The following is a 135434-nucleotide window of genomic DNA, read 5'->3' as shown; positions in this document are numbered from 1 at the left end:
CAAACTTGATTAAATACGTGTCAGGAAGATGGACAGTGGTCAGGTGCATACCTGGAATTTCCAGAAAAGGGCAAAACGTACAAGGCTACATAGTTCCTGCCTTGTCTAGTCAGGGACAGCATACATCCTGACATACTTCGTGCCTACTTATCTCCTGCCTATATGTAATCAAGCAGATCCCATGCAGTTGGGGCAACCAACCTTGTTTACAGAAGTGAAAATACGTGTCTTCTTTTTGTCCATGAACAGTCCACAGTTCCAGGAAGTTATCTGTCCTTAAGCAAGTAGACTTAGTGGGTTATCTCTCCTGGGGAAAGTGGGACTTACAGGTTAGAGGCAGTTTTGTTTTATAGATCTGTTAAACATGATTTACACTTAAAACAACTTTAACCCTCATACCTGAAAGGAAAGTGAGGCAGTCAAAGGGTACAAGAGACCACAGTGGAACAACTGCCATGGCTTAAGGAAGGTAACTGCATTATTATGTGTTTTTTTTTGTTTTGTTTTGTTTTGTGAAAGATAAATATTGATTCAGAACAAATCTTAACAATTGATTTTATGTTCTAAAGTCACAAGAAAATAGCAAAACAGCAAAGAAAAGACAACTGAAGAAAAGCAGTTTACCATTTGACTTTCACTTTAACTTGTAACACTTAACTAACCCAGGCCCTGCCTTGGCCTGTTTCCCCAAGCTGTGATAAAGTACCAAGAACTGAAGTAACTTGAGGAAGAAAATCCCAGATGAAGAGTCCATAATGATGGGGAGCACAGAACAGATGGAGCAGGAAAGCCAGCTGATGACATTTTCTTCTGCTTGCAACAAAGAGTAAGCGGAAAGTCAGAAGGCTGTGAACCTGCAAAGCCTACACCCCACATTAAGGCTGCACCTCATAAAGTTTCCATAAGCTCCCCTCATAGCTCTACTAGCTTCTGGCCCTCAGATTATCATAGCTATCTGTCTTCGGGTTTTTGGTTTTTGGTTTTTGGTTTTCTTTTTGATAAATAAAACCAAATGTTTACACCAAAGAATTCCAACATTGGATCTTTCACATATGAAGGACAAAGTATTACACACACACACACACACACACACACACACACACACACACACAGAGCAAAGGGTGGCAGGGCCATAACAAGAGAACTGACAGTTTCCCACAATTACAGGTCTACCATTTCTGGTTCACTGGAGAAAGTGACTCTGCTCCTGGCTCTCAAATTCACTTACAACTGTGAGAGCAAGGCTCCTCACTAGATGGCATGTGAAGAGACGGCAAGGCAGGAGGGGGGAAAGTACAAAGCTTAAAATGAAACCAGTGTGGCCACATCACCCGTTAGCTCCTAAGAGTGCTAGCATGAAACCTATATGGACAGTATTTCTTTTTCAAAAAGCAATAAATTATGCCATCTAACTGACTTCAAAATGGCCAAGTCAAAGAAAACCGAAAAGGAGTTTGCCTTTGTTGTAAAATTATAAAAACTAAAATGCTGTCTTTAATCCCCCACTAGGTGTGGCACCGCAGTGCCCCAAGATATCTGCTGGGTATCTTAAGTCTCAGTCAGCAAAGCCTCTCACCCCCTCTGCTCCATCGCATATCACACTGCCGAAGGCCTCTCTCTGAGCCTGGCAGCCATCTCTCTACCTATCTAGTTCCCAAGGCAGGTTTCCATGCCAGACACACACATCCCAACTCCAAGGCGTCCCACACACTCTCCCAAATTCAATTCTCCACATGAAAAACCACACAACACAATAACCTCTGATCTAGTTGATAAGATAGAATTGCCCACCTAGACATACAAAGCCCTGTACGCATCCATCCCTTAAGAACTTACAACAAGCTGTGAAGGTGCAGCGTGGACTCTTAACGTCAGCCTCCATGTTGTCTCTCCAAGACTCTCCCTTCCTTCCCCATCTCCTCTTCCCTTAAACTTTTCTTGCACCTATCCTTCCTTCTCCTTCAGTGACAGACCTCACTGTAAATTAAATGGGGAGAAGGTTCTGAGGAAGTCACCTGAGTCCTGAGTACAGGACTATGCAGCATTGCTTCAGGCAGTGGAATTAGCACCAAAATACAGATAACTTCAGGGCAAACCACAACATAACATTTAGCCAGATGGTTACTCTTAATGAATATGCATGTAAACATTCTCTGTTGTATACCTTTTATTCAATTTATGATTTAAATTCTTGTGTAAACTTGTCAAGGATTTACCTTGTGGTCATGTATTCTGAAAGATGTATAAGAGCAAAGGACAAAGAGAGGAAGTAGAACTTAGAAACAAAACCTTTTGTAGAGAAGAACTTTCTTAGAGAACTTTCATAGAATACCTTTTAGAAAGAACTTAGAAAGAAAAGCTAAAATTACTTTTCAAACTCTCCCTTTTTCTTCCAGCTAGCAGGCTGGGAGTTAGAGCAATGCAGAGATAGAATAAATGCCAATTTACTTAATTTCCAGCCCTTAGGTTACCTGTGTTAATTGTTCAATGCAGAGGTTTTTATCCTCAAAACGAGCAAGAAAATTTTTATGACGTTTTAGAAGTTATCATCAGGCTTTCAGTATAGTTGGAGAGCTGGAATATCTGGAGACCATCAGTCTTTAAAACTATACCTGTGTCTAACTCTGTTCCACGTCAACCTATTCCAGGCCATGGAGGCTCACTCCAGTAAAATAACTTATTTTAAGAGGATATAAACTGATTTTCTTAGCTGAGGAGACTACAGAGGTTGGATGGTGAAATAGTTACTTTAGGTCTAAGTGTGTTAGTTGAGAGGCATTATAGTATAGTCAATTAAATATACCTGCTTTGAATATTGGGGAAAAATTATTTAAAATGAGAGCAGTACAAACTTGGGATCAAGACCAAAGAGGTAACCCTTAAAAATAGTCTTGAGAGAATACAATAGATATGATGAATAGAAGCCAGTAAATGAACCTTTAGAAGAAAAATGGAAAGAACAGTGTGCTAGTTTGAATAGAATAGTCCCCAAAGTCTCATTCATATATTTGGATAGTTAGTCCTAAGCTGATAAAACTGTTTTGGAAGTAGTGACCTTATTAGATCAAATGTGTCATTGATCAACTCTAACCTTAACCCTGAAAATTATAAGGCCAATTATTAAATGCTCTTTTGTTTATAAGTTGCCTTGGTCATGCTATTCTATTAACAGAAAGGTAACTGAGACACTTGGATAGTTGCGGAGTTCCCTAGAATGAAAGAAGGAAAAAGAAAAATCAGTGTGGGGTCACTGAAATAAGAAGTGGAAAGATAATTACAACTCTGCTGGCTACTTTGCAGCACCTTGACACAAGCTATAGTCATCTGAGAGGAAGAAACCACAAATGAAAAAATGGCTCCAGAAGACTGGACTGTAGGCAAGTTTGTAGAGTATTTTCTTAAATTGTGATTGAAGGGGAGGGGTAAGCCCATTGTGGGTGGTACAATTCCTGGGTTGTGGTTCTGGGTTCTATAAGAAATCAGGCTAAAAACGTTATGAAAAGCAAGCCAACAAGCAGCAGTCCTTCATGGCCTCTGCATCAGTTCCTGCCTCCAGGTTCTTCCTCTATTTGTGTTCCTACCTTCACTTCCTTCAATAGATTGAGGATATGTAAGTCAAATAATTATCACAGCAATAGTAACCATAAACTAAGGCAAGAAGGACAGAGTTATAGCAAGACAAGGATTCAGACTGGGCAGTTTTAAAGTTACTATTTGAAATCTTATGGAAAATTATTTCTAAAATAGACATTTTGCTTCATGTTTTATGGGGTTTAAAAACAGAGCACTAGTGATAAATAGCTGTATGGTATTGGTACAAAGACAGGCAAGTATATCAATGGAATAGAATTGAAGACCCAGAAATGAACCCACACACCTATGGTCACTTGATCTTTGACAAAGCAGCTAAAACCACCCAGTGGAAAAAGAATAGCATTTTCAATAAATGGTGCTGGTTCAACTGGAGGTCAACATGTAGAAGAATGAAAATCGATCCATTCTTATCACCCTGTACAAAGCTCAAGTTCAAGTAGATCAAGGACATCTCACATAAAAGCAGATACATTCAAATTAATAGAAGAAAAAGTGGAGAAGAGCCTCGAACACATGGGCACTGGGGAAAATTTCCTGAACAGAACACCAATGATTTATGCTCTAAGATCAAGAATTGACAAATGAGACTTTATAAAATTACAATGCTTCTGTAAGGCAAAGGTCATTGCTGTTAGGACAAAACAGCAGCCAACAGATTGGGAAAAGATCTTTACCAGTCCTACATCTGATAGAGGGCTAATATCCAATATATGTAAAGAACTCAAGAAGTTAGACTCCAGAGAATCAAATAACTCTACTAAAAATGAGGTACAGAGCTAAACAAAGAATTCTCAACTGAAGAATATTGAATGGCTGAAAAGCACATAAAGAACTGTTCAACATTCTTGGTCATGGGGAAATGCAAATCAAAGCAACCCTAAGATTCTATCTCACACCAGTTCGAATAGCTAAAATCAAAAATTCAGGTGACAACAGATTCTTGTGAGGATGTGGAGAAAGAGGAACATGCCTCCATTATTGCTGGGATTACAAGGTGGTACAACCACTCTGGAAATCAATCTAGAGGTTCCTCAGAAAATTGTACATAGTATTACCTGAGGATCCAGCTATACTACTCCTGAGCATATACTCAAAAGATGCCCCAACATATAACAAGTTCACATGCTCCACTATGTTCATAGCAGCCTTATTTATAATTGTCAGAAACTGGAAAAACCCAGATGTCCCTCAATAGAGGAATGGATCCAGAGAATGTGGTACATTTACACACTGGAGTACTACTTGGCTATTAAGAGCAATGACGGGGTTGGGGATTTGGCTCAGTGGTAGAGCGCTTACCTAGGAAGCGCAAGGTCCTGGGTTCGGTCCCCAGCCCCAGGAAAAAAAAAAAAAAAAAGAGCAATGACTTTATATGAAATTCATAAGTAAATGGATGGAACTAGAAAATATTATCCTGAGGTAACCCAATTACGCACATAAAAAAAAAAAAACCCCAAAAAACGAACAAAAACAAACCCACACATGGTATGCACTCACTGCTAAGTAGGCATTAGCCCAAAAGCTCAAATTATCCAAGATACAATCCACTGACCACATGAAGCACAAGAAAAAGGATGACTAACGTCGGGATATTTCAGTCTTTCTTAGATGAGGGAACAAAAATATTCACAGGAGGAAATACGGAGAAAAAGCGCGGAGCAGAGACTGAAGGAAAGGCCATCCAGAGACTGCCCCACCCAGGGGTTCAGTCCACATACAGCCACCAAACCCAGACAATATTGCTGATGCCAAGAAGTTCATGGTGACAGGAGCCTGATATGACTGTCTCCTGAGAGGCTTTGCCAGAGCATGACAAATACAGAAGCAGATGCTTGCACCCAACCACTGAACTGAGAATGGAGTCCCCAATGGAGGAGTTAAAAGAAAGGATTAAAGGAGCTGAAGGGGTTTGCAACCTCATAAGAACATCAATACCAGCCAACCAGAGTCCCAAGGACTAAACCACTACCCAAAGAGGACACATGAATGGACCCATGGCTCCAGCTTCATATGTAGCAAAGGATGGCCTTTTTGGGCATCTATGGTAGGAGAAGCCCTTGATCCAGCCAAGGCTCGATGCCCCAGTGTAAGGAAATGTCAGGGTGTTGAGGCGGGAGGGTTTGGGTGGGTGCAGGAACACCCTCGTAGAAGCAGGGGAAGGGGGGATGGGATAGGGGAGTTATGAACTGGAAACCAGGAAAGGAGACAACATTTGAAATGTAAATAAATCCAATAAAAAAAAAGAAAAAGAAAAGCAAATATATATATATATACATATATATATATATATATATATATATATATATATATATATATATATATATTTGAATATATATAAGTTTGATGCTAGCCTGGGTTATGAGACCTTGCCTCAAAAACTAAAATGTAAGACAAAAGCTATGGGAATGCAAATTGATACAATTACTGTGAAATGAGTATGGCTGTTCCTTGGTTATCTGGGAATTAATCTACTTCAGGATCCAGCTATCCCATAACTCTTGGGTATATACCCACAGTATTCTTCATTCTACTCTAGAGATAACCTGTTCATCCACACTGAAATTTTAAACAACATAGATATCTATCGACTGATGAATGGATTAGAAAATATTACATCTAAACAAAAAATATTATTTAGTTTTTTAAAAGAAATAGATCATGAAGTTAAAGGTAAATGGATGGAGATAAAAAAAAATAATTCCAAATGAGGTAACCCAGACCCACAAAAGATAAATAGTGCATGCTTTTTCTTACACATGTATGTTAGTTTTCAAGCTCTTGTTATATGTGTTACAGTCTGAATAACCACAGAGGTTAATTGTAAGAGTTTAGGTGTCTAGTAAGATACTAGAGAGAGGAGAGGATCTCCAAAGGAAAGGGAGTCAGAATAAGATATTTGCAACTGGCAAAGGAAAGCAAGTGTACACAAAAAGCTGCTGTTAGTGTGGTTCCTCCCAAGCTGCACTCCTCTGTGTTGTCAACCTTGTGTAGGCAAGATGTAAAGGTGGGCAGGTATTGGAGTTTGTTCCATGATTTCATAGAATTTCTGGGCCCAGGAAGCCTGTGGCAGGAGCAATCTGCTAAGAGAGCAGGCTTTGTACCCACTGCATGCAGCTGTGCAGGTAATGCCTGGCCTATGGTGGAGACCACCATGGAAATGCCACAACTGTGAGACATCTACCAAGGAGAATTGAAAGAGATATGTATGTTGCAAGTAGCCGAGCCAGAGTTGTAGAGCCTTTGAAACTAATGTTCCAGATACCAGATACGGAGTTAGAGAATTTGGTGTTTTGCTGCTGGGGCCTTGCTTTGGTTCAATCCTTCCTTACTGTTCCCCATTTCTCCATTTTGGAATGGTAATAGATATTCTGTGCCATTGTATATTTGTAGTAACTAATTTGTTTTGTAACAGGGTATCATGGTTAAGGGACTGAATGAAAACACAAAATTAAGGGCGGAAGACATGACTACTCCTAAAGTATGGCGAAGATTCTTATTGCAGATAGAAAGGAGAAAGCAGTCAGAGGACAAAGACTAGGCTAATCATGGCCAGCAGACTAAACTGGACCATGAGAGGAGGAATGGGGAAGGAGAGCACGAGAGGAGTCACTGACCAAGAGACATGCCCTGGCCTGGAGATTGGTATAGGCAAATGGCTGAATTATATAGGGATCAGGTGAAGGGAAGGGAAACCAAAGTCCAGCCCCTTGGAAAGAGAGGTGTAGGATGGGTGGAGTGAGAAGTGCTAGGAACAGCCACTGGTGCTCAGTGATGCTGGGAGAGCTGGCTAGAGTTTGATTTGATGCTAAAAAGGCTTTTTGTCCAGGATTTGTGAGACCTAACAGAGACCGCCTTAAGTCTCAGAAGTGACATTAAACTTTAAAGTGCTGAGCCTGTTAAAGACTATGGGGACTTTAAAAATTGGACTAAATACATTTTACACCCCAAGGTCGAGTAAATAGTAGTGGCTCCCATAGATTCATCTATTTGAATGCTTAGCACTATTAGGAAGTATGGCTGTGATAAAGTGTGTCATTGTGGAGGTAGGCTTTGATGTTTAAAATGCTCAAGCTATGCCCAGTGTGGCTCACAATCTTTTTCTGCTTCCTTCCTATCAACATGTAGAGAACTCTCAGCTCCTTCTCCAGCACCACCATGTCTGCCTGTGTACTGCTGTGTCTCCTGCCATGACTGACGATAATGGATTAAATCTCTGAAACTGTAAACCAGCCCCAACTAAATGTTTTCCTTTATAAAAGTTGCAGTGGTCATGGTGTCTCTTCACAGTAATAAAAACCCTAAGACATGAAAAGTCGAAGTTTTTTTTTTTTCTTTCAAAGAAAGAAAATCAGCCTGTAATTTTTTAATAGTGACTAAACTGCTAAATCCTCAAGCAATGGCTCAGACACGGTGCTTCTGAAATGTTCTCACCCCTCCCAGTCAGGTGCAAGCTGCATCACGGAGAGGGTGGACATCCCTACCTCTGCCCAGGCATCAGAAGATAGATGGGGTCATAAGTGTTGAGCGCCAGCGGCAGCTGGTACCAATATCCCAAGTGAGTTGGCAGCAGCGGTCACCAGTGATCCCGCCAGAGGTCTGAGGGGTGAAGGGGCTGGCACTGAAGAAATCTCTGTCTTCATATTGGCGCTGCTGACAGGTGTGCTGCCTCCTGCCATGCTAGTCAAACTCGTCCGAGCCTGGTCCTTCACAACAATTTTCGTAGCTCTGGATTCCCTGAAAAAAATTTTCCTGGAATATTTCATGGACAATTTTTTTTCTCCCCTTCCAAATTCAGTTTATCACCATTAAAGAACAAAGATAAACTGGCCTCAGTCCCAGCTGCTGCGTTCGGGTGGAGATTTCGTCCCCTTCCCACATTGCTCTCCCCACATTGTACACTCTTGGGGCTTATATCTCATGTTCTTCTCCAGAGAATATAATTTGTAGTTCATCAAGGGAGGATAGGAGGGGAAAGGTAGGGAGGGCCAGTCCGTTCTGTTACACTGTTCTGCTGGCTGGCCACTTCATCTCTTCTCTCCAGGACTGCATCCATGGCTTATTCCGGCTCTGGTGGAGGTGGGTCTGTCTTAGTTACACCAAGGTGTTAAAAGTCTACCCAACCTGCAGACAGCTCCAGAAGCTTTTTTTCTGAATGAATCATGTCTTACTAACTTAACCCTAAACGATTTTAATCTTAGCTTAGTTTTCATTTGTGATACTTTCCTTTCTGAGTTCCTACTTTGGTCTTTCCCTCTTCATCTCCAGATATGCTGTGCTTCATAGCTGGTAGGAGAGGGAAGGCATGTTGTTGTAAAAATATTTTTAAAAAAGGTCTTTTTTACCTGCTCTAGATCTGGCACCACAGTGCCTCCAAGATATCTGCTAAATATCTTGCCAGAAGCATACATCCCAATTCTGGAGCGGCGCAGACTACTTTCTTACACTTAAATCTACACATGAGCACACGACTCAATAATCTTTGATCCAATTGATAAGATATAATCGCCCACCTAAACATACAAAGCCCTGTATACATCCATCCCATAAAAACATAACAACCTGTAAAGGTACAGCATTGGAATCTTTTTATTTTTCACCTTTAGATTGTTTACTTGCATCTGGAGGTATTCAATTTTATTATACACCTTATTCTTTTCCTTCAGCAATTTTTCCAGAGATACTAAGAGCAACTTGAATGGGAGTCCAAGGATCTAGCAGTGGCTCAGTCCCACAAGGAAGGCAAGTGAAGGAGAGGATCTTCCTTCTTTCAAAATCCTTATACAGGTCTCCAGCAGAAGGTGCATCCCAGATTAAAGGTGTGTACCCTCATTCCCGGATCTGGGACTTGCTTTGTCCCAGATGACCTTGAACTCAGAGATCCCCTTGCCTTAGTCTCCTGGGGTTCATCACCACTATGACTCAACATCTCTATGCCAAGATCCAGGTCAGAAACTTGTATCTCCCAGCCTCAAGATCAGGATCACAGGTGAGTCTTCCTGTTCTGGATTGTAGTTCATTCTAGTTATAGTCAAGTTGACAACCAGGAATATCCACTACAGCATGACTCTCTTCTCCCTGGAATTCCTCTGCTGTTTATGTGTTGGGGATCTCATATCAGTTGCTGTAGGTTGCCTGGTTAGTGGCTCAGTGTCTGAGAGCTCCCTGGGGGTACAGATTAATTGTAACTGCTGGTCTTCCCATAAGGTCACCCTCCTCCTCAGCTTTTTCCAGCTTTTCTTTAACTTGACCATAGGAGGCACAAGCTTCTGTCCATTTGTTGAGTGTATATCTGACTTTTTCAGCTGCTTGTTGGGCCTTTCAGAGGCAGTCATTACAGGACCCTGTAAATACACAGAGCAGAATCTTAACATCACCTGCCATGGCCTCTCCCCTCTCTCCGTCTCCCTTCTCTCTCCTAGTCCTACAGCATGGAATCTTAACATCAGCCTCCATGTTCTCTCTCCTTGGCAGATTCCTCTGTCTCTTCCTCCTTTCCATCCCAGTCTCCTCCCCTTCCCTCAAACTTTTCTCCCACCTATCCTTCCTTCTTGTCCAATGACAAGCCTCATTCTATCTTGTACCTACCTCACCTGTGACATCATCCCACATTTAACCCCTTTTCTCTAATTTAAAAAAAAAACTTTCCTCTCAAATATAAGCTGAGTACAACTATTATCATTTTGTAATTAAAAGCATAAAATATATCTAACACCCAGTTCAGCACTTTATCAGTTAAACAGAACGTTTAGTTATACATTCCAGCTTTAAAAAGGCTTAAAATCTATATTATATCCTGACTAGCTTGTATACTATCTGATAACTATCTAATAAAATATGTATTTTCAGAGTTAAAGTGCCTGATAGGCTATGCGACTATAATCAGTCTTCAACCCCATCAGAAATCTGAGAATGACCAAATATCTATACACATAGGAAGCCTAACATGGCTTCCAGAACTGAGATGGGTGGTAGAGACAAATCTCCACTAGCACAGTCCTCTGTTAGCAACATATGAGTGCAAGTCTTTAGCCTTCTAGCCCAAAATCAACTGATAAGACTCTTGAAATGCAGGTTTTTGAAGGGTTATCACCCCATCTTGGCAGAGCTTATCAGGCAGCTATTCTGCATAATTTGTCCTTTTCTGGACAGTATTAGTCTGCAGATGAAACAGGCAGTTTTGTCCAGTGGCTGCCTAGCCACAAAGTATTGCCTCACCTGATCATAGAGATGTTCAACTTCTTCATTAAATCCATCAAAGGGGAACTGTTAGGAACAGATATGTCTCAACAAAACATAAGTAACTTTAAATCTCATATTTTGTGGATTTCTGATATTTTTGAAAACCATCTATCTATATAAGGTAATCTGGACTGTTGTTTCCATATCCTAAATATTATCTCAAAAGTACTCTCACAAACTCAGAGCCATGAATTTGCTATTTGACCCTTAACTCACATGTGTAATCAACTCAGAAGTTTGTAATGACATCAATAGAAGGAGTGGCTCTAAACCTTGTACTTTTAAACTTTTTTTAACAAATAAATTGTATACCAAAGCAAAGCTATGATTTCAGCTTAGTTACCAAATGAGATTATGATTGTACAACTCAATCTAGCTAATTCCTCCCTGTTAAATTACAACCATTTCTAGATTTCTTATAAAACAACCTTTGAAAATCCACTTTCAGCCCCCCAAAGGTCCAGGGAATTGGGGCGACAACTCTTCTACAACTTCTTCAAGCTGTACATGGGCATTGAGATATCTTTGGAGGTAGTGGGTAGGAAGAATGAAGCAAATGTTGTAGCTGGATGTGTCCTGACTGGACCCAGCTGAAAGTCCTTGAGACCAGGAATCCAAGTAGGCACACTCTGTAAAATACAATGCTCAAGACAAAAGTTTCGAATCCAGATATCTTTTTGTTCGATTCTCCTGAATCTAGTTTTTCAGGCTGTCTGCCTCTCTCAAATCTAATCAGTATGACTCTGTGAGGTTTCCACAGCCTAATCACACTTTTTAAAAACACAAAGACAAAATCTTTCTCCCAAAATACTGTGTTCCTTAGTCTGCAACCAGAAAAGCTTATATCTTGCACTCTCTCCCAGAGTAATAATATAACCATAAAACTCAAAGTCACACACATTATGAAGATTAAACAATTTTAAAAAATGGAAGAAAGCTAAACAATAGTGTTAAACAATGAGCCCGATAGGCCTTTGTACCTTTGTACTCTGTGATATCAGGAAATAAACCCAAAATTCCCATGGAGCCCAAAATTAACCACAAACCCTTGCTAGCTGGCATATGATCTTTAGTGGGGTAATTTATAAAACAAACTAAACATCTTCAATCAATTCTAATACCAATAAGCAGCATATCAAATCAGGACTTTGGCCCAAAATATATCCATCTGTTAAGCTCTCTACTTGGAGACACAGATTTTTATTTAACCTTAACTTGTAAATATCACAATACTCCACTTGGAGTCAGTGACTAATTTTTCTGTATCAAAATGACTAATTTTTCCATATCTAAGTGACTAACTTTTCCATATTTAAGTTCTAAACCATGAATGAAAATCCTCACATGATTTGGGTAATCTTTCTATTCTCTTCTTTTTAAAAACAAACCTAATCACCTTTTAATAATATCTGTCATTAAAAAGTAGCTTATCTAACTAGGATTTCAACCCAAAATTCCTGTGGAGTCCACTTTAGAAGGAATATGAGTATCCTGAAAGACTTCCTTTGCAAAGCAGCTTTATCTCTAACTCTCTGAACTGCCATTACTTACCACACAGCAGGGGACCTACAGCTTCCCAGCCCAGGCTACTTCTATGTTTCTCTGTTTAAAGTTCCTGAGCTTCAGATATCATGTCACTCAACATGGCGCTGGCCTCCTCTTACTTAGAAAATAAAACTTTCTCTCAACTCTTAGGATTTCTAGTGGATTCTTGCCCATCACGCTGGTTTGCCATCTGTTGTTGTAAAATTATAAAAAATAAAATACTGTCTTTTAGCTGAAGGGGCTTACGACCCCATAAGAACAACAGTGCCAACCAACCAGAACTTCCAGGGACTAAACCACTACCCAAAGAGTATACATAGACTGACCCTGGGCTCCATCTGCGTAGGTAACACTGAATAGCCTTGTTAGGACATCAGTGGAAGGGGAAGCCCTTGGTCCTACCAAGGTTGGACCGCCAGTGTAGGGGATTGTTAGGGCAGGGGGGGTAATGAGGGGTAGATGAAGAGGAGAACACTCAGATAGAAGGGGAGGAGGAGGGATTAGGGGGCTGATGGTCAAGAAACCGGGAAAGCAAATAACATTTGAAATGTAAATAAGAAATATCCAATTTAATAAAAATGGAAGAAAAAACAAAATAACAAACAAACAACAAGAAGAAAATCTTGTCTTTTATCCTCTACTGGGCTGCCATGGAGTTGGGATATGTTTCTGCCAAGATATCTAGCAAATACCTTAGGGCACTGCACTGCCAGACCTAGTCCGGGTAAAGAAAACCTTGGTTTTTTTTCTATAATTTTACAAGAACAAGGTTATCTGGCTCAGGCTCAACAGGTTAATGGAGAGTAAAGACAATAATTAAGTTGTAGTTGAAGTTTTGCATAGATAAATTCAATCAATATTTTACCTTCTGTCCTTGCACCTATATTAAGTTAGTTCCCTTTTTATGACCTTTGGTTAATGGTTTTATAACCTCTTGGAATGTGCTCTAAGTTGTAGATGCCTTTTTATCTCAGAAGCAATCAACTAGTGACACTTGAAGACTGACAGAGTTCTCAATGCACTTTTGACACAAGAAAGGATTAATAGCAGTCCTGTTACCAAAGACTTAAATAATTACTAATATAATTTTAGGAATTCTTATAGAATCATCATTAATTAAGAAATTATCTATTTACCTATATAGCATAACTACAAGACAATATATCTTTCTTGATCTATAGCAACCTGTTCAAAAGGGTGAGATAATATCTATTGATTGTAACATATATTTTATAATAAAAGAGAAAGCATATTAATAGCAGGATTTTTTCTTAAAATATAATCTTCCTGGCCTTGCTTAAAGAAGTGAAACTGTCATAGATTTATATTCTATGGCAGAACCATCTCAGGGAGAATACCTGCTAGTGTTTAGCTTCTCCTTGATGGCTCCTGGCATTTTTCTCTTTGCATGTGTATGGTGTACATGACTACCTGAGTGAATGCATTTGGAAGAATAACATTATTTAATGTTTCTAGTTTTCATCTTATAGGAGGAAATCAGGTTCTTTTGATTGAATCCAGAGAACTCTGATACCATTATTGAGGCTCCCCCTCTGAGGATTTCCTGACTCCACCTTAAATACAAGTCTGTGCAGGCTCTGGTGACTCTACTGTGGTTCTCAGGCTTGTATGAAAAGTACCTTGTCTTGAAGCAGTCATCCCAAGCTCACAATTTTTTTTTAAAGTCAACCTTAGTTGTGGGCTTATTTTACCTTCTCACCTAGAACTTGTAGCATTTACTGAATGGTATTGAGACTATCTTTCTATTTGACTGAACAGTTTTAGACTCTGACATTAATTCAAGATGTTTTAATTTCATTTAGCAAGCAGAACTTAATGTAGTTTTCCCTTAATAAAGTATTCTTTCTATTTATTAGCAAATAAAAATCTAGAAAAATACATTTTTCTTGTTTTGGTTTTGTTTTGAGGCAAGATCATTCATGTAGCCTAAACTGGTCAGGAACTCACAATCATCCTGCCTAGATATGCTGGGATTACAGACATCTCCACATATTCACAACTCCTCATAGTTGGTCTTTGGCTACTTTCCAAATGTCACACAATTGCAGAAACTATGTCAGCCAGCAAAATCATGTTCCTTCTAGAGCATGAAGTAAATCAGAATCAGCTACTATGGACAATCTGAAGCATCCCCATATCCAACACGTGGGAAACATATAAACAAACAAAACATATTCTTATAAACTTTCTGTGCTTTTTTAAGAAATCAAACTCCAAAATTATTAGTACAACTCAATAACTGTGGTAACCATCAACAATAGACAAGATCAAGTAGTAGAAAGAATACCGAGGGTGGATGGCAGGATCAATGCAGTGTAACCTTTAGATAACAGTGGATGAAATTATCAGAGACTATAACATAACCACACACCTAAGATCTGTGCAATAGGAGTAAGAGATCAAACCTAAAGACAGACAGAGATCAAAAGCTAGAAGTATTAAATATCTATTCAGTGAAATCAGAACAAAAACTCTTTCATATTTAGAGAAAGAAATAGATAGACAAACATAAGAAGAACTTGGGAAAGAAAAAGAAGAAGAACTTGAAACCCCAAGAAGACAAGTAGACATGGTTAGAGAATATCTGCTCTATGATATAGTAAACATCTCAGCAACACAAAACAATTATTAAAAACTAGAAGAGGGAAATGCCAATATATCTAGAAGGGCAAACATAAAAACAACTGCCTACCTCTTACCAGAAATGGAAAACTAGAAAGAAGAATGACTTCTTTCAAAACATGGAAGTTTATTGCTGCCAGTAAAAATTTTATATCTCACATACAAATCTTTTCAAATTAATGGAAACATAAAGAGTTTAAAATAAATACAATTTAACACCCTTTGTGAGCATCAAGCCAGCACCACAGAAGATACAGGCAATTCAAACAGGAAAAGAAGATAGTCTTATTTATAAGAGGACACAAAGTCAGGCTTACTGGTTGTGTGCCTTTAATTTCAGCAGTCAAGAGGCAGAGGCAGGCAAATCTCTGAGTTTGAGGCCATCCTGGTCCTCAAAGTAAGTTCCGGGAAGCCAGGGTATTACACAGAGAATCCTGTTTTGGAAAACAAAACAAAAACAAACAAAAACCACAAAAACAAGACATCAAAAACCCAGAGCACATAAAGGATAAAATTTCATGAAAGGACTAGATTAACAGGAAAAAGTAAGAAAGAATCCAACAGGACCAACACACAGGAAAATAGCAAAATTTAATTCCAAGGACAAAGAAAGAAAAGATCAATAATTCAACTAAAAGCAATCAACAAAACTATAGACCTTAGCAAAATTATCCTTATATGTCACTAATACCCATAAGCACAAATGAATTTAATATTTCAATTGAAAATTTTAGAATGACAGAGCTAAGGCTATCTCACAGTCTTCCAGGTCCAAAACCTGCCCAGAGAGAGCTGGGTCTCCCAGGAGTGCTCTCACTCCTAAGCCCATAGGTGAGACCCTACTTTCGCTCCACTGCATGAATGAAAAGGGACCCACCAAGAGTACTGTGAAGCAGCCTGAGACACAATTCTTCTGGTCTCCATTTGTGACCAGAGTTGATGCTGTCCGATAGATCTCCAAACCCAAAACCTCCCAGGAGAGAGCAGGATGCCCAGGAGTACTCTCACTCCAAAGATCACAAGCTCAAAGGCTCACAGAAGGGCTAAACTCCAGTCAGAGACAGCTATAACTAGATGGCAAGAGGCAAGCACAAACACCTAAGCAACAGAAACCAAAACTACTTGGTACTATCAGAATCCAGTTCTTCCACCACAGCAAGTACTAGATATCCAGACACACCAGAAAAGCAAGATTTTAATTTAAAATCACATCTCATGATGATGATAGAGACCTTTAGGAAGAACATGAATAACTGCCTTAAAGAAATACAGAAGAAAACAAACAAGTAGAAGCCCTAAAAAAGAAATGCAAAAATCACATAAGAGTTACACGGAAAAACAAGCAAACAGGTGAAAAAACTGAACAAAACCATCCAGGATCTAAAAATGGAAGTAAAAACAATATAGAAATCACAAGCGTGGAGATAGGAAACTTAGGAAAGAGATCAGGAGTCATAGACAAAGCATCACCAACAGAATACAAGAGATTTAAGAGAGAAGTTCAGGGGCACAATATACCATAGAAAACATCGACACAATAGTCAAGGAAATGCAAATAGCATAAAGCTCCTAAAACAAAATATCCAGGAAATTCAGGACAAAATAAGAAGACCAAATTTAAGGGTAATAAAAATAGAAAAGACTGAAGATTCCCAACTTAAAGAGCCAGTAAATATCTTCATCAAAATTATAGAAGAAAAATTCCCTAACCTAAAGAAGGAGATGCTCATAAACATACAAGAAGCCTACAGAACTACAAATAGATTGGACCATAGAAGGAATTTCTTCCCTCATACAATATCAAGACACCAAATGCACAAAACAAAGAAGAATATTAAAAGCAGTAAGGGGAAATGGTCAAGTAACATATAAAGGCAGACCTATCAGAATTACACCAGACTTCTCAACAGAGACTATGAAAGCTAGAAGATCTTGGGCAGATGTCATATAGACCCTAAGAGAACACAAATGCCATCCCAGGCTACCATATCCAGCAAAACTCTCAATTAACATAGATGGAGAAGTCAAGATATTTCATGACAAAACCTAATTTATACAATATCATTCCACAAAGTAAAGGATAATAGACAAAACACTCCAATACAAGAGGGAAATAACACCAAAGAAAAAGCAAGAAAGTAATTTTCCTGAAACTAACCTAAGAGAAGATAGCCACACAAACCTAATTCCACTTCTAACAACAAAAATAACAGGAAACAACAATCATTATTTCTTAATATGTCTTAACATCAATGGAATCAATTGCCCAATAAAAAGACATAGACTAACAGACTACAGGCGTAAAGAGGACCCAGCATTGTGCTGCATACAGGAAACACACCTCAGTGACAAATTCAGACACTACCTCAGAGTGAAAGGTAAATAGATGTAACTAGAAAATATCATCGTGAGTGGGGTAACCCCATCACAAAAGAACATATATGGTATGTACTCACTGATAAGTGGATATTTTAGCCCAAAACCTCAGAATACACAAGATGCAATCATCAGACCACTTGTAGCTCAAGAAGGTGAAAGACCAAAGAGTAGATGTTTCTGTCCTTCATGGAAAGGAGAACAAACAGTCATAGGAGAAAATACAGAGACAAAGTATGGAGCAGAAACTAAGGGAAAGGTCATCCAGAGATGGCCCCATCCAGGGATCCATCCCATATACTGTTACCAAACACAGACAATATTGTGGATGCCAAGAAGTGCATGGTGACAGGAGCCTGATATAGCTGTCTCCTCAGAGGCTCTGCCAGAGCCTGAGAAATACACAGTCAGATGCTCTCAACCAACCACTGGACTGAAAACAGGTCCCCTCAATGGAGAAGTAAAAAAAAAAATAAGAAAAAGAAGGACTGAAGGAGGTGAAGGGGTTTTCAATCCCATAGGAAGAAAAACAATATCAACCAACCAGACCCCCTAGAGCTTGCAGAGACTAAACCACCAACTGAAGAGTACAAATGGAGGGAGCCATAGCTCCAGCCACATATGTTGCATAGGATGGCCTTATTGGGCATCAATGAGAGGAGAGCCCCTTGGCCCTGTGAAAGCTTAATGCCTTCTTGTAGGGGAATGCCAGGGCAGGGAGATAGGAGGAAATGGGTGGGTGGGGGAACACCTTTATAGAGGCAGGTGGAGGGGTGAAGGGATAGGGGGATTCCAGAGTGGAAATTGGGAAAGGGAATAGTGTTTAGAATGTTATTAAAGAAAATATCCAATAAAAAAAGAATTACTTGGAAAACATGATTTTCAAACTAGAAATGATAGAAACAAAAAGTTAGTTTCTAGACAAATGTGAGCTCTAAAATAGTACTTAGTATTTACTAGGACTTACTTTGTTATCCTCAATGTCCTATTTTACAAATGGTTCCATAGGTCAACAAAAAAGAATGTCTGTTGGATGGAATTATTCTGTAGAAATTTGTCAAGTCCACAGAGGTTTCTGTGTTCATTTTTTAGTTTTACTTTTCTAGGTATAAAATAATGAAGTATTGAAACTACACTATGGATCTATCTGACCAAGTTCAGTAGTGTTTGTTTTATAAAATTAAGAATCATTATTTTATGAAATTATTTTTTTATTAATATATGGTGCCATTTGCTATCTCTTTTATTTTGGTTTTGAAATCTACCGTAAGTGACATCCATAGAGCTATGCCAGCTTGTTACTGGCTTCTGTTTGCTTAATAAGCTGGTATCTATCCTTTGCCAATTAGGTGTTTCTTGGAGGCATCATTTTTTAATCTAATCAGTCTGTCTAAATTTTTTTTGCATTTTAATTGGATCTTAATATATATATACACATTTCAAATGCTATCCCCTTTCACCCCTCTCCCATCACTCATCCCCTAATTCTATGAGGATGCTCCCACTTCAAACCACCCACTCCTACTTCGATGCCCTGGCATTCACCTACACTGGGGAAAATGAGCCTCCATAGGACCAAGGACTTCTATTGTTGCTAGCCAATGACATCCTTTGCTACACCTGCAGCTGGAGCCAAGGAGTCCCTATGAGTGTACTCAAAGGTTGGTGGTTTAGTCCCTGGGAGCTTTAGGGCTCTGGTTGGTTGATATTGTTGTTCTTCCTATGGGGTTGCAAATACCCTCAGCTCCTTCAGTCCTTTCTGTAACTCCTCCATAGGAATCTTTCTGATCAGTTTGATGGTTAGCTGCAAGCATCCTCATCTGTATCAGTAAGGCTCTGGCAGAGCCTCGCAGAAGACATCCATATCAGGCTCCTGTCAGCAAGCACTTCTTGGCATCATCAATAGTTACTGTGTTTGGTGGCTGCATATGGGATGGATCCCCAGGTGGAGCAGTCTATGGATAGCTTTTTCTTCAGTCCCTGCTCCATTTTATGTCCCTGAATTTTCTCCCATGAGTACTTTGTTCTTCATTCTGAGAAGAAATGAAGCATACACATTGTGGTCTTCCTTCTTCTTGAGTTTCACATGTTCTGTGAATTTTGGGGGGGCAATTCAAGCTTTTGGGCTACTACCCACTTATCAGTGAGTGCACACCATGTATGTTCTTTTGTGATAGGATTACTGATGATATTTTCTAGTTCCATCCATTTGCCTAAGAATTTCATATAGTCATTGTTTTTAATAGCTGAGTAGTACTCCATTGTGTAAATGTAGCCCATTTTCTGTATCCATTCATCTGTTGAAGGGCATCTGGTTTCTTTCCAGCTTCTGTGTATTATAAATAAGGATTCTATGAATATAGTGGAGCATGTGTCCTTGTTATTATATGTTGGAGCATCTTTTGGGTGTATACCCAGGAGTGGTATAACTGGGTCACTCCTCAGGTAGCATAATGTCCAATTTTCTGAGGAACCTCCAGATTGATTTCCAGAGTGGTTGTACCAGCTTACAATCCCACCAACAATCAAATAGTGCTCCTATTTCTCCACATCCTTGCCAGTATCTGCTGTTGCCTGAGTTTTTGATCTTAGACATCTGACTGGTATAAGGTAGAATCTCAGGGTTGTTTTGACTTGCATTTCCCTAATGATTAAGGATGTTGAACACTTCTTTATGTGCTTCTCAGGCATTCAGTATTGTTCAGTTGAGAATTCTTTGTTTAGCACTGCTCCCCATTTTTAATAGAATGATTTGATTCTCTGGAGTCTAACTTCTTGAATTCTTTGTGTACATTGGATATTAGTCCTCCATCACATGTAGGATTGGTAAGGACTTTTTTCCAATCTGTTGGTTGCCATTTTGTCCTATTGATAATATCCTTTGCCTTATAGAAGCTTTACAATTTTGTGAGGTCCCATTTGTCACTTCTTGATCTTAGAGCATATACCATTGGTGTTCTATTCAGGAAAATTTCCACTGTGCCTATGTGTTCATTTGAGGTTCTTCCCCACTTTCTCTTCTATTAGTTTCAGTGTATTGGGTTTTATGTGGAAGTCCTTGATCCACTTGGACTTGAACATTGTACAGGACTATTAGAATGGATTAATTTGCATTCTTCTACATGCTGACCACCAGTTGAACCAGCACCATTTGTTGAAAAGGCTGTCTTCTTCCTACTGAATGATTTTAGCTTCTTTGACAAAGATCAAGTGACCATAGTCCATAGTTGTGTGGGTTCATTTCTGGATCTTCAGTTCTATTCCATTGATCTACCTGTCTGTCTGTCTACCAATACCATAGTGGTTTTTTTTTTTTTTTTTTGGTTATTTTTTATCATGATTGCTCTGTAATGACTGTAATGACTCTGTAACTCTGCTTGAGTTTGGGGATGGTGATTCCCTCAGAAGTTATTTTATTGTTGAGAATAGTTTTTGGTATCCTGGGCTTTTTGTTATTCCAAATGAATTTGCAAATTGCTCTTTCTAACTCTATGGAGAATTGAATTGGGATGCTATTGAATCTGCAGATTTCCTTTGGCAAGATGGCCATTTTTACACTATTAATCCTGCAATACATGAGCATGGAAGATCTTTTCATCTTCTGAGATCTTCAATTTCTTTAGAGACTTCAAGTTCTTGACATATAGATCTTTCATTTTCTTGGTTAGAGTCACACTGAGGTATTATATTTTATTTGTGACTATTGTGAATGGTGTCATTTCCCTGACTTCTTTTGCAGCCTGCTCATTTTTTTGAGTAGTGGAAGGCTATTGATTTGTTTGAATTAATTTTCTATCCAGCCACTTTGCTGAAGTTGTTTATCAGGTTTAGGAGTTCTCTGGTGAATTTTTGGGGTCAATTAACTATACTATTATACCATCTGGAAACAGTGGTATTTTGACTTCTTCCTTTCTGATCTGTATCACTTCGACCTTTTTTTTTTGTTGTTGTTGTCTAATTGTTCTGGCTAGGACTTCAAGTAATATACTGAACAGGTAGGGAGAGAGTGGATAGCCTTGTTCCTCATTTTAGTGGGATTGCTTGAAGTTTCTCCCCATTTAGTTTGATGTGGGCTACTGGTTTGCTTTGCATTGCATTTACTTGTGACTAGGTATTGGCCATGAAGTCCTGATCTTTCCAAAACGTTTATCATAAAGGGGTGTTGAATTTTGTGAAATGCTTTCTCAGCATCTAACGAGATGATCATATATTTTTTCTTTGAATTTCTTTATTTAGTGGATTAAGTTGATGGATTTCTGTATATTGAACCATCCCTACATCACTAGGGTGAATCCTACTTGATCATAATGGATGATTGTTTTGTTATGTTCTTGGATTCGGTTTGCAAGAATTTTATTGAATGTTTTTGCATCCATGTTCATAAGGAAGACTGGTCTAAGGTTCTCTTTGTTGGGACTTTGTGTGGTTTAGATATAAGCGTAATTGTGGCTTCATAGAACAAATTGGGTAATATCCTTCTGTTTCTGTTTGGTGGAATGGTTTGAAGAGTATTGGTATCTTCTTTGGAGGTCTGATAGAATTCTGCACGAAACCCATGTGGTCCTGAGCTTTTTGTGGTTAGGAGACTTTTAATGACTGCTTCTATTTCCTTAGGGCTTATGGGATTGTTTAGATGATTTACCTGATCCTGATTTAACTTTGGTTCCTGTTATCTGTCCAGAAAATTGTTCATATCATCCAGATTTTCCAGTTTTGTTGAGTATAACCTTTTGTAGTAGGATCCGATAATTTCTTGAATTTCCTCTTTTTCTGTTCCTATGTTGACATTTTCATTTCTGATTTTATTAATTTCGATACTGTTCATGTACCCTCTGGTTAGTCTGGCTAAGCATTTCATCTATCTTGTTGATTTTCTTAAAGAACCAGTTCCTGGTTTTGTAGATTCTTTGTATAGTTATTTTTGGTTCTACTTGGTTGGTTTCAGCTCTGAGTTTGATTATTTCCTGCCTTCTATTCCTCTTGGGTGAATTTGCTTCTTTTTGTTCTAGAGCTATCAAGTGTGCTGTCAAGTTGTTAGTGTCCGCTCTCTCCAGTTTCTTTTTGGAGGCACTCAAAGCTATGAGTTTTCATCTTAGCACTGCCCTCATTATATACCATAAGTTTGGGTATATTGTGCCTTCATTTTCATTAAATTCTAAAAAGTTTTTCATTTCTTTCTTTATTTCTTCCTTGACCAGGTTGTTGTTGAGTAGAGCTTTATTCAGCTTCCATGTGTATATGGGCTTTCTGCTATTTTTGTTGTTGTTGAAGACCAGCTGCAGTCCATGGTGATCTGATAGGATGCACAGCATTATTTGAATCTTCTTGTATCTGTTGAGGCCCTTTCGTAACCAATCATATGGTCCATTTTGGAGAAGGTACCATGAGGTTCTGAGAAAAAGGTACATTCTTTTGTTTTAGGATGAAATGTTTTATAGATAGCTGTTAAATCCATTTGGTTCACAACTTCTGTTAGTTTCACTGTGTCTCTGTCCAGTTTCTGTTTCCACGATTTGTCCACTGATGAGAGTGGGTTAGTGAAATCTTCCACTATTATTGTGTAAAGTGCAACATATGCTTTGAGCTTTACTAAACTTTCTTTTATGAATATGTGTGCCCTTGCATTTGGAGCATAAATATTCAAAATTGAGAGTTCAACCTGTTAGATTTTTTTCCTTTGATGAGTATGAAGTGCTCTTCTTTATGCTTTTTGATAACTTCTGGTTGAAAGTCAATTTTTTTCAATATTACACCAGCTACTCTAGCTTGTTTCTGGGAACCATTTACTTGGAAAAGTTTTTCCAGCCTTTTACTCTGAGGTAGTGTCTGAATTTGTCACTGATGTGTGTTTCCTATATGCAGAAATATGCTGGGTCCTGTTTAAGTTTCCACTCTGTTAGTCTATGTCTTTGTATTGGAGAATTGAGTCCATTGATGTTAAGAGATATTCAGGAGTAATGATCGTTGTTTCCTGTTATTTTTGTTGTTAGAGGTAGAATTAAGTTTCTGTGGCTATCTTCTTTTGGCTTTGTTGCAAGAAGATTACTTTCTTGCTTTTCCTACTGTGTACTTTCCCTCATTGTGTTGGAGATTTCCATCTATTATCCTTTGTAGGGCTGGACTTTTGGAAAGATACTGTTTAAATTTGTTTTTGTCATGGAATGTCTTGGTTTCTCCATCTATGTTATTTAAGAGTGTTGCTTGGTATAGTAGCCTGGACTAGCATTTGTGTTCTCTTAGGATCTGAATGACATCTTCTCAGGATCTTCTAGCTTTCCTTGTCTCTGTTGAAAAGTCTGGTGTAATTCTGAATAGATCTGCCTTTACATATTACTTGACCTTTTCCCCTTACTGCTTTTAATATTCTTTCTTTGTTTTGTGCATTTTGTATTTTGACTATTATGTAATGGGAGGAATTTCTTTTCTGGTCCTGTCTATTTGGAATTCTGTAGGCTTCTTGTATGTCCATGGGCATCTCTTTCTTTAGGTTAGGGAAGTGTTCTTCTACATTTTTTTGAAGATATTTACTGGCCCTTTAATTTGGGAATTTTTGCTCTCTTCTATACCTATTATTTTTAGGTTTGGTCTTCTCATTGTGTCCTGGATTTCCTGGATGTTTTGGGTTAGGAGTATTTTACATTTTGCATTTTCTTTGACTGTCATTTTTTTGTGTGTCAATGTTTTCTATGTTATCTTCTGCACCCAAGATTCTCTCTTCCATCTCTTCTATTCTGTTGGTGATGCTTGCATCTATGATGCCTGATCTCTTTCCTAGGTTTTCTATATACAGGTTTGCCTCTGTTGTCCTTTCCTGATTGTGTATATTTCCATTTTTAGATCCTGGATGGTTTTGTTCAGTTCCTTTACCTGTTTGATTGTGTTATCCTGTATTTCTTTAATACTTTAGAGCTCCTGGTTGTGTCCTTCTTAAAGTCCTTTATCATCATCATGAAATGTGATTTTAACTCTGAATCTTGCTTTTCAGGTGTGATTGGGTAAACCAGGACTTGCTGTAGTGGGGGAACTGGGTTCTGATGATGCCAAGTAGCTTTGGTTTCTGTTGCTTGTGTTCTTGTGTTTGCCTCTCATCATTTGGTATTCTCTAGTGCCTGCCCTAGTTGTCTCTGACCGGAGTCTGTCCTTCTTGTCATCCTGGTATGTCAGAACTCCTCAGAGTCCAGGTATTTTTGTGATCCTGTAATTCTAGGATCCTGGGATCTTAGGGTCCTGAGTGTGTTAGAGTTCTGGGAGTCAAGCTTTCACTGGGTGTTGCAGGAGTTGTGAGGGGAAGCTAGAGCTCTGAGTTTGTTCTGGGCACAGATACAAGCTGGAAGGAACTGGTGCCTCTGGGTGGGCAGGGATTTGTGTTTCCCTGGTTCCTATGTGGGTCCCAGATATGCTGGGTGTTGGAGACCTCAATTATGACCTTGAGTTTGTCAGAGCTTCAGAACTCCTGGTTATGTCCGATCTCCTGGGAGCCAAGTTTCCTCTGTGCTCCTGTACTCCTGTGATCCTGAGCCTGTTAGTGCACCTGTGGTCCTGTGTTCCTGTGATCCTGGGTGTGTTACAGCACCTGGGTGACAGGCTTCCTCTGGGTGTTGTGGGAATGGGTGTGGAACCAACACCCGAGGTCTGCTCAGGGCCTAAGTTCAGACCCGAAGGGACCTGCAGCACTGTCTGGACAGGAGTTCCCAGTTACTCCAGGTGTTGGGGAAGATGTTATACCCTCCTCAATTTTTGATCCTAGGTGTTTTAAGCACCTGGGTGACAGGCTTCCTCTGGGTGTTGTGGGAATGGGTTTAGAACCAGCTCCAAGTGTCTGCTCGGGGCACTAGTTTAGACTAGAAGGCCCAAGTAGTTCTTAATGACCTCTAGATTTCACTGGTAAAAACTGGTAGACTAGCTTGTTCTTCACTTTTTTTTAAAATTAATTTTAGCTATTTCTCTTTGGGTTTTGTTTTTTGTTTTTTGTTTGTGTGTTTTTTTTTTTAATTTGACTGCAGATTTTCTTGGTGAATATTTTGCCCCCAAAGAACTAGTTCTTTGTTCTGTAAAGTTCTTTTATGTGCTACCAATTTCTTCTCTCATCTTATTTACTTATTGCTGTAAACTACTTTTTATTTTAATTTCTTTTTTGTTCATAAGCTTTGTGGTACACTTTTTCTTAGACTTGCGGAACTTTATTGCCATGCTTTTAATTTTCTGCCTGATTTCAAAGGACATAGTGGGCATAAGAACCAAAGAATCTACAGGAGACCCTGGTAGTGAATAGCAATTGTAGATCCAATAGTTGGCCCAGGACAATGAAGTTCTGGATCCCTTCTGAAAATAATGAGAAAAATTACTGTCACATTTCAAAACTTCAGAAAAACCTCTTATAGCTTACTTAATTGAGAACATTCAAAGAGGAGAACACAATTCTCTCTAGTCCTGTTGATGAATTGCAATGATCTCAGAGTGCATTTTTGACACCCAGCAACACATACACCCCTGTATACTAGGTTCCCAGCAGCAATATCATGGAGTTATGATGACACCTAAGGACATAATTAATCCTTATATAATTAAAGTGGATGACCTTACATACTTACACACACACACACACACACACACACACACACACACAAAATGCACCATGCATTTTAGACTTTACGGCAACACACATTGCTTTTTCTACAGCTTATATAAATCCCCTATCCTACATGACTTTGAGATTCTGTTGAGTAAGTCTTGTGATATAAAATAGCTTTTACTAATACACTTTTTGTTTAGTGGTGGAGAAGTGGGAGAAGGAAAATATCTCCATTCACTAGCAATTCTATGACAGCATAGCTTGGACCATGCCATTTGTAAATTAAAGAGCTTTGTGCTCTAGTTTCAGAAGCTAAGCAGTACATGAACAAGGTGCCAGCAGAATCATTGTCCCATCTCTTGTATCCTCATATGGCAAAAGCACTGTGAAGGAATAAATGTTGTTATGCATTGAAACTGTGGGCAATGAGAAGCAAAATTGTTCTAATGAATATCAGACTGTCATGGGATGCTACTCTCATTTCCGCAGTCTGACTTCCAGTCTGTATAAGTTATATGATGTATTAAATATTAATTTCAAGAAACTACCCCATCTGGCAGAGTATTCTAGACTCCAGTTCTCAAGGCACTGCTGCTTAACCAACACTGTAACAGTCTTTAAAATGCTGCTGTAAGGTAGAGTGTACACAGAGAAGGGTATAGGGTAAGAGCGGTGAACTCTGTGAGTCTGGGCTCACTGCTGTGCTCCCATTGTTATCAAACAAGTTCCTCTGTCAAAATCAATACTTCATACAATACTGTGGCCACACACAAGACATTTGACAAATTCATGGGTGATAATTTGAGTAAAGTCATTGTGGAGAGTCAAGATAGGTGTTCGCTTAGAATATGTGACCATTTTCATGACAACCAAACCCTGTCTTTTCTAGATTAAATTCATCCCCTTGTAGTCAGTCTATCACAGTGCTGACTCCTACAGGGAACAGTTCCATGTCTGACTGTGCACTCAGTGATAGCTATAGTAAGGCTAGTCTGGCCTTGTAAATGTTTGTATTTCTGAGTGTATGGTACTATCTACCACTGATGACCTATATATTTTTTTCCTTGAGCATATGGAAGCACAAGGAAGGACAAAGGAACAAGGAATCTGGCTAAAACTTAATGAGTGGCTGATTGAACTTTGACTCATAAAACCTAATGAGTGCATTAGTAAGCACTCACCAGCAAATACAAATTTCATCATACATTGTATGCATTCAGACATATGCTCTATTTCCATACTCCTTCCCCAGCTCCTTGCCACGGGTTTCCAGTTGGGTTATTTCTAAGGCATTGATTCCACAGTTATTCTCAGCCTGGTAACCAGTACAGACGCATGTCTCTGGTCTTCTTTTCTTTCAGTCAGAATGAGCACTCAAACGCATTTCTTAAAACTCTGTTCATGAGAGGGATTCCTCTTTCATCTATTGAGAGACCTCTAGTATAAGGCTGGGTGACACAGCTAAAATTTGGGTGTTGCCTGCATGCCCAGTAGGATCATGTGTATGCTAAGGCCATTCTTTTTCTTTGCTGAAAAAGTCATAGGAAATTCTCATGAAGATGTGGTCATGGGCTGAGAAAAGAGAAATAAAGGAGGACCAAGGTCATGGAGATATGGCCACTTCTTCTTCCAACTGACTCATCCTTTACAGATCAGATGATTCCAGACCCACAGAAAAGAGCCATGAACACATCCAAGATGCTGGGGCTTCTCCAGAAATTTATTTCTTAAGTTGGCAGAGAAAAGCAATTCTTGTTCACTCTCATTGACACATAGCAAAGGGGTGGATCAACACTCCCTAGAGAGATATCCACTCTTATCTTTTAAAATCCCTAAGCCTTCAAGCAACTTTTTTATGGTATATTAAAGAAGTTCTGTTATTTTATATACCCTACTTAATTTAGGTCAATTGGGGCTCAATACTTCAGTTAACCAGCCAAACTAGTAGAGCCAAATCCAGACCTTCAGTCTAACACAATAATCCTGACATTCCTGCTTTATAGACCAAGTTAGGAACTTCAAGCTAATCAAGCCTAGTATTCCCTCCACCCTGACCCCACACTCTTAAGTTCAATCCTCCAATGCATTTCCTAGGGTTATGTCAGTATAAATGGACAGATTATTCTATTTTTTATGCCTTGCACCTTTCCCATTGTATGCTTTATCATTGGGTTCTCTGAGGAACTGGGTCTAGAATGAAGTGAGGAGAGAATGCAGTGGGAATTACCAACAGAGCCCAAGAAGCAAATAACTCAAGAAGATTGTTAGAGCTAGGAGCCAACAAACCAGGGTCAGCAGACAGCAATGGTAGTGATGTGTTCTACAAACAAGAGGCTTGGTGAAATTTTGAGTTGTAAGATTCCCAAGTGCCAGGTGGTGATGGTGCATGCTTTAAATCTCAACACTAAGAAGGTAGAGACAGGAGGATCTCTGAGTTTAAGGCCAGCTTGGTCTACAGAGCAAATTCTCGAACAGCCAGGGTTGCACAGAAAAACCCTGCCTCAAAACCAAAACAAAATAAATCCCTAGCTTCATGACAATCTATATCACCCATTTCAATTTTTTAGATCTAAATCTTTCCCAAAGATTATATATGTTTGTGTGTGTGTGTGTGTGTGTGTGTGTGTGTGTGTGTGTGTGTGTGTGTGTGTGTTATTTTCTATACTATATAAAATTATGGACCTATTTTACTCATATTTCTGGAGATTCAAAAGCATAGTACCAGCATGTATTGGGCTTTGGTATGAGTCATCTTGCCACACTACAGATGTGGTAACACCATGGGTTCATGTGTGAAAACATTGTAGGAATCTGCATGAGAGGGAGAGAGCACATGGCCAGACTGGGAGCCTGAGAGATTTGGGGATGTGGCTTATTCTTTTTTATAGCAGCCTGTTGTCTCATTGTGGTCAGTTCTCTCAGTAACCCAATTTCCTTCCACCAAGTCTTGCTTCTTAAATATTTTAGCCCCATAACATTGCCATGATGGGGACAAAGCTCCTATCATATTGGCCTTTGGTGAACACACTCAAACCAGAGTGCCATCATATGCTTACCTTTGACAAAGGTGACTGTAGTTAAATAAAATTCTCAGCTTCCTGTGCAGTAATTGATACCAGCAAGGTTAAACTTGTTCAGCCAGTCACTGTTCAGAAGCTCAGTTATCAGTAATAGGTCATAGAAATCATCTGTGTTCCACTTTGTCTTGTGTTTTTTGAAGTAGTCATGTTTTTCAGATCTGTCATGCAGATCCTAACATGTAAATTTGAACCTGGGAAAACTTAACTTCTCTCATCTAAGTCGCATAGTTTGCTTAGAAGCACCCATCTTACCCTGTTTCACTTCTTGTTTTTAATAAATAAATAATAGCACTCCTGAGCTCATAACACTGTGGGCAACTTCCCTGACTGACAAAGGTGGTGAGGGATGGGTACATCACCTCTGTGCCTGTGCTCCTTCATGGCAGACGAATGGCATACTCATGCCTTCAGGGCCAGCTCACCCACACCCCTGCTACTGGGACCAGCTCCACCGCGCTGCCGGAGCAAGGCTCAGGGCCTATTCTCCTGAGTGCTGGTGAGCTAGCCTCTATTTCTTTAGATATTATTGGTAGATATGTATCTAACACATATACATATTCATAAATACATAAAGATGACTTATTGAATCTGTTTTGATATTTGAGTGTCTATTGTTTCAGGACTGATCCATCGAATTAGATAACTAACTAGGCAGTTCTAATTGGTTACCCAATATTAAGACCTTTGAACTCCTTTTTTTTTTTTTAAAAAATCTTTTTATTGGTTCTCTGTGAATTTCACATCATGCACCCCAATCTCACTCATCTTCCCCTCCACTTGTACCTGCCCTCCATCCTTGCAACTTCACCATAACAAAGAACAGATCTTGTTGTGGAAGCTGTACTGTATACACAGGAGCCCCTTTTGCCTATACTTATTTGTTACAAATGTTCATAGCATTGACTACTGGGTCTGGTCCAACCAGCAGAGGCCTCTGGCTTCTGATACTCTATCAGTGCCGGAATCTCACTGGGACTCCTCTCACATATCCTGCTGTTGTCCTGTGTCATGGACATCATGCATTTTTGGATCTGTAGGACCAGCTTCTTCATGCACTCCAGCAGTTCATCTATGTGGTAGATGTTGGGGTGGACCAACTCAAAGAACTGGATCTGGCTTGAGAGATATCTGAGCCCACCAGTTTTCTCTCACCCATACCACCAGGGTGACCTCTCCTGTTCTGCCCCAGTTGGCCCATCCAATACCTTAGCCAACAAGGAGCACAGTCCTTCAGGGCTGGCTCATCCTAGTCCATGCCATCAATGGCTGACTCTACTGTGTTGCCCAGGTGAGATGCAGGGCCTGTTCTCCCAAGTGGTGCAGCACGTGAGGTACAGGGCCAGTTCTCCCACTCTCATGACCCAGTGGCAAGCTCACCCACCTTCCACAGGTGATGAGGGACAAGAGAGAAGAGGAGGGCATCTCTCCCTTGCCAGCACTACCTCATAGTAGATATGAATCAGGGCTATTTCTGTCCATGGGGTTAACTTGCCAATACCTCCTGCAACCAGGACCAGCTCTACTGTGTTTTCTGAGTGATGTTCAGGAGAGGATAAGTACTGAAGCTAGCTAGGGTTGGAATCAGCTCTCCTGCTGTCAATTCCTCAGGGCCAGCTCTCCTATGATGCCAAGCGATGGGTGGTGCCAGTTTTGTACAACCCTCAGAGATCAACACGTCCCAGGCAGCTCAAGGTCTTTAATGATTCTCCTCCTCCTCCTTCTTCCTCTTCTTCTGCCTGGTCTTTGGTAGTGATACAGCCCTGTTGCTGCAGAACTCAGACATGGCTCCTGGTACAGCACAGGCCAGGACTCCACCATGGCCCCAAGAATCATCACCAGCTATTCATATCATGCTGTCCCTCTCTACCCTTATTTTTTCTGTTCTGCCTCTCTTCCTTTTGTCCACATTCTTCATTTTCTCTTTCTCTTCCATTTCTCTATAGTTTATTTTCTTCTCTTAGTGGTGCCTGGTGTCTCTGAGAGTCTAGGATCATCTCAGGAGTTCTATGCTCCACCTGTGCAGCATAGTGTTAGGACCCAAGAATCACTGAAAGAAGACCCAATGGTGATCCCAGATGAAGGTGTATAAACCTTTATAGAAAATCTGAGTACTTTTAGCTGGGGTTAGGTAATCTGAAACATCATTGGTTGGTGGGGAACCAACCTGAGTACTTTTAACTGGGGAAGTTACATGGGTTGGTTTCTGGGTGGCTCCTACATTAGTTTGACTATAAATGGTGAGGCCTTGATGGAACAGTAGGAACCAACTGAGCTCTAAGTTTATGGACCCATCAGTGATTAACAGCCCATTGTCAACTCCTCTGAGAAGCCCACTCTGCTTTCCTGGGAAACTGAAACTTTTTTTTTTATTAACTTGAGTATTTCTTATATACATTTCGAGTGTTATTCCCTTTCCCGGTATCTGGGCAAACATCCCCCTCCCCCCTCCACTTCCTTATGGGTGTTCCCATCCCAACCCTCCCACCATTGCCGCCCTCCCCCCACCAGTCTAGTTCACTGAGGGTTCAGTCTTAGCAGGACCCAGGGCTTCCCCTTCAACTGGTGCTCTTACTAGGATATTCATTGCTACCTATGAGGTCAGAGTCCAGGGTCAGTCCATGTATAGTCTTTGGGTAGTGGCTTAGTCCCTGGAAGCTCTGGTTGCTTGGCATTGTTGTACATATGGGGTCTCGAGCCCCTTCAAGCTCTTCCAGTTCTTTCTCTGATTCCTTCAATAGAGGACCTATTCTCAGTTCAGTGGTTTGCTGCTGGCATTCGCCTCTTTATTTGCTGTATTCTGGCTGTGTCTCTCAGGAGCGATCTACATCCGGCTCCTGTCGGTCTGCACTTCTTTGCTTCATCCATCTTGTCTAATTGGGTGGCTGTATATGTATGGGCCACATGTGGGGCAGGCTCTGAATGGGTGTTCCTTCAGTCTCTGTTTTAATCTTTGCCTCTCTCTTCCCTGCCAAGGGTATTCTTGTTCCCCTTTTAAAGAAGGAGTGAAGCATTCACATTTTGATCATCCGTCTTGAGTTTCATTTGTTCTAGGCATCTAGGGTAATTCAAGCATTTGGGCTAATAGCCACTTATCAAGGAGTGCATACCATGTATGTCTTTCTGTGATTGGGTTAGCTCACTCAGGATGATGTTTTCCAGTTCCAACCATTTGCCTACGAATTTCATAAAGTCGTTGTTTTTGATAGCTGAGTAATATTCCATTGTGTAGATGTACCACATTTTCTGTATCCATTCCTTTGTTGAAGGGCATCTGGGTTCTTTCCAGCTTCTGGCTATTATAAATAAGGCTGCAATGAACATAGTGGAGCACGTGTCTTTTTTATATGTTGGGGCATCTTTTGGGTATATGCCCAAGAGAGGTGTAGCTGGATCCTCAGGCAGTTCAATGTCCAATTTTCTGAGGATCCTCCAGACTGATTTCCAGAATGGTTGTACCAGTTTGCAATCCCACCAACAATGGAGGAGTGTTCCTCTTCCTCCACATCCTCGCCAGCATCTGTTGTCCCCTGAGTTTTTGATCTTAGCCATTCTCACTGGTGTGAGGTGAAATCTCAGGGTTGTTTTGATTTGCATTTCCCTTATGACTAAAGATGTTGAACATTTCTTTAGGTGTTTCTCAGCCACTCGGCATTCCTCAGCTGTGAATTGTTTGTTTAGCTCTGAACCCCATTTTTAATAGGGTTATTTGTCTCCCTGCAGTCTAACTTCTTGAGTTCTTTGTATATTTTGGATATAAGGCCTCTATCTGTTGTAGGATTGGTAAAGATCTTTTCCCAATCTGTTGGTTGCTGTTTTGTCCTAACCACAGTGTCCTTTGCCTTACAGAAGCTTTGCAGTTTTATGAGATTCCATTTGTTGATTCTTGATCTTAGAGCATAAGCCATTGGTGTTTTGTTCAGGAAATTTTTTCCAGTGCCCATGTGTTCGAGATGCTGCCCTAGTTTTTCTTCTATTAGTTTGAGTGTATCTGGTTTGATGTGGAGGTCCTTGATCCACTTGGACTTAAGCTTTGTACAGGGTGATAAGCATGGATCGATCTGCATTCTTCTACATGTTGACCTCCAGTTGAACCAGCACCATTTGCTGAAAATGCTATCTTTTTTCCATTTGATGGTTTTGGCTCCTTTGTCAAAAATCAAGTGACCATAGGTGTGTGGATTCATTTGTGGGTCTTCAATTCTATTCCATTGGTCTATCTGTCTGTCTCTGTACCAATACCATGCAGTTTTTATCACTACTGCTCTGTAATACTGCTTGAGTTCAGGGATAGTGATTCCCCCTGAAGTCCTTTTATTGTTGAGGATAGCTTTAGCTATCCTGGGTTTTTTGTTATTCCAGATGAATTTGCAAATTGTTCTGTCTAACTCTTTGAAGAATTGGATTGGTATTTTGATGGAGATTGCATTGAATCTGTAGATTGCTTTTGGTAAAATGGCCATTTTTACTATATTAATCCTGCCAATCCATGAGCATGGGAGATCTTTCCATCTTCTGAGGTCTTCTTCAATTTCCTTCTTCAGTGTCTTGAAGTTCTTATTGTACAGATCTTTTACTTGCTTTGTTAAAGTCACACCGAGGTACTTTATATTATTTGCATCTATTATGAAGGGTGTCGTTTCCCTAATTTCTTTCTCGGCTTGTTTCTCTTTTGTATAGAGGAAGGCAACTGATTTATTTGAGTTAATTTTATACCCAGCCACTTTGCTGAAGTTGTTTATCAGCTTTAGTAGTTCTCTGGTGGAACTTTTGGGATCACTTAAATATACTATCATATCATCTGCAAATAGTGATATTTTGACCTCTTCTTTTCCGATCTGTATCCCCTTGACCTCCTTTTGTTGTCCGATTGCTCTGGATAGAACTTCAAGAACTATATTGAATAAGTAGGGAGAGAGTGGGCAGCCTTGTCTAGTCCCTGATTTTAGTGGGATTGCTTCAAGTTTCTCTCCATGTAGTTTAATGTTAGCAACTGGTTTGCTGTATATGGCTTTTACTATGTTCAGGTATGGGCCTTGAATTCCTATACTTTCCAGGACTTTTATCATGAAGGGGTGTTGAATTTTGTCAAATGCTTTCTCAGCGCCTAATGAAATGATCATGTGGTTTTGTTCTTTCAGTTTGTTTATATAATGGATCACGTTGATGGTTTTCCGTATATTAAACCATCCCTGCATGCCTGGGATGAAGCCTACTTGGTCATGGTGGATGATTGTTTTGATGTGCTCTTGAATTCGGTTTGCCAGAATTTTGTTGAGTATTTTTGCGTCGATATTCATAAGGGAAATTGGTCTGAAGTTCTCTTTCTTTGTTGGGTCTTTGTGTGGTTTAGGTATAAGAGTAATTGTGGCTTCGTAGAAGGTATTTGGTAGTGATCCATCTGTTTCAATTTTGTGGAATAGTTTGGATAATATTGGTATGAGGTCTTCTATGAAGGTTTGATAGAATTCTGCACTAAACCCGTCTGGACCTGGGCTCTTCTTGGTTGGGAGACCTTTAATGACTGCTTCTATTTCCTTAGGAGTTATGGGGTTGTTTAACTGGTTTATCTGTTCCTGATTTAACTTCGGTACCTGGTATCTGTCTAGGAAATTGTCCATTTCCTGAAGACTTTCAAGTTTTGTTGAATATAGGTTTTTATAGTAAGATCTGAAGATTTTTTGAATTTCCTCTGAATCTGTTGTTATGTCTCCCTTTTCATTTCTGATTTTGTTAATTTGGACACACTCTCTGTGTCCTCTCGTTAGTCTGGCTAAGGGTTTATCTATCTAGTTGATTTTCTCAAAGAACCAACTTTTGGTTCTGTTGATTCTTTCTATGGTCCTTTTTGTTTCTACTTGGTTGATTTCAGCTCTGAGTTTGATTATTTCCTGCCTTCTACTCCTCCTGGGTGTATTTGCTTCTTTTTGTTCTAGAGCTTTTAGGTGTGCTGTCAAGCTGCTGACATATGCTCTTTCCTGTTTCTTTCTGCAGGCACTCAGCGCTATGAGTTTTCCTCTTAGCACAGCTTTCATTGTGTCCCATAAGTTTGGGTATGTTGTACCTTCATTTTCATTAAATTCTAAAAAGTTTTTAATTTCTTTCTTTATTTCTTCCTTGACCAGGTTATCATTGAGTAGAGCATTGTTCAATTTCCAAGTATATGTGGGCATTCTTCCTTGATTTTTATTGAAGACCAGTTTTAGGCCGTGGTTGTCCGATAGCACGCATGGGATTATTTCTATCTTTCTGTACCTGTTGAGGCCCGTTTTTTGACCAATTATATGGTCAATTTTGGAGAAAGTACCATGAGGAGCTGAGAAGAAGATATATCCTTTTGCTTTAGGATAGAATGTTCTATAAATATCCGTTAAGTCCATTTGGCTCATGACTTCTCTTAGTCTGTCGACATCTCTGTTTAATTTCTGTTTCCATGATCTGTCCATTGATGAGAGTGGGGTGTTGAAATCTCGCACTATTATTGTGTGAGGTGCAATGTGTGTTTTGAGCTTTAGTAAGGTTTCTTTTACATATGTAGGTGCCCTTGTATTTGGGGCATAGATATTTAGGATTGAGAGTTCATCTTGGTGGATTTTTCCTTTGATGAATATGAAGTGTCCTTCCTCATCTTTTTTGATGACTTTTAATTGGAAATTGATTTTATTTGATATTAGAATGGCTACTCCAGCTTGCTTCTTCTGACCATTTGCTTGGAAAATTGTTTTCCAGCCTTTCACTCTGAGGTAGTGTCTGTCTTAGTCTCTGAGGTGTGTTTCCTGTAGGCAGCAGAATGCAGCGTCCTCGTTGCGTATCCAGTTTGTTAATCTATGTCTTTTTATTGGGGAGTTGAGGCCATTGATGTTGAGAGATATTAAGGAATAGTGATTATTGCTTCCCGTTATATTCATATTTGGATGTGAGGTTATGTTTGTGTGCTTTCATTCTCTTTGTTTTGTTGCCAAGACGATTAGTTTCTTGCTTCTTCTAGGATATAGCTTGCCTACTTATGTTGGGCTTTACCATTTATTATCCTTTGTAGTGCTGGATTTGTAGAAAGATATTGTGTAAATTTGGTTTTGTCATGGAATATCTTGGTTTCTCCATCTATGTTAATTGAGAGTTTTGCAGGATACAGTAACCTGGGCTGGCATTTGTGTTCTCTTAGGGTCTGTATGACATCAGTCCAGGATCTTTTGGCCTTCATAGTTTCTGGTGAAAAGTCTGGTGTGATTCTGATAGGTCTGCCTTTATATGTTACTTGACCTTTTTCCCTTACTGCTTTTAATATTCTTTCTTTATTTTGTGCGTTTGGTGTTTTGACTATTATGTGACGGGAGGTGTTTCTTTTCTGGTCCAATCTATTTGGAATTCTGTAGGCTTCTTGTATGCCTATGGGTATCTCTTTTTTTAGATTAGGGAAGTTTTCTTCTATGATTTTGTTGAAGATATTTACTGGTCCTTTGAGCTGGGAGTCTTCACTCTCTTCTATACCTATTATCCGTAGGTTTGATCTTCTCATTGAGTCCTGGATTTCCTTTATGTTTTGGACCAGTAGCTTTTTCCGCTTTACATTATCTTTGACAGTTGAGTCAATGATTTCTATGGAATCTTCTGCTCCTGAGATTCTCTCTTCCATCTCTTGTATCCTGTTGGTGAAGCTTGTATCTACAGCTCCTTGTCTCTTCTTTTGGTTTTCTATATCCAGGGTTGTTTCCATGTGTTCTTTCTTGATTGCTTCTATTTCCATTTTTAATTCCTTCAACTGTTTGATTATGTTTTCCTGGAATTCTTTCAGGGATTTTTGCGATTCCTCTCTGTAGGCTTCTACTTGTTTATTAATGTTTTCCTGTGTTTCCCTAAGGGAGTTCTTCACGTCTTTCTTGAAGTCCTCCAGCATCATGATCAAATATGATTTTGAAACTAGATCTTGCTTTTCTGGTGTGTTTGGATATTCCATGTTTGTTTTGGTGGGAGAATTGGGCTCCGATGATGCCATGTAGTCTTGGTTTCTGTTGCTTGGGTTCCTGTGCTTGCCTCTCGCCATCAGATTATGTCTAGTGTTACTTTGTTCTGCTATTTCTGACAGTGGCTAGACTGTCCTATAAGCCTGTGTGTCAGGAGTGCTGTAGACCTGTTTTCCTCTCTTTCAGTCAGTTATGGGGACAGAGTGTTCTGCTTTCGGGCATGTAGTTTTTCCTCTCTACAGGTCTTCAGCTGTTCCTGTGTGCCTGTGTCTTGAGTTCACCAGGCAGCTTTCTTGCAGCAGACAAGTTGTTCTTACGTGTGGTCCCGAGGCTCAAGTTCGCTCGTGGGGTGCTGCCCACGGGCTCTCTGCAGCGGCAGCAACCAGGAAGACCTGTGCCTCCCCTTCCGGGAGCTTCAGTGCACCAGGGTTCCAGATGGCCTTTGGTGTTTTCCTCTGGCGTCCGAGATGTGTGTGCAGAGAGCAGTCTCTTCTGTTTTCCCAGGCTTGTCTGCCTCTCTGAAGGTTTAGCTCTCCCTCCCATGGGATTTGGGTGCAGAGAACTGTTCATCCGGTCTGTTTCCTTCAGGTTCCGGCAGTGTCTCAGGCAGGGGTCCTGCCGCTCCTGGGCCCTCCCCCACGGAAGCCCAGAGGCCTTATACAGTTTCCTCTTTGGCCAGGGATGTGGGCAGGGGTGGGCAGTGTTGGTGGTCTCTTCCGCTCTGCAGCCTCAGGAGTGCCCACCTGACCAGGTGGTGAGGTCTCTTTCCCACGGGGTCTGGGAGCAGAGAGCTGCTGCGGGCCGGGATCCTCGGGTGTGGGACTTCCGGTAAACACAGGACGTGCCCGGTCCTAGACGAGTTCTGCCTCTAACTTTTTTATTTTTAAGGTTTTTATTTTTTAGGGGATCTCTCAATGGACCTGGGCAGTGGCCATCTTAGGCATAGTCTGTGCCTCCTGACCTGTGTGGCACCTGACTGGTGATTCTTTCAGGCTTCTTCCCTGTTCAGGCCACATAGAGCTGGCCTGGCTGTGGGCTTTGGATGCCTTAGGCTCACTCCAGCCTGAGGCACTTGCTCCCGTGGGTGTTTTTTGTTCATTTGTTGTTTTGTCTTTTTTTGTTTTGTTTTAGCTTCTGGCTCCTTCTCCTTCCTGGGAGTCAATTAAGAGTATGGTGGAACCTGGGCTGGTGATTGTTTCAGGGTCCATTGTTTCCGGGAGTGTTAGGCTAAGAAACATTTACAAGTTCATAAATCTGAACACTGAGCATAAAGTAGCCTCTCTCCTCTCTGCCACCTACTGACACACACATGGCACAGCAGTCACACTTGCAGTGCCTCTAGGGGCAGGGAGCTCTAAACTTTTAAGACCTGGAAGACATTTCACATGCTAGGAATTGGCCGAGAATGTCAATAATATCAACCAGTAGACATAAAATTTGTAACCGTAAGTCTAATTTGTAAGAATGAAGATTGACTTATAGCCGAGTTCAATTTAGCACATCCACTTTTAATTAATGAAAAAGTTAAGTTTGAGAGGGGCTGAATTATAGGCAATGGTAAAACATTGTTGTATCTTAACCTGTAGTCCCTTGCCCAGAAAACTGAGCCTTTATCTATAATAAACAACTCAGGAAAGTGGTATCTTCTAAGTCAAATTGACAACCTGTCTCCCGTGAAAATATCTGTGGCTATGTAGGAAGTTCTGTTAACCATCAGAACCAACATTTGATCAGTAAGTGAGAAAACCCTCAACTTTTATTTTATCTTCCAACTCAATACCTTCCAGAGCAAGTCTTACCATCATAAAGGGTGTCTATGTGTGTGTGTGTTTGTTTGTTTGTTTGTTTGTTTGTTTGTTTTCCCAGACCAAAGAGTTTCTATCTGGAGCCTCTATAAGCCATTTCTCTGCTTGCCTTTGAATATTTCCACATCTGAGGGCATGGTAGCTGACCAACTTCCTGTAATAGCTAAGGAATATTTTCATTTGTTCAATATTTATTTTCACATGTGTCAATTCAAGTAGTAAAACTCTGACTTAGGTTAAAGGACCCAGGCTTGGTGGAGCCTACATGCTTTTGTGTTCAGCTTGCCCTTTCTGTCTGCTTTCTTCTTTATGTTGGAGTGGTTCAAAATCCCAGAGACATATATGACCGTCTTGCTATTAGAGAAGGAAACTGTTTGGGGTCTGTGTTGGTTTTAATAAGAATGGCCTGCCCCATAGGCTCATATATTTGAATGCTTGGTTACCAGGGAGTGGCACTTTGTGTAGATGATTTATAACTCTGGAGTTAAACTTTTTGTTTTCAATTGCTCAAGCCAGGCCTAGTGCCTCTCTCTCCTTCTGCTGACTACAGGTCCAGATGTAGAACTTTTAGCTCCTTCTCCAGCCCCGTGTTTGCCTCCATGTTGCCAAGCTCTCCACCATAATGATAACAGACTGAACTTCTGGAACTGTAAAGAAGCCCTAATTTAATTGTTTCTTTTATAAGAGTTGCCTTTCATTGTATCTCTTCACAGCAATAGAGCACTGACTAAGACAGTGCTAGATGCCCACTTCTGCTGAGGCAGCTCATGCCATGGCCTTTGTTCTTGTGTCCATGCCTTAAGCATCCTGATCTCTTGCCAGGACTCTGCTTGCCAGGGTCTGGGCTCAGCCTTTGTCTGCTTTGGGATCCACCAGGTCTTGGTGTACTTCCTTATCCACATAAAAGCTAAGAGACACTAACTTCTTCCTAACCTCTTATCTGTGTAATGAAAGGCTGTGATGATAGGTGGTGGTGGTGCACACGTTTAGTCCTAGCACATGGGAGGCAGAGGCAGGCCAATCTTTGTGAGTTCAAGGCCAGTCTGATCTACATGACAGTCAGGTATACCCAGAAACAACCTATCTTGAAAAAAATACTAAATAAATAAGTATAAAAATTAAACATTTAGAAAGTAAGCAAAGCCATGATGAAGACCAGCCAATGATACAGATACTGGTCCCCTTTCTAGCTTCACAGAACTTTAGGTCACATCCCGCCGCTTATGGCCTCATCTCTATGAAATAGAAGCTGAAACTCTTAGTCTGTTTCTGCTACACCATCACTGGCTTGGGGCTCAGACTCTGCAGCCTCACATGGGGCTTCATCCTGGAAAGCAATGGAGGGTGAGGAAATGGAAAGTGTGGATAACAGTGAGATGATTTGAAATCCATCTGCAGAGCAAGCCTGGCTGACACTCTGAAAGATATAATCTATGGTACCATGTACTTCATGGCCTGTACCCTGCAAGAGTGGCTTCAGGGATTTGTTTGAGTGAATAGCAATATAATTAGGGTTTCGTTTCTAAGTTTCATTGTTTGGCTACCCAAAGATTCAGGCAGCCCCCTTTATGAGTAAACATTCTTGAGTCTAGCAAAGGTGGCTTCAACTGTTGCAGATAAAAGTCCTATTAAAATACATTCTCACTACTCATCTGACATTATGGGATCCTGTGACTCCAGTAAATAGACTATGTCATGGAGAACCAATGCTTCAACTCCCTAAGAAGATGGTAACCTTAAGAGATACCAGGAACTGGATGAAACACATTTATTGGTCTAGAGTAACAATAGTATGTGACAACCAGAAAAGAATTGGAGAGCACGTGTGACCTCTTCAGACACTCAGAACAATGTACTGGACATTTGGATAGTCATTCAGTGTGTGGTTATAGACTGACTCTCCATTTTGGGCACTTGCTGGAAAACCCACTTCCAGGACCCACAACACTGAGTGCTTTCTAAGTGATTAGTGCTGGTTTAAGCTCAAGACACACACAGACTATTCAATCTTTTCAGAAGTCTTCCGAAGTGGAATCATATTCCCACTGTAGTGATATGAAATGTGAAGCTTAGACACAGAGGAAGCCAAGGCCATTTTTGTAATCCCAGTGGTAGAATAGAAGAGACACACTTAGCTCTGAACATTCTTAACCAGTCTGCTTCACCACTTTGGTGAATCCCATCCAAGCAGAGAACTCGTCATAAAACACAAGGAAAGTGGGGGAATCAAGGTTGTTTCTGGCCTCCCATCAATCCTTACACACACACACACACACACACACACACACACACACACACACACACACAGACACACACACACACGAAGAGAATGAGAGAGAGATAGACAGAGAGAAACAGAGACAGAGAGAGAGATAGACAGAGACAGAGATAGACAGAGACAGAGATAGACAGAGAGAGAGAGGGGGGTAGGGAGGGAGAGAGAGAGCCTTTTAACAGTAGTTGGGAAGTGTGGCTGCATTCTGTATATAAATCTCCATTCTCAAACGTTTGACTGGGAAACAAAGAAATAAAAACAGTGGGGTGTAGCAGCCTGAATTTGCACACAGCTCGGTGTGCCTGGTGTGCCGAGCTTCACTCTTCTTTGAGGACCACAAGCTTTAGGGCTGAAGTTTAGTACTAGTCCCAGGTGTCTGTCTGAGCACAGAAGCTTTATTGAGCTACGAGTTGCATGCCAGAGAAATCACTACCTTGAAATGAACAATTCCATAAACTACTAGAACATTCTAAAGTGTGTAACTATTTTCACACCTACCTCTAAAGAATGATCATTATTTAAGAGAATCTATACCCAATAACAGTCATTCTCATTTCTCCCCAGATTTAACCCGTCAGCTCCAGATAGTCACTAATCCGTTTACTTTCTTTGTATATTTACCTTCTCTGAGTATTTCCTTTAAATTACATTCTACATGTGATCATTTGTGAGTAGACTTTTCTACTTAGTAAGATGTTTCCATGTTCCACCCATATCCTAACATGAATCTTTCTGCCCCATAAGATTTCTTTCTGTGGCTTTCCAACATATGTCAGCTGATACATACTTATTTACTCATATGGATTTTATGCTAAAGTCTCTAGAGCAAGCATATTTTTCTTCACATAAATTATCCAGTGGTCAGGCAGTTGTTTGTTCTCTGAATTATTTTCCAAGACCAAAAGGAAAAACATGAAGCTTCTAGTATGATGACTCTTGTCCCTGGAAAGAGTTAGAATTTATAAGTCATTTTGAATACTATTAATACCAACAGCAAAATAGATGCATGGAACATGTAGCATTTAATCTGGAAATCTTTACTGTAGTCATTAGGGACAAGTCTGGGTGCTCATGTGTGCGGACAGCTGCATGTGACTGACTTGTAAGTAGGAACCACAGATGCAGAAGTCAAGGACATTAAACAAACTATATTTTAAAAAAAGTTACATATTTTCAAATAGGAAAATTTATATTTTAGTAAAGCATTAATATACAGACTGTTATTTTTCATATTACTTCTCAAAGTTTAGTTCTTTGAAAGCACAAGCACATTGCTGTGGGTTGACTCTGCCATATTTTCTACGATTATTTTGTTCCCCCCTTTTGACTCTGTTCTGTAGCTTTTACCGGGAGTACCATTTTGGAATGTCCGAATGGCTTCCACACAGATTCAAGTTTTACTAAAAGAATTCCAAATACATCCTGGTATTTTGGTAACAGTATCTGATTTTCTATCGTTTGGAATTTCCCCAACCTTAGTTTGTTTTGTTGGAGCAGTTCGGAGTTTGGAGCAAATGGAGACAAAACATGACTCACAGTGAACTCCCTGTTGGAGGCCAGCTCCTCACATGGTCTCCATTTCCTCTCAGAACTCGTTCCCCTTCCTCCAGCCTCATCATTTGTCAGCCAATCCTGCTTTGGGGCTAAGCACGAGAATACCCGGAAATGAAGGATTATCTTGTCAGGCCAAAAGGTGAGCTGTTTCTTTCTCAAACCAGATTTCCTATAGTGCTAGAGAGTTCCACAGCTCTGCTGGGAGCCGATCCACAGCTCTGCAGACTCAGTCTTTATAGCACAGTAGGAATACAAGCAGCAATCCTGCCCTCTGTTTTCAGTGAATTTAGGTTTCTAGCTGGCTTAAGATCTTTGGTTACATCAAATCTCCAACTGGCAGAGGACCAGACGTAAGTTTTCAAAGAGTACATTGTCATGAAAAATATTTTTAAAGGGAGCTGTTGTTCTGTCTAAAGCAGCCGTTGGAGTGGCATGGAGCAGGAGAGAGATGGTCTTTACTAAATACACTTTTTATTCTCCTGAGGGGCAATAAAACATTCTGCAGTGTGTCAAACATTTGTTTGGGACCTTGAGCCAAATACATCCTGGAAAGCTCAGCAGATTATGTATCGCAAGAAAAGGAAATATTTAAAGCAGTGAATTCTGTCAGACAACAGAACGTTACTGCAACTGACAGGAAGTAGTGATAGACTCGCGGTCAGCCCTAGACCCCACAAGGGATGGGAAGAGCTGTGGAAGCTGTGGCCTCCATAGGGTCTGGCTCAGTCCTTCAGAGAAAGGCTCATTATCAAGTTTTGCCAGAGTTGGGAGTTAGAAGCTTTCAGAAATGAGAGGAGTCTCAGAGTGTAAAAGCAGGGGCAGAGCAATGCCCGCTGGTCTGCCTCATGCTAGTGGCTCTTGATTAGCATCAGCTGTAAAAACGCTGTAATAGTGTGGGTCCTTGGATTATGGTGAGGATCAAATGTTAACTGTTCAGCTATCTTCAAATAGTCACATAGGTATACAAGTTGCATGTTTGCCTCCTGCTGAGTCCTTGTTTATGCTTATTGAAGCCAACAGTGTTCGTCTAGCACGTAGTTCACCCTTGCTACGGAACGGTAGAAGTGCGCTTAGGTGAATACTTAGGCAAAGAATGATTGACCTTGCTACTCTTTCCCCCAGTGCCTCCTGATTTTGTCTCTCTCCAGCCAACCCTGTTCTGTTTTCAACCTCTCCTTTAGATTTTTAAAAATGTATTTAATGTGCATGTTGGGGAGGGGATGGGGTGCATACCTTTGCACATGTGTATACAGGTCAAAGGTGAATGTCTTCCTTAACCGCTCTCCACATTATTTTTTGGAGACAAGATCTCTCACTGAACTTGATGAATTGGCTGGATGGCCAGCAAGCTTCAGGGATCCATCTGTCTCTGCCTCCCGACACTAGGATTACAGACTTCTGCCACCATGACTGGCTTTTTACGTTCGTGCTGGGAATCCAAGCTCAGGTCTCTTGCTTTACCAACTGACCGGTCGACCTCACACTTTCTACAGAATTTTTTCTTCACTCTATGGCAAGCATATCTATTAGTGACTCCAGATCCACGTTCTTTTGCTGGACTTGCCATGTATAAAACTGTCTTCTACAGGACTTCATAGAAAAGTCCTGGAAAGCATTCCAGTCTGATTAAGCCAGTTGCTCAAAGCTGCCAAAGGGGGGCAGGCAAGGTCTGTTAAAGAAAAAAGGAAGTCAGTGGGCGGAGGGACTAAAAAGTCTGTCAATTCGTCGATTTCCCCAAGGATAAGGTGAGGGAACCCTATCCGCCGCTAGTCAGGGCCTGCTGTAGTTTATACTTGGGGCTGAAATATCACTCACACTTCAAGCTAAAGGCTTGGTCTCCAGGCTGTAGTGGGACTTTCAGGGTATGGAGCATAGTGAGGTAAGTCTGATCTCCGAGGTCATACTTCAGGAAGAAGTATGGGGTAGTATATGTCCCTTGCCATGACGCAGAACTCTACTACAGCCCCAAACAGCCTGGTCAGTTTACCGTGGTCTGAAACTTTGAGCCAAAATAGAAGTTTTCTCTTTTATAGTTGGTTACTTCAGTATTTTTTCATAGAGAGCTGAATAATCCACGGCCCTTCATGATGATGAAATAAGAGACCAAACTCACTTCAGTCTGGCCAGGGACAACCTATGAGGAACTTCTGACTACTACTAGCTCCCAGACCGTTACACTGGGACTCAAGCACACACTTGTGCTATCACAGATCTTCTCTTCCTTTGCCTTGGTCACACAGGTATCTTATATGCATCTTGCAGTTCTGTGGCTTTGGGATGGGGTAGGTATAAAAATCCATCCTCCAATAGTGGACTAAAGGCTACAAAACTTTTACCTCTATCGAACAGGGTCTAGATCCTTCTGTGGTGCTTTATTCTCTACAGCGATAGCTTATGCTGCCGAGTACTGTGTGGCGCCTGTCTATCTGTCTGAATTTAACAAGAGCACTGGTGCCAGGAAGTCTAGGCTCAAGGTTTTTGTTACTTATCCTTAGTATCAGCTCTACCCTGAGGAGAATAGAATAAGGGACCACTAATCCTTTTCATGCTGGTCAGTATTAGGGTCTTGATCAGGATGAAAAGAAGTAAAGTTATTTCAGTAAAGCCAGTAAGCCAAAGATGTGGGTTGAGCTAACCCTGACGTGGCCTCTCAAGGAATAAATCTATGTTCTATGTTTGGCTGTGGAAGCAAGGTATGGCATTCAAAATAAGTGGAACTAATTTAGAAAATTGGGATTATAATAAAACTTGTTAATTTGTCAGACAAATTGGGGATTTTAAATTTATAGAAAAATTGTAACAATGAAAGAGCTTGACAAGAATTTGATAAACAAAGAAAAACAAACAAGCAAAACAAAACAAAGTAACCGGAGTTCATTCCTTTCCTCCTAGTGGGGCTAAAATCCATGTAAGGCTTTTTTGTGAATGTCAAAATGATACTCTTGAGAGAAGTCACCCACAGAGAAAAAGGGCCAAATTAAACACTCCTTGAAATCATTAATGAGTAAAGACATGTGAACAGTTGTTGCTACTTGCAATTGGTAAATTTGTCATTTAAATGGGTTGCTTAAAAAAAAAACTATCCAAGTAAGACTCCTCTAAACAGTGAATAAAGCCATTTAAATATAGATGAAGTTTACTTGCCTTCTGCATTAGTGCTTCTTCAGGCTCTACATTTCCCAAAGTCAGAGCCAAATTCAGTTTCACAATCATAATTCAAACTCCCAGTCAAGTACTGTTTAATCCTCTGTTTCTTAGAAGTGAATGTTTCTTTCAGTTCCATGGACTCAATTATCAATTATTCATCAGTACCTAATAGCCTAGTCGGTTTGGCTTAACCCAGGCTTTTCTGGATTAAACTCACTTGATTTACTTTTCTCATGTATGTAGGACAGTCTAGAAGGCTTAAATAGTGGTGGAAAATTTTCACCATGGTTCTGGAGGCCACAAGTACAAAGTCAAGGTGTGGACAGAGTGCTCCTTCTGCACACTGTGAGGGAGATGTTTTTACCCACTGAGAACAAAGCCGTATTTCTTTAACTTATTCTTGAGACCCTGGTCTCAAAACAGTCTGGATATAATTATTTAAGATGTACATCTTAAATTATCTGTGGGCCATCATTAAAGGCTCCCCTTTGAAGGTCTAATACTGGTGACATAGGTGTGGGATTCTGCATTTTAACAAAGACCTCAGTGTAGGTTGCATGTACTCCGATGTCCGAGAACTGCTTTGCTGATTGACTAAATGTCTGGTACAAATTTGCTTTAGCAAACTAGACCAAGTTCAAATTCTGTGTTCTTGCCATGCACAGGAATGGGTGCCCATAAGTACAGCAACCCAGGGGGCTGAGGCAATTGGAAGGTCAGTCTGAACTACAGTGAGTCCAAAGTCAATCTGGACAACTTAGCAAGAGCCAGTATCAAAATCAAAATCAAAATGGACAGGAAATGTCATAGAATGTGTGCCAGAAGGACATGAGGCCCTAGGTTCAATCTTGAGTACCACGAAAAACAAATAAAGTGAAAGAAATGCATAAATAAACACATAAATAAGTGTTCCTTCCCCTGGGAATGTCCTATGGGGCCACAGTATTAATCTCACTACATTCTTGTATTATTACCTCAGATGCTGTTCCCAAAGTCTCCTTGAGAAAGGCACATGAAACTGAGCATAGAGCACCATGATGTAAGTGACCTCTAGATGGTTAGTGTCTCTATTATACTCCTTGTTACTATTCTTGTGACAAATTCTACCATATTAACTAATCAAGGACTAGACACACAACTTAATCATCTGAAGTCCCTGCTTCTACTTGCCTGGATGTTACCCATTGTCCCTGGGAGGTTAGATATATAAGTGTCACCTACCTGTCTTTGGTCTCTTTTTGACTTACATTTCAACCTTTCTGGCTTTCTCAGATCATATCTTTTCTTGGGCATCTCAATTTCCTATCCAGTGTTTCTTCAACACTGAAGTATGTTAACTACAGTGGGGACCTTGTTTCTTGCAGAGTCTGGGATTGTGGGTCTGAACTTGGACCCACATTAGCAAGGAGCTTCCAGGGGCCACCTGTGTGCTGCTTATCCAGAAAGCTGCTTCTAAAGAAGCAAAACATGAGGTAATCATGTGCCTTTATGGTTTCCCAGAACCCCCACAATGTTTTGTTGCTAAGATATGGCACGTATCCTAGGTTATACCTAAGAGAGATCCTCCAGGTTGTATTTTTTCTTTTCTTTTTTTCGGAGCTGGGGACAGAACCCAGGGCCTTGTGCTTTCTAGCTCTACCACTGAGCTAAATCCCCAACCCTAGGTTGTAGTTTTTGATTGTCTCCTAGGTAGGCAATGCTGTCCAACTGCTTAGCTTGAGTTTTCTGCATGTCATTCCACTTATGCTACTTCAAGTTCATGATGGTGCGAATGTGATTTGCATTCACTAGAGATAGTACTTCTGTTGTGGAATTCAGATTGTTCTCAGGCAGGCACTATAGTCTGATTCCCTCATGTTCAGGGCAGTGGGATCAGACTTCACCTTCTTGTCAATCATGAATCCCTGAGGGGAAACAATCACACCAGTAGAGTTTGCTAATAAACCGGTCTACTTGGTAGTTGGGTGTCTTGTGATACTTTACCCTCTGATATTTTCTATTTGTGGTAAGTTTATTGAGATGTAACACACTGGAAGTTGAGAGGCATCAGCTTATCATATTCCCACTTTATTTACATAGGTGTTGTCTCAATCGTCATTATTTATGAACACACACCCTTGAGAGACATGAAGGTATCATTATCTTCCCCTTGAGCAGTACGAGCATTGTGTTATCTAAAAACAAGCTTTACATAGTGCAGGAATTCAAGAAAGAGCCACTCCAAATTTTGAAATTTCAAAGCAGGGCAATTTCTTTGCTAAGAATATTATCAGCAATCTTGTCCTTTTCCTTTTGCATGGTTGCTTGTTTTCTTCCAGCTTCGTGCTTTATTTAACAATGAAGACCATCCCCCATAGTATTAAACATAAGAATACAAATCTCTCAACATCACTGGTTCTCCCCTGGTCCTGCTTGTAAATCTATTTCTACGAAGTGAAATATCACACTCCACCACACAGGGGAAGCATCGCTCTGTCTAGATTCCATTAGAAAAGCCATATTCCGAGGTTTAGGTGGAATTTCAGAACCTTAGAGTTAACACGGAGCCCCACAAAAGTGACCTCACTAGTAAGAAAGGTCTGTTGGTTAAAATTGCAGCAGTGTAACCTTTGGTTTAAAAGTTTATTTGGAGAGCCTTTAGTGAAGGAGAGTCTTTAGTGAAGCCTCGGGGGAAGTAGCTTTCCTCTGCTGTGTGGGATTCTGTCCAGACGTCTGAGCAGACTGGGATGCAAGCCATGCACCACATGTCGGGAGGGGAAGAATTCTTGTTTAGGATACCACAAAGGTCCTAGGTCCTTGTAAGGTAGAGGTAAGAAAAGTCAACAAAAAGAATAATCAGCAGAGGCCTTGAGAATGCTGTGTGCACAGACGACGTCGAAGCAGCCTTGAATGACAATGAAAATGATAATGATGATCATGGTGAAGATAATCATGATGATGGTGCTGGTGATGGTGCTGGTGATGGTGCTGTGATGGTGCTGGTGATGATGGTGGTGATGATAATGATGTTACTGATGATGTTGATATTGTTGTTGATAATGATGATAAAATAACCACCCTCAAAGATTATCTAAGCCCATATCTAAAATTCCAGCTGTTGTAAATGATGATGGAAGTTATATTTGGCTCGATGCTATGAGTTTCACCTAAGAAGGTATACACTTTTGAATATATTTTGATTTTGCATCTATGACAACAGAAAAGACAACTCACTTACTTGTGTTTTCTAGTTGAAAACTTGGCACACTAAGGATGAATTGAAGTTCCATCAAATGAATATCCAAACACAGTTTCAATATACTATTGCATTAGGTCATTATTAAGGCTGAACTCCTAAGGGAGAGGTAAGTCCCCGCTGCAATCCATCCCTCTGCTATTGACAGCTGGGTGGATGTACATGTAGAAGGACAGGCTCAGTAGGACACTGACCAGTTCCCAACTCCCTGTACTGATGTGCTCCCTCTTTGCATTTACATAACACAGGTAGAAGTATCAGAGTGGCTGCCCTGGCATAGAGACACCATGGTGCTAGGTAAGGTCCTTCTTTAGAGTCAGCCCTTTTAAGAGCCGATTATATTCAGTTCACTTAGACCTCAGAGGTCACAACATAGAGGCAATGTGCAACAGGGTGAACTTAGCAGTGATCCTATGTTTCTGTAGTCAATTTAGAGAATTTCTTAGTTCCATTTCAGTGCAATTTTAGTCTATCCTCCTCTTGCTTTTGAGCTCCAGATCTGTCTATACAACTGCCTATCTGAGACTATCACTAAGGTGTTTCTTTTCCCTCAATACCATGGGTCCCTGACTGTCACCCACGCAAGGAAAGGCAGCATCACAGACAGACCCTTCAGTCAGCGTTTCACTCTTCTCTCATTCCCAGGCAGGAAGTCATGACAGCTAACTGTCAAAAATCTTTGTGGTTATATTTTCTTTCTTTTTTTTTTAATTAACTTGAGTATTTCTTATATATATATTTCGAGTGTTATTCCCTTTCCCGGTTTCTGGGCAAACATCCCCCTCCCCCCTCCCCTTCCCGATGGGTGTTCCCCTCCCCATCCTCCCCCATTGCCGCCCTGCCCCCAACAATCTAGTTCACTGGGGGTTCAGTCTTAGCAGGACCCAGGGCTTCCCCTTCCACTGGTGCTCTTACTAGGATATTCATTGCTACCTATGGGGTCAGAGTCCAGGGTCAGTCCATGTATAGTCTTTAGGTAGTGGCTTAGTCCCTGGAAGCTCTGGTTGCTTGGCATTGTTGTACATATGGGGTCTCGAGCCCCTTCAAGCTCTTCCAGTTCTTTCTCTGATTCCTTCAACGGGGGTCCTATTCTCAATTCAGTGGTTTGCTGCTGGCATACGCCTCTGTGTTTGCTGTATTCTGGCTGTGTCTCTCGGGAGCGATCTACATCCGGCTCCTGTCGGCCTGCACTTCTTTGCTTCATCCATCTTGTCTAATTGGATGGCTGTATATGCATGGGCCACATGTGGGGCAGGCTCTGAATGGGTGTTCCTTCTGTGTCTGTTTTAATCTTTGCCTCTCTATTCCCTGCCAAGGGTATTCTTGTTCCCCTTTTAAAGAAGGAGTGAAGCATTCACATTTTGATCATCTGTCTTGAGTTTCATTTGCTCTAGGCATCTAGGGTAATTCAAGCATTTGGGCTAATAGCCACTTATCAATGAGTGCATACCATGTGTGTTTTTCTGTGATTGGGTTACCTCACTCAGGATGATATTTTCCAGTTCCGACCATTTGCCTATGAATTTCATAAAGTCATTGTTTTTGATAGCTGAGTAATATCCCATTGTGTAGATGTACCACATTTTCTGTATCCATTCCTCTGTTGAAGGGCATCTGGGTTCTTTCCAGCTTCTGGCTATTATAAATAAGGCTGCGATGAACATAGTGGAGCACGTGACTTTTTTATATGTTGGGGCATCTTTTGGGTATATGCCCAAGAGAGGTATAGCTGGATTCTCAGGCAGTTCAATGTCCAATTTTCTGAGGAACCTCCAGACTGATTTCCAGAATGGTTGTACCAGTCTGCAATCTGTGGTTATATTTTCAAGGATGGCCTTCCATGTCTTTATCTCTTGGTATTTCCATTGCCATCACTTGAGTCAATAAAGCCATCGTCTCTGCCTATAAGATGGCACTGAGTGTCCTCCTGTCTGTCTCTAATCCAATCAATCATCTTTCTGAAAATATAAGCAGTCCTGAGGAACTGAAATTACATTATATTTGGGACATTCCTACTATTCATTAAATATCATTTTTCTTTTCTTTCATTGTGGCCCAAGGTGGCTAACTTGTCCCACTGTCCTGAGTCTTTCTTGGCTGTAGTCCTGAAAGTCTTGTGTCTCAGAAAGTCCTGCATTATAGCAGTCCAGGACACTAGCTCACCCAACCCCTGACCAGACCTAGTTTCCCAACTTCATCCTGTTTCTCTTGGGTCCTCAGTTCCTAGAATTCAGTAGAGTTTTATTATTGTATAGATGGGCTGTGCTGGCTTTTAGATCTTTGGCTTCCCCTTCCCATGACTTCTGCTCTCCAGAAGTTCATGTTGATGTCTTTTGTCACATGTGAGACATGTTGGGTCATATTTTGATGACATCTCATCATGTAACCCTGGCCCTTACTATAATACAACCTGAAACTGTCATTTATATGCTCTTCTTCCTGAGTTGGAGATGGAAGCCAGAGCCTAGAGCATATTGGGCAAGAACCAATGAGCCTCAGCTCCCACCTGATATTTCTGTGTATATAATTTCTTCATTTAAAGTTTTATCTTTTAGTAGGTATAATTTATTAGATTGGACCTCCTTTTTTTATTTAAACCATTGGTTCTCAACCTGTGGGTGACCACCCTTTTGGGGAATGCATATCAAATATTTATATTATGATTCACAACAATAGCAAAACCACAGCTAGGAAGTAGCAGTAAAATAATTTTATGGTTGGGATCACCACAAAGTGAGGGACTGTACTACAGACCACAGCATTAGGAAGACTGAGAACCACTGCTTTAAATTGTGCCCAGAACAATGTGTGCCATTCTGTTATTCAGTGAATATTTATGACAGGAACTTGACCAACATATAGAGCTCAGGTGTCTCCCCATTAGTTTCTTTTTTTTTTTTTTTCTTTTCGGAGCTGGGGACCGAACCCAGGGCCTTGCGCTTGCTAGGCAAGCGCTCTACCGCTGAGCTAAATCCCCAACCCCAGCCCATTAGTTTCAATTAAACCATTGAACTTCCTATCAGATTGCACATTCTCAGCTGCAAATTCAGTTTGGTGGGTGAACCTTGGAGGCCAGGAGTTTGCCACTAAATCCCTACCCTAATACACCACAAAGGTGGTCTGCAGAACATATTTTGAGATGGGTTGAGCCCTGACTTTTAAAAACCATCGCCCTCTGTACTGCCTTGTCCCTAAGTGGTTTATCACCACTGAATAAATTAGTCCCCTGGTTTCTCTGACTCCAGAGTTAACCTTCAGGAAACTTCTTTTAGCTATAGGAAATGCAAAGACTAAAGACATGCCCTTTTACCTCTATTATATCTAGGATTTTCTGCTTATCAGAACTAGCTTAAATGCCAAAAGGTTATAAAACCTTTAAATGCCTCTACAGAGTGATTTTGACTATGTTCTTTGCCACCAACTACAGTTTCTTTGTCTTAGCTTTCTATTTCTTTCCTTCTTCTTTTTCCTTTTTTCTCCTTCTTACATGTTATTAACTCCAGTTTCAGGGATGTTTCACAAGCAGAAAGAACCAGAATTTTCAAATTCTTTCTTATTTCTTCTTCTCTCTCTCTCCCCACACTCCTCCACCTAGTTGGACTCTGTATCTCTGGGTGGTCTCTAACTCTAGATTCTTTTGCTTTAACTTTTAGAGCACTGAGATTACAGCTATGTCCCACTACACTCAGCCTTTAAATTTCTCTTGGTCACTGTTGTCTTTGAATGTTTTAAGTTGGAATATGAATATGTATCATTATAGTCTTAGTTCATCCAAGAAATTACCTTTTTGAGGACACACACAGTCTTTTCCATTGTCATTTTGCCTAAATGTAGATAGACATATGTACTCAACAAGTTATCAGAGTGGATGGATGGGCGGATTGTAGGAATGAACAATGTATTCACTATCAAGCACAAACAAAAAAAAACTCAGTGTAATGGAATGCACAATTTATAAGAAAATAGTTAACTATGTAGGGTAAGTGCATGTTTCAGAGACTCAACAAAAGAGATAGAATTCAGGATCCAGAGCTGAGGAAGGCCACAGATCCACTGATGCGTTTTCTCCCACATTGGCTTATCCTTTGGAAGTAGCCAGCATGGAGAAGGCTTTCGGGTTAGTTTCAGTTTGATTTGTGGCTTGCAACTTAACTGCATTGGGTTTTCAGTAATGAGATTTTGCCATCTACTTACTGTAGGCAACCAAAACTAAGGACAAAAGGTCTCTGGAAATGCATTGACTAATAACTCACAGGAAGTAAAGCACAGTGAGAAAGGGGGGAGGGTGTTGCTATTTAATGCTTCAGGACTGATCTATCAGGCAACTACACCCACTTGTACAAACTTAGCATAAAAATTAGGAGGGTGTCCTCATTAGTTTTAATTGCCAACTCGGCATAGCTTAGAGTCATCTGAGAGGAAAGCCTTGATCATGATTGCCTTGATCATGTTGGCCTGTGGAAATGCCATTGAAGAATTGCTAAAATTGTACGTTGATGTAGGAGGGCCTAGCCCACTGTGAATCTTACTATCAGCAGGAGACTTTATAAGAAAGCTGGTTGAGCATAAGCCCACAAGTGAGCTAATAATCATTCCTTCATGGTTTCTGCATCTAGTTTCTGCTTGACTTCCCGCTGTAGATTCCTCCAATGATGAACTAGGATTTGCAGCTGTAATCCAAGTAAATTTTTCCCTTTTTTGTGTCAAAGTGTTTTATTATGACAACAGGAATCAAACTTGGACAGGCGAAAACCAACCTTTTTGTGAAGGGATTGGAGGCTCACTCTAAAGAAGAAAAGTCATGTCTGATGCTGCAAAGCTAGTCATAAGTCTTAGATGGCAATCTACTTTAATCCTTTCTCTAAATGAACATCTTGCCAAACTATCTTATGAATATTTATACTTATACCTATGGAGTAATGTTGGTTTTGTATTTAGACAGTTAAGCTTCTTTCTTCAATGGGCAACCATGTAGAGACTCATGACTGGTTAAAGTGACTGATGAGGCTCATCCCTAAATAGGACATCTGTATCTATTCTCCTTTCTTCCCCAAGGCTTTGGGAATATTGCAAAAGAAAGACTGAAAGAATGTAAGGATGTAAGGAAGGTGAGGAATATTGTGAAATGATATTTCTGAACATAGCCAGGTTGATATACTCAGAAACTCATTGCAAGTATGGTTATCTGAACAAGACTCTCACAAGACCAAGTCAACAGTATCTGTCAACATCCAATCTGGTAGCATCCAATGGACCCAATGAGATGCCAGCAGACAATGTGGACCCAGTGGGATTCCAGCAGACAATACTAACTGGACCCAGTGGGATCCCAGTAGACAGCACTAACTGGACCCAGTGGGATCCCAGTAGACAGCACTAACTGGACTCCATGGGATCACAGCAGATAAGACTAATTGGATCCCATCAGGTCCAAACAGAAAAAGAAAAGATATGGCTTGTTGGAGAGTATCTGGGATGGCAAGGACTATGAGAAAGGAGTTGGGAGTAGATATGATAAGATATATACAGATATTACATTGCCAAAGAATAAATAAATGATATTCAAAACAACAAAAAGAGGAAAGACAATATTTTTATTAATTTTAAGAAGAAGAAAGTCATTTTGTGAAGCAAACGAGGGGAGAAGAATATATACACCATGGAGAAAAACAGCAGGGAATTCATAATGAGGCAGGATGTGGGAGACATTGAAGAACATGAAGACTGGAGAGATGGCTCAGTGGCTATGGGCCCTTGTTGTTTTGCAGAGAACTCAGGCTTAATTTCCAGTTCCCACAATCATCTATATCTCAAGTTCCAGGTGGTATGGTGTCCTTTTCTAACTTCTATGAGTGCTAAGCACACATGGTACATACATGCAGGCAAAACATTCACCCCCTCCAATCAAATAGATATATCTTAAATATATATTTTTAAAAACATTCATGTAGCTTAATTTTAAGAGGTTGAATGTTCAAAATCCATCAAGTTCATTGGCTTTGCCTGACGTGGTCTTAGATGCATCAAGACATGGTAGAGAAAGAAGCAAGAAGATAACCTCATGGAAGATAAAATACACCACAAGTGTGCAGCCTCCTGTCATAACAACCTACTTCCAAGCGCCGGTCCCTAAGAAAGTAATGCTTCCCATCTCCCACAGCCAGGCCCTACTTCTTGAGAGGCCATCACCTTTCTACTCTACCTTTCAGAAGCAAGCTTCCTGTACAGAGACCCCAGCCAAGCTGACACATGACCACTCAGACAATGAGTATGGAGGAGGATGTGGCAGAGAGAGTGATTTCTCCCAAGACTCTGAAGGCTATCACAGGACAAGGGGAAATTAAGATTACAGATGGAATTAACATTCCTATCAGAGTAAATGCAGCCTAGCCCCAGTGAAGATTGGAAATGCAAGAGTGGGCAACAAAATGAACGAGAGAGAGAGAGAGAGAGAGAGAGAGAGAGAGAGAGAGAGAGAGAGAGAGAGAGAGAGAGAGAGGGAGAGAGGACAGCATGAGGACATGACCAGATCTTGCTGTCTCTGTGATGGATAAAGGGGCATACATGAAGGAGAGTACAGGCCACTTCTAGAAGCTAGGGAAACCCTGGGAATGGATGACTCCCCAGAACTTCAGAAAGAGATAAGGCTTCTGTGGCATATCGTACATGAAATAACAATTCTCCAGTAAGGCTTGTCAGAACTAAGTTATTTTCACGCTTCTAAGCTATGGAAATGTAATATAGCAAACATGTGTTGCATTTTTAAAAAATATTTATTTTGTAAGAGTTGTGTGGGAGGTTGGGGGAAGGTATGAACATAGGTGCCCACCCACAGAGTTCATAAAATGGTGTCAGATCTGGAATTGAAGTTCCAAAAAGTGAGCTGCTTGGTGTAGGGGCAGAGGACAAAACTTCAGGCCTCTGCAAGAGCAGCAAGCACTTTTAACCACCAATCCATTTCTTCATTCAAATATGCGTAGTTGTAGGGAACAAATCTGTGGTGATATGTTATAGTAGTGATATAAATTAACATAAAGACTTTATTTGAGAACACAGACAGTGGGAAAGTGAGAAAACAAGGACTTATAAGCCATTACAGTTTTCGGGGCCAGAATTATTGAGATTTGATTTCACAGCAGCAGCACATGGGAAAAGAGGCAAAAGGTACTGGAAATAGTTTGCAGATGCTGAGGGGCAAGGACTTTGGACTTTCTGGAGTGGGTGCAGGAAACTGAAGCAGAGAAGGAAAGAAGAGCAGACCAGTTTCTGTAGCAACACCACTGTGAGTTATAGGCTGTCTTTGAGACTCCTTCTATCAGATGACGAATGGGGTTCCTCAGGGAAATGCTAAGAATGAAGCTGAATGCAGGCTTGGGGGCAAACGATATTAGATCACCATGGAAACAAAAGGAGAAGCAAACAGAAATAAGGAGAAGCAAAACAGGGTCAGAGATAAAGGAACATCTGAGAAGCTCAATGTCAGTGGTGCTAAGACAGGTGGCAAAGACTGATGGCATCAAGTGTGTCAGAAAGGCAAGCTAGGATGAGCCCTGTTTGCATAGGAAATACCCTCTCCACTCAAGACTCAGGTATTGAATGCCTGGTCCTCAGCTGATTGTGCTATTTCAAGGGGTGACTGAGACTTTGGGGAATCAGACACCTCTGGAGAGGTAAGTCACCAGGGGCATTTTTGTCCTTTCCTGTCTCTCTGCTTCTTAGCTTCTCCAAGATAAACAACATTTTTACCTCCTGTTACCAGAAGCCCACCATCACCACGATGTTCCTTTTCACTCTAGGCCCATGTGCTTTGGAACATGCCAGCCTGGAATGGAAGCCTTTAAAACCAGGAGCCAAAAAAGAATTGTCCTCCTTGAGACTGTTTCAATTATTCCAATGGCCAAAACCTAACAGACACAGGTGAGGGATCTATGGTAGCTTCTGGTGCTGGGCAGGCATTGTAGAGAAGAAGGACTCTACCCTGCCACATTCCAGAAACCCAGTCGATTAAGTCAAGACCAGTTTATATTTTGACAGGTCTGAAGTCTAGAAGTCAGAAATCAAGGTGTTTGCAGGAGTGCTCTCTATGGAGACTCTGTGAAGTCTCTTTGTTTGCTTCTGCTTCTGTCTTCTGCAGCTGGTGTAGCTGTTAGTTTACATCTCTCCGCTTGGCCACTGTGGTCCCCTCACCTGCTGCTTTAGCTTTGCCCGACTTCCCATATCTCTCTCCCATAAGGATTCTCATGCTTGGATTCAGTGCCCACTCTGCTAATCCAGGTTAAAAGAAATCTTCCAGCAATCTTCAATTAAATACTATTTTGTCCATATAAGGTAATATTCACTCTTTTATCAAATGCCGGAAATATTCAGATGTTTTGGGACCAAGGTTTTCCTTTGTAATGTAACATTCTTCTTGTTTCCAATGGTTGGTAGATACTCAGACCAGATAACCTTTCATAGTCCATTTCAGGCTGAAAATTTTGCGATCTACCATCAGATCACTAAGGTGAGAACCTCGATTATTATTTAGCATATGCCCAACATAATGGATATCACAAATAATCTTTGTTTGAAATCATAACAGCAACTTGAATTTGTGTTATGTTTAGGTTTCCTACTAGTCCAGACGTCACTGCAGCCCATACACCCCGGAACAGACTGTGAACCACGGTGGGGCCCATATGGTAAAGGCTACCCTTTCTTTTCCTCACTGTGTTAGCTGATTGTCCCATGATTTATTTTGCAATTATGGAAGTTTCTCTAGGAAGTAAACTCAGGACATCATTGTGTCAGGAAAAAAATTGGATGTAGATATTGAGTTATCTGATTTAATTACTCTAAGGTACATTATGTACACCCTGACAGCAATTGACAGAGAGGAAAGGGAACCCCTATATCAAGTAAATGCTTTAATAAACAGCTAATTTATGAGCATATTCAGTGTTTAGGAACAAAATTTGCATATAAAGTGGTTTTCTAAATTGCTCTATAATGGTTGAAACCCTCCACGGCTCTCTTCCTATGTTGTTTGAGATTGCTTTGTGAGCTGATCCTCTAAGAGAAAGTGCAAAGGTCACGCTGACCCTGCTAGACAGTTATTTAAAATGCTGATTTAGAGAAGTCTTAAAAATTAATGAGACTGTCATATTTAAGAGAAGTAAAGAAGGGGCTGGTGATTTAGCTCAGTGGTAGAGCGCTTACCTAGGAAGCGCAAGGCCCTGGGTTCGGTCCCCAGCTCCAAAAAAAAAAAAAAAAAAAAAAAAGAGAGAAGTAAAGAAGTTTTATTTGAATTTTGTGTCAAGCAAGACAGGAAAATTCCTTTTTCTCCACTCAGAATTTCTTTTTCCTTTGGGTGTGTGGGGAAAAAGCACTTTTCTTCTCATCTCATCTGCTTTCCTTTGGGGCCGAGATGATGGATTTTCCAAGGACGAGAGATAGAAAGAAAAAGAGCCAGACAGGAGAGCCTGAGCAGCTGCAGGCACCTTGAGGCTCACCACAGTTAACAGGGGTTTGTTTACCAACTGTGGGAACAGTTCAGACTTTCCACCCTTGGCATTGGCAATTTTCCTCCTGACCTCTGTTTTAGAAACTAGATGTTTTTGATCACTATGTTCCCAATATTTGGGATCTCTTCCCTGTGGGAAACAAGAAGGCCACAGTTAAGAATTAGAAATGTCTCCAAAGCTAAGGAGTAGGCTGTAGCTCTTAAAGTTGGATGCTAAAACTCAGAATAAAACAAAATTCACGGAGCACAACCAAATTCCTTCTACGAAGCCACAATTACTCTTATACTGAAACCACACAAAAACCCAACAAGAAAGAGAACTTCAGATAAATTTCCCTTATGAATATTGACACAAAAATACTCAATAAAGTTCTTACAAACCGAATCCAAGAACACGTCAAAATGATCATCCATCATGATCAAGTAGGCTTCATCCCAGGGATGCAGGGATGGTTTAATATACAAAAATTCATCAATGTAATCCACTATATAAACAAAGTCAAAGATAAGAACCACGTGATCATTTCATTAGATACTGAGAAAGCATTTGACAAAATTCAACACCCCTTCATGATAAAAGTCCTGGAAAGATCAGGGATTCAAGGCCCATACCCAAACATAGTAAAAGCAATATACAGCAAACCAGTAGCTAACATCAAACTAAATGGAGAGCAACTTGAAGCAATCCCACTAAAATCAGGGATTAGACAAGGTTGCCCATCCTCTCTCTACTTATTCAATATAGTACTCGAAGTCCTAACCAGAGCAATCAGACAGCAAAAGAAGACCAAAGGGATACAATATGGAAGGGAAGAAATCAAAATATCACTATTTGCAGATGATATGATATTGTACTTATGTGATTCCAAAAGTTCCACCAGAGAACTACTAAGCCTGATAAACAAATTCAGCAAAGTGTTGGGGTACAAAATTAACTCAAATCAGTAGCCTTCCTCTACTCAAACAGGATAAACAGACTGAGAAAGAAATTAGAAAAATGACACCCTTCATAATAGTCCCAAATAATATAAAATATCTTGGTGTGACTTTAACCAAGCAAGTGAAAGATCTATATGAAAAGAACTTCAAGTCTCTGAAGAAAGAAATTGAAGAAGATCTCAGAAGATGGAAAGATCTTCCATGATCATGGATTGGCAGGATCAATATAGTAAAGATGGCCATATTGCCAAAAGCAATCTACAGATTCAGTGCAATTTCCCATAGATATTCAAACTCAATTCATTATAGAGATAGGAAGAGCAATTTGCAAATTTATTTGGAATAACAAAAACCCAGGATAGCGAAAACTATAATCAACAATAAAAGAACTTCTGGGGGGAATCACCATCCCTGACTTCAAGCAGTATTACAAAACTATAGTCATAAAAACTGTATGGTATTGGTACAGATACAGGCAGATAGATCAGTGGAACAGAATTGAAGACCCAGAAATGAACCCACACACCTATGGTCACTTGATCTTTGACAAAGGAGCCAAAACCATCCAATGGAAGAAAGATTGCATTTTCAACTAATGGTGCTGGTTCAACTGGAGGTCAGCATGTAGAAGAATGCAAATCAATCCATTCTTATCACCATGTACAAAGCTTCAGTCCAAGTAGATTAAGGACCTCCACATCAAACCAGATACACTCAAACTAATAGAAGAAAAAGTGGGGAAGAATCTTAAACAAATGGACACTGGGGAAAATTTCCTGAGCAAAACACCAATGGCTTTTGCTCTACAATGAAGAATCAATAAATGGGACCTCATAAAACTGCAAAGCTTCTATAAGGCAAAATACACTGTCATTAGGACAAAATGGCAATCAACATACTGGGAAAAGATCTTTACCAATCCTACATCTGATAGAGGGCTTATATCAAAAATATACAAAGAGCTCAAGAAGGTAGACTCCAGAGAGCCAAATAACCCTATTAAAAATTGGGTACAGAGCTAAACAAAACATTCTCAGCTGAGGATTATCGAATGGCCAAAAAGCACCTAAAGAAATGTTCAACATCCTTAGTCATCAAGGAAATGCAAATCAAAACAACCCTGAGATTCTACCTCACACCAGTCAGAATGGCTAAGATAAAAAACTCAGGTGACAGCAGATGCTGTTGAGGATGTGGAAAAAGCAGAACACTCTTCCATTGTTGGTAGTATTACAAACTAGTACAACCACTTTGGAAATCAGTCTAGAGGTTCCTCAGAAAATTGGACATTCCACTACATGAGGACCCAGCTATACCTCTCCTGGGCATATACCCAAAAGATGCTCCAACATACAACAAAGACACATGCTCCACTATGTTCATAGCAGCCTTATTTATAATAGCCAGAAGCTGGAAAGAACCCAGATGCCCTTCAACAGAGGAATGGATTAAAAAAATGTGATACATCTACTCAATGAAGTACTACTCAGCTATAAAAAACAATGACTTCAAAATTCAGAGGCAAATGGAATGAACTAGAAAATATCCTGAGTGAGGTAATCCAATCACAGAAAAAACACACTTGGTATGCACTTATGGTTAAATGGCTATTAGCCCCAAAGCTCGAATTACTCAAGATGCAATCCACAGACCACAGGAAGCTCAAGAAGAAGAATGACCAAAAGGAGGATGCTCCTAGTCCTTCTTAAAAGGGGAAAAAATATCCATAGGAGGAACATGGAAGCAAAGTTTAGAGCAGCGACTGAAGGAATGGCCATTCAGAGCCTGCCCTACATCTGCCCCAAATATATACAGCCACCAAAACTAGATAAGATTGATGAAGCAAAAAATGCATGCTGAAAGGGACCGGATATAGCTCTCTCCTGAGAGACACATACAGAGCATGTCCAATACAGAGGTCAATACTAGTAGCAAACCACTTAACTGAGAACAGGAACCCGTTGGGAGGAATTAGAGGAAGGATTGAAAGAGTTGAAGGAGCTTGCAACCTCATAAGAACAACAATGCCAACCAACCAGAGTTTCCCAGACTAAACCACTACGAAAAGTCTATACCTGGACTGACCCAGGGCTCCAACTGCATATGTAGCAGAGAATAGCCTTGTTGGGGCACCAGTGGAAGTAGAAACCCTTGGTCTTGCCAAGGTTGGACCCCCAGTGCAGGGAAATGGGGGGGGTGGCAATAAAGGGGATGGATGTGAGGAACACCCGTATCCGGGAAGGGTAGGTGATGGAGGCTTATGGACAGGAAACCTGGAAAGGGAATAACATTTGAAATGTAAGTAAAGAAATATATCTAATTTTAAAAAGGAAAAAAAATTCAAATTTTGCTTAATATCATTGATGTAAATGGAAATTAACCGAACATTTTTTTAAGTCATCATTTTTAGGAAAATAAACAGATCTATCTACAAAGGATTTCTGGTTTGTTTTTTGTGGTTTTTTTTTTTTTTTTTTTAGAGTGAACCAAGAAACATGGTGATGCAGCAACACCAGTTTCAAAGGTGCTTTTCTGCTCTTCAGGCTATGAATCCTTCAAACAACAGTCTCCTTCACCAAACACCCAGCAAGCTTCTCAGAGCTGCCATTGTAGCTAAACCTGAACTTGAGCTCCTGAATCTGTTCTCATGGGATTCAGTTCTAGCAATAGGCATGCTCAGCTGAACCAAAATCTTGTACCTTAGGATGGTCCATCGGATCTCATCCGTGCTGTTGTCTGAGAGTGTCTTCTGTGCAGAGTCTGTTCCACTGGCCTTCCATCAGTTTCAACAGAGCTGCCACTTAAGTGATTTCTATCCTGTCTACTCTGTCTGTAGATGACTGCTTGCTTGTGTTTGGAGCTGTGCCTATCTCTTCACACTGCTGGGTAACATGCCTGCCTGCCTGCACACAGCCCCTCTTCCATAGTCTTCCCCGCTAGCTTTTTAAAATAGATTTTCTCCCCAGTATAATAGTGTCTTGTTACAGTTCCTCTCCCTCAACTCCCCCCACACCCAATTCCACACTCTTTTCTTTCTCTCTTATTAGAATACAAATAGACATCTAAAAATAATAATAAAGTAAAATAAGATTAAAAAAATAAGAATGAAGTGAAATAGGATGTAACAAACAGACGGAGAGAAACCAAAGTAAAAGTCCAAGGAAAAAAAATATTCCCTTGCCCTTTTCAATCCTTATGTTTCTATACAGAACGCAGAAATCATAATTGTTACTGAAAGGTCTCTGTCATCTTCCTGTTTAAGTTCTAAATTGCTCACTCTGATTTGTAAGAATGTACACCCTGTTTACCCACCCAATCACTTGCAGTCACTTGCTTTTTCCCAAACCCTCTTGTGCCATAGTTCCATCTCATTTGAAGGAGTCACTGTATTTGTTTCGGGGCTCTGTTTCATGTCTTTATTATCAACAGCCTCACATCCCATAAACTCATGCCCAACCTTTCTATCTCGTAGGTTGATCAGCTAACTCTGGGCATTCTTGTCCTCTTCTCTTTCTCCTTCCTTGACCCTCAAAATCACATTCTGTTGAATGCTCCAGCATTCCAATTTTTTATTTACTATAACCACATACCTGAGTCAGGATAACATCTTCAAAGAAAAGAGGCTGATGAAAAATCATCATTCTGGAGATTTAAGCATAGTGCCAGTCTCAGCTCTGTTCTGATGAAAGACTCAAGAGGACACTAGAAAATTATGAGAGATGGAGAACGCATATCACTAAACAGGAAGCTGAAGAGAGAAGGTTATATAGTCCCTGCTGAGGGCATATTCTTAAGTAACCTAAAGATATCTCATAAAGCAAGCAAGGTAATCCCTTAACACTGAAGAATGGGCCTTCATTACAAGATAAGTTCAAGCCATATTCAAAAGACAGAAGAAGCTCTCTCTGAATGGAATCCTTGCTTAAAACACTTAATACCCCTTCCTCTGTGCCCTGACAAACCTACTTCTTTTTTTTTTTTCTTTTTCTTTTTTTTATTAACTCGAGTATTTCTTATTTACATTTCGAGTGCTATTCCCTTTCCTGGTTTCCGGGCAAACATCCCCCTAAACCCTCCCTCTCCCCTTCTTTATGGGTGTTCCCCTCCCCATCCTCCCGCCATTGCTGCCCTCCCCCCAACAATCACATTCACTGGGGGTTCAGTCTTAGCAGGACCAAGGGCTTCCCCTTCCACTGGTGATCTTACTAGGATATTCATTGCTACCTATGAGGTCAGAGTCCAGGGTCAGTCCATGTATAGTCTTTAGGTAGTGGCTTAGTTCCTGGAAGCTCTGGTTGCTTGGCATTGTTGTTCATAAGGGGTCTCGACCCCCTTCAAGCTCTTCCAGTTCTTTCTCTGACTCCTTCAATGGAATCAATTCCTATTCTCAGTTCAGTGGTTTGATGCTGGCATTCGCCTCTGTATTTGCTGAATTCTGGCTGTGTCTCTCAGGAGCGATCTACATCCGGCTCCTGTCGGTCTGCACTTCTTTGCTTCATCCATCTTGTCTAATTGGGTGGCTGTATATGTATGGGCCACATGTGGGGCAGGCTCTGAATGGGTGTTCTTCAGTCTTAATCAGTTTTAATCTTTGACTCTCCCCTGCCAAGGGTATTCTTGTTCCCCTTTTAAAGAAGGAGTGAGGCATTCACATTTTGATCATCCGTCTTGAGTTTGATTTGTTCTAGGCATCTAGGGTAATTCAAGCATTTGGGCTAATAGCCACTTATCAATGAGTGCATACCATGTATGTCTTTCTGTGATTGGGTTAGCTCACTCAGGATGATGTTTTCCAGTTCCAACCATTTGCCTACGAATTTCATAAACTCGTTGTTTTTGATAGCTGAGTAATATTCCATTGTGTAGATGTAACACATTTTCTGTATCCATTCCTCTGTTGAAGGGCATCTGGGTTCTTTCCAGCTTCTGGCTATTATAAATAAGGCTGCAATGAACATAGTGGAGCACGTGTCTTTTTTATATGTTGGGGCATCTTTTGGGTATATGCCCAAGAGAGGTATAGCTGGATCCTCAGGCAGTTCAATGTCCAATTTTCTGAGGAACCTCCAGACTGATTTCCAGAATGGTTGTACCAGTCTGCAATCCCACCAACAATGGAGGAGTGTTCCTCTTTCTCCGCATCCTTGCCAGCATCTGCTGTCACCTGAGTTTTTGATCTTAGCCATTCTCACTGGTGTGAGGTGAAATCTCAGGGTCGTTTTGATTTGCATTTCCCTTATGACTAAAGATGTTGAACATTTCTTTAGGTGTTTCTCAGCCATTCGGCATTCCTCAGCTGTGAATTGTTTGTTTAGCTCTGAACCCCATTTTTAATAGGGTTATTTGTCTCCCTGCAGTCTAACTTCTTGAGTTCTTTGTATATTTTGGATATAAGGCCTCTATCTGTTGTAGGATTGGTAAAGATCTTTTCCCAATCTGTTGGTGGCCGTTTTGTCCTAACCACAGTGTCCTTTGCATTACAGAAGCTTTGCAGTTTTATGAGATCCCATTTGTCGATTCTTGATCTTAGAGCATAAGTCATTGGTGTTTTGTTCAGGAAATTTGTTCCAGTGCCCATGTGTTCCAGATGCTTCCCTAGTTTTTCGCCTATTAGTTGGAGTGTGTCTGGTTTGATGTGGAGGTCCTTGATCCACTTGGACTTAAGCTTTGTACAGGGTGATAAGCATGGATCGATCTGTATTCTTCTACATGTTGACCTCCAGTTGAACCAGCACCATTTGCTGAAAATGCTATCTTTTTTCCATTGGATGGTTTTGGCTCCTTTGTAAAAAATCAAGTGACCATAGGTGTGTGGGTTCATTTCTGGGTCTTCAATTCTATTCCATTGGTCTATCTGTCTGTCTCTGTACCAATACCATGCCGTTTTTATCACTATTGCTCTGTAATACTGCTTGAGTTCAGGGATAGTGATTCCCCCTGAAGTCCTTTTATTGTTGAGGATAGTTTTAGCTATCCTGGGTTTTTTGTTATTCCAGATGAATTTGCAAATTGTTCTGTCTAACTCTTTGAAGAATTGGATTGGTATTTTGATGGGGATTGCACTGAATCTGTAGATTGCTTTTGGTAAAATGGCCATTTTTACTATATTAATCCTGCCAATCCATGAGCATGGGAGATCTTTCCATCTTCTGAGGTCTTCTTCAATTTCCTTCTTCAGTGTCTTGATTCTTATTGTACAGATCTTTTACTTGCTTGGTTAAAGTCACACCGAGGTACTTTATATTATTTGGGTCTATTATGAAGGGTGTTGTTTCCCTAATTTCTTTCTCGGCTTGTTTCTCTTTTGTATAGAGGAAGGCAACTGATTTGAGTTAATTTTATACCCAGCCACTTTGCTGAAGTTGTTTATCAGCTTTAGTAGTTCTCTGGTGGAACTTTTGGGATCACTTAAATATACTATCATATCATCTGCAAATAGTGATATTTTGACTTCTTCTTTACCGATCTGTATCCCCTTGACCTCCTTTTTTTGTCTGATTGCTCTGGATAGAACTTCAAGAACTATATTGAATAAGTAGGGAGAGAGTGGGCAGCCTTGTCTAGTCCCTGATTTTAGTGGGATTGCTTCAAGTTTCTCTCCATTTAGTTTAATGTTAGCAACTGGTTTGCTGTATATGGCTTTTACTATGTTCAGGTATGGGCCTTGAATTCCTATTCTTTCCAGGACTTTTATCATGAAGGGGTGTTGAATTTTGTCAAATGCTTTCTCAGCGTCTAATGAAATGATCGTGTGGTTTTGTTCTTTCAGTTTGTTTATATAATGGATCATGTTGATGGTTTTCCGTATATTAAACCATCCCTGCATGCCTGGGATGAAGCCTACTTGGTCATGGTGGATGATTGTTTTGATGTGCTCTTGGATTCAGTTTGCCAGAATTTTGTTGAGTATTTTTGCGTCGATATTCATAAGGGAAATTGGTCTGAAGTTCTCTTTCTTTGTTGGGTCTTTGTGTGGTTTAGGTATAAGAGTAATTGTGGCTTCGTAGAAGGTATTCAGTAGTGATCCATCTGTTTCAATTTTGTGGAATAGTTTGGGTAATATTGGTATGAGGTCTTCTATGAAGGTTTGATAGAATTCTGCACTAAACCCGTCTAGACTTGGGCTCTTTTTGGTTGGGAGACCTTTAATGACTGCTTCTATTTCCTTAGGAGTTATGGGGTTGTTTAACTGGTTTAACTGTTCCTGATTTAACTTCGGTACCTGGTATCTGTCTAGGAAATTGTCCATTTCCTGAATATTTTCAAGTTTTGTTGAATATAGGTTTTTATAGTAAGATCTGATGATTTTTTGAATTTCCTCTGAATCTGTTGTTATGTCTCCCTTTTCATTTCTGATTTTGTTAATTTGGACGCACTCTCTGTGTCCTCTCGTTAGTCTGGCTAAGGGTTTATCTATCTTGTTGATTTTCTCAAAGAACCAAATTTTGGTTCTGTTGATTGTTTCTATGGTCCTTTTTGTTTCTACTTGGTTGATTTCAGCTCTGAGTTTGATTATTTCCTGTCTTCTACTCCTCCTGGGTGTATTTGCTTCTTTTTGTTCTAGAGCTTTTAGGTGTGCTGTCAAGCTGCTGACATATGCTCTTTCCTGTTTCTTTCTGCAGGCACTCAGAGCTATGAGTTTTCCTCTTAGACCAGCTTTCATTGTGTCCCATAAGTTTGGGTATGTTGTACCTTCATTTTCATTATATTCTAAAAAGTTTTTAATTTCTTTCTTTATTTCTTCCTTGACCAGGTTATCATTGAGTAGAGCATTGTTCAATTTCCAAGTATATGTGGGCATTCTTCCTTGATTGTTATTGAAGACCAGTTTTAGGCCGTGGTGGTCTGATAGCACGCATGGGATTATTTCTATCTTTCTGTACCTGTTGAGGCCCGTTTTTTGACCAATTATATGGTCAATTTTGGAGAAAGTACCATGAGGAGCTGAGAAGAAGGTATATCCTTTTACTTTAGGATAGAATGTTGTATAAATATCTGTTAAGCCCATTTGGCTCATGACTTCTCTTAGTCTGTCTACATCTCTGTTTAATTTCTGTTTCCATGATCTGTCCATTGATGAGAGTGGGGTGTTAAAATCTCCCACTATTATTGTGTGAGGTGCAACGTGTGTTTTGAGCTTTAGTAAGGTTTCTTTTACATATGTAGGTGCCCTTGTATTTGGGGCATAGATATTTAGGATTGAGAGTTCATCTTGGTGGATTTTTCCTTTGATGAATATGAAGTGTCCTTCCTTATCTTTTTTGATGACTTTTAGTTGAAAATTGATTTTATTTGATATTAGAATGGCTACTCCAGCTTGCTTCTTCTGACCATTTGCTTGGAAAGTTGTTTTCCAGCCTTTCACTCTGAGGTAGTGTCTGTCTTTGTCTCTGAGGTGTGTTTCCTGTAGGCAGCAGAATGCAGGGTCCTCATTGCGGATCCAGTTTGTTAATCTATGTCTTTTTATTGGGGAGTTGAGACCATTGATGGTGAGAGATATTAAGGAATAGTGATTATTGCTTTCTGTTATATTCATATTTGGATGTGGGGTTATGTTTGTGTGCTATTCTTCTCTTTGTTTTGTTGCCAAGACGATTAGTTTCTTGCTTCTTCTAGGGTATAGCTTGCCTCCTTATGTTGGGCTTTACCATTTATTATCCTTTGTAGTGCTGGATTTGTAGAAAGATATTGTGTAAATTTGGTTTTGTCATGGAATATCTTGGTTTCTCCATCTGTGTTAATTGAGAGTTTTGCAGGATACAGTAACCTGGGCTGGCACTTGTGTTCTCTTAGGGTCTGTATGACATCTGTCCAGGATCTTCTGGCCTTCATAGTTTCTGGTGAAAAGTCTGGTGTGATTCTGATAGGTCTGCCTTTATATGTTACTTGACCTTTTTCCCTTACTGCTTTTAATATTCTTTCTTTATTTTGTGCGTTTGGTGTTTTGACTATTATGTGATGGGAGGTGTTTCTTTTCTGGTCCAATCTATTTGGAGTTCTGTAGGCTTCTTGTATGCCTATGGGTATCTCTTTTTTTAGGTTAGGGAAATTTTCTTCTATGATTTTGTTGAAGATATTTACTGGTCCTTTGAGCTGGGAGTCTTCACTCTCTTCTATACCTATTATCCTTAGGTTTGATCTTCTCATTGAGTCCTGGATTTCCTGTATGTTTTGGACCAGTAGCTTTTTCTGCTTTACATTATCTTTGACAATTGAGTCAATGATTTCTATGGAATCTTCTGCTCCTGAGATTCTCTCTTCCATCTCTTGTATTCTGTTGGTGAAGCTTGTATGTACAGCTCCTTGTCTCTTCTTTTGGTTTTCTATATTCAGGGTTGTTTCCATGTGTTCTTTCTTGATTGCTTCTATTTCCATTTTTAATTCCTTCAACTGTTTGATTATGTTTTCCTGGAATTCTTTCAGGGATTTTTGTGTTTCCTTTCTGTAGGCTTCTACTTGTTCATTAATGTTTTCCTGTGTTTCTCTAAGGGAGTTCCTCATGTCTTTCTTGAAGTCCTCCAGCATCATGATCAAATATGATTTTGAAACTAGATCTTGCTTTTCTGGTGTGTTTGGATATTCCATGTTTGTTTTGGTGGGAGAATTGGGCTCCGATGATGCCATGTAGTCTTGGTTTCTCTTGCTTGGGTTCCCGCGCTTGTCTCTCCCCATCAGATTATCTCTAGTGTTACTTTGTTCTGCTATTTCTGACAGTGGAAATATTTAAGCCTGTGTGTCAGGAGTGCTGTAGACCTGTTTTCCTCTCTTTCAGTCAGTTATGGGGACAGAGTGTTCTGCTTTCGGGCGTGTAGTTTTTCCTCTCTACAGGTCTTCAGCTGTTCCTGTGTGCCTGTGTCTTGAGTTCACCAGGCAGCTTTCTTGCAGCAGACAAGTTGTTCTTACGTGTGGTCCCGAGGCTCAAGTTCGCTCGTGGGGTGCTGCCCACGGGCTCTCTGCAACGGCAGCAACCAGGAAGACCTGTGCCTCCCCTTCCGGGAGCTTCAGTGCACCAGGGTTCCAGATGGCCTTTGGTGTTTTCCTCTGGCGTCTGAGATGTGTGTGCAGAGAGCAGTCTCTTCTGTTTTCCCAGGCTTGTCTGCCTCTCTGAAGGTTTAGCTCTCCCTCCCACGGGATTTGGGTGCAGAGAACTGTTTATCCGGTCTGTTTCCTTCAGGTTCCAGCGGTGTCTCAGGCAGGGGTCCTGCCGCTCCTGGGCCCTCCCCCACGGAAGCCCAGAGGCCTTATACAGTTTCCTCTTAGGCCAGGGATGTGGGCAGGGGTGGGCAGTGTTGGTGGTCTCTTCCGCTCTGCAGCCTCAGGAGTGCCCACCTGACCAGGCGGTGAGGTCTCTCTCCCACGGGGTCTGGGAGCAGAGAGCTGCTGCGGGCCGGTATCCGCGGGTGTGGTACTTCCGATAAACACAGGACGTGCCCGGTCCTAGAGGAATTCTGCCTCTGTGTGTCCCGATTTCACCAGGCAGCTTTCTTGCAGCAGGCAAGTTGGTCTTACCTGTGGTCCCGAGGCTCAAGTTTGCTTGCGGGGTGCTGCCCATGGGCTCTCTGTGGTGGCAGCAACCAGGAAGACCTGTGCCGCCCCTTCCGGGAGCTTCAGTGCACCAGGGTTCCAGATGGCCTTTGGTGTTTTCCTCTGGCGTCCGAGATGTGTGTGCAGAGAGCAGTCTCTTCTGGTTTCCCAGGCTTGTCTGCCTCTCTGAAGGTTTAGCTCTCCCTCCCACGGGATTTGGGTGCAGAGAACTGTTTATCCCGTCTGTTACCTTCAGGTTCCGGCGGTGTCTCAGGCAGGGGTCCTGCCGCTCCTGGGCCCTCCCCCACGGGAGCCCAGAGGCCTTATACAGTTTCCTCTTGGGCCAGGGATGTGGGCAGGGGTGGGCAGTGTTGGTGGTCTCTTCCGCTCTGCAGCCTCAGGAGTGCCCACCTGACCAGGCGGTGAGGTCTCTTTCCCAAGGGGTGTGGGACTTCCCTATTCTTTCAAATTTATGACCTTTTTAAAATTCATAACATTTAAGTTGGATATAAATATAATAATCCTTAGTTAGATTGCCATTGCTTATACACTATGATTTCAGGGCTGGCCACTGGCATTGGATAGATGTTTAGGGAGCTCATCTTAAGGAAGACTACTTTTCCACTCTCAGCATTTCTGAACTACTGGTGAGTCTTTGTCTAGTGATGGGGCCATATGAGAGTTCCCCCTTCCACATTAGCATGTCTATTGGGGTTGGCTTTGTTCCCATCTTATTTTGGCAGCCTTCCCTGTTATTTCTAGGTGACTCAGTTTCACAGGATACTCTCTGGTCTTCTTCCTCTTACAGTCTTTCTGCCCCACATTGCACAATATTCCCTGAGGCTTAGTTGTCAAAATTGTGTTCCAGGTGTATCCACTGCGGCTGGACCCCTCATTGCCAGTAGTTCTCTGCATTTTGACCAGTTGTATAAGGGTCTCTGTCTGTTGCAAAGAGAAGTGTCTTTGATAGCAGTGAGAACTGCACTTCTCTGTGGGCATAAGAGTAAGGATTTAGAAAGCAGTCTGGAATTGTGTTGGCTTAACAAAGTGGCAGTGTCAGGGTCTCCTCTCCTCTACTTCATCCTCTTTGGATAGTTGGCCATCTTTCCAACTAGGTTGAGAAGGCCTAAAATCCAATTAGATGGCGGTTGGTTAAGGTCCTGATATGAGTGCCACTGTTGCACCATTAGGGATATCTTGCCATGCTAAACATTATGGTTTCACAGCTGGTTATGTTTATTGTGGGAGAAAAATAGTATTCTTAAGATAAACATACATGCATGCATGCATACATACATACATATATACATACATATCCTAATCATTAACTACACAAAAGCAGAAAACAGACAAATTCAATTTGCCACCACAAATAGAAGAATTCTTACTGAACACTGACAAACTTCGGTGCCCATTGATTCAACAAACGAGAGAGAATAATGGGATGAAACTTTATTTTCTTTGAAAGAGACTCCCTCATTATAGAGTTGAGCTGGGTGCCATGGCTTAGTAGGAGTATTTATGCTTCATTTGAAAGAATGACAGCACTGTATTTAGACTCCTCAATTGTAATGTTTCTCATACTGATAAACCAGGGGCCTTAATCCTGTAAAATAACCAAGAATATATTTTTTCCTCATTCTTTGCATCAACGACTGGAACTCATAAACTATCTGTTGGCAAAAGGAGCACTACAATCATATTATACTTTTCTGATCAAATATTGTGCTCCTGTGAATGATGGCCACAATTTTAATTCAAGGGACTATTAGGTCAAGGTAAAATTAGGCATATAGAGTCTTTGGTATAGAGCTCTGTTCCTTCCTTTAATGTGAAGCTAAATTTGAGTAGGGCTCGTAAGCAAGTATGGGAGTCAGCCCCCCACTCCAGGGACTAGTGACCTCAAAGTGTCTAAGCTATTGCTGAAAGGGCTTTTATCAAAGCTGTGATGAAGACAAAACACTTGAAGTGAGCTATTTTAAGAGAAGGAAAAAGGGTTACTTTGGTTCATGGTTTTAAGGTTTCAGTCCATAGCTGCTTTCTCGTGTTGCTTTTGGACTTTTGGTGAGGCAGCATATGAAGGAGGCAGAGCTAACCCTTCATGTCATGTTGTCCAGGAAGTAAAGAGACAGAAAGGAATGAACCAGGGCGTAGCTCCAATAACCCAACTGCCTTCTAGTAGTTTTGACCCTCCCAAATGTTCGATGCCATCAACCTTCAGGTAGCATCACTGGCCCTTGGGCTCACATTTGAGGTCCAACCTATAACTCAGAGTGAAGGTGGAAAAGTCACCACATCTAAATTTTCACAGCACGCAAATGCCCATCTGTTAAACAATTACTAGATATCAATAAGTGTTTGCTATTTTTTTCCAGTTTTCCTGAATAAAAGATCATGATTTTGAAGCTAGTCTAGACTATACAGTACTCAAAAATATATTTTGTTGTCTTAAAAGAAAACGAGTACCTGGAACATACCTAAAAATGAGTGAAAAGATACAGATAAATGACAATTCCAACCATTCAGAAACATATAAGTAAATTTAGCAGAAAACTCCAATGATATCTATTAAGAAAATAACAAAAATTTGCTAAATAAACAAGAAAAACAAAATCAGTGTGATTAAGTCTGTGTGAGAAGACTAGAGCTACTCGAGAGGATATGATATTATTTCTGGGATTCTGAGGTGTGGTCTCACTATGTAGGCCAAGATGGCCTCCACCTCGAAGTCTGCCCTCTTTAGTATCAAGGGCACTGGGATTATTGGCACTATTGGTTCCTATAAACTCATTTATATTTAATGTGTATTTAATGTTTAGTTAACTAAATTTTAGAACGAAATTTGGTGAAAATATAAACAATGACCACAGAATGACTCAACAATTTTAAAGAAAGAAATAAGTGCATAAATATCCTATTATCTTTTTATTTAAATACCTATTATAAAGTATAAAACCATATAAAAGATCTTGAACTCAAATAAATATATTTATATATATATGGTAAAATACAATTTATGAAATAATAGATCATTTAGTTTTCAAATCAATAAAAATTCAAAATTTATGTAGAAAAAACTGTAAAGCTATCTGCCAAAAACAATTAACCAAGATCTTGTCTGTAATAGAAGCTAAAATAAAAAATTCAAAAATACACTTAGAAATACTCAAGAATATATTACCCTATGCATATATTTCACATAATAATATATAAGAAGACAAAATATAACATAAAATACCATTTTTATAATAAAATATGCAATATTCATTTCTCTCTATATTGTGCTAATAATTTATTATTCAGCTTCTTTATACTATCACACCTTTCCACAGCAAACATTCATTTTTTTAAAAAACATTCAAAAATTTCAATTTTAGCATCAGGAATAGTGTCCTACTTGTGATGATCCATGGTGGTCATCTGTAAGTTCTTCTGAATTTGAATTGTCGTGGTGCCTGACAGGGGCTTCATCTCATTATCCTTTTGTAGCTAACCTTACCCTCTCTCCTAACAGGGGCATAATACAGTTAGTAGGTACTTGTCTCATTATAGCTACTTCAGTGATCAAGGCATTTCTTGAGACAAGGCAGATGTTTCTCATTAATTTATTTTACTTGATTAGATCAAAACTATGAAATAGAAATATTTATCCAAGTTGAAACCAGCCTGGTCTGAATTAGTCATGCTAATAACTAGATAAGCCCCAAACTGGTGGTTAGGGAGATTTCTCTATATTGGCTGTTGCTGTTTCGTTTCTTCTCTTATTCCTTTAAAAAAATTGTTGATTTTGCAATGTCTTGTAAAAATTTCTACCATTGTAGAAGCTGAATAACCTTTGTGTCACTTTCGTTTTTTGGTTGTCTTTAAGTGTAGCTTAATAGTTTTTTTTTTTCTTCCAGGTATCATGTTCTTACTTGATTGGGGACAGTTATACTGTATTTGTTATGTTTTCAGGTTGGGCATTAAGAAGCACATTTCTGTGCTTGTAGGAACACAGGTAGAGATCACTAGACAGAGGAGCAGTTCGAACAATGACAAGAGAAAGACACAGTATATGGGTTCAGGGACCATCAAAATGAGGTCAAAGCGGGACTCCAGAGTCTCTTGAAAGTATCAAAGCAGATTTAAAATTTAAAGCTAAAGTCAAGGTGCTACTTAAGAACTATGGGATTTGTCCTTTATTTAGCTATCACCTGAGTGGTTTAACTAAGGGAATTAACATGAAGAGAGGACAGTGAGTTTCTTTTGTGTATATGGAGACAATGATACCATTCAGAAAACCATAGGAAACAGGGAATGTATGTGAGCTGGCAACTCTGGACCCAGGCTCCACTTAAAGGGGAAGCTGGAAGAAAGGGAAAGGGAAGTTGAAAGGAAGAGTCAGGGAGATTAAGAAAGATTCTCAAAAAAGCAAAGAATCCACTACTGAATGATTAATAAATACTTGATCAAGAATGGAGAGCAAAGAGGAGAGTGACTCTCCTGATGTCATTGGAATGAGACCCTGGGGAGAGGAAGACAGACAACACAAGGACGTGATACCATCAGGTCCTCTGGCTCAGGGATACATTGTCTAGGGCCTGTTACATAGGACCATGTGAAGATGGTTTGATTTATTTTTAAGTTGAAGAAAATTTCTTAATATATGATATTTGTCACCTATCAATGCCATCGTATGATATAATTTTTTTTAAATAAAGGAAGGAGCCAGCAGAAGCTAAAGAACTTATCTCCTGAGAGGGTTGGATTTGAAGAAGTGGAAGCAGGTCTGTATCATCCAGAAGAGACTAAGGGAATGAGCATGGTAGGGGATGGTACACAGTGTGCAGTTGGCAGACTCTTGGTGGTCTTCCATAAAAGAACACTAGTTAGTCAAGAGCAAGGCCAAGTGAAATGAAAAAGGCAGTCACAAGAGCTACAGCAACAGGAAAAGATGGTGGACAAACAAAGCAGCCAACTTACATGAGTCTTCTGAGTTTTCTTTCAACTGTTTCCTTTGTGTACCTTGACTGAACACCACTTCTGTAATACTGTTATAGCTGGACAAATTAGGGATTGTAGTAAATAGGTGAATCCTGTCCAGATGGCACCAGAGCCAAATAATAATGCCTGCTAATGCTCAGGAGATCATCTGTAAAGTAATGTATTTTAATGAAATGAATATACATCCTGTTCGGTACTGTTTTCTACTTTCCTAGTCCTTGCAATGGCACCCAAAGGGAGAGAAGGTAGGTGATATGCTATATTTACCTATATAATTGGCTTCTTCTAGTCTTCCCTTGCATTTTATTTAACATATAGGTCTTATGGTGTACGAGGGGATTTGGGCATCCATCTTCTGGCTTCCGTGGCTTCAGTCATCACCATTAACCTTTAAACATCATTATCTTGAAACTATGACTCACAGAGATTTTTCCAACCATCACAGGCAAATTGAATAGGAAATTCCTGTCTCCTTCCACTTTATCATTCATTTCTTACAGTTGTATAGTGTAGGTTGATGTCTATAGGTAGGTAAGGGCTGGCACATGTTAGGTCAAGCCCATGATTGGATAGTAAAAATATAAGGCGGGGACAAAACTTTTGTAAGGTGAAGAGAGAAGGGGAAGGAGGAGGAGAATCAAGATGGTGACAGAGAAAGATGATCCAGACCTGAGTGGTCTTGAATTGCCAAGGTAGTTATGCATATTTCTTAAGGGATGGATTTCTGTAGGCAAGTTTAACTTATCTAGATGGGCTATTTATATTCTTATCAATTGGTTGTGAGTTTGTTGTATGGATGTATTGTAGATTGAGACTGTAACATATAAATCTAATTGTTGGGCAGTTTGTTGAGTCTTGATTTTACTGGGTAGCTGGAACCAGAGAATACTTGGGGGCAGCATGAAGTTGCTGAGATACAGATACAGTGTCATGTGACCCTACAGGTGCTGGCACTAGTGCAGGATAAAACATTACCTGTTTTTAAATATGTACCACAACAGTATAGCTCTAAAATGGTGCTTAGTAGAAAGATCTCCTTAGTGTAGACACGTGCCTGTCATCTGTGGAATCATTTTTAAAAAGTGGATATAATGGTCCTTTCCCAGTGAGTAGTCTCAGAGGACAGTTTCTCTCTTTTGCTAAAACATGGTTCCTTATCACTTCAATCACAGTAGTTAGAGTAAGAACCCCGGAGATGCTGCCTGACTTCTTCCCATCTCAGCTTTCTTAAGTGTCGACTAACCAAACTCATAGCCAGGTATTTTGAGACCATTTTAAGAATCAAATGGATTAACACCTGCAGAGTTCCCAGAGCTTACTGAATGTTCAGTCAATATTAGTGATTTCAAAAATACATATAATTTTTCCTTCCAATTTTTGGTACTTGTGCCAGAATTACAACCCCAGGGTATGATTTATAAAAAAAATGTACAAAATAGAAGGATTCTCAAAGGAAGTGTTCTCTGTCCCTCACTCATCTCTTTAGTACCCAGTGAGTCCTGTGGTGCTTTGAATAAAAAGTGTCCACAGAATTCAAAAACGTCAACAAACTGAAGGGCCCAAGTGAGGACACCTCAGCCCCACTTGGGAGGGAGAAGAAAGCAATCACAAGGGGAGAGGAGGAAAAGGGGATGATGATGGAGAGGAAGAGGAGAACATGATCTGGTATTGAGTGGGGGGAAAAGGACTGAAGCCCTGAGGGCCAACTGAAAAAAATGGAAAAAGGCAAACTCGGAGATAGAAGGTTGGGGGAACCCTGTAGAATGTACCAGAGACCTGGTAGGTAAGATATTCTCAAGACTCAAAGGGAGGGAGAGACCTTAGGTGTACTGGCCTAGAGTAGGAAGAGAGAACTTTTAGAGCCCACCTCCAGCAGAAAGACAGGGCATCAAGAGAGGGGGGGGGTTGCCATCCCAGAGTCAGTTTCTGTCTGAAAGAACTGCAGGGATGAAAATGGAGAATAACATGAAGAAAAGAATGTCCAGCAGCAGGCCCAAAGTGGGATCCAACTCAAGTGAAGGCCTCAAGGCCTGACACTACTACTGAGGCTATGGAGTGCTCACAAAAAGGACCTATCATGGTTGTCCTACAAAAGACCCAACAAGCAGCTGAGTCAGATGCAGATATTTGTACCTGAACAATGGATAGAAGGGGCTGGCCCCTGTAGTTGAATTAGGTAAAAGCTGGAGGAAGCTGAGGAGGATCAGCAGTCTCAACTTACCTAGACCCCTGAGATCTCTCAGACACTGGGCCACCAACCAGGCAGCAGACACCAGCTGATATGAGGCCCCCAATACATATACAGGTGAGGACTGCCAGGTCTGGGTTCAGTCAGAGAAGATGCACCTAACCCTTAAGAGATGGGAGGCCTCATGTAGTTTAGAGTCCTGGTGGACTTGGGGGGGGGGTGATGGCATCCTTGTGGAGACAGGAGGTCAGGGGGGAGGTATGCGATGTGGATAGACCAAGAGGGGACTATAACTTGGAGTGTAAAAAAGGGGTGGAAAGATTAAATAAAAAGAAAAAATACTAAAAAACAAAAAGGTGCCCAACTTGGTGGCCAGTTGGTGGCATTATGATGGAGGTTTAGGTGGTCTAGCTCTATCGGAGGAATTACATCAGTAGGGGGCACATTTGGAGTATACAAATCTTCTAGTAACAGTGGTTCTCAACCTGTGGATTGTGACCTCTTGGGAGGTCACATGTGCATGCCAGATGTCCTGCACATGAGATATTTATACTATAATTTTTAACGTAGCAAAATTACAGTTATGAAGTAGCAACAAGACAATTTAGTGTTTGGGGGATAAGCACACATGAGGAACTCTATTAAGTGGTTGTAGCACTAGGAAGGATGGGAATCAGTGCTCTAGACTCTTCCGGTTTGCTCTCTGTCTGCTTCATGATTGTGTTTCAAAGTATGAGTTTTCAGCTGCTTGGAATAGCCACCATGTCTGGTATTGCCACCACTGCTTCTTGCTTAGGGAGGTTGCCTTGCTCCCTAACCGACCTTTCTCTTTGTTAGCAATTGTCATTCTGCATAATGCCTGAGTCCATTTTAATAAATCTAAGGTGTTATGCATTGGCCTGGGTCTAAAAACATACAAAGGCTTTTGTTATTCTTGGTAAAGACTTTCTGTCTGTCTGCCTGGGATGCCACCACCTCTGTCATGACTACCCTGAATACCTTCGTTCTGCACTTATGAATACACTAACTTGGTTCCTGGCCTCCCACCCACCTGTGAGGGCGTGAAACCAGCCTTTGCCTTCTTAGTCTGCCTCATATATACATAAGAGCTGAGTACATACTGAATCTAATATACAAGAGGCACACAATGAGCATCAGTTGAATAAAAGTGATTGAAATGATGTATTTGACATTTGGAAATAGCTAGTCTTTAAACTAGAACTTTAGATCTCAAGCACATTGGATAAAGGAAGAAAGCGAACTGAGCGTGTTAACACCTACTCCATGACAATCAAAGATGACAGCATCAAAGAAGAAGCTGCTATAACAGGCCCAGCATGTGCTAGGTGTGGAATAAAGTTTTCCCTTTCTTGTTCCTTCTCTTTTTTATTGTTGGAGAAGGGTAGCATGGAGGTGGAGTCTTGCTGTATTTCCCCATGCTGTCTCTGAATGCCTGTGATCCCAAATACCTATGAGAGCAGGTATGTGCACCAAGCTTTTGCCTTTTCCCTCCTGTTGCCTGATTCAGAACTTTCTGGTCATGAGAACTGAAGTGATACAGGTCTATCAAGGAAACATTAATCTTATCACTTCTTTCTGGCAGGGAATTCCAGGAGTAATGACTATAGTTCTACAATAGTGACCTCTGCATATTTTAGCCCTGAATGGCTAGAGCAGGTACAGTGGCAAAAGAAGAGAGATGATTTATAAAATAAGAATTAATCATCCTTATTCTCCTTACAGGGTCTCTCCATTTCCCCTTTGGCTATTGTCCTGAATCTACAGTGAGACGATTCCTATTTCATCACTGTGTGAGCAGAACCTTATAGCATTGAGGTAAGAAAAATATCTACATCTGTAGATTTTGAACTTTAATAATATATCCACTGCATTAAAGGGGGAAGACACAAAAATTAGGAGCTAGAAATTTTGTGTAAGAGTAAATCTCCACTTATTTCACACAACCTCTGAATTCCAACACCCTGTACACTAGAAAAATTATTTCTTGGGTGCAAAGGTTTGGGAACAGCCCAAAAACAGACAGAAATACAGGTGATACAGACACACATAGACACAGACAGACAGAAACAGACGCACAAAAAACAGACAGAGACAGACACAGACACAGACACAGACATAGAGAGACACAGAGGCAGACACAGACAGACACCGAGACAGATAAAGACACAGAGACAGACTCACGGACAAAAACAGAGATGCAGACAGACAGACATAGAAACAGACACAGAGGCAGATGCACACAGAGACAGACAGAAACACAGACATAGATAGACACAGAGGTACACATAGACAGACAGACACAGAGACAGAGACACAGAGACAGACACAGAGACAGACACAGGCAGACAAAAGACAGATAGACACAGACACAGGCACAGATGCAGACTGACAGAGACACAAAGTCAGGCACACATAGAAATACTGACAGAGACAGAAACACAGACACAGATACAGACCCAGAGAATGGCATAGATACAAGCACAGGCAGAGGAAAAGCCACACACAGTAACACAGGTATAGACAGAAGCACATAAACATACAAGGACAAAGATACAGTCACAACCACAACCACAGCCACAGTCAAACAGACACAAATACATACACAGACCAACAAATACACAGATACAGGCAGAGGTACAAGCATACACAAACAGGCACTGGAACAGACAGATACATAACAGACACACAGAAACAGACAGACAGTGACACAGACAGACACAGACAGACACAGACATAGACAGTCACAGAGACACAGACACAGAGGCAGATGCACACAGAGACAGACAGAGACACAGACACAAAGCCAGACATATACAGACAGACACAGAGACAGATAGAGACACAGAGACAGACACAGAGACACAGAATCAAATACAGACAAAAGCACAGACTTACACATACACAGACACAGGCACAGATGCAGACTCACAGAGACACAAACTCAGGCACACATAGAAATACTGACAAAGACACAGACACAGACACAGACACAGACACAGACACAGACACAGACAGACACAGACACAGACACAGACACAGATACAGACCCAGAGAATGGCATAGATACAAGCATAGGCACAGGAATAAGCACACACAGTAACACAGGTATAGACAGAAGCACATAAGCATACAAGAACAAAGATACAGTCACAGCCACAACCACAGCCACAGACACAGCCACAGACAAAGAAACAGACAGATACATACAGACACAAACCAACAAATACAGAGATACAGGCAGAGGTACAAGCATACACAAACAGGCACTGGAACAGACAAACATAGATATATACACAGACACAGATACAGATGCAGATATAGACACAAACACAGAGAGACAGACACACAGACTTACAGAGACAGAAACAGTGACACAGACACAGAAACAAAGACACTGTCACAGATAGACACAGGTATAGGCGCACGCATATATGCAAACACAGAAACAACCACAGGCAAAGACACACGATAGATACATTACAGACAGACACAAATGAGACACAGCAACAGGCACCATCACAGAGAAACAGACACAAACATATGCATGGACACAGAGACAAATGCAAACACAGGTATATATAAAAGAGTAGACAGAGACACAAACTCAGGCACAGTGATAGGCAGAGAAATAGATACAGAAACAGTCACAGACAGACATAGGAACAAATATAGGTAAAAGAACAAACAGACATAGGAACAAATATAGGTAAAATAACTCACAGATATGGACACAGACAATAACAAAGACACACACAGAGAGAGAGAGAGAGAGAGAGAGAGAGAGAGAGAGAGAGAGAGAGAGAGAGAGAGAGAGAGAGACACAGGTGCAGACAGAAGCACAAAATATACAGAGGTACAGACACAGGTACAGAGATAGAACAATTCAGACACGGGCATCCTCATCGTCTTGGACAGAGACACAGGCACAGATATAGGTAAAGTCACAGATAGGGGTACAGACATAGGCACATCACACAGGCATAGACATAGAGAAAAACAGGCATGAAGACAGAGACACAGACAGACAGACACAAACACGGACACACTCACAGACAGAGATAAAGGCACAGACACAGACTTAGGGAACCGTACAGACACAGACACAAAACACACAGGCATAGATCAAAACAAACACTGACACAGTCACAGATGCAGAGAGACGGAGATACAAACTCCTATCCAGATACAGGCAGAGTTACAGACACAGACACACAAAGAGACACAGATATAAGCATAGGTTCAAACACTAACACAGACACAGATACAGACAGACAAAGATCCAAACCAGACAGAGAAAGACAAGATATAGACACAGAAACAGGTCAAGACACAGACACAGATAGGCGGAGACAAAGACACAGGCACAGTCACAGGCACAGAACAGACACTGACACACCCACAGACACAGTCATAGGCTCAGGCACAGGCTCATACCTAGGTACTGAGAAAGACAAACACACAGAGACTCAGGCACACACCAAGACATATATTCACAAAGACACAGGCACAGGCACAGACACAGACAGAAAAACTGAAACAGACACAGAGACATAAACATGTATAGACCCAGAGGCAGAAGAAGGCACAAACACAGACAAAGAAACAAAAACTGACACAAACACACCCACCCACCCCCCCACACACAAACAAACAATGAGAGAGAAATAGAGAGACAGAAATAGAGAGGTGGGGGCAAGGCACAGACACAGGAATGATACAGAGATAAACATACAAGCACAGGAACAGGCATAGCCTCATAGAGAAACAGACACATAGACATGGACACAAATAGACAATGACAGAAATAGAGGTACAGATAGAAACAAACAGGCATAGGAACAGGCACAGCACAGAAACATATACGGATACAGATAGAGACATAGACAAGGGTACAGACACAGACATAGAGTGACTTAGGCATAGACACAGACATGGACACAGGTACAGACACAGACCGACACAGATAAAGACAATAGCACAGATGCACACAGACACAGAGACAGGCAGAGACACACACAAACAGAGACACAGGCACAGATAAAAATGCATGCTCAGACACAGGCACATAGACACAGACACATGCACAGATGCAGTCATAGCGACAAACATAGGCTGTGACAGAGGCACAGACAAAACATGCACCCCTTAATCCCCCCAAAGCTGATCTCTCCAAACCCTCAGGTTGATCAGTTTCAATATTTGAGAGAGAAGGAGTTTTTACCCCACCCTCTGCTATCACAGGAATATGACAAGCACCAGGGAAGGGAGGGCCTCTTTGTATCTCTAGAAATCATCAGTTTTCTGTAGAATGCTATGCAATTGTATATCCTGAGGTCTTCTTCAATTTCTCTCTTCAGAGACTTGAAGTTCTTGTCATACAAATCTTTTACTTTCTTGCCTAAAGCTATGCTAAGATATTTTATATTATTTGTGAAAATTGTGAAAGGTGTTTCCTTAATTTCTTCCTCAGGGTGTTTACCCTTTGTGTAGAGAAAGGCTATAGATTTGTTTGAGGTAATTTTATATCTAGCCACTTTGCTCAAGTTGTTTATCAGCTGTAGGAGCTCTCTGGTAGAATTTTTGGGATTTAGGTATATCATATCATCTGGAAATGGTGATACCTTGACTTTTTCCTTCCCAATTTGTATCTCCTTGATCTCCTTTTATTGTCTTATTGCTCAAGGTAGAACATCAAGTACTATATTGAATAAATAGGGAAAAGGGCAACCTTGTCTCTGATTTTAGTGGGATTGCTTCAAGAAACTTTCAATTTAGTTTGATATGGCCATTGGTTTGCTGTATATTGCTTTTCATTTTGTTTAGCTTTGTGCCTTGAATTCCTGATCTTTCCAAGACTTTTAACATGAAAGGGTGTTATATTTTTTGTCAAAGGCTTTTTTAGCATCTAATGACATGATCATGTGGTTTTTTTCTTGCAGTTTATTTTATAGTGGATTACATGGATGGGTTTCCATATATTGAACCATCCCTGCATCTCTGGGATAAAGCCTGTTGATGGTGGTGAATCATCATTTGGTTGTGTTCCTGGATTAATTTTGCAAGAATTTTATTGAGTATTTTATGTAAATACTCATAAGAAAAATTGGTCTGAAGTTCCCTTTTCTGGGTATTTGTGTGGCTTAGTTATCAGTGTAACTGAGCTTCATAGAATGAATTATGTAGTATTCCTTTTGTGTTTATTTTGTGGAATAGTTTGAGAAGTATTGGTGTTAAGTCATTTTTGAAGGTCTGCCCTAAAACCTGTGCTTTTTTTGGTTTGGAGACTTTTAATGACTGCTTCTATTTCCTCAGGAGTTATGGGGCTGTTTAGATAGTTTAAGTTATCCTGATTTAACTTTGATACCTTGTATCTTTCTAGAAAATATGGAGCTAAAACCATCCAGTGGAAGAAAGATAACATTTTCAACAAATGGTGCTGGTTCAACTGGAGGTCAGCAAGTAGACGAATACAAATTAAACCATTCTTATCACCATGTACAAAGCTTAAGTCCAAGTGGATCAAGGACCTCCACATCAAACCAGATACACTCAAACTAATAGAAGAAAAAGTGGGGAAGACCCTAGAACACATGGGCACTGGGAAATTTCCTGAACAAAAACACCAATGGCTTCTGCTCTAAAATCAAGAATCAACAAATGGGACCTCATAAAACTGCAAAGATTCTGTAAGGCAAAGGACATTGTCATTACAACAAAACAGGAACCAACAGATGGGAAAATGTCTGTACCAATCCTACATTTGATAGAGGGCTAATATCCAAAATATACCAAGAACTCAAGAAATCGACTCAAGAGAGCCAAATAACCCTATTAAAAATGGGGTACAGAGCTAAACAAAACATTCTCAGCTGAGGAATATTGAATGGCCAAAAAGCACCTAAAGAAATGTTCAACATCCTTAGTCACCAAGGAAAAGCAAATCAAAACAACTCTGAGATTCCACCTCATACCAGTCAGAATGGCTAAGATAAAAAAACTCAGGTGACAGCAGATGCTAGAGAAAGAGGAACACTCCTCCAATGTTGATGGGATTGCAAACTGGTACAACCACTCTGGAAATCAGTCTGGAGGTTCCTCAGAAAATTGGACACTCCACTACCTGAGGATCCAGCTATACATCTCCTGGGTATATACCCAAAAGATGCTCCAACATACAAGAAAGACACATGCTCCCCTATGTTCATAGCAGCCTTACTTATAATAGCTAGAAGCTGGAAAGAACCGAGATGCCCTTCAACAGAGGAATGGATACAGAAAATGTGGTACATTACACAATGGAGTACTATTCAGCTATCAAAAACAATGACTTCATGAAATCCATAGGCAAATCTATGGAACTAGAAATTATCATCTGGGTGAAGTAAACCAATCACAAAAAAAAAATCACACATTGTATGTACTCACTGAGAAGTGGATATTAGCCCAAAAGCTTGAATTACCCAAGATACCATCTACAGACCACATGAAGCTCAAGAAGAAGAATGACCAAAGTGTGTATGGTTCATTACTTCTTTAAACTTTGGAGCAGAGACTGAAGGAATGGCCATTCAGAGCTTGCCCCACTTGGAGATCCAGCATATATATATATATATATATATATATATATATATATATATATATATATATACAGCCATCAAACATTTATATGACTGATGAAGCCAAGAAGTGCATGCTGACAGGAGCCTGATATAGCTGTCTCCTGATAGGCTCAGTCAGAGCGTGACAAACACAGTCGTGAATGCTAGCAGCAAACGAATGAACTGAGAATGGGGTTCTTATTAGAGGAATTAGAGAAAAGATTGAAAGAGCTGAAGGGACTTGCAACCCCATAAGAACAACAATACCAATCAATCAGAGCTCCCAGGGACTAAACCACTGCCCAAAGAGTACACATGGACAGACCTATGGCTCTAGCTGCTCATGCAGCAGAACATGGCCTTGTTGGGCACCAGTGGGAGGAGAAGCCCTTTGTCCTGCCAAGGCTTGACCTCCCAGTGTAGAGGATTGTCAGGGCAGGAAGGTGGGAAGAGGTGATTGGTTTGGGAGAGGGAACACCCTTATAGAAGAAGGGGAGGGAGATGGGATAGGGGGCTTATGGGTGGGAAACCAGGAAAGGGAATAACATTGAAATGTAAATAAAAAATCCAATAAAAAAAAAGACTGAGAATGATTACATTTTGCAAAAGAGCACTATTAAATCACAGCAGGAGGATAGAGCAAGATAGGAAGAAGAAGGAGAAGTTCAAAAGGAACTTGAAAATTAGGAGCAATATGAAGAATGCAGAGAGAAGGAAGGCCAAAGATGAAGCTGCAGAGACAACACATAGAGCAGGCAGACTTCTCACCATGGGACTGAAAAAATCTTTTCTTAACAGCAAGGCAGGCTTAGTCTTACTAAAGAGATCATATCTTTCCCCTTATGGACTTGGGTTTAATTCATTTAGAAATGAAAAATGATATGTTTTTTCTTTCTCATCCCAAGGAAGCTTGGAGCTCATTTTTTATTTTTTATTATTTATTTATTTATTTATTTATTTAATTAACTTGAGTATTTCTTATTTACATTTTGAATGTTATTCCCTTTCCCGGTTTCCAGGTAAACATCCCCCTAATCCCTCCCCTTCCCCTTCTTTGTGGGTGTTCCCCCCACCTCCCCCATTGCTGCCCTCCCCCCAACAATCACATTCACTGGGGGTTCAGTCTTAGCAGGAACAAGGGCTTCCCCTTACACTGGTGATCTTACTAGGATATTCATTGCTACCTATGAGGTCAGAGTCCAGGGTCAGTCCATGTATAGTCTTTAGGTAGTGGCTTAGTCCCTGGAAGCTCTGGTTGCTTGGCATTGTTGTTCATACGGAGTCTCGAGCCCCTTCAAGCTCTTCCAGTTCTTTCTCTGATTCCTTCATTGGGGATCCTGTTCTCAGTTCAGTGGTTTGCTGCTGGCATTCGCCTCAGTATTTGCTGTATTCTGGCTGTGTCTCTCAGGAGAGATCTACATCCGGCTCCTGTCAGCCTGCACTTCTTTGCTTCATCCATCTTGTCTAATTGGGTGGCTGTATATGTATGGGCCACATGTGGGGCAGGCTCTGAATGGGTGTTCCTACTGTGTCTGTTTTAATCTTTGACTTTCTATTCCCTGCCAAGGGTATTCTTGTTCCCCTTTTAAAGAAGGAGTGAAGCATTCACATTTTGATCATCCGTCATGAGTTTCATGTATTCTATGCATCTAGGGTAATTGAAGCATTTGGGCTAATAGCCACTTATCAATGAGTGCATACCATGTGTGTTTTTCTGTGATTGGGTTACCTCACTCAGGATGATATTTTCCAGTTCCAACCATTTGTCTATGAATTTCATAAAGTCATTGTTTTTGATAGCTGAGTAATATTCCATTGTGTAGATGTACCACATTTTCTGTATCCATTCCTCTGTTGAAGGGCATCTGGGTTCTTTCCAGCTTCTGGCTATTATAAATAAGGCTGCTATGAACATAGTGGAGCACGTGTATTTTTTACATGTTGGGGCACCTTTTGGGTATATGCCCAAGAGAGGTATAGCTGGATCCTCAGGTAATTCAATGTCCAATTTTCTGAGGAACCTCCAGACAGATTTCCAGAATGGTTGTACCAGTCTGCAATCCCACCAACAGTGGAGGAGTGTTCCTCTTTCTCCACATCCTCGCCACCATTTGTTGTCACCTGAGTTTTTTATCTTAGCCATTCTCACTGGTGTGAGGTGAAATCTCAGGGTTGTTTTGATTGGCATTTCCCTTATGACTAAAGATGTTGAACATTTCTTTAGGTGTTTCTCAGCCATTCAGCATTCCTCAGCTGTGAATTTTTTGTTTAGTTCTGAACCCCATTTTTTAATAGGGTTATTTGTCTCCCTGCGGGTTTTGGCTCCCTACTTTCTTGAGTCTTTGTATATTTTGGATATAAGGCCTCTATCTGTTGTAGGATTGGTAAAGATCTTTTCCCAATCTGTTGGTTGCCGTTTTCTCCCAACCACAGTGTCCTTTGCCTTACAGAAGCTTTGCAGTTTTATGAGATTCCATTTGTCGATTCTTGATCTTAGAGCATAAGCCATTGGTGTTTTGTTCAGGAAATTTTTTCCAGTGCCCATGTGTTCGAGATGCTGCCCTAGTTTTTCTTCTATTAGTTTGAGTGTATCTGGTTTGATGTGGAGGTCCTTGATCAATTTGGACTTAAGCTTTGTACAGGGTGAAAGTATGATTCGATTTGCATTCTTCTACATGTTGACCTCCAGTTGAACCAGCACCATTTGCTGAAAATGCTATCTTTCTTCCATTGGATGGTTTTGGCTCCTTTGTCAAAAATCAAGTGCCCATAGGTGTGTGGGTTCATTTCTGAGTCTTCAATTCTGTTCCATTGGTCTATCTGTCTGTCTCTGTACCAATACCATGCAGTTTTTATCACTATTGCTCTGTAATAGTGCTTGAGTTCAGGAATAGTGATTCCCCCTGAAGTCCTTTTATTGTTGAGAATAGTTTTAGCTATCCTGGGTTTTTTGTTATTCCAGATGAATTTGCAAATTGTTCTGTCTAACTCTTTGAAGAATTGGATTGGTATTTTGATGGGGATTGCATTGAATCTGTAGATCACTTTTGGTAGAATGGCCATTTTTACTATATTAATCCTGCCAATCCATGAGCATGGGAGATCTTTCCATCTTCTGAGGTCTTCTTCAATTTCTTTCTTCAGTGTCTTGAAGTTCTTATTGTACAGATCTTTTCCTTGCTTGGTTAAAGTCACACCGAGGTACTTTATATTATTTGGGTCTATTATGAAGGGTGTCGTTTCCCTAATTTCTTTCTCAGCTTGTTTCTCTTTTGTGTAGAGGAAGGCCACTGATTTCTTTGAGTTAATTTTATACCCAGCCACTTTGCTAAAGATGTTTATCAGCTTTAGTCGTTCTGTGGTGGAACTCTTGGGATCACTTAAATATACTATCATATCATCTGCAAATAGTGATATTTTGACCTCTTCTTTTCCAATCTGTATCCCCTTGATTTCCTTTTGTTGTCTGATTGCTCTGGCTAGAACTTCAAGAACTATATTGAATAAGTAGGGAGAGAGTGGGCAGCCTTGTTTATTCCCTGATTTTAGTGGGATTGCTTCAAGTTTCTCTCCATTTAGTTTAATGTTAGCAACTGGTTTGCTGTATATGGCTTTTACTATGTTTAGGTATGGGCCTTGAATTCCTATTCTTTCCAGGACTTTTATCATGAAGGGGTGTTGAATTTTGTCAAATGCTTTCTCAGCATCTAATGAAATGATCATGTGGTTTTGTTCTTTCAGTTTGTTTATATAATGGATCACGTTGATGGTTTTCCGTATATTAAACCATCCCTGCATGCCTGGGATGAATGAAGCCTACTTGATCATGGTGGATGATTGTTTTGATGTGCTCTTGGATTCAGTTTGCCAGAATTTTATTGACTATTTTTGCGTTGATATTCATAAGCGAATTTGGTCTGAAGTTCTCTTTCTTTGTTGGGTCTTTGTGTGGTTTAGGTATAAGAGTAATTGTGGCTTCATAGAAGGAATTCAGTAGTGCACCATCTGTTTCAATTTTGTGGAATAGTTTGGATAGTATTGGTATGAGGTCTTCTAGGAAGGTCTGATAGAATTCTGCACTAAACCCGTCTGGACCTGGGCTCTTTTTGGTTGGGAGACCTTTAGTGACTGCTTCTATTTCCTTAGGAGTTATGGGATTGTTTAACTGGTTTATCTGTTCCTGATTTAACTTCGATACCTGGTATCTGTCTAGGAAATTGTCCATTTCCTGAAGATTTTCAAGTTTTGTTGAATATAGGCTTTTATAGTAAGATCTGATGATTTTTTGAATTTCCTCTGAATCTGTAGTTATGTCTCCGTTTTCATTTCTGATTTTGTTAATTTGGACACACTCTCTGTGTCCTCTCATTAGTCTGGCTAAGGGTTTATCTATCTTGTTGATTTTCTCAAAGAACCAACTTTTGGTTCTGTTGATTCTTTCTATGATCCTTTTTGTTTCTACTTGGTTGATTTCAGCTCTGAGTTTGATTATTTCCTGCCTTCTACTCCTCCTGGGTGTATTTGCTTCTTTTTGTTCTAGAGCTTTTAGGTGTGCTGTCAGGCTGCTGACATATGTTCTCTCCTGTTTCTTTCTGCAGGCACTCAGAGCTATGAGTTTTCCTCTTAGCACAGCTTTCATTGTGTCCCATAATTTTGTGTATGTTGTACCTTCATTTTCATTAAATTCTAAGAAGTCTTTAATTTCTTTCTTTATTTCTTCCTTGACCAGGTTATCATTGAGTAGAGCATTGTTCAACTTCCACATATATGTGGGCGTTCTTCCCTTATTGTTATTGAAGACCAGCTTTAGGCCGTGGTGGTTCGATAGCACGCATGGGATTATTTCTGTCTTTCTGTACCTGTTGAGGCGCATTTTTTGACCAATTATATGGTCAGTTTTGGAGAAAGTACCATGAGGAGCTGAGAAGAAGTTATATCCTTTTCCTTTAGGGTAGAATGTTCTATAAATATCTGTTAAGTCCATTTGGCTCATGACTTCTCTTAGTCTGTCTATGTCTCTGTTTACTTTCTGTTTCTATAATCTGTCCATTGATGAGAGTGGGGTGTTGTAGTCTCCTACTATTATTGTGTGAGGTGCAATGTGTGTTTTGAGCTTTAGTAAGGTTCTGTTACATATGTACGTGCCCTTGTATTTGGGGCATAGATATTTAGGATTGAGAGTTCATCTTGGTGGATTTTTCCTTTGATGAATATGAAGTGTCCTTCCTTATCTTTTTTGATGAATTTTAGTTGAAATTTGGTTTTATTTGATATTAGAATGGCTACTCTAGCTTGCTTCTTCCGACCATTTGCTTGGAAAGTTGTTTTCCAGCCTTTCACTCTGAGGTAGTGTCTGTCTTTGTCTCTGTGTGTTTCCTGTAGGCCGTAGAATGCAGGGTCCTCATTGCGGATCCAGTTTGTTAATCTATGTCTTTTTATTGGGGAGTTGAGACCATTGATGGTGAGAGATATTAAGGAATAGTGATTATTGCTTCCTGTTATATTCATATTTGGATGTGAGGTTATGTTTGTGTGCTATTCTTCTCTTTGTTTTGTTGCCAAGACGATTAGTTTCTTGCTTCTTCTAGGGTATAGCTTGCCTCCTTATGTTGGGCTTTACCATTTATTATCCTTTGTAGTGCTGGATTTGTAGAAAGATATTGTGTAAATTTGGTTTTGTCATGGAATATCTTGGTTTCTCCATCTATGTTAATTGAGAGTTTTGCAGGATACAGTAACCTGGGCTGGCATTTGTGTTCTCTTAGGGTCTGTATGACATCTGTCCAGGATCTTCTGGCTTTCATAGATTCTGGCGAAAAGTCTGGTGTGATTCTGGTAGGTCTGCCTTTATATGTTACTTGACCTTTTTCCCTTACTGCTTTTAATATTCTTTATTTTGTGTGTTTGGTGTTTTGACTATTATGTGTCGGGAGGTGTTTCTTTTCTGGTCCAATCTATTTGGAGTTCTGTAGGCTTCTTGTATGCTTATGGGTATCTCTTTCTTTAGGTTAGGGAAGTTTTCTTCTATGATTTTGTTGAAGATATTTACTGGTTCTTTGAGCTGGGAGTCTTCACTCTCTTCTATACCTATTATCCTTAGGTTTGATCTTCTCACTGAGTCCTGGATTTTCTGTATGTTTTGGACCAGTAGCTCTTTCCGCTTTAAATTATCTTTGACAGTTGAGTCGATGATTTCTATGGAATCTTCTGCTCCTGAGATTCTCTCTTCTATCTCTTGTATTCCGTTGGTGATGCTTGTATCTATGGCTCTTTGTCTCTTCCTTTGGTTTTCTATATCCAGGGTTGTTTCCATGTGTTCTTTCTTGATTGCTTCTATTTCCATTTTTAATTCCTTCAATTGTTTGATTGTGTTTTCCTGGAATTCTTTCAGGGATTTTTGTGATTCCTCTCTGTAGGCTTTTACTTGTTTATTTATGTTTTCCTGTGTTTCTCTAAGGGAGTTCCTCATGTCTTTCTTGAAGTCCTCCAGCATCATGATCAAATATGATTTTGAAACTAGATCTTGCTTTTCTGGTGTGTTTGGATATTCTGTGTTTGCTTTGGTGGGAGAATTGGGCTCCGATGATGCCATGTAGTCTTGGTTTCTGTTGCTTGGGTTCCTGCGCTTGCCTCTCCCCATCAGATTATCTCTAGTGTTACTTTGTTCTGCTATTTCTGACAGTGGCTAGACTGTCTTATAAGCCTGTCAGGAGTGCTGTAGACCTGTTTTCATGTTTTCTTTCAGCCAGTTATGGGAACCGAGTGTTCTGCTTTCAGGCGTGTAGTTTTTCCTATCTACAGGTCTTCAGCTGTTCCTGTGGGCCTGTGTCTTGAGTTCACTAGACAGGTCGCTTGGAGCAGGAAGGTTTGTCTTACCTGTGGTCGCGAAGCTCAAGTTTGCTCGTGGGGTGTTGCTTCTGAGCTCTCCGTGGGGGCAGTAACCAGGAAGATCTGTGTCGCCCTTTCCGGGAGCTTCAGTGCACCAGGGTTCCAGATGGTGTTTGGTGTTTTCTTCTGGAGTCAGAGATGTGGGCAGAGTGTAGTCTCTTTTGGTTTCCCAGGCGTGTCTGCCTCTCTGAAGGTTTAGCTCTTCCTCCCACAGGATTTGGGTGCAGAAAACTGTATATCAGGTCGGTCCCTTCAGGTTCCAGCAGTGTCTCAGACGCAGTGGACTTGCTGCTCCTGTGCCCTCATCCACGGGAACCCAGAGGCCGTATATAGTTTCCTCTTGGGCCAGGGATGTGGGCAGGGGTGGGCTGTGTTGGTGGTATCTTCCGCTCTGCAGTCTCAGGAGTGCCCACCTGTTCTGGCGGTGAGCTCTCTCTACCACGGGGTTTGGGAGCAGTGAGCTTGAGGCAGGGAGCGTGAGATTTGTACTCCAGGTAAAAACCGGAAGTGTCAGGTCCTAGAGGAATTTTGCCTCTGTGTGTCCCGAGGCCACCAGTCAGGTCACTTGCAGCAGAAAAGTTGGTCTTACCTGTGGTCCCGAGGCTCAAATTTGCTCGTGGGGTGTTGCTTATGAGCTCTCTGCGGGGGCAACAACCAGGAAGATCTGCGCCGAGCTTATTTTTCATCTATAGTGAGTGAGTTCTTTTCTCTCTGGCACTTGGTCTTTTGCTCCATATGCATATGTAAGTATGGATGTGTGTGTGTGTGTGTGTGTGTGTGTGTGTGTGTGTGTGTGTTTAAGTATATAATTATGAGAAAAGTATGTAGCTGAACCCAACATGGAGGTATATAAGTATGTGTGCATGCATTTTTATATAAATGTATATGAGTTGTGAATATTTGCTTGTGTTAAATGTTTTTCCTTCTGTGAATGAGACTCTTTTCCTGGTTCAGTACAAGTTTATTGCTCCAAACCTCTCTACAGCTTGACAAGCAATAGGTGACACTTCTAGGCAAGAAAGAAAAAAAAATCTTAGTAATTAATCCTTTACTTAATCCTCTATTGTTTTACAATGAGGTGCCAAATCCCAGAGATTGCAGTTTCTGTCCTCAGGGGAAATGAGCTACCTCTCAGCTGCAAAGTAACTTAAAAATAAGTCAGGCAGATATTATTATTATTACAGTCAATATCTCACAAGACCAAGCCTTGTCCCCACCGATGCTTTTTCTTAGGCTCACTATCTTCAAAAAAGAACCAGAACCACTGGAAATGGCTCCTGACATTTTTCTCCTCCTTTTACACTGAGATGATGTCTCTTCATTATGTGAGGGTGTGTTTCTTGGACAAAGCAGAAGCATAGATACTATTTTCACATTCATTCTGTTGGTTGTTGTTGTAAAAATATAAAAATAAAAGAAGTATGGTTGTCTTTTACCCTGCTAGGTCTTGTACCACGGTGCCCCAAGATATCTGCTAGGTATCTTGGCAGAAACACATCCCAACAACTCGGCGGCCCAGTGTCTCTTGTCGCTACACTCAAACCGTCACATAAAAAAACACACAACACAATAAACTTTGACCCAATTGGTAAGATATAATTGTCCATTTAAACATACAAAGCCCGGTACCATTGTTGAGAACATTGATAACAACCTGTAAATACACACAGTGAGATCTTTACGTCAGCCTCCATCATCCTGCCACGGCTTCTCTCTCTCTCTACCTCCTGTCTTTTCCTTTCTGTTCTAGTTCCTCCTCTTCCTTCAAACTTCTCTGCCTCCCACTTTCCTTCTCCTGCAATGACAGGCCTCCTTCTATCCTGTACTTGGTCTGTGGTTTTTGTTTTGTTTTGTTAATTTGGGAACTGAGACCATTGATTTTGAGAGATATTAATGGCCAGTGATTCTTCTATCTGTTATTGTTGTGGAGGTAGTATTGTGTGCTTGTGTGAGTGTGTCTGTGTATGTGTGTTTCTCTCTGTGTGTGTCCATGTTTCCCCTTTTCTAATGTTCTGATCTGTGGTTATACATTTCCTGTGTTTTCTTGGATGTGGCTAACCTCCTCAGTCCAGAGTTCCCTTTTATGATTTATGTAATGCTGGATCTGGAGATAGATATTATTTGAATTTGGTTTTATCTTAGGATATCTTATTTTCTCCATCTATTATTATTGAAGGTTTTGTTGGGGATAGTGGTCTGGACTGGTATCTACAGTATCTTAGAGTCTGTAGTATATCTGTCCAGCCTCTTCTGGCTTTTACATTGAAAATGAGGTGTTATTCTAATAGGTTTGCCATTGTGTATTAGTTGGTCTTTTTCTCTTCTGGCTTTTAATAGTCCTTCTTTGTCTTGCAACTTTAGTGTTGGGATTATTATGTGCCTAGTGGACTCTCTTCACTGGTCCCGTTGATTTGGTGTTTTGTATGCTCCTTGTACTTTGATAGATTTCTTGTTTGTACGTCAAGAAAAGCTTTCTTCTGTGATTTGGTTTGTAAATATTTTTTCAGACCTTTGACCATGTTTTCTCCCTTCTTCTATATCTATCTATTATTGTTATTGGTCTTTGGCTTTTCATTATGTCTCAGATTTCTGAATGTTTTGTACCAGAATTTTGTTTTATTTAGTATTTTTTGATGTACATACTCATTTCTTCTATGGTGTTTTCAAAATCTGAGAATCTCTCATCTATCTCTCATACTCTATTGGTGAAGTTTGCCTCTGAAGTTCCTGTTCGAGATCCTAAATTTTCTGTTTCAAGGTTCCCATCAGTTTGGGGTTTCTTTAGTAATTATATTTTCACTTTTACATACTGAATGCTTTTATTCATTTGTTGTGATAATTTTCTTTTAGGGATTCATTAATTTCCTCTTTAAGAACTACTATGCTATTTATAAAGACTATTTTAAGATATGTGTCTTGTGCTTCAGCTGTGTTGCAATACTCAGACCCTACTGGGCTAAGATTGAGTAGCTGAATGAAGACTTTTTGTCGTGTTGGTTATTGATAGTGCTTTTTCACTGGTGATTCATTTTGGTATGATTGTAATTGTAGTGCTGATATCTTGTCTTATCTTTGTTGTGTGTGTATTTTATACATTGGTTTCTGTTGTGGCAAACTGAATGAAAATGACCCCACATGTTCATAAGGACTAGCACTTTTGTGAGGTGTGTGGCCTTGTTGGACTAGGTGTGGAATTGTTGGAGGAAGTGTATCAGAGGGGGAGGCTTTGATGTCTCAGATGCTTTAAGCCTGATCACTGTGTGGCAGTCTCTTCCTATTGCCTGTGGATCCAGATGTACAATCCTTAGCTTCTTGTCCAGCATCATGTCTGCCTGTACATCATTATACTTCCTGCTATAATGATAATGGACTTAATTTCATTTCAAGCTGTAAGGCAGCCCCAAATGACATGTTTTCCTATGTTTCACTTACCATGGTCATAGTGTTTCTTCATAGCAATGGAAATTCTAATTATGACAATTGGCAACACTGGTTGTAGGGGAGTGTACCTATTGTATATTGCCTCCTGGGATATTTGTGGGTGTGACCAGTTTGGGTTCCAGGTAAAATGTGATTTTTGGATTGAGATCTTACACTTATGAATGTGGATGATCTGAGGAGTGGTCTGAGTATGTACATAGGAGGAAAGAAAGCAGGGTATTCCACCAAGATCTGCATATTCTCTGGCAATAGGGTCAGGGAGTTATGACAGTCCACTATAGGTAGGTAGTCTGCAACATAAATGGGAATGAAACTAGGAGTTTGACATAGAGCAGAGGAGAGAGAGGGTGAATTCTGAGGCTTACCTACATGCTATACTGTTCTGCTTCCTTTTCTGGGAGGTTTGGCTTATGGGTTCCCAGAGAATTCCTGTTGGTATTGGGTACTGGAATAATAGGATGAAAAGAGAAGAATGTTGGAGGAGAATATATGTGTGATCTGAGGGCATGGGCCTCAAGAATCTATCATTTTGCCAGTGAGCAAATGTGGATGATTTTTCATGGAGACAGAAAGTGGTTAGAATATCATGTGCATATTTTTAAGCTAGGTGAGGCAATTTGGCTAAATATATTTGTGCTTCTAGCTGGGCAAATTCAGATATGGGGAAGAAAACATCATTGTGATAGTGCCAACTCCCCATTTGCTATAGGCTTCTGTAGCAGCAGGAGGTATTTGTTTCCTAGAGCTAATCTCTAAATGGGTACTGGGGTCCATAGGATCTGGGGGAAGGGCTAGACTCTTGGAACTAGGATGACCTTGGGCAGAGGAATTCAGAAGCTATCCAAGATTTCTTTGCCTTCTGAGGGTCTCAAGAAACTTTCTACATGGGTGAGATTAATTTTGTAAACTTGGATCATGACAAATGAGTATAAAACCATATATATATATATATATATATATATATATATATATATATATATATATATATATATATATATATGGGACCTCTGACCACTTAGGGAGGCTGTGAAAGAGTAGGCCACTATGGGGAAACAGAATTGTAGTCCAAAGCACCATGGAGTATTCTCTGCTCTAGGACTCTGAGTAGCACTATGGCCAAGTCACATCACAAAAGAACACATTATTTTCTTTCCTGAGTCTGAGTATCAAACTTACCCAATCATTAGAACACACTCTCATTTTGAACATGAAGGTTACCCAATCATTAGAACACACTCTCATTTTGAACATGAAGGCACAGAAAGAACTTATTGCATGGAGAAACAGGCACTCAATTGTCCCATATCCTAGTCAGGATACATGTAGAGCGAGAAGGTCCAAGGCCTTTGAAATAACTTGAGGTGCAACTGTTTAAAGAGGCATGAGAAATGACTTGACTGCATTTGTCAATCAGCCTCAGTCTACAACACTGGCTGGGTACAGCTTTGGAGACTGTGTTGTAACTTGGGTTTTCATCTTCATGGCCTGTCTATCAAGGCTCTGGGAAGATTAACAAAGCCTTTCAATTTAATTAGGATGTGCGAAAATTATAAGAACATCTTGTCTATTAGTTAAACCTCAAACTATTCTGTTAAATTCTAAGGAACTAGAAATGGCAAAGTTACAGTAGAGACTAAAGTTAAGTGCAACTTAAGGCAGATCAATTTATCATACAAATGGGATGTTTATGCAGGTTCTAAGGTTCTAATGTTCTCAGAGGAAGGCATGGACTCTGCATCTTCATACCCTTCATGATAGAAGTCTTTTTTTTTTTTTTTCTTTTTTCGGAGCTGGGGACTGAACCCAGGGCCTTGTGCTTGCTAGGCAAGCACTCTACCACTGAGCTAAATCCCCAACCCAGATAGAAGTCTTAAAGAAACTATGCAGATGAAAGAAAAAAAATACTTAATGTTAAAATAAACTAAGCTACTAATAATTTATAAATTATAATAATGAAAAGAATACATCTGAGTTTTAGAAATGAATCCAAAAATCACCAAATAATTGAATAATGTATTTTGATACAGAACTAGATTTTAACTAGTCTGAAGCTTCAGCACTGTCTTAGTTAGGGTTTTACTGCAGTGAACATACACCACGACCAAGGCAATTCTTATAAGGACAACATTGGATTGGGGCTGGCTTACAGGTTCAGAGGTTCAGTCCATTATCATGAAGGCAGGAATATGGCAGCATCCAAGCAGGTATGGTGCAGGCAGAGCTGAGAGTCCTACAACTTCATCTGAAGGCTGCTGGCAGAATATTGAATTCCAGGTAGCTAGAGTAAGGGTTTAAGCCCACACCCGCAGTGACACACCTACTCCAACAAGGTCACATCTTCTAATCCTGCCACTCCCTGGATGGAGCATATACAAACAATCACAAGCACTGTATTTTAGAGAAGCTGATAGGGAAAAAATGGTTAAGGAAAAAAAATCTGCCGGTGACTATACATTTTTTGGGGGTGGTAATGACTAAAAATGAGTGAAAAAATGGAAGATGGTGTGAATCTTGGGGAGAAGAAGTAAGGGGGAACTGGGTGGAAGGGAGGGACAGAAAACTTGTCAGGGTATATTCTATGAAAGAAGACTCTATTTTCAATAAAAAGTGATGTCTGTTTATTGTTTAGATTCCAAAATGATGAGACAACGTGTATCTGGTAAACGAAATAGCTTTTTCTGTGAAAGAACTTGTGGTCTTTGGAAATCTAAAGGTTTTAAATGGTCTTTTTGGTAATTGCTCATTTTACAGTGTTCTTCATTTTATGCAATATTGCTCTTTTTCTGCTAATTTTTCTTTGACATGCCTTTCCTTTTTAAGAGTCAGATTTCAATATGCTACCTGGCTTGCCTCAAACTTCTGGGCTCCAGTAATCCTCATGCCACTCCTTTCTCCATAGCTGGGGCTGCGGGTGTGCCACCAGGCCATGTTTTCTCCTTGTTTATTTTCATTAATTCGTCTTCTACTTCCAGAATAGACACAGATGCAAGATGCAAGCTAACAGCCTAGTGGCACTTTCAGTCGGTCAGGGGTCACCTAGAGAGTCCTCAATCCCCTAAAATCACTGTGATGACTTTTAAATCTGCCCAACATGTGGCTCTCAGCTCTGTCGCCTGAAAATATGGTGTTAAAGGTGCAACTATGAATCACGTAGTTTATGTCAACAAAAACATTGACCAAAATATAATGTACTCATTTCCATTGAGAGAAACTTGGCTATCATGCTTGCCCTGTCAATGGCCAGTACCTGAGGAGGCCAATGCCAAGCATCGGGCAATCATTTTAGTGGACTTATGAGTTGCTGTTTGATTACTTAATTTTCAGCTTCCAAAGTCTGCTATGTCCATTGAAATAATCAATTCAGATTATTCATGCTGGCTCAGAGGACATCTTCTTCCTTGTTCTGTTCTTGAATAGATTCTGGGGCTCACAATTCAAGCCAGCTAGTTTCTTTCCAATTAAATTGCAATATAATTTGATAAGCTCCTCTTTAATAATTGCATCTTGGTTTCATTTCCCAGAAGTTATATCAAACATCTACTGGGGGCTGAGATGTTCCCACACTTGTTGCGTCTGTTTACAGACAAAAGTTATTAAGGACATCTGTTCTTGTGGAGATTTACAGTTTGAAGTTCCAAGGATGATGCAATTCCTGAGTGCTTAGGCTTCTCAGAGGCACAGATTATGGAAGGCTATTTTGTCCTCAGACTCTTTGCTAACTTTCTAATTGCAAATTTGTGCTCCTTGAAGAGATGAGAGAGAGAATGCCAATAACTAAGGAGTAAGTTGGGAGACTTCCTGGGAAGCATTTTCTAATGTAGGATCCTGGACAGTTTATAGCCTGCCTTGTTCCAAATTAAGCTCTGGCTTGCGCACTAAGAGGTTACAAGCAAAAATAGCCTCCCTATAAGCCCTCTCTGCCATCATTTTTTATTATTATTAATCACTTTTTTCATTTACATTTCCAATGACATCTCCCTTCCCGGTTACCCCTCCACTAAACCCCTATCCCTTTCTCCACTCTCCCCCATCCCCTTTGCCTCCATGATGGTACTCCTCTACCAACTCACCCACTCCTGGCTCACCCCTCTAGCATCTCCCTATGCTGGGATATCTTATGAAAACATGGTCAGGCCATATTATTTGGATCGATGCTTTTGTTCTTATACTCATCTTTCCAAATTATCTTTCCAATATATTGTTGTGACTGAAGTCATGATTTTATTCCATTGAGAAACCAAAAGTCAAGTATAAAATATCAAAGCATGGCTGGCAGCTGAAGTTTTGTTCAGTAGGCAGATAAAAGCTATTCTATTTTGACAATTATAGTTTTTCTGCCTTGAGACTAATTTCTGATAATTCCCCTTTAAATTTGAAAGTTGTTTTAAATGATGTCAGTCCTGACGTTTTCTGTTATCTCTTGTCACATTGATTGTGTAGCCTAGGAAACCCAAATCCAGACCTAACAATATGGAGTGGCCGAGTTCTCTTCTCCATTCTGTCTCTGGTCTATTTTATGAAAACTGTCAAAGTCATTTAACGGCTTTCTGCCTACACGTCTGCAAACTATGTGAGATAACTATTGTCAACAAACAATGAATAGCTTCTTATCTGCTGTGCTTCAGTTCCATCACTGCCACAATTCAGAGTGCTCACTACTTAGTGGGGGAGGTAAAATTTCAAAGACAAAATGAATCAGCAGCTGCTTCCTATTCTTCATGTAAATACATCTATAAACCGTGTCTTTGGAACAATGATTTAAATACTAAAGGCTTTTTAAAATATTGATGTAAATCAGCATGGACTGTGCTGTTTGTTTTATTGTATTTCGTGCAGATATTACTGATGACTCAGTCCTCCCAGCCATGCTTTCATCTTCACTGAGGTTTGTTGGTCTAGAACAGCTACACCTCATAGCAACCTGAGCTCCAGGCAAGCTTCCCACAAGGCGTATGCCCTGTGATTGGGCACCTGGTTTGACATGGGTTCTAAACCATGACCTTGAACAAACTCAGTATCCCTTCTCAGCCTTTGACTTTTTAACCCCATGGGAGTAACAGAACCAGCTTCATGAAAATGATACTGCATGGCATAAAATAGAGCTCTGTGATGGTTAACCGTGACTATGAACTTGATGGGAGTTACAGTCATCATGGAAACACAATTCTGGGCGGGTCTGTGAAGGAATTTCTAGATTGGCTGAACTGGGATGGAAAAATCCACCTAAAATATAGGAAGCATCGTTCCTTGGGCTGGAATCCTGGTTTACATGGAAAAATATCATTTGGCCTTCTGCCTCTGGATTACAAATCCAATGACCAAATTCTTCAAGCTTCTGCAGCCATACTATGCTGGATGACAATACCCCTTCTTAAACTGTAAGCCAAAACTAAGCCTTCCTGCTGTTAGCTGACTTCATCAGTTATTTCCTTATACTAGTGAGAATGACAAATAGTACCTCTGTCTACCTCACACAATGCTAAGCATAGAGTAGACTAAATTGGTGATAAACAGGATAGCTGTAAGTTGCAGAATGGAAGGAACGAAGCAGCTTCTCATTTATTTCTATTAATATCTATCTTAAAGAGCCTCCCTGAGAGCTATGGGCCTTGGTAAGTCAGTTGTGTATCTTATAGAGACTGAAGATAAAGCCAAGCACCTTTATCCCTAAACTATCTAGTTAAACTTTCATTGACTAAGGCTTTCCTCACTAACTTCCCACCACCATTTCATCCCATCTCTATACTTGTAACATCAAAATGTTTAGCTTTGAGCTATAAAAATGATATTCTTTGTGTTTATATGTATTGATTTTTCTATTCCATCTCTCCTGCCTAGCCCTGCCCTGTTTTTCCTCAATGTGTTATATGAGTTTAATCAGTGTCATAAAATTATTTTACTTTACTTCAACATTCAAACCCAGAACACTGCACACACTAGGCACACATTACACCCCTGAGATTCATACTCAGACCCCAGAAAGTTCAATTTTTTTTTTTTGGTTCTTTTTTTCGGAGCTGGGGTCCAAACCCAGGGCCTTGCGCTTCCTAGGTAAGCGCTCTACCACTGAGCTAAATCCCCAGCCCCAGAAAGTTCAATTTTTAAGGTCATGCCAATATTCAAGGCAGAACACACACACACACACACACACACACACACACACACACACACACACACAAACCTAAGGTGCCTTCAGAAGAAAAACAAACCCTTTACCTCAGGAGCTAGCTTGTGTTTGTAGCTGGCTGCAATTCAAGAACTTCAGTAAAACTGACAAAGTCAAGATTACTTACAGTGACAAATTCTATTTTCTGAGATATACCTCAAACAAGAGTTAAAAGCCTCAAGTGGACCATGGTTAGGGCTAAAAAGTGTGACATTTGAGTTAATTTTTATCAGCTCTTCTCATAGCTTGAACAAACATTCTTCACAAAAGATCCTATCTTACAATTCACTTTCTCTGTCCATGCCCATGTGTCTCTGTGTGTGTCTATATGTATGAGTGTGTGTGTTTGTGTGTGTGTGGATGCACACATGTGTGCTGATATATGTGAAGGCCAGGGGTCAGCCTCCAGTGTCTTCCTCACTCACTCTGCACCTGTTTGAGACTGAATCTCACAGTGAATTGGAAACAAACCTCAGAAATCCTTCCATATCTGTCTCCCCAGTACTGCGATTACAGACATATGCTGCCCTACTTGGCCTTTTATGTGCAGTAACTATTTTACCAAAGAAGCCTTAATGCCTCTAGCCTAAAAATATTATTTAAAATAAGAAAACTACAAAAATCAGCTTATATTGATTTTCACTTACTTACTTGTTTATTCTTTCACACCGCGCATGTGTGCGTGCACACACACACACACACACACACACACACACACATACACACACACACATTTTTCTGAAATATCTGTTCCCATGAAACACTTCTATTTTTTAAAGGATATATTTTTATTTACATTTCAAATGTTTTCCCCTTTCCCAGTTTCCCATCCATAAACACCCTATCCCATTCGCCTTCCCCCTCTTCTATGAGGGTGTTACCCTACCCATCCACCTATCCCTTCCTGCCTCATTGTCCCGCTCTGATATTCCCCTACACTGGGGCATCCAGCCTTGGCAGGACCAAGGGTTTCTCCTCCCATTGGTGCCCAATAAAGCCATCCTTTGCTACATGTGCAGCTGGAGCCATGAGTCTGCACATGAGTACTCTCTGGGTAGTGGTTTAGTCCCTGGGAGCTCTGATTGATTGGTATTGTTGTTCTTCTGGGGTTGCAAGTCCCTTCAGCTCCTTCAATCCTTTCTCTAACTCCTTCAATGGGGGACCCACTCTCAGTTCTGGCTATTATAAATAAGGCTGCTGTTAACAAAGTGGAGGAGCATGTGTCCTTCCTGTATTTTGGAGCATCTTTTGGACCTATGCCCAGGAGTGGTATAGCTGGATCCTCAGGTAGTATTATATCTAATTTTATGAGGAACCTCCAGACTGCTTTCCAGAGTTGTACCAACTTGCAATCCCACCAAAATTGGAGGAGTGTTTCTCTTTCCCCACATCCTTACCAGCATCTGATGTCACCTGAGTTTTTGATTTTAGCCATTCTGACTGGTATGAGGTGGAATCTCAGGGTTTTGATTGGCATTTCCCTGATGACTAAGGATGTTTAACCTTTCTTTAGGTGCTCTCAGCCGTTCGATATTCCTCAGTTGAGAATTCTTTGTTTAGTTCTGTACCCCATTTTTAGTAGGATTATTTGTCTCTCTGGAGTCTAATTTCCTGAACTCTTTTGTATATATTGGACATTAGCCCACTATGAGATGTAGGATTGGTAAAGATCTTTTCCAGATCTGTTGGTTGCCATTTTGTCCTAATGACAGTGTCCTTTGCCTTACAGAAGCTTTGCAACTTTATGAAGTACCATTTGTCAATTCTTGATCTTAGAGCATAATCCACTGATGTTCTTGTTCAGGAAATTTTCCCCGGTGCTCATGTGTTCGAGGCTCTTCCCCACTTTTTCTTCTATTAGGTTGAGTGTATCTGGTTTTATGTGGAGGTACTTGATCCACTTGGACTTGAGTTTTGTACATCGTGATAAGAATGGATCAATTTGCATTCTTCTACATGCTGACCTCCAGTTCAACCACCACGATTGATTGAAAATGCTATCCTTTTCTACTGGATGGTTTTAACTCCTTTGTCAAAGATCAAGTGATCATAGGTGTGTGGGTTCATTTCTGGGTCTTCAATTCTGTTCCACCGATCTACCTGCTTGTCTATGTACAAACACCATATTTTTTTTATCACTATTTCTTTATAATACAGCTTGAGGTCAGGGATGGTGATTCCCCCAGAAGTTCTATTGTGGTTGAGTATAGTTTTCACTATTCTGGGCTTTTTGTTATTCCAAATGAATTTGCAAATTGCTCTTTCTAACTCTATGAAGACTTGAGTTGGAATTTGATAGGGATTGCATTGAATCTGTAGATTGCTTTTGGTAAAATGGCCATTTTTACTATATTAATCCTGCCAATCCATGAGCATGGGAGGTCTTTCCATCTTCTGAGAGCTTCTCCAATTTTTTCCTCACAGACTTGAAGTTCTTGTCATATAGATCGTTCACTTGCTTGGTTAGAGTCACACTGAGCTATTTTATGTTCTTTGTGACATTGTGAAGGGTATCATTTCCCTAATTTCTTTCTCAGTGTGTTTATCCTTTGAGTAGATGAAGGCTATAGGTTTGTTTGAATTAATTTTATATCCAGCCATTTTGCTGAAGTTGTTTTGCTGAAGGAGTTCTCTGGTGGACTTTTGGGGTTTTTATTAGTATACTATTATATCATCTGCAAATGGTGATATTTTGAGTTTTTCCTTTCCAATCTGTATTTTTAATTTTGTTTTTCAATTGCTCTGGCTAGAACTTCGGGTACTATATTGAATAGGAAGGCAGAGAGTGGGCAGCCTTGCCTAGTCCCTGATTTTAGTGGGATTGCTTCAAGTTTCTCTCCATTTATTGATGGTGGCTACTGGTTTCCTGTATATTACTTTTACTATGTTTAAGTTTGGGCCTTGAATTCCTGATCTTTCCAAGACTTTTAACATGAAGGGATGTTGAATTTTGTCAAATGCTTTCTCAGCATCTAATGACATGATCATGTGGTTCTATTCTTTGAGTTTGTTTATATAGTGGATTATGTTGATGGATTTCTGTATATTGAACCATCCCTGCATCCCTGGGATAAAGCCTACTTGATCAGGATGGATGATCATTTTGATGTGTTCTTAGATTTGGTTAATGAGAATTTTATTGAGTATTTCTGCCTTGATTTTCATAAAGAAACTGGTCTGAAGTTCTTTCTTTGTTGGCTCTTTGTATGGTTTAGGTGTAAGTGTACTTGTGGCTTCATAGAAGGAATTTGTGCAATAGTTTCTGGAGTTTTGGTATTAGGTCTTCTATGAAGGTATGATAGAATTTTGCATTAAACTCATTTGTTCCTGGAAATTTTTTTTTATTAACTTGAGTATTTCTTATTTACATTTCGAGTGTTATTCCCTTTCCCGGTTTCCGAGCAAACATCCCCCTAATCCTTCCCCCTCCCCTTCTTTATGGGTGTTCCCCTCTCCATCCTCCCCCCATTGCCGCCCTCCCCCCAACAATCTAGTTCACTGGGGGTTCAGTCTTAGCATGACCCAGGGCTTCCCCTTCCACTGGTGCTCTTACTAGGATATTCATTGCTTCCTATGAGGTCAGAGTCCAGGGTCAGTCCATGTATAGTCTTTAGGTAGTGGCTTAATCCCTGGAAGCTCTGGTTGCTTGGCATTGTTGTTCATAAGGGGTCTCGAGCCCCTTTGAGCTCTTGTTCCTGGAAATTTTTAGGGAGACTTTTAATTTCTACTTCTATTTCTTTAGGAGTCATGGGACTGCTTAGTTGGTTTCTGATCCTGATTTACCTTTGGTACCTGGTATCTGTCTAGAAAATCTTCCATTTCCTCCAGATTTTCCAGTTTTGTTGAGTATAGTTTTTTTGTAGGAGGATCTGATGATTTTCTTTAATTTCCTCAGTTAATGTTGTTGTCTTCCTTTTCATTTCTAATTTTGTTAATTTAGATACTCTCTCGGTGCCCTCTGGTTACTCTGGCTAAGGGTTTATCTATTATGTTGATTTTCTCAAAGAACCAGCTCCTGGTTTTGATCATTCTTTGTGTAGGTTTTTAGAATTATGCATGAATTACCACTCATGGAACAGGCCTCAAACCCCATCACAATCAGTTGGTTCCTGCCCCCGCCTCCCCAACAGTCTTGCCATTATTGGATCAGTGGCCACATCTTGCCTGGAGCTCATTATTTTAGCTTGAAGATTCACAGCAAGACAGGCCCACTGATGATTCTTCTCCCTCAGCAGCTTGCTCAGAAATTTTTAACATTACGAAAGCTATTTTGCAAAAAGGAAGCTTTCAGATCAGTCCCAAATCAATTTTTTGAAAGTTTTCTCTTTATTACAATCTAGTTCTGCTTGGCAATCAAAAACAATGGCAGTAACCTATATTTATATATTGTTTGGGGTTCCTCAAGGCACTCCTTGACCTTATAGGGAGCAATCCCACACCCAGTATCAGAATAACCTATAGCTTCACTATTTTCTGCTCATGGGGGCTATCTTCTTTGCATTTCTTTTCAAAAATTATGTTTTGTTACATAATAACATAATAGGCTTCTATGTGGATTTTTCATAACTTTTAGTTTTGCTTAACCTTACCATCAGCCTCTCTTCTTCCCATTTACCTCACCAACTTCACCTAAAACTTTCCACCTTTTGGATTTCTTCTTCTCTGCCTTTATAGTCTCTATATTACCAATATTACCATCCATTAAGCCATCACCCCTATTCTTGTCTTTATTCCTGTGTTCTATGGGAACTTCCAGCTAAACATTGAAATATAAAATTTCAAAGATAAAGTTAATATATGCAAGAGAAAATGAAGCATTTCTTTTTCTAAGAGTAGGTTCTTCATGTAATATTTTTCAGTTCCATCCTTTTTTTTTCCTACAGAGTGTCATTTTTCTTTCCAGCCAGAAAAATTTCATTGTGTCTATGTAACACATTTTCATGATCTGTTAATCCATTTATTGGCATCTGGGTTGATTTCATCTCCTAGCTCTTGTCAATAAAGTAGCAATGAAAAAAATATGTAAGTATGTCTGTAGTAGGATAGGGTCCTCTGGGTGGATACACAGGACTGTTATAGCTGGGTCAGAAAACTTAAACTTTAAACCTGGTTTAGTCTTTGAAGTTTTTTTATAAATGACATCCTTTGAGCTATATTTCAGAAACCACAGAATCATACATATATCATTTTAAAGACACTTAGGATGCCCCTTCTCTCTGTGAACATCCAAGTTTAAAACATGTAAAATACCTTGTCTCCATCTCTGCTTAATAAACTATATTATGCTTAATATTGACTTACCTTCAAATCATTTTGTGTGGTTGAACTTGGTGGTCATTCCTCAGGGTACATTTTGAAAATAATTTTAGGATTAAAATAAATAAAATTAAATGTACATTGATTTATTTGGGGGTATTTAATAATATAGAATAAAATGAAATGAGAAAATTATTTTCACAATGTATTTATTAAATAAAGTACCAAAATCTCCTCTTTTGTTGATTTTTTTCTAAAAATCATTTAAATCATGGTGTTGATTGAGATGACATCTTAAAAAGTGAATGCTACATGAAATGGAAGCAATAGTCATGAGCAGTCACTTGTGTCAGAGTAGTGTGCTCGGCAGGAGAGAAAAACCAGACCTGTGCTTGACCTTTTCTGAAAAGTCTTTACATGCTTTCCTGTGTTATAGAAAATTATTTATGTATTTGTGATATTTTCCTCATATAAAAATAGTATATTTCTTCTATGTGTACATGAAGTCTTTATTCCAGAGAACTCTTACCTGTGTACATAAATGAGAACCAACACAGAGACAAGGGAAGGTACTTACTCACAGATATTAAAGCAAGGTATTGAGCCACCATCACCTGGGGTAGGTTGAGAATCAGTCAGGCAAAGAAGGAGCCAGTTTTGTAGTTTATGTGAGCAACTTTGATCGGCTACAGTGTAAGGAAGAAGAGGTGATATTCTCCTCTAGGATATTGTATTGTTAAGGGAGATAAAACAACAGGACATTCTAAAGGGAAGGGAAACATTGCAGAAGGCTCTACATGCACTTCAAGTAGAGGCTGTTGGCCCAGGGAAGAGGAAAATGGTAAGCTAGAAGTGAAGTTGTAGAGGTCCTTGTTGGGGTTCATACATGACTTTCTTTGGTCTCCAGAGCTAGCAGGAAAATATTTGGGGAAGCTGTCAGATACTGTGGAAGGCCTGACTATTTGGGTTCTATGGTTATAGGAGCCATGTCTGGGCTTCTCAGATTGTTATAAGGGATAGTGATCTGATCTTCTACAAGTGTGATTTGTTATTGTGTGACCTACTCCTGGAAAAACATGAAGAAATGTCTACTGTCCCCAGATAGGACACTGACAACAGATCAAAGTATAGATACTACCAAAATTCAACTTCATGAATTTTGAGGGTTTTTTGGGGCTAGGGAAGCACAGCCTACACAGGCTTGTCTCGTAAAAGCTAGAAACATCCTGCAGGCAGATCAGCCTGGTGGAGAAAGTCCTTTCCAGGTAGCTCAGTTGGTCTGATCTTCTTCTAAACAGTTCATCTTGGCTCTGTTTCTTCCATGGAACTCAGCTTATCAGAGGGTGTTTCTCTGTATTCCTTGCTGCTTACATAAGCTTGGCAGAAGGAGAGGCCTGGCAAATCTGGTCAGTTTCAGGGAATTTCTGAAGTCTTTGTGCTATTTATTTTCTGCATTTAGTGATCTTTCTAAAGGTGTAATGTTTCACTTCCCTTTACAGCATCCTTGTTTTATCTCCCTTAATATCCTGTAAGAAGATATCACCTCTTCTTTCTCATATTTTAGTATTTTTTACATATATGTACAGTTTTATTCTTTGGGGAAATTGTTACATATCACCTGCCAATAAAAGCCTATCTATCTGCTCTTGTTCTTAGAGACAAAGAGCTTTTGTTTCCTGAGCTGGCTGATAAAGACTATGGTTCAGAATCCTGTGTTTAAATGTTTAAATGTGAACTAGCTGTTGCCTGTATAGTGTGTCCTTTTATCTGTGGGGAAATTTTGTCTTTGATGAACCATTGAGAAAGAGCTGCATTTAAATCACATTAGGTATATATATATATATATATATATATATATATATATATATATATATATTCCAATGTGCGGAATGAAGGAATGAAGAGGCAGAACATGGAGACCAAGCTCACATACAGGGATTTGGAAGATATGGAAACATAAACAGATAGCTTATACTCTTGGGCCAGACTAACATAAAAATTACAAGAGAGTTTCTTCAGATGTTTCATGATGACCAAATTAATGTTTTCACTTATTGAAAAGACCATCATGAGAAAAAGGCCTTAAGTATGGTAACTGAGACAAGTCTCTAGGTATATAATATTTTAAATAAATGTAATAATTTAGAACTATAAAAATACATAAATGCATTTTTTATATAAACATGAGGAAGAGTTTTCTTTCTCAAAATGTCCAAACTGGCATCTTGGATAAAGAAGTTCCTCTGCTTTCTATAAGTTCTAGGAAAGATGCTTATCTACAGAAACTGTGGGGAGGTTCAAGATGAGAACAGAGAATAGCCTCTGACTATGGTAGGGTTATACAAGTCTCACAGACAGGCAATTACTAACTGTCACAGTAAGTTTGAAGAGCACACTGAGAACAATGTGACAATTACATGATACTGTGCAATGGATGATCATTACCACATGATAAATGATAGGAAAGTAGATAGAAAAATATTCATAAGAGACCAGGGGAGAGGAAAAGAAAGGGGAATGACAAAAATATAGACAGAGGCAGCAGGGAGGAAGAGTGATGACTGACTCACTTGTTGAAAAAGAGAAAAGGCACTACAAAAATCAGGCATAACACAAGCCCATGGCTAAGATAGCTGACCAGATGTCACTCCTTGGGGATACAAGCACTTGGTTCTCTTTCATACAGGACAGTATAGATCTAATTATGTAGTGACAGATCCTGAGCCCTGAGCCCAAGTCTCCCTGTGGCTTGCAATGTATGTGGATTTGGGGGAATGTGGTTTAAAAAAAGAAAGGAATCTGCAATCTTCAGAATTAATTTCTGGATTCTATTACTGACATTCTGCAAGCCAAATGTCTTCAAGAATTTTGTTTATTCTGCTCCTATGTTCCCTATTTACTCATTATACTCCATGATTAGTTGAAAGAGGAAATGTACATTTTAGGCATTTTATTTCATGATCAAATCTAAACAGGGTTGCACAGTCTGGCTCCAAGCAAATGAAAGAAAGAAGAAGTCTGAATGCTTGGTATGTATGGGTCCAGGCACAGTGCCAGCCAGAGTATGTACATTACTCTCTTGGTCCTCTCCCATTCTCTGGGAGAGTGGCATTATTCAAGTCCCTTCAGTGCAGAAAGTGTGATTCATGTGATCTAGCACCTTGCAAAGAGTGCAATTACTCACACGTAGATTGCAGGTTATAATAGAACTTATATGGTTCAAGTGCATGGAGTGGACTACTTGAAACAAACCACAAATGAAAAGAAAAATGGTTCTGTACATCTTATATAATGCTCAGACATAAATGACAATACAAAGAGCTAGTTAGCCTTTTGGCTGTTCCGGTCAGGCTTGTGCCAGGCTGTACCCTCAGCAGGCTTTTGGTGGGCTTGACAAACGCATCAGAGGTCAATGCGTAGCTTCCTAGCGTAGCTGCTGGTGTGGATGGTTGGGCATACTGGATGCGGAGTGCACAGCTACACTTCTCAGCTCTCAGTGTATATGAGGTCACTAGGGCAGGCTCATCTGTGTCATCTCATCCAACTGAAGCCTGGGGTAGGTACAGGGAAAACACCTGAGCTCACACATTACCAAATATAGGAGGAAAATGACATATCTTGGAACTTGGAAGCAGCAACCGAAGCATAGACTGTAAAGGAAAGATACACAATGGCTTGTTCTCCATGGCTTAGATTTCTTTCTCATACAACTCAGAACCATCCGCCCAAGGCTGGCTGGCACTGGCCACAGTGAATTAGGCCCTCCCATATCTAATCTCAACCAATCAAGTGCCCCAAAGGCTTACCTATAGGCCAGTGTCGTGAAGAAATTTTCTCAACTGAGGTTACCTTTTACCACATGACTTTAGCTTGATTCAAGTTGAGGAAAGGCTAAGAGAAATAGAGCATTAGGTCAAACCACCCAAGAGATCAATTAGAGAAAAGTAAGACTTTGTCCAAAGAAGTTCTGCTTGCATAGCTAATCCTACCATTCACACATGGGAGAGCTTATGTCCAGCAACAAGAGAGTAAGAAAAGCACGCAACAGCAGTATAATCATAGTGAGATTTTTCTCTGTGACTGGGTCTGGGTACTCATTCCTCTACCCAGGACCAGAGTGCAGCTTTAGTTAACTGGGTTGATGCACAGAACCTATGAGAAAAGGCAAGGCAGAGGCATTCTCGATCATAAAGGACAAGAATATAGCCCACCCCATCTGCCCCTCTTAACTGCATTATAAAAGCACTGCTGTCCTTAGTAGAAATATCTGATATAGGATAAGCTCCAGTCATGAGACACAGGTCACAAAAGTATCTTTGTTGTTGTTGTTGCTTGTTTGGGTTTGGTTTTGGTATTTCTTCCTTGAGCACAGTCTTTTCTTTTTTTTTTCTTTTTACTTATTTATTTTATTAGATATTTTATGTATTTACATATCAAATGTTATCCTCCTTTTCCCTCTCCCATGTCCCTTCCTCAAATTCTATGAAGATGCTCCCATCCCACCCACTCCCCTTCACAGGACCAAAGGCCTCTCCTCCCTACAAGGCCATCCTCTGCTACATATGCAGCTGGAACCATGGGTCCCTCCATGGGTACTCTTTGGTTGGTGGTTTATTCCCTGGGAGTTCTCTGGCAGTGATCTGGTTGAAAAAAAAAACTGTCAAGTGGTTGCTGAGGACTAAATCTGAATCCCATGAAAGAACTGCAAGTGCTCTTAATCCCTGTGTCACCTCTCCAAATTTAAAACATTTATGGTTCAAACACATTAAGTATCTAAGTAGAACTTTGTTCTTTTCCTTTATTGGGTATTTTCTTTATTTTCATTTCAAATGTTATCCCCTTTCCTGGTTTTTCTTTTGCAAACTCCCTATCCAACCCCACCTCCCAGTGCTTCTATGAGGGGAGCACAGTCTTTTCAAATGTTGGGAAAAAGTATGATCTCAGGAAGTTGGGTATTCAAATTAGCAAATGTCAGGAGAAGGCCTAGAGATGATTTTTAATTGCCTTCACTTGGGTCATGTGGCCATTTGAGGATTTAAGAGGCCAGGCCAGTCCCATCAGTACACCAAGGGTTAAGTAAGTAGTCCAAGGTAAAGAGATATTTTTCACACACCGTTAGTAGGACACAGATGTGTTAATAAGAAGCTGCTACTAAAAGCATGGAGAGTGGACACAAGCCAGGAGAACCCTAGCTGTTGGCTGTTACTGTGAAATTCATTTCTGGTCCAAGTCAAAACAATGGTTGGTTTTGCTGGGATTAGTGTCACCTTTAGTTGAACAGGCGATGCTTATCACATGCTCTGTGTCCACTTTTACTTCATTTCTTCTGTTCTGTTGGTGCTTATACAGCCCTGGTTTTTGAGTCAGTCATTCTCAGACTAGACTACATTGATGAACTGTGCAAGCTAAGGAGTGGATTAACAGGTAGGCCCTGGGGTGAATAACAGACCTGCCATGTTCAAACTTGAATGTATTATTAAATCTCATTTATCCAGTGTGTTCCCACTTAGAAAATGAGGATAACAGGGACAATCACACAGGGTTGTTATAAGCATGAAGCATACTGAATGGCAAATCCCACAGCAGGAGGAGAATAATTGCTTTGAAAGCAATTACCTCAGCACAATCAGTGCTTAATAAATGCTACCTAGGCAATTAGCATTCTGTTACAGGTGGGTCTCCTTACTAGAACTTCGGACCTAGCAAGGACTGGAGGGGGATGACTCTTTAGAACAGATCAGGAAGTCATTGTGTTGCCCCTTGAGTCACCTGACCAGATCAGGAGGTCATTATGCTGCATTCTGAATCACCTTGAATTGGGCCATAGGTCTAAGTACACATAGGTGCCACATGGTGCCCAATCAGAGCCCAGTTGAGAAGAATTCCATCTCAGCATTTCTGCTCTAATCTTAGGTACCATCCTCATCATCATATTTAAAACAGTATGTCCCAATGGAGAACTGTTTCTCAACTGGACAGAACATCTATTTTATAATTAAGAGGAGCAATATTCCTAGAAGACGAGTATAAATACTAGATCTCCAAATTATATCTGTTAAACAAATAAAGAGAGATGAGGCTATTGATACCCTTATAGGTGATATATCAGTATTACCTTATCATGGACATACCAGACATTTTAAATCTGCTAGACCCAGTTACTAGTATCATGTGAAGGAGCTAACTGGGAGATGACCACAGGTTGGGTTCATGCAATTTCCCTCCATGGAAGAGAGCCGAACTGCCAGGTCTTCTGTGTATAGGAATTATTTGTTTTAGAAAGCTCCTTGGAAAAAAAACATTCCCAGTGTAATTTTCTATACCACAGGAATTGTACAGCATGCCAAAAATATTAAACACAATTAGATCAGTTCTCATATGTTTAGTGCTGTGCCAAGAACACATTTTTTCTCAAAGGAATTTTGAGTATAATGCTTTTCCACATAAATAAAATCTATATCCAACTTGTATATGTTATATTAGAGTTTTTTAAATTATTAATTCTTCATTAAAGCTGCCTTATAGAATGAATTTAGGATTAATGGCTTTGAATTTAATTTATAAAATATTCATGTATAATGAAAGGAATTTCCAGTGAGCTAAAAAAATAAGATTGACTATTTTAGTGAGCACAGCTATTTATAGTCTATAAATCTGAAATGCATTCTTTTAGATATCCTTAGTTATACCTGACTGTGTTGCTTACACTTGACAACCATGAATATCATATCTTTCCAGTTTCATCTTTAGGAATTTTGAAGTTTTATAGATGTTCTTAAGTGGCTTGTATTTATTTAAATATCCTTTGTACTGTTATTCTGCCTTGTATTTGACAGTAAACTCAGTTTGGGTAGAAAATGCTATCTTCATAATAACCAAGAAGAGGACTTTTAGCTCAACACACACAGTCTAAGTCAAATAAAATAGTTCTGTGACAATCAGTTACATCTCCTAAGTATATTTTATTTAGCTATATTTTGTCTTATATCTTGGAAACATCTTGGAAATGAGAATTTGTAATGTGCGTGAGGTTTAGAGGCATTCTAAGAATACTTGATCTTTGTCCCATGACAAGGTTTATTGTGTTAAGACATCAGACAGCAGCCTTATTGAGTTCATCTGTATTTATGAGAATACATGTCCCCCAGTCAGGACAAACAAAGGTTGTGTTACCCATAGATGGTGAGCCAGGTTCTCCTTGCTGTCACTGCATGCATCCTAACCTCTCCCTAGATCCAAGAACTACCTCTTAGCCTGGAATTATGTATTTACTGTCAGATCTTCCTGGTTACCTAACACAGCCATTCTCTTTGCTATTTCATAGAGAACTAGTTTTTGTGCCTCCTATTCTCTCATTCGATTTTACTTCCATGCCTCTTGAAGCAATGGATAGGTTACTTCTCCCTAAATAGACCAAAACTAGATCTGTAAGTCTAAGCATTTACAGAAGATAAAAAGAATAGGCAATGACTAAACCAATATTAAATAATGGAACACATATAGTTTTACACCTAAGTTGAAGGCATCTGCTAATATATTATACACAAATGTTAATCTGTGTTACATAGATACAAGACAAATTATAAGTAGACGTTTATAATAGTGAGTCTTGTACCTTGATGAAAAACTCTTTGAAAGTCTAATGAATGAAATGGGCCTTTTGTTCAGAAACCCTATTATTGCGATTTGGGGAATCAAACCAGAGCTTTGCACAGTATAGTCAAGCATTCTACTACTCAGCTACATATACAAACCCCACCCCCAACTAATTGGTACATGTTTTGGAACACCAAAAAATTCACAAAACCTTTACTGCTGAGAGAAGAAATAATAATTGTAAGTATAACTGTCTTCAGGGGAAGAAATCATTACTAGAATAAACACTGTAGTAAAGGAAAGACAAAACTATCCTTTCATTATGTTTCCCTCTAAGTAGCCTCTATTTTCTATTGTGTGAAGTGAATTGCTAGTGACAAGGCTTGACGTAAGAGAGGGAATTGTAGGTCTGTTGCACAGTGGCAAGAAATTTTGATTATATGCAATTTTGAAAAAGCTCACTCATGAGCTGAATTTGAGACATTTTATTTTCTACATGAGTAATGTGAATGACCATTATTAAAATATTCTGGTTAGATTACTGTTTCCAACCATACCTCTGACTTTGTGATGTTACCTTGTATGTCAGACACTTTTGAGAGACAGACACTTCTATATCAGGAACACCAACCAGTACTGATCAGTTTATCTATCAGTTAAAACACCAATTTCCCTTATGAACATTGAAACAAAAATACTCAAAATATTCTTGCAAACTGAATCTAAGAATACATCACTACAATCATCCATCAGGATTAAGTAGGCTTCATCTCAGGTATGCAGGGGGGTTTTAATATATGGAAATCCATCAATGTAATGCACTATGTAAACAAACTCAAAAATAAAAACCACATGATCATTTCATTAGATGCTGAGAAAGCATTTGACAAAATTCAACACCCCTTCATGATAAAAGTCCTGGAAAGAACAAGAATTCAAGGCCCATACCTAAACATAGTAAAAACCATATACAGCAAACCAGTAGTTAGCATTAAACTAAATGGAGAGAAACGTGAAGCAATCCCACTAAAATCAGGGATTAGACAAGTCTGCCCACTCTCTCTTTACTTATTGAATATAGTTGTCAAAGTCCTAGCCAGAGCAATCAGACAACAAAAGGAAGTCAAAAGGACACAGATTGGAAAGGAAGAAGTCAAAATATCACTATTTGCATATAATATGATAGTGTATTTAAGTGACCCCAAAAGTTCCACCAAAGAACTACTAAACTTGATAAACAACGTCAGCAAAGTGACTGGGTATAAAATTAACTCAAACAAATCAGTAGCCTTCCTCTTCACAAAAGAGAAACAATCTGAGAAAGAAATTAGGGAAACGACACCCTTCATAATAGTCCCAAATAACATAAAATACCTCCATATGACTTTAACCAAGCAAGTGAAAGATTTGTATGATAAGAACTTCAAGTCTCTGAAGAAAGAAGTTGAAGAAGATCTCAGAAGATGGAGAGATCACCCATGCTCATGGATTGGCAGGATTAATATAGTAAAAATGGCCATTTTGCCAAAAGCAATCTACAGATTCAATGCAATCCCCATCAAAAGTCCAACTCAATTCTTCATAGAGTTGGAAAGAGCAATTTGCAAATTCATTTGGAATAACAAAAATCCCAGAATAGAGAAAACTATCCTCAACAATAAAAGGACTTCTGGGGGAATCACCATCCCTGACCTCAAGCAGTATTACAGAGCAACAGTGATTAAAAACTGTATGGTATTGGTACAGAAACAGACAGATAGATCAGTGGAACAGAACTGAAGACTCAGAAATGAACCCACATACCTATGGTCACTTGGTCTTTGACAAAGGAATTAAAACGATCCAGTGGGACAAAGACAGCATTTTCAACAAATGGTGCTGGTTGAAGTGGAGTTCAGCATGTAGAATCCATGTTATCCAAATCGATCCATTCTTATCACCCTGTACAAAGCTTAAGTCCAAGTGGATCAAAGACCTCCACATCAAACCAGATACACTCAAACTAGGAGAAAAATAAGTGGGGAAGAGTCTCAAACACATGAACACTGGGGAAAATTTCCTGAACAAAACACCAATGGTTTATGCTCTAAGATCAGGAATCGACAAATGGGACCTCATAAAACTGCAAAACTGTATTGCAAAAGACACTGTCATTAGAACAAAAAGCCAAGCAAAAGATTGGGAAAAGATCTTTACCAATCCTACATTTGATAGAGGGCTAATATCCAAAATACACAAAGTATTCAAGAAATATACCCAAGAAAGCCAAATAACCCTATTAAAAGTGGTATACAGAGCTAAACAAAAAATTCTCAGCTGAGGAATATCGAATGGCCAAGAAATACCTAAAGAAATGTTAAACATCCCTAGTCATCAAGGAAATGCAAATCAAACAACCCTGAGATTCTACCTCACACCAGTCAGAATGGCTAAGATCAAAAACTCAGGTGACAGTAGATGCTGGCGAGGATGTGGAGAAAGAGAAACACTCCTCCATTGTTGTACTACAAACTGGTACAACCACTCTGGAAATCAGTCTGGAGTTTCCTCAGAAAATTGGACATTCCACTACCTGAGAACCCGGCTATACCTCTCCTGAACATATACCCAAAAGATGCTCCAACATACAACACAGTCACATGTTCTACTATGTTCATAGGAGCCTTATTTATAATAGCCAGAAGCCGGAAAGAATCCAGATGCCCTTCAACAGAGGAATGGATACAGAAAATGTGGTACATCTACACAATGGAGTACTACTCAGCTATCAAAAACAGTGACTTCACGAAATTCATAAGCAAATGGAATGAACCAGAAAATATCATCATGAATGAGGTAACACAATCACAGAAAAACACACATGGTATGCACTCATTGATAAGTGGATATTAGCCCACAAGCTTGAATTACCCAAGATGTAATCCACAGATAACAGAAAGCTCAAGAAGAAGGATGACCAAAATGCATTTGCTACCACTTCTTAAAAGGGGGAACAAAAATATCCATATGAAGGGATACAGAGGCAAGTTTAGAGCAGAGACTGAGGAATGGCCATTCAGAGCCTGCCACACATGTGGCCCATATATATACAGCCACCAAAACTAGATAAGATTGAAGAAGCTAAAAGGTGCAGGCTGAAAGGGACCTGGTATAGATCTCTCCTGAGTGACACACTAGAGCACTTCTATGACAGTGTTCTGCTCTTACCCAACACTTTGTCAGAGGATAGCAATTGTTGATTACCCAAAGAAATATTTTTAAGAATAAAACTTATTTTGAGTTTAACCAGAATTAACTAGGAAATAAAGTTTTCCAAGTTTAGAGTTGCTTTTCATGATAAAATGAAGGAAAAAATTCTCACCTTCCCAAATAAATATTCATACCCAACAATGTAACTGCCATGTCTTAAGAGGGGTTTCCTCCAGAGCAATGGTTCTTTTTTTTCCTAATGCTGTGACCCTTTAATACAGTTCCTCATGCTGTGGTGACCCCCAACCATAAAATTGTTTTTTGTTGCAACTTCATAACTGTAATTTTGCTACTGTTATGAATCATAATGTAAATATCTGTGTATTCTGATGGTCTGAGGCAATTCCTATAAAAGGGTTTGTTGACTCCAAAGGGTTGAGACCCATAGGTTAAAAACACTGCTGTAGAGAAAAGCAAATTATTACTCAAGTTCCACTCTCCTACTAGAATGCTAGGAAGATTTTTATCTGTCCACTCACATAATGCTTCTAAAAAATGAACACATGGTTTCTGCCATGTGCAAGAGAAATTGAAAGTGGATACTTTGATTTCGAAAGAGGACTTAGAAACAGCAGGTGCCAGGTTACCTCCTTTTGTTCTGCCCTCTTACCTCCTGCTATATACTTGGGAAAGAAACAAGATCTACAAGACAGAACTCCTCCTAACTAAGTACTGCCCTAGCCAGCATAGTTCTGGAGTGTTTACAGCTCAAAAAGCTGATCTTGTATGATATCTTCTGACTAGATTCTAGGTTGAGTTTTTCTTTTTCCCATCACATAGGGCAGTACCTCTCTTTTCAACCTTTAACTAGCAAGGTCCATGATTTCATTTGATCAAGTAGCTCTAACTATCAGGATGTGGAGCGCATTGCATAGAGAAAAGGGGTGAAAGGGGGTCTGTGTCTCTGAGCCTTAACACATTCGTTTGGTAACATATGGGACTTCTATAGTACTATGCTAAGTTTATAACTGCTTTTGGAGGAAAGGGTCCCATTTTCAACCACAAAATGGTGCTTCACCGAGCAAAAGAGGCAAAGGCACTCTGGTGCCTTCTTGGTCTTGAGGGCATTGAAGACAGGCCAGGCAAGAAGTTGGGCAGGCCAGTGTCTCCAGGGACTGGAGAGTTAAGATGTTGAAGACAGAAAGAAAGCATCTCACTCCATTAACTGCTATGCCCAGTCTATTTCCTTTGTCCTGTGACAGTTTCTCAGTCTTTATTTTTCCTGTCCCTGAAGGGACTTTCTTGTACCAATAGATTGTACTGACAGTGTAAGGAAGAACTCATAGCCATCTGGTATTGACTGATGCTTCCCCCATGGTTATGCTTGACTAGATGAGGATAGGGCAGAAATGCAGGACATAGCAATTTGCCTGAATTTCTTCTTTCCAATTTCTGCATCCTCAGTCTATATTCTCAATAGAGACTTTGGGAGCATGGGTGGTGGTGGTGTGTCATCAGCCTCCAGCAGGTTAGTGAGCTCTTAGAATTCTCCTTCTGTTCCTGCCTTATCACCAGCTACTTCAGAAATGCTGCTATCCCAGAGAGAGACCTAGTCACAGCCAGCACATTAGAATGTTTCCAAATCAATAGTTCAGTCAGCTGTTGAAGCTACCCCTCAATTTCATAGCTCTGTGTACCCTTAGCTGCTTGAGGATTTTCAAAGCCACTTGCTTGACTAAGCAGGTTGGTCTCCGAAGGCACACTAAAATGGAAAGCTCCAAGTATCAAAATTGCCATGTTGCAAAGATGAGTCAGTTGGAGAGACAGAGAGGGAACCATACTTTAATTCTGAGTATAGAATATATCAAAAAGAGTGTTCAACTCTTAGCAATCTCTTCCTTAGGGAGAACATGTACTTTTTAGGTTTTGTGTTCTTAATAACTTTAATTTGGGAATGCTGTTGGATTTTGAAAGGTACAGAATGTATCACCAGTGACATAGCCACATTGCCTGGGGCTGGCAGCAACTGACAAGAAACAGTTTCAGGAATCTCCCTCCCTCCCTCCCTCCTTCCCTCCCTCCCTCTTTCCCCCGTCCCTCCCCCTCCCTTTTCTCTCTCCTTTCCTTTTTCTTTCTCTTCTTGCCTAACACAGTGTGTACAGTTATGTTTTCCCCCTACTTTACCAGTGAAGACCACAGGTTGCTCACAAAGGACCGTTAAGATCCCTGCTAGAGTAGGAACAGAAGAGGAGTCAGTACTGAAACCACAACCTAGCCTTTATCGACCACTGCTTTCCTATGTATTTGCTTCCCACGTTTTCTACTGTTGAGACTGAAAGTTTCATTCATTTGTCTTTTCTATTTCCTAAAACAGATCATTCTTCCTTCAAGATTCAGTCTAAACCAGAAGTCCAAACCACTCCTTTGAGATTAACTAATTTCTCTGGGTGCCTGCTCTGTATACATGAAATGCACATGCTAATGACTTCCTGTCTGTTTTTCTCTTGTTACAGAGAGCCCAGCTGGAAACCTGGAAGCTTAGAGGGAGATAGTGTTTCCTCCCTAGTGGTTTGAAAGAATGTTGAACATACTCCACTGCATGCCTGCAAGCCTCTTACCTGCTTTTCCCATTGTTAACCTCTGAAACTTCATGGTATACTTTTCAAGCCAAGAAAAATGATATTAGGAAAGTGGACCCCTGCTCTTTATATGAATTCCATCAAGTTTTTCTTCAATCTCTACTTCTTGTTCCAGAGCTCAGTTCAAAGCACATTTCATTTACGCTTCATGTCCTTTCTGTCTCCTTTGTTCTGTGATAGTTTTTCAGTGTCTCTTTGCCTTTGTGTCCCTAAAGGGACTCTCTGGATTGTATTGGCAGCTGGACAAGGGCTCCAGACCACCTGGTTTGGTTTGATCCTTACCCCAGTATTATGCTTGTGCCACTGGTTTTTGGACTGTAATACTGGCATGGGACGCAAGAGTCCCGTGACATCCTTGGTGATGTTAACCTTCATCATTTGGTTGAGGGATGTCTGCCAGGGTCTCCACTACACACTTTTTCCCTGTGTTTTCCAAGCTCTGATAGTTAATAAAGAGTGCTAGGCCTCATCCATCTTTAAGGAGTTGGTGGTTGGGGGATGTGAGTCTCATACCCTGCAGGAGAGGGAATGTTATTTACCATAAGGAAGAATTTCCTTTTTTGCTACTTTTGCTCAATCATTTTAGTACTGTTATATTCACTGTTTATTTCATAATTTGGAGCAGAGGTGAACTTGTTTAAATGTCATAAAACTCAGCCCTCATCCTTTGGGACCTGAGCAAGCACAGGCCTGGGCCAAGCCTTAGAGCTTGTATGGAAAGGAGTCTGACCATGGCTGCCCCCACAGAGAGGCCCATACCCCAGCTCAGGCCCTGGATGATACATCAGTTAGTGGTGACTTAGTCACAGGCATCACCTCAGATACTTTATGGCCAGCCCACATACTCATTTCCTCTATTACTTGGTGCTGTACGCAGGCTGGCTGGTCTCAGTCTGTTAATGAACAGGTTCTGATTACTCATAGAAACATTTCTTTGTGTCATAAAGAAGTCTGGGCACATGCTCGGTGAAAAATCAAGCTGTTATTTTCCTCCCTTTTTATTTCAAGGGCAGTAGGAATTTGATGACTGAACTCTTTAAGCCAGAAATACCTCTCCATAAGAATCTTTAGCTACTTAAATTCTGACCAAACTGTTAATTGCCTATCAGAATAGTTTCAAATGAATCTTATTATTTTTTATAATAAAACTGTGAAGGTTTGTCTGTTTTCCAGCGTTTATTTAGAAACTGTTTTGGTTTCATAATTTTAGAAGCTCAAAAGTTTGATGCATACTAAAATATGACACGAAGTGATGATCATAGCATAGGTTTGTTAAGCCCAATGACTGCCTATTCTGAGTCATAACACAGTTTTACAGTTAGAGAACCTGAGACTTAGGCATGAATAATCACATTTAGGTAATAGACTCAGGCTAAGCACAGATGTTATTATTTTATTTTATTTGGTTGTTGCTGTTCCAGTGGAAATTTAAGAATCTTAAAGGTCTGTCCATGTCCAAGTTCCTGAAAAGAAGACATGGATTCAAATGCACACCAGACAGGGCTTTCTCACTATGAGAGAGAAAGAGAGAGAGAGAGAGAGAGAGAGAGAGAGAGAGAGAGAGAGAGAGAGAGAGAGAGAACATGCAGACATACCTGCTTTCCATTCTTTCCCTGTACCCTGATCCATTGCCAAACCCACAGTCCCTATAGACCCAGGGAAGAGGTAAGAATAATAGAAGTAATCCAGACTGAGTGCATGAGGCAAATGGGGTCTGAATCCCATCAACTGCAATGAGGGTAGAGCCTGTAAACATTTTATCAGTGCAGTGTGACTACATGGCAAGTGAAGAAGATTAGAGAAGACAATCAGATGTAACACCACTTTTGATTGGATGTAGAGAGAAAACAGGAAAAAGAGGTGCAATGGAGTTAAAAATCACTCCTAAAGCCACCAGTGTTAATTGCCTAAGGGAAATAGTTTTATTACATTCTATAAAGTCTATTCTTATTCTTGGCAGATACATGGTGAAATATTTAGAGGACAAATATTCTGAGGCTGGAACTATTCCTCAAATGGTTCAACCCAAAACATAAACAAATACAGGCATGCACAATTGATCACACACAGCGGATGAGGAAGAGAGGCACAAACAAAACACAATGGATTCTCATCATGCCCTCCTCTCTCATCTAGAAGACTGAACTTTTCAAAATTAAAAATGAAGTAGAGAAAAAGTGAAACTTTTCTACACTTTTTTACAGTATATTTGTGTATACTGTATATTGTGTATACAGTATACACAAATATAAACTGTACGTGTTGGGGGATACTATCAAAGCTGTGTGGAATGTTGTGACAAATCACAGCTCAGAAATCTCAGTGGTGATCCAGTTCATTCTTCAATGCTTTTGGAGTTGAAATTGTGGAGATTCTCTTTCTAAGCCTCCATTGGGAAGGCAAGACCCTAAGTTATGTAGCTTTACTTGTAATAAAAGTAGAGATGTAATGGGGCAAAAAGACTGGGGTACAAATGTGCTTGTGCTTGTGTTGCTTGACTCACATGGGATTTGTAACTGCAAAATGAATGAACTACTTGGCCTTGAACTAGAAAGAGATGAGCCCATTGGGCCTTGAGAAGGAGATCCCTCACATGACAAATATTTCATGTGATGCAAAAAAAGGAAGAAGTGCTTTCCAAAAAGCAAGTGAGCATGACTCTCACTGGTGTCCCTAAAAATCACAGATGAAACTGTGAGGCTTTCTGGAAGAGATCCTGGAATAGCACATACCAAGGTGGCTAGAAAGAAGCTTGTTTTAAGCTGCAAGGGTGCATTTGAACTGATTCTGAGTGAGGGTAGCAGTCCTAAGAACTTAAAATAAGGGTTCTTTGTATTCCTCAGTCTTTAGGACTGTGCTGTCTCAGGACAGCATTGACACTTGGAGGAACTGGTGCTAAATAGTTGATGGTGGACAAAGATCCATGTACAGCATCCACTTGAGATATTCCATGGTATCAAGGCTAAGAGAAACACATCTGCATTGCAGCCCTGGAGACCTTCACAGTAGCAATATCTTGAGGCAGTAGCCATCAGAGGCTTGTTCTCAGAATCAGGGTTGCACTGACTCTTCCATAACCACAGGTGATCCTTCCATAACCCCAGGTAGGGATATGACGTCACAAGCTTTCCATTTCTAGTTGGCAGATTTCAGTTGGTGTTATGGTAGAAAGAGCTCCAAACATATTCTGTGTTTCCCACTAACAGTTCAGGAAATTTGAACAGTTACATTTGTACCTGGAGATGGGACCACACATGAGCTGCTGATTCCCTCTCTAGCAGCATTTCAAGTGGCATTGTTTGGAATGACTTTGGGAAATCATCCTCGCTTTCCCCATGGCAACTAGAGTTACTTTGAATCTGACCTTCTTAACATCTGCTTTCATAGCATTCTAATTCACTTTTCCAGCTCTGCTGATGAAATAGACATCTTTCTCAGTTGGTCTTCACTGAGAACTGTGAAGGTATAAGCCAAGGAGAAATATTTTCCTGACAAGAAGAGCTGGTGTTGCTGTGTGAGCAAAGCTTTTCGGCAACTATTTAACTCACGTATACCAGCTAGTTCCATTTAACTCAGGTACCTCTGATGTGCCATGAAGGTTGCTAACCTGTGCGGATGCCAAGGCACTAAGTCAGATCACAATGTTTAACTCTAGCCTCCCAGACTGTGGGATAAATGAAGAGACATTAAGAACAAGAGAGGTGTGCAAGGCTGCCAGCAAGAGCAAAATACCTACTAGAAACCTAAGTAATGCATTTTTCAGTTTTGGTTAAATAACTGATTTTTTTTTTCATTTTTTTCTCATGCAGAGCTAACTTCTATAACCTCAAAACAGATCTCTTTCGGAGCAATGATTATGAACAAATTTATTTCTTGTTTTAGAAAATTTTAGAAATTTTAGAAATTTTCTAGTCATACCCATGACCTTTGCAATGGCTGCAACCTCTGAGATCGAAGCCCTTTATTTCTATAGCTTATACTACTTTTCTTTCTATCTGCCTGGTGCTACGTCTAGGAGATGCAGCAATGAAGGGGATTTCAACAACTTTAAATACCACTGTTTGCAGATATAAGATAGTATACTTAAGTGAGCCCAAACGTTCCACCAGAGAACTACTAAGCCTAATAAACAACCTCAGCAAAATGGCTGGATATAAAATTAACGCAAACAAATCAGTAGCCTTCCTCTTCTCAAAGTATAAGCAGGCTGAGAAAGAATTGGGGGAAAGACACCCTTCACAATAGTCCCAAATGACATAAAATACTTCGGAGTGACTCTAACCATGCAAGTAAAAGATCTGTATGACAAGAACGTCAAGTCTCTGAGGGAAAAATGGAAGAAAATCTCAGAAGATGGAAAATTCTCCCATGGTCATCAATTGGCAGGATTAATATAGAAAAAAAATGGTCATTTTGCCAAAAGCAATCTACAGATTCAATGTAATCCGCATCAAAAGTTCAACAATTCTTCATAGAATTAGAAAGAGCAATTTGCAAATTCATTTGGAATAACAAAAAATCCAGGATAGTTCTTTTATTTTCAACAATAAAAGAACTTCTGGAGGAATCATCATCCCTGACTTCAAGCAGTATTACAGAGCAATAGTGATAAAAAACAAAAAACAAACAAACAAACAAAAAAAACCATTGTATGATATTGGTACAAAGGACAGGCAGATAGACCAGTGGAATAGAATTGAAGGCTCAGAAATGAACCCACACACCTATGATCACTTGATATTTGACAAAGGAGCTAAAAGCAACCAGTGGATAAAAGATAGCATTTTCAACAAATGGTGCTAGTTGGAGTGGAGTTCAGCATGTAAAAGAATGCAGATCGATCCATTCTTATCACCCTGTACAAAGCTTAAGTCCTCCACATCAAACCAGATACAGTGAAACTAATAGAAGAAAAAGTGGGGAAGGGCCTTGAACACATGGGCACTGGGGAAAATTTCCTGACCCAAACACCAATGGCTTATGTTCTAAGATGAAAAATCAACAAACGGTACATCATAAAACTGCAAAGCTTCTGTAAGGCAAAGGATAATTCCATTAGGACAAAATGGCAATCAACAGATTGGGGAATGGTATTTACCAATCCTATATCCAATAGAGGGCTAATATCCAATATATACAAAGAACTCAAGAAGTTGAACTCAAGAGAGACAACTAACCCTATTAAAAAATGGGTTGCAGAGCTAAACAAAGAATTCTCAGCTGAGAAATACTGAATGGCTGAGAAGTACCTAAATAAATGTTCAACATCCTTAGTCATCAGGGAAATGCAAATCAAAACACCCCTGAGACTCCACCTTACAATTGTCAGAATGGCTAAGATCAAACACTCAGGAGACAGCAGATGCTGGTGAAGATGTGGAGAAAGAGGAACACTCCTCCATTGTTGGTGGGATTGCAAGCTGGTACAACCACACTGGGAATCAGTCTGGAGTTTCCTCAGAAAATTGTTCATACTAGTATCTGAGGACCCACCTATACCACTCCTGGGCATATACCCAAATGATGCTCCAACATAAAACAAGGACACATGCTCCACTATCTTCCTAGCAGCCTTATTTATAATAGTCAGAAAGTGAAAAAAAACAGATGACCTTCAACAGAAGAATGGATACAGAAAATGTGGTATATCTACTCAGCTATCAAATACAATGACTTCATGAAATTCATAGGCAAATGGGCAGAACTAGAAATTATCATCCTGAGTAAGGTAACCCAATCACAAAAACAAAAAACAAAACCAACAAACAAAACAACAACAACAAAAACAAAAACACACAAACCCACACATACACATGGTATACACTCACTGATAAATGGATATTAGCCCAAAAGCTCAAATTACCCAAGAACCCAAGATACAGTCCACAGACCACATGAAGCTCAGTCCTTCTTACAATGGGGAATAAAAATATTCATAGGAGGAGATGTGGAGACAAAAAGTTTGGAGCTAACTGAAGGAATGGCCATTCAGAGCCTGCCCTGCCTGGGGATCCAGCTCATTTATGTACAGCAACCAAATCCAGACACTATTGCTGACGCCAATAAGTGCATGCTGTCAGGAGTCTGATATAGCTGTCTCCTGAGAGACTCTGCCAGAGCATGACAAATACAGAGGTGGATGCTCACAGCAAATCTTTGAACTGAGAACAGGGTCCCCATTGGAGGAATTAAAGAAAGGATTGAGGGAACTGAAGGAGCTTGCAACCCCATAAGAATAATGTCAACCAATCAGAGCTCCCAGGGACTAAACCACTACCCAAAGAGTACACATGGACAGACCCATGGCTCTAGCTGCATATGTAACAGAGGATGACCTTGTTGCGCACCAATGGGAGGAGAAGCCCTTGGTCCTACCAAGGCTGGATGCCCCAGTGTGGGGGAATGTCAGAGCGGGACTCAGGAAGTGGATGGGTAGGAAAATGCCTTCATAGAAGAAGGGGGAGAGAGGATGGGAAAGAGGGTTTATGGATTGGAAACAGGGAAATGGGATAACTTTTGAAATGTAAATTAAAAAACACAACTCTAGTCAAGAACTAACAATTCATGTTTATGCAGGATGAGGATCTGTTGTCTGATGTTATTTGGGGTCAGACAGATGTGTGTAGTGGTTGGCCTAACGCTGCTTGTATTTTAATGCTGATACTGGCTTCTCAAGGCCTGGTTGCCTTGAGAGATGAGACAGTTGGCATATAGACCCATGTGAGATTATGTGAACTTGCCAACAGCCGATAACGGGACAGAACTGACGCAGAAGGGATTTAGGTTTCCCATTCTTGGGGGTCAGAGGAGATTGTGGATGGGGAGAAGAGGGAGAATAGAGGAGAAGCTGCCATGGGTTAGGTGAATCATGAAAAGGTGGCCCTGTGTGCTGGCCAATTGGAGTTAAGAGTGGCCCAGATAAAACACAGTAAGTAATAAATTGGGGTTATAGACAGGGAAGTAGATTCTAAAGTAGGTATCTCCCAGGTCTTATGCTGTTTAAAGTTTATTGTAAATAATAAAAGTTCTATGTCTTTTATCTGGGAACTGAATAATCAAGGCAGAGAGCAGAAACTCCAGATTCGGATTCAAAATTTCTATAACAGAGGTGTTTCAGAGTTTAGATTTAAAAAATTTATAATGATATACCATGGAAATAGGATTTGAGTCCAAACACAAAATTGTCTTGTGTTTCCCTGTAACTTACATGCACAACATGAGGTAATTTCATGATATTTCCATGTGACCATGACTCTTCACGTGAAGTCAGATTAGGTTTACTCCATGCACATCCTATTGGCTCTCAGCATCCTTCGGAGTTTAGAACACTTCAGATCATAGATTTTCAGATTAGAGAGCTCAACTTGTACTTGAATAACTGAGCAGAGATCTACAAATAAGCACATATACATATACATTTTCAGCATAACAGAGGCTCATGGAATCCCCAAAACCATGCAAATAAGTCTCAGGCCAGAAATTCAAATATCTCTAAATATTCCCAATTCCTGGGTTGTTTTTTGTTTTGTTTTGTTGTTTGTTTTGTTTTGCTTTTTTTCTGTAATAAAACTAATATGCAGCATGCTTCGGCCATCAAGATCTTCGCACAACATCCTTAGAATTTACTGTGAAATGTCATAAACCACAAGGGTACTTAATAAACAAAAATTTAATTTGGGCAGGTGTTGAGGTGCTGATGGTTTACAATTTCCCTTTTTTGATACTTCTTTAGTTAGATTGACTCTTGTTATTCCTCTAAAGAGTTCTGCATGCATCCTGGTACACTGATGAGAAAATTGTGGGGAAATGGGAAGGGGAAAGGAGCCTCTTACTCCAGAGTCTGATTGAAGCTTCTTGCTAGGTAAGTATCAAGAATTCCAACACAAATCACAGCACTCACTGTGAAGGTTGGCAATACCCTTTCCCTTTCCTGAGTTCTGAAATAGGGTCTCACTGTGTAGCTTTGGTTGGCCTAGAACTCAATGAATGGACAAGATTGTCCATGAACTTATAATAGGTCTCCTGCCACAGCCTCCTGAATGCTGGGATTGCAGAAATGAGCTGACATTCTAGGCTTCAGAAAAGACTCCCTTTGTAATGCTAAAGAAGAATGTTAAAATGTCTAAGTCTGGATGACTTTAAAGGGTACCTTTGATTTTTTTCTCAGATATTTTCTTAGAACACCCAAAACGAGAGAGTTATTTACAGAGCGAAGATCTTATCTTTCCCTGTGACCTATGTCCTGCAGTTTCCTAGTCAGCTGTGATCGCTCATCCAATGCATATGACTTTATTTAAGTTTGTTACCAACTTTTCAAGACATGGAAGTCACCAAAGTCAACGTCTATTCCTCTAATTGTCCTTCTCCTGTGAGAACCCCATATTCCTCAGGGTGTCTTTCCTCCTTCTCAAACATTTCTCCTTCTTTTATCTCTCATGCTTACGTTACAACCTCTTTTAATAAGTCATTCTTCATCCTGCCTGAGCCTGTAATTTTTTTTTTTGAGGTGAAACTAAGGATCTTGCCTTGCCTTGGTGGAGGTCTCTAAAAGATGAAAGACACTCAGAACTACTAACACTGGCAGTCTAACTCTGCTCAGGTGCCACGGACACTGCTATTTTAACAATTAGTGAGGAAATCTGCCTTTTCATTTTTTATTTGTCTAAGTTATATCTCCTTAGCTCATTAATACTTTCTCTATGTTGTCAAAACAAAACAAAGCAAACCAAACAAACAAACCTCTTTTCTAAGAACCAAATGGGAACACAAATGTCTTAGACTTGTTTGTTCCTTTGACAGAGACACATCCTTTCTTTTCAGAGCTAGGATGACTGCTCTTTATATATGAAGGCTCAGACTACATATAGGTCTGCTTGGCCTCTCTTTGCAGTTCCCTTCCTTGATTACCAGTTACTGGCTTCTGAAGATTTTATACCCCACCATCACCTGTTCTTATCCGTTTTCTGGTTTCTTCCGGAGTAGAATAAGCATAGCAAACTCTCAATCCTACCAGGTCATGCTTGCTGACTTCATGGAGTCATTGATGCAAAGAAAAGTGACATCTTTAGTGAATTTTTCTGAAAATGAACACAGAATTTCTTCCAATGGTTTTTAAGAAGCATACATTTTTTTCTTTGTGAGGGTTTGAATGTCTTTTTCTGGATCCATTCCAACATACCAGAGCTTTTGATGCAATTTTCAATGGTATCATTTTCAGTGCTGTCTTTTCTAAGTGCCTTGGGACATTTTTATTGAGGGTTCCTGTGACTAGTGTTTCAGGAGAGTGATTCTGTGTTCTGCTGCCAGCATTTGGGAATCCTCCTTAAACTTGAGCCTTATTAGACGAGACTTCCAGTGAAGGGACTAGCAGGCCACACAGGTGGCTGGAATTCTGTCTGAGAGCATGTGCTGACTTGTCATTAATAACTCAGAGAAAAACCAAATTAAAAAAAAAACAAGAAGGAAAGAAATTAAAAGGGATTTTTTTCAGCTTCCCTAGAGTCACAATAAGATATGCAGTAGGATATGGTCAGACCTCCCTCTGTGCTTAGGCAATATGCATTGGCAGTCCAAAGTCATCCAAACTCAGGGCATACCCTTAGACAAGTAGACTTTTGCCTCTTTGGCTTTGTCTACTGTTGTTTTCCCAATTTTTGTTTTATTTCACTGAATTGAGCTAAAGTAAGGATAGTTTATTTTTTTTTAAAAAGTGAATCTAAAATTTTCCAGTGTTTGATTGTAGGAAGTATTTTCTTTTTACTTTATCTGTCAACATGCAGGAAATAAAAGTCCCTTTCTCTCATTTTAACATAAAAAATAAGCTTTTTTCTTTCCCCTCCCCTCTCTCTTCACCCATCCTTCCCCTTTTTCTTTTTCTTCCTGGATATTTTGGATCTAGGATCTCTTTATGTATCCCACGCTGGTCTTGAACTGTCAACCCCAAAGAGATTATAAGTGGATCACTATACTCTCTTTGTATACTCATGTCTTTTTCAAAATTCTTTTTTGCATCTTCATGTATTTTGAATAGACAAGATTCTATAGCAAATGTGTCTTTAGGCACCACAATTAGCTTCATCATGTATCTGCACATCTGCCCACCTTTCTCCCTACCTCATCCCATTTTTCTAGGCATATAGATTTCATCTTAGTTTTCTATATGCACACAACCATAAGCTCTGAAATTTCCCTGGATTCTTTTTAAAATATATTATTAATATTTTATTAAAATATTTTATAAATATTTTAAATATATATTTAAATTAAAATAGAATTACATCAAATCTCCCTTTCTTTTCCTCCTTCCAAGCCCTCCCATACCTACCCACTTAGTCTCATATTTTATGTCTTCTTTTTTAAAAAATATCATTGTTACATATGTATGCACAAGTACACAAATCACAACTGCTGGATCCATTTTTTGTTGCTTCTGTGTACATACCTATTACTGAATGAGCTCAAGCATAAATCATGTTGCCTGTAACCACTCACAACATTTCCTTAAGTTATCATTTTAGAGCTGTGTGCTAAAACAGAAATTTATATTGTCTTTGTCTATTATTTGCTTCCCCTTTACTAATTTTGCTTTGGCTCAGTTTTAGCATCTTTCCTATGCTTTATGGTTGTGAAATGACCAGCAATGTTGACTCCGATATCATGCTTGCCAACAGGTCCCTGGGCATGATGTGTTTCCATCTCAAGACTGGAAGCTCTCTTTTTGTTCACTTAGGATCTTCTCTTAGAAATGCCGGTGTTTTTCCAAACTTTTCCATTTTGGATTTATGGCAAGCACAGGGCAATAGAGCAAGACTAAATGTGAGTGAAATGTGAGTGTGCATGGCCAGACATCTAGGTACTAAGAGGAGCTTCAAATTGATGCTCTCTGACACTAAGTTTATGGGAGAGAGCATAGGACCCCACTATCTGCATCACGCTTCTCATCATACTGATGTTTGATGAGTCCTCCTCTAAAAACAGGGAAATAATAAAATTCTAGGCAGCAGACGAGAGAAGGTGGCACTCATTACCACCCTGGAAGCTTTGTCTCCCTGACACTTTCCATTACTTGGGTCATTGATAACCCAAACACAAGGAGAAGAAAGCTGTGGAAGGACAAAGCATTTGCTAATACCCTGGAATCTCATGTAAAACCCATGATATGTAAGCTGCACAGTTCTGAGAAGTCAAATGTCACCTCCTACTCAGGTCTAAACAGTTCCAAAGTGCACAATTGTCAGCATTATGAGGAAAGGGGTTTCTGTGATTTTCTCTTGCCCTTGCTGTTCTTGGTGTCAACATGCTGAAATGGTATGAAAGTTAAAGGCAGCTTCCTTTTTTTCTCATCAATTACCTTTTTAGTTCACCTATGAATCTTAAATTTTTTTTGATGGTAGCAAAATATCTACAAGGCCTCCTGCTTGTACAACTGAAATGTGTCCCTTCTGACCTAGTATATTTCTTTTAAAGGCAGTCATGATAGCAGTGACAGACGTGACAGGACACCTCTGTCCTGGGAAGGAAATATGACCCAGTGAGATAGCCGTGACCTTTGTTCTGCTTTTTAATGTAGCCACAGGGTGGAACTCAAAGCAACTCACACTAAGTTTTTCATTAAACCCCAAAGGTTGAACCTATTCTTTGTGGAGGTTACATAATGCCTGTAAGACTAAAATAAAATATATGACAGCTGTGCCTTGCTGTTCCTTCACACTAAACTCTTGCTTTTGAGGTTATTCTAGTAGCAAAGAACACAACTTTAACATTAAAGGCAATGAGGATCCACAGAGCCATGCCATGTGGCACAGGACAACTGGAAACAGGGCTGCATCTGGACCCCAGGCCATAGTTGAATCATTCAAGGATCCATGACCTTGACCTGATGTACCACACTCTCCATAGATCTCTTTATTTTTAATTTAATAAGAAACTAAAGATAACTCTGAAACCATGTAATTCAGTTATTGTTATTTGGAAAACGAAATGCATATTATCAGAAAGGATGCTATGCTGTGAAATTAAACCAACAGATAGGGCAACCCCTATTATATTTGAACCAATAGCTTTCCTGAGTTTTACGTCTAATATTGTAATGTAGTAATATAAGCTAGTATCTGGCATGTTTGTCCTTCTATTGGATAGCCTGCTTCCTTTGTTGTTCTGTTTTATATTTTTCTTCTCCCATCATGTTTGATTCTGGTTAACTAGATTGAAATTCATTATGTTTGTATTTTAACTTTATTAAAGCATTAATTTTATACATAGATCTCCCTTATGTTCTTTTGGAAGATTAACTACTGGGCTTAATCCTTTTGTCCAACTTAATCTCTTAACCACATTATTTTATATCTTCATCACTGAGACCGTTTCATTGTTACTTTTGTTCTTTCTCATACTGTATACTCAGAAAATGATGGAAATTCTTCAACTGTGTTGTTTGGGAATCAGATTTTACTTTGTAGTTTTGTTTAAAATTTTCTTTAAATTCAAACTGAATGTTTTGTTTTTGAAAAAGGAAAAAAAACCCTTAATTCTTATTAGAGCCACAGATGAGTCAAAGAGAAGCTTAAAATTATATAGACAGTCCATGTCTTAAAAAGAAACTTATTAGATTTTCTACACACACAGTCTCCTAATCTAATTTTTGCTAGGATTACGGTTTCTTCTTTGGATTCCCTTCACCTTCATAACTTTCTCTAAGAACTGCATCTTCAGCTTTGCTTGGCACTAATGGCGTCAGGTAAGGCCATTTCTTTCCTACATATAGAAAGAAGACCTGGAATAAACTCACCCTGTCCCATCTTTCCAGTCCCTCGCCAGGCACATAACATACACATATATTATATATCACTTTCATTTCTATGAGAGTGGAAAATATTTATGGTAGTATTTGACTTGTTCAACTGTATATATAAAGTCTTAAAAATAGAACAGTTATTATATCCCAAGATATAATTACATTCTTTTCTTTTTAGCTTGCCCCTGTGGATAGCTCTGTCCAGTGATGCAGGGAATCATTTCTATCATCTCCTTTCCTTTGATATTCTTGGGTGGGATTGCCACTATCTCCTTGTAGACCCTAAGCTGGATACTGTCTCCAGGATGAAACAGCCATGCACTTGCTTGGTACACATTAGGATATACCGCTATCATTTTGTCAACTTGGTGACAGGTATGGCCTTGCACAATATATAATATCCAACTGCACCCAGTTGTGGCAGACAAATCTTTCTTTCAGTCCCTCATCAACACTTTAGTTGTTGCTTGACTTGTGATTTCCTCCCTGCCATGATCTATTTCCTTAGACCCTAACCAATCTGCCTCAAAAGATGTAAGGTTGCAGGGGTTGGGGATTTAGCTCAGTGGTAGAACGCTTGCCTAGGAAGCGCAAGGCCCTGGGTTCGGTCCCCAGCTCCGAAAAAAAAAAAAGATGTAAGGTTGCTCTGCTTCTCTACTCTTCTTCTGTAGTTTGATTGCCTGTATCACTCACATCGTGATGATTATTTGTCTAAATATCCATACCGCATAGCACCCTAAGGGTAATAAAGCTATAGATTAAAACACCCATTATATAACCCCTAAGTGTACAGATCCACCTCCACACTGTATTATAAAATACATTTCAACAAATATAATGTAATCCTGTTAATATGCAAAGAGGCAACGTGTATCAAACACAGATCTATCTGCTTAGCTTAGAACTTAGCATCTACTGAATATACCTCTACATTTTTGAACAGAAATTTCTTTGTTCTAACCTAGACATGGCAAGACTTTTCTTAGAGTAGTTCCTGAAGCTCTTTATATGGAGTGCAAGCTCAATATTTAATTGTCTCAGATCAATTCAAATCAACTAACTAATTGACCACACGGTAAGTGAGCTTTCCATGCTCAGGGACCAGGCATGCAGCTATGTCATTCCAATACACAACCCATTATAAAGTGCACTATTAGTTTTATAGCATTACCTTACGTGGTGTGCCAACGTCACACAGCCCCACAACTGCTTCTAGAAAATTCTTCTGCAAGAAAGCAACTGTTTTCTCCTGAGCTCAGGGACTCACCATCAGCCTGGCTGAGACCTTCTGAATGACACACTGTAACAATCATGTACTCACAGGTGTCAAAACATAAGTTACGCTCCCTACCTACTGTTCCCATCTGTTTCCCTCTATCATAGCCACTCACCCACTGAAAATTTGCATTTCTAACTTGCCTGTATTGTCTGCTTTCCAGAGGCTCTCAGCTGTGATGTTCAGTTCTTTGTTTACTCACTCGAGTACTTTAAAAATCAGCTATAAGCATGATATTCTAGAAAGAAAGTCCATGAACTGAGATGAAAATGATTTTTTTAAATGGAAAAGCAGTTGCTTTTATTATCACATTGCATATCATTCCCTAAAACAATCAGTGTTTAGGAGATAACACAAATATTTAATAGCTTCTAACCAGGAAATGTAACTGCCACTAAAAACCCTCAAAGTAAAAGTCGTCATGGAAATTGCAGTGCCTTGCTATGACCATTAAATACAGTTAGAAGATGATTTGTCTAAAATTTGTAAATATCACTAATGGGGATATCTTTTATTTAGTATACAGCTCAAGGTATTAAGTGTGCATCATACTTAACTCTGTAATAAGGGGATTGAAAAGACCCCCTTTGTACAAACATTTCCTCTGTTTTGGGTGTGCTGCAGATTCTGAGACTGTGTGTCATTACATGCATCCTGGACGTCTTTTTTATGTGGCTGTCTGATGCTGAACTGTCCTCCTCTACTTTAGAAAAGCTTGTAGTAATACTGAAGGAGGGAATGTCTTGGAGGAACAGAGCAGCAGAGTGGTGTTCTGCTCATAAATCATGAAAACTGATTCAGAAAGGACCATCCCAAGAGGAACCAGAGGGCTAATAAACACTGCCATTTTCATTCAATCTAAATGTCAAAAATGAGCAGAAATTGTTTTTAACGTCATTTTGTATTAAGAAACTTCTTTAAGAAATAAGCATCTACAAGAAAAATGAAAAGGATGCTTCAAAACTTTCATATTTATAACAGAACTTTTCATTAAAGCAATTCCAATAAGAGATGTATGTTTTGGTTGAGGCATAATAAAGTAGTTCATTTGGGCTGTCTACTAAATTTATTAATGTGTTAGAAGATCGTATTGTTAGGAGGTAATAAGTAACCACTCTATTAAAAGGGCCTGCATACATTTCTTTTTTAAAATAAAGTACCCATGTTCCACATTTGAGATGACAAAATTAATACATTACTTTAAATTTGGTGAGAAACATGCCATTAAAATATATTAAGTCACTATTGTGATTTTCCTCAGAACAAATACTTCTATGAAGGGCCTGGTAGGAAACAGATTATGGCAATTTAAGTCCAAAATCTGATGCCTGAACTGGGATGATGATTAACTTTTTATATATCCAGTACTTGAAAGAACATTCAAAAACTCAAACAGTAAATTTAATGCT

General features: G+C 40.0%; 1 long non-coding RNA gene and 1 other non-coding gene across 4 annotated transcripts; one reads left to right on the top strand and one right to left on the bottom strand.

The window, feature by feature from the left end:
• The first annotated feature begins 29374 nt into the window (after nt 1–29374).
• LOC120102816 (uncharacterized) lies at nt 29375–84634 on the top strand. Of its 3 annotated transcripts, XR_015620116.1 has the most exons (4): nt 42740–42783; nt 57633–57707; nt 78906–78998; nt 83563–84634. It is a non-coding gene; the product is annotated as an uncharacterized LOC120102816 (long non-coding RNA). The 3 variants fall into 3 exon arrangements; XR_015620117.1 differs by lacking the exons at nt 42740–42783; nt 57633–57707 and adding an exon at nt 29375–29545; XR_015620115.1 differs by lacking the exon at nt 57633–57707 and having other exon boundaries at nt 42730–42783.
• On the bottom strand, nt 38229–38359 carry LOC120103297 (small nucleolar RNA SNORA17). Its single transcript, XR_015621582.1, has one exon. It is a non-coding gene; the product is annotated as a small nucleolar RNA SNORA17 (small nucleolar RNA).
• Nucleotides 84635–135434: the final 50800 nt, after the last annotated feature.

Source organism: Rattus norvegicus, chromosome 5 (genome assembly GCF_021556685.1).
Source record: "Rattus norvegicus strain SHRSP/BbbUtx chromosome 5, alternate assembly SHRSP_T2T, whole genome shotgun sequence".
In the NCBI taxonomy this organism is placed as follows: Eukaryota; Metazoa; Chordata; class Mammalia; order Rodentia; family Muridae; genus Rattus; species Rattus norvegicus.
This window is presented reverse-complemented; position numbering and strand designations above follow the sequence as displayed.